At 37.5% G+C, this 144,179-nt stretch overlaps 8 protein-coding genes and 1 long non-coding RNA gene across 14 annotated transcripts; 6 read left to right on the top strand and 3 right to left on the bottom strand.

Annotated features, from left to right (window-relative positions):
• Positions 1-28,678: 28,678 nt before the first annotated feature.
• LOC311086251 lies at positions 28,679-30,790 on the bottom strand. Its single transcript, XR_014607030.1, has 3 exons — positions 30,630-30,790; positions 29,162-29,757; positions 28,679-29,078 (listed from the first exon to the last, which is right to left on the bottom strand). It is a non-coding gene; the product is annotated as an uncharacterized lncRNA (long non-coding RNA).
• Positions 30,791-31,121: 331 nt separating this feature from the next.
• On the top strand, positions 31,122-33,073 carry ing5b (inhibitor of growth family, member 5b). Its single transcript, XM_084119042.1, has 8 exons — positions 31,122-31,259; positions 31,470-31,541; positions 31,644-31,810; positions 31,895-32,006; positions 32,128-32,221; positions 32,320-32,455; positions 32,627-32,688; positions 32,802-33,073. Exons 1-8 carry the CDS (start codon positions 31,223-31,225, stop codon positions 32,839-32,841), a joined length of 720 nt encoding a protein of 239 aa, XP_083975168.1. The 5' UTR covers positions 31,122-31,222; the 3' UTR covers positions 32,842-33,073.
• A 253-nt stretch (positions 33,074-33,326) lies between these two features.
• pak2a (p21 protein (Cdc42/Rac)-activated kinase 2a) lies at positions 33,327-46,757 on the top strand. The gene is made up of 14 exons (XM_084119609.1): positions 33,327-33,716; positions 39,553-39,785; positions 41,439-41,542; positions 41,792-41,936; positions 42,017-42,138; positions 42,261-42,396; positions 42,507-42,570; positions 42,727-42,775; positions 43,592-43,704; positions 43,804-43,921; positions 44,008-44,107; positions 44,188-44,384; positions 44,529-44,666; positions 45,706-46,757. The coding sequence occupies exons 2-14, from the start codon at positions 39,599-39,601 to the stop codon at positions 45,790-45,792; spliced, it is 1,560 nt and encodes a 519-aa protein (XP_083975735.1). The 5' UTR covers positions 33,327-33,716; positions 39,553-39,598; the 3' UTR covers positions 45,793-46,757.
• Positions 46,758-47,138: 381 nt separating this feature from the next.
• On the top strand, positions 47,139-52,114 carry klhl6 (kelch-like family member 6). Its single transcript, XM_084119608.1, has 7 exons — positions 47,139-47,544; positions 47,716-47,881; positions 48,836-49,285; positions 49,736-49,973; positions 50,095-50,297; positions 50,566-50,779; positions 50,899-52,114. Exons 1-7 carry the CDS (start codon positions 47,273-47,275, stop codon positions 51,198-51,200), a joined length of 1,845 nt encoding a protein of 614 aa, XP_083975734.1. The 5' UTR covers positions 47,139-47,272; the 3' UTR covers positions 51,201-52,114.
• Positions 52,115-52,638: 524 nt separating this feature from the next.
• Positions 52,639-59,020, bottom strand: ccnl1b (cyclin L1b). Its single transcript, XM_084119610.1, has 11 exons — positions 58,687-59,020; positions 58,320-58,394; positions 58,129-58,238; positions 57,656-57,773; positions 57,503-57,567; positions 56,383-56,482; positions 56,205-56,309; positions 55,946-56,087; positions 54,281-54,380; positions 53,530-53,622; positions 52,639-53,412 (listed from the first exon to the last, which is right to left on the bottom strand). Exons 1-11 carry the CDS (start codon positions 58,924-58,926, stop codon positions 53,070-53,072), a joined length of 1,491 nt encoding a protein of 496 aa, XP_083975736.1. The 5' UTR covers positions 58,927-59,020; the 3' UTR covers positions 52,639-53,069.
• Positions 59,021-70,297: 11,277 nt separating this feature from the next.
• Positions 70,298-74,181, top strand: ptx3b (pentraxin 3, long b). Its single transcript, XM_084119571.1, has 3 exons — positions 70,298-70,661; positions 71,664-72,221; positions 73,025-74,181. Exons 1-3 carry the CDS (start codon positions 70,487-70,489, stop codon positions 73,639-73,641), a joined length of 1,350 nt encoding a protein of 449 aa, XP_083975697.1. The 5' UTR covers positions 70,298-70,486; the 3' UTR covers positions 73,642-74,181.
• A 3,695-nt stretch (positions 74,182-77,876) lies between these two features.
• Positions 77,877-87,704, top strand: golim4b (golgi integral membrane protein 4b). Of its 3 annotated transcripts, XM_084120059.1 has the most exons (14): positions 77,877-78,317; positions 79,091-79,165; positions 79,345-79,394; positions 79,517-79,570; positions 79,688-79,838; positions 79,948-80,030; positions 81,198-81,281; positions 83,991-84,152; positions 84,504-84,837; positions 85,069-85,148; positions 85,598-85,741; positions 86,537-86,605; positions 86,710-86,841; positions 86,984-87,704. In XM_084120059.1, the coding sequence occupies exons 1-14, from the start codon at positions 78,131-78,133 to the stop codon at positions 87,068-87,070; spliced, it is 1,692 nt and encodes a 563-aa protein (XP_083976185.1). In that variant the 5' UTR covers positions 77,877-78,130; the 3' UTR covers positions 87,071-87,704. The 3 variants fall into 3 exon arrangements, with proteins under 3 accessions (XP_083976185.1, XP_083976187.1, XP_083976186.1); XM_084120061.1 differs by lacking the exon at positions 83,991-84,152; XM_084120060.1 differs by lacking the exon at positions 83,991-84,152 and having other exon boundaries at positions 86,710-87,698.
• A 2,005-nt stretch (positions 87,705-89,709) lies between these two features.
• pdcd10b (programmed cell death 10b) lies at positions 89,710-96,842 on the top strand. Of its 2 annotated transcripts, none has more exons than XM_084119158.1 (8): positions 89,710-89,867; positions 90,862-91,025; positions 91,731-91,784; positions 91,992-92,109; positions 92,256-92,382; positions 94,264-94,342; positions 96,145-96,227; positions 96,386-96,842. In XM_084119158.1, the coding sequence occupies exons 2-8, from the start codon at positions 90,936-90,938 to the stop codon at positions 96,465-96,467; spliced, it is 633 nt and encodes a 210-aa protein (XP_083975284.1). In that variant the 5' UTR covers positions 89,710-89,867; positions 90,862-90,935; the 3' UTR covers positions 96,468-96,842. The 2 variants fall into 2 exon arrangements, with proteins under 2 accessions (XP_083975284.1, XP_083975283.1); XM_084119157.1 differs by having other exon boundaries at positions 89,728-89,884.
• Positions 96,843-135,302: 38,460 nt separating this feature from the next.
• On the bottom strand, positions 135,303-140,654 carry LOC311087164 (SLIT and NTRK-like protein 3). Of its 3 annotated transcripts, none has more exons than XM_084120434.1 (2): positions 139,608-140,654; positions 135,303-138,681 (listed from the first exon to the last, which is right to left on the bottom strand). In XM_084120434.1, the coding sequence occupies exons 1-2, from the start codon at positions 139,608-139,610 to the stop codon at positions 136,015-136,017; spliced, it is 2,670 nt and encodes an 889-aa protein (XP_083976560.1). In that variant the 5' UTR covers positions 139,611-140,654; the 3' UTR covers positions 135,303-136,014. The 3 variants fall into 3 exon arrangements, with proteins under 3 accessions (XP_083976560.1, XP_083976561.1, XP_083976562.1); XM_084120435.1 differs by having other exon boundaries at positions 139,785-140,654; XM_084120436.1 differs by having other exon boundaries at positions 135,303-138,676; positions 139,785-140,654.
• Between the last annotated feature and the right edge of the window lie 3,525 nt (positions 140,655-144,179).

Below are 144,179 nucleotides of genomic sequence, written 5' to 3'. Positions count from 1 at the left end.
TTTTGATTTTGGTAGCTACCAGTTTCCATTATTTCTCTGACATACATGTTGTTATTGGCAGTTACTTTTTTCTCACTGTAATTTTCTCTGTCTCTGTGTTTCTCTCTCGTCTCTCATTATAACAGGTTTTTGTATAGAGCTGATGTGTTTCCTGTGACTGTGGGCCTCAGAGCACAGTAATACAGAGCAGAGTCTGATACTGTAGCAGAGGAGATCTTCAGATTCACATGGGTTTGTTCCTTTTTTTCAACTTCAACAGTGAATCTTGGATCTACATTAGACACCTGAGCTTCTGTTGCACTCCCAAATGTGTGTACAATATATTCAGGTTTTGATCTTCCATACTGACGATACCAGAAGAGATAATCTTGAGCTCCAGAGCCAGAAAAACTACAGGATAATGTAACACTTGAACTCTCCTCAAAAACAACATCAGTTTTGTTTGGTTTGATGATATTTCCAAAAACAGCAGCTGAAAAAGAAACATTTGTAAAAGTAAATTTGTAACTTTTTAGTGAGAGGTTTTAAATAAAATTAAGAAATAAAATTCATTGATATAAAAAACAAAACAAATAAACACACCTGCTGAGGCACAGAAGAGAATAACTGAATGAAGATCCATTGTTCAGGTGTTCACTGTGAGAAGAGTCAGACTGAATCGTTTCATCCTCAGTCTCTTTCAGACACGATTAGATCATGTCAGATCTGTGAACTCTGAGTCCCTCCTCTCTGAGCAACATTATGAGTTCTGTTCTGTAAATTCAATTCTGTTGTTTAATGTTGCAGTTCTTTTAGTTATTGTCTGAGAACACTGCCATCTTGTGGTACGTTATAGCTGCCTACACAATGTGTTACACGTGATAATGCATTGAAACTAAACTACAGACTACTTTTTTGGGACTTTTAACAAAAATTAACAATATTATACAACTTAATACACTTTTAATGTCACATTGATTTAACTTTTTTTTACTTTCAGTTTTGCTCCTGTAGACTTGGACTCATTAGATATATTTATCAAATTATTGACCTATTCTACTAATCACAGCTCTCTTAGTCTCTGTGTATCTTTCTTCTTTCACTAAATAAGATAAGGAAAGGTTTTTGTACAGTGTTCTAGTGTTTCTTGTCACTGTGGGCAAAAGACCACATCTCACGACCAATTCATACGAATTTGTACGACCAGCAGAGCCATTAACTCAATAGGAGTGGTGCTGAGAGACGCAGTCGCTTAAAAGAAATACAAAGAGGCTAACTCACGTTATTACTCTCTAACTGAAATACTTCTGCTAATCAGTTGTGGGCCACTATTACATAAAACTGTGTCTAATGCAGATCGTCTGTCGTTCCCACTTCTTTGAGTAAAGATTAAGCATGGAGCAAGATTTGTTTTACCAACGTTTGTTACATCAGTCATTCACGCTAGAGCTCGGCTAATGTATGCACTGTTATTGATACAGTTCCCACATGTTCACCGCAATAAATTAGAAAAATACTCAGTAAATTAATAAGTATTAGTAAAATAATTGGTTTGTTGATGGACATACACTTTTTAATGCTGATGGTGAGGAATTACAGTTACAACATCTCATAATGTACCTCAAACTGAGTAGTGTATCACTGAGAAACGTCCTGCTCGAGTCGTCCTTGCGATAGTGATGTTATGACACTGAAGCTTCAAAGCGCGTATCGAGTACACAGCGCAATTTCTCATGAAGCTCTGTGCCGGAGCATGTATTGCTTTCAGAGAAACATGTGATCAACGAAAAACGAAGCCTCACTTTCTTTCCAGTCATGTGAATGCTTCACTGTGAGTGTCGGAATATTTGAACCCAGGCCACTACTCTACAGGTTTTTGGAAGTCCATTTATTTTTTTTATATATAAATAAGCCTATAGCCTATGTTATATGATTGATCATATATTCTGCCATATAAACAGAATAGAAACCATAAAATAATTAGACCACCATTTACTTGCATCGAGCAACTCTTTTGGTATTTTTATAATTAGTATTAATATAACTATTACATTTAATTTATTGCCTCACTTTAATATGTGAATTATATTATCAGAAAACTGAACATTTAGCGTTGTCTGACTTTTATTTGTGCTTAATAGATAAAACAATGGCGCTACGTTATGGCTGCTATAAATTTTACCTGACACAAGATGGCGCTGTTTTCGAGACTCTTGATGCTTCGAATCTTTTCCCGGAACAATCAAGGGAAAGCCTCAGTGCTTCATGAGGCTTCATTTGCATTAATATTATAATAATAGTAAAATCGACGGCATTGTTCATTACAGTCTTTAGTTTACTGTCTAGATTAGAGCTGACGTTCAGTTATGCCAATGGCCATTTTTGTTTTAGACGCGTGCGCTGTGCGCGGTAGACCAATCACAACAGACTGAGCTGTCTGGCCAATCAGAGCAGAGTAGCTCGCGGAGAGAGACTGATTCATTTGACGAGTCTTTGAGAATCACTGAAAAATGTAGTGATGTGCAAATGTATTTTATGAGAAAATGAAACAGTTTTTTTTTTACCTTTGATGCATGTAAGCCTGTTGTAGGAGACTCCAAAACAACATTGGGAAACTTTAAAGGTGCCATGTGTCAGAATTGAGTTAAAAATATCCAATAAATGAGCTACACGCATCAAAAGAATGAGAAGAAATAAGGGCGATGATGTCATTCAAAAAATGACAAGTTATAGTGCTGCAGAGATATCAACCTGAATTAGCATTAGCATTACTAGCCACGGCCCGACAGGTGTCGTAATACCAGTTTCGGCCATGGGAGGCGGTATGCGGGCAACATAACCACCAGCCAAACATGCAATACACGAATAACTCGCACAGCTTGTGGGTGTACTTGAACCTGATGTCAATCGTGTGGAAAGTACAGCCCACTACTACATTCAAATAAAATCTGATAAAAAAAGGAACAGAACCAGAGTAAACATTGGCACTGCTTTCCATCGCTGGAGACAACTAATGGACATGAAAGAAATGAGGTTCGACTCCGAACTTGCAACATTTCTTTTGGATTGGTAAGTAAGATGCTGTTAGTATTTCGTTAGAAGTTTGTTTTATATGTTTGTGTAGTTTTTTTGGGAAGTTATAACATAGAAATGTATCGAAGGCTGTTCGATAAACGTATATATAACGTACATAAATATAGTATTGTAATATAGTACACATATATAGCACAATCTCTATAGCTCTTTTTTTCTTGCCAACTATGTGACCTATATTATGTTTATTAAATGGCTTTCCTGAGGTAAATCTGACATAATTGTTCTCCAGCTATGTTATTGACCTCTTCACGCTGATAAAAAAACACTGATTGGTCGATATTATGTATGAGGAATACATTTTGGTAAGTCGTAGCCTAGCCTACTGTATCTTTCAACAGTGTTCGTGTTTTTTTACTATTAGTAGAGATGATCGGTTCACGTGCGCTAGGGATCTGTCGTGTAACATTTACAAGCGCCAAAACGTAATAAAATTGACAGAATCTGAGAGCTGAGATTTTTTTATATCATAACTAACCTGCTCTGTCTAGTCTGTCAGTCTCCGTGTCCTCTTTGCTTCGCGATTTTTCTGTGCGTGAGAAAATTGATGTGTGGCGTGAGAGCGTGTGAAAAGTGTCAACTGTGTGTCTCACGGTGAATGCGTGAGAGTTGGCAGCTCTGGTTATGTTGGCGCTAGCTTGGTCAACATCAGCGAATGCTGTCTGTCAAATTAATGTAATTCAAACTAACAATAAAAATGTAATATGAACAAAACGAATATGAACATATTCACTGGTAAAGGTGAAGGGGAGTAGCTTGAAGATGTCATATTTTACCTTTTATAGCCTACTACAGTTGAATCAGATTGAATGCATTAATATTATGAACAGCAGCTACGCTAATTATTTCCCATCTGCTTTTCTGTTGTTAATTCAGGACGCTAGTCCCAAGGTAAATACAGATCGTCAGCTCCAGTTTGTATCCAGCCTCCCATTGAAACTACAGATGCCCCAACCCCCGTGCAGAGACGACTCGAAGCCTGTGAAGAGACGACTCGACGCTGGCGATATGTTTATGCCCTAAATGAATACATGATTAACTAACTGTATTTTTCTATGTACATTTCTGAAATTCACTTTCTGTAAAGCTGCTTTGAAACAATATGTATTGTGAAAAGCGCTATACAAATAAATTTGAATTGAATTGAATTGAATATTTCAAAATCACTGTGAAGGTAGGGGCGGAGCATAGAGACTATGCCGTTTCTCGGTTGTTACTCTAGAGTAGACCAACTCACTTTCTGGAGGTATACTGCCCCCATCTGTTATGGAATGTGGAGTATGAATTGATTTTTTGGCGGACATTACACAAGGCACCTTTAAAATAGCATAATTGGGGCACTTTAAGAATGTATTTGTGCTAAAGGAACCACATGGAATGTGATATCTATACGTGATATCTATAAATATTGTTCAGGGGAAACCCTGAAGTTTTTTAACAGACCTAATTCAACCTCACACAGGTGTTTCCACATATTTTATTATATTTGGGGCTGAATAGATTGTGGTTTTGATTGTGATTTTCACTAGATCGGTTCAAAGTGAAAAGAGCTTCAGGTTTTTGTATGACATTGTTTCATGTTTTGTATCACTGGGCTCCAACTCTCAGAGCACAATAATAGAGAGCTGAATCTGACAGACGTACATCAGTAATAGTGAGTTCAGGATGTTTGTGATGCAGTCGACTGAAACTGAGGGTCAGAGATGTGTTCATAAGCACCAGCTGACTGTGCCTTTTTGCGTAATAAATATTGCAGTTCTTTGTTTGGATACTGTCTGTACCAGTAAAGATAAACATATTCAGTTTCTGTTTCTTTAGAGGTTTTTTCTGTCCCTTTATCTGGCTCAATGTTGTCTCCAGTCACCAAACCTGTCAACAAAAAAATATATTTTTGATTTGTAAAAGCAAGGTTGACAAAATTATATTGCAAACAAATGTTTTACAAGAATACAAATGACTAAATTATTATAAATTTAGCCTTTGGGGATTGAAAACAAAAACAAATTAAATATGCATGTACAGGATTTCATTAATTATGTACCTGTTCCCACAATGAGAATAAGTATGAGGCATCTGTCCATGTTGAATCAGATCAGCTCAGTTCTCTGTTGAGGCTCTCAGTTCTCTGAGCTGTAAGTCACTGAAGATCACACAGAAACACACACAGGAACTTCCTCCTCGCTGAACTTCCTGCTGCTGTTTATGATTGTCATTTAACTATAACTACACAATTTATATTTTATTTATTAGACAATTTTTTGTATAGAAAGATGTTTGAAGATTTACAACACATGTAACATGTGAAGCAAGTTATTTAAACTGTCTTGATGGAGTTCAGCTCTCTCATGGTGTGTGTAACATGAAAGTGGTGATGATGATGCAGAGTGTATTTGAATTTCTACTAAAAGTATTCAAAGGATCTCCTCAATAAGTGCCACAATAAAGTCTATCTATTGGCCAGTGAAATACACTGTATTCTGTACACTGACCTTTATACCAAAGTTCTTAATTTATTAAGGCAAAATGACTTAAATATTTAATGGCTGTTTTTTCAACCCGCATATATGAAGAATTTGTCATTTTTATAGGGTTATGTTTTCTTTTATATAGCTAAGTATCAGTTCAATATAATTTGTACAATATAAAATAATATTGTATCTATCTATCTATCTATCTAAATAGCACCTACCAGCTGAGGCACAGAACAGAATAACTGAAAGAAGATCCATTGTTCAAGTGTTCACTGTGAGAAGAGTCAGACTGAATCGTTTCGTCCTCAGTCTCTTTCAGACACGATGAGATCATGTCAGATCTGTGAACTCTGAGTCCCTCCTCTCTGAGCAACATCATGTCTATATTTCACACATGGGGAACAGAAGAAAGAGCCAATCACACTCATCAGTGTTTTCTCTTGTTCTCTCTGTGCTACTCATGTATTTTATGTGTGATTTTGAAACATTTTATAGCAAATATGTTTATGTCCTGCAAATTAAAATTCTTTGAAATTTCCTTTCAGTTTCCACTGAATTTACAAAGAATGCAACGTTTGAAAAGTTAAAAAAATATATAAATTTTCACTCTGGTTATTTCATTTTCCAACCCCAACATATTAGGTATATAGTGCTTATTTTCTATTAAATTAATATCAACATTAGGCAAAATTCACAATTTAAAAAACTCCCTTTCGTGAATTTGAATTGGTCACACTCCACTGGAAGCGAAGCTGAGTTTGAATTTGAATTAGAATATCAGGAAGTGCAATTAAAGTTAAGGTTACTCTTTATTTAAAGGTAGGCCTACTTGTAGAAATTATACATTTAAGTATAAAGAGTAATATTGATTAACTAAATGTATAGGATTAGGTTTTGTTAGTTGTAATTATTCCTAACTTATAGTTATTACTAGTAAGATATCTAACAAGAACACTGTCAAATAAAGTGTTATCAAAGTTAATATATTACCTTTAATACATTTTAAAAACTGCATTTATGTCTAAGAAATAGAGAACGCGTTTTAACAAATGTATGTTTCTACAAGAGAATGTGTGTACATCCTATGTGTTGTGTTTCTGTCTGTGGCCAACCTCACCTGACACTCAATATCATAATCATAACTTTCCACACATGCACATCTTCACAAAATAGATTTGAACAATAACCAGATTCATGGTGTTTCATATTGTTTTAATGGTAGGAGCAATATGAAATCAATTGTCACTAACAGTAAGGGAAGACTGATGCAAATGTAACTATAATATAAAATTAGATAATAAACTGAATGTAAACTTTTAAATAAAAAAGAATATATTTATGGATAAAAAAGTTTCTAAACATGAAGTCGTAGGCTAGGCGATTTATTCTAATATAAATTTAAATTGCATAATGATGTAATTTATGCCGTTGCACTGTGAGGGTTTTTGTATGAGTGTTGAGTGTGTTTGAGTCACAGTGGGCTTCAGAGCACAGTAATACACAGCAGAGTCAGACACACACACATCCTGGATTGTCAGAGGAACTGAAGTTTTGCTGAGATTTGCTTGAAATCTCTCCTTGAATTCATCCTCATTTTGTCCGGTTTTAGAGAATTGATTTAGCATGAACTTGGGGATTTCATTTACTTTCTGCTGGTACCAGAAGAGAGTCGGGTTTGTGTAAGCAGTCTGATATGTACAGTTGATTGTTACATCTTCACCTTCAACAGCATATTCAATCTGTGTATGCTGATCAACTTTGTCTTGAGAATTACATCCTGAAATAGAATTGAAACAATATGAATAAAAAGTTCACCCATTGGCTGCAAGGAATGTGCACATAGACACATAAGGAAAATTCATTTTAAATATAAGATAGAAAAGAATAATTGTTTGATAGTGCTACTCACACCAGATATATACAAATATGATCACAATGGCACTTCTCCAGAGTGCCATCATACACAATTGAAATGACCAACTATTGCCTAAAAGCAAAGATGTTGTGATCCTCTTCCTCTTTCTGCATCTGTTAAAGCAGCAATACATTCAAGTCATTTGATCTGACTGCTAGGAGGAGCCTGTGCTACAGTATTAGCCAATGACGACTGTAGATTATGTAATATGTAGTACTATCACTTCATTTTTTTTTGTATAGTAAGAATCTCAGGATGTATGTATGTATCCATGTATTTGATTATCTTATAGCACTTTTTATTCACTGACAATGACAGTACAGTGTCTTATTACACTGCGCTTCAGAACGCTTGATTCTGATTGATTAGTCGTGGCATTAAGCATCAGTCTAATATTTCCTTATATGTATTATCATCCAGCAATGCTGTATATCAGTCCGCTTATCTGAGTAACTGAAACCGGCGCTTCATAAGTTCAGATTCATTTAACAGTTGTTAGATACCGAGAACTGCAGCCATTAAAAATAAATTCCTCATCCAGATTAACATAGATTATAACAGTCTATAAATATTCCAGTGCAGAAATGTTTGCAGACGTTACACACATACAGTGGAAGCTTAAATTAATATTTCCCACTAACATCACAGATTATGCCACACTGTGGTCAACTTCTGAAATTACATTGTTTTTGCAGATTAAAAAAACAAAGTGATAGCAGCTTTTATCTTTTTTAACTTTTGAACTGTACATAAAATATGTATATATTAATTTTATTTTCATTTGTATTTTTTTTAATATGGTCACATATGAATGTAGAAAACACATGTGGTTTTGCTGTGGAGAACTTTGAATTATATTCGAGCAAGACAATGTTCTGTTAGTTTTTCAGTGTGAGACATTTAATGGTCAAGAATAACCAATAATAGTAATGTTTATGTAAACCAAATGTTAACTAAAAGTTTTGTCAAAGTAATCTCCTTAGTCATAATGATTGAAATATAATAGTAATTAAAGAAGTAGAAATTAAGATGTGCACTGAAAGGAACCTCATGAAACGTGATATCCTGAACATTTTGTTGTTTCTTTGAAGTTTTATAACAGGCCTAATTCAACCTCACACAGGTGTTACCACATATTTTATTACATTAGATTGGGGTTGATTGTGGTTTTCTCTAGATTCGTTCAAAGTTTTTGTACGACGTGTTTCATGTTTTGTATCACTGGGCTCCAACTCTCAGAGCACAATAATAGAGAGCTGAATCTGACAGACGTACATCAGTAATAGTGAGTTCAGTGGATGTTCGTGATGTAGTCGACTGAAACCGATCATCAGAGGTGTCTTCATAAGCACGCGCTGACCGTGCATTTTTGAGTAATAAATACTGCGGTTCTTTGTTTGGATACTGTCTGTACCAGTAAAGCCAAACATTTTCACTACTTGTACTATATGAGCAGCTCAGCTTGACAGTTTCTGTTTCTTTAGAATTTTTTTCTGTCCCTTTATCTGGCTCAATGTTGTCTCCAGACACCAAACCTGTCAACAATATGCACATAGATTTTGGATTTGTTAAAGCAAGGTTGACAAATACTATTGCAAACACATTTCAGAGCACTTTTTACAATATATATATATATATATATATAGCAATAGATTTGGTGTTTGAGGTTGTTAAACAAACTGTAATAATTTATGCACAAAGTTTCATCAGTTACTCAGTAAATAATGTACCTGTTCCCACAATGAGAATAAGTATGAGGCATCTGTCCATGTTGAATCAGATCAGCTCAGTTCTCTGTTGAGGCTCTCAGTTCTCTGAGCTGTAAGTCACTGAAGATCACACAGAAACACACACAGGAACTTCCTCCTCACTGAACTTCCTGCTGCTGTTTATGATTTTATTTGAAATATCACAGAATTTTGTATATAACACTCAACATGAGAAGAATGTAAATTAAACTGTCTTGATGGAGTTCTGCTGTTTGAATGTGTGCAAACATGATAGTGATGACCATGATGGTGCATATGAGTGTATGTAATGGGAGTATTTCCTGATTTATAAAGGAATGGCTTAGGTATATATGTCTGACTAATTTCCTCTCATTTCTCATGAACATAGAACAATTTACTGATCATACCATTAAACAAATGACTTTCTAGATATAAAGTTATTTAACTAGCCTTTTATACTAAATAATTTGGAACAAGCAAGAGCTCCATATGAATGTAAACACTATATATTACATGAGAATCATTTGAAATATTTTAATGTTTTTTGACAGTTTCTTGAATTACAGGATATTCTAAATTGATTTGTCAACTGGACAATATAGATAATATTGTAGGGTTTTAATGTGTTTCATCTTTTTATTGCCAACGATTCACACTGACTTATTACATTTTGATTTTGGTAGCTACCAGTTTCCATTATTTCTCTGACATACATGTTGTTATTGACAGTTACTTTTTTCTCACTGTAATTTTCTCTGTCTCTGTGTTTCTCTCTCGTCTCTCATTATAACAGGTTTTTGTATAGAGCTGATGTGTTTCCTGTGACTGTGGGCCTCAGAGCACAGTAATACAGAGCAGAGTCTGATACTGTAGCAGAGGAGATCTTCAGATACACATGGGTTTGTTCCTTTTTTTCAACTTCAACAGTGAATCATGGATCTACACCAGACACCTCAGCTTTTGTTGCACTCCCATATGTGTGTACAATATAATCAGGTTTTGATCTTCCATACTGACGATACCAGTAGAGATAATCTTGAGCTCCAGAGGCAGAAAAACTACAGGATAATGTAACACTTGAACTCTCCTCAAAAACAACATCAGTTTGGTTTGGTTTGATGACATTTCCAAAAACAGCAGCTGAAAAAGAAACATTTGTAAAAGTAAATTTGTAACATTTTAGTGAGAGGTTTTAAATAAAATTAATAAATAAAATTCATTGATATAAAAACTAAACAAATAAACACACCTGCTGAGGCACAGAAGAGAATAACTGAATGAAGATCCATTGTTCAAGTGTTCACTGTGAGAAGAGTCAGACTGAATCGTTTCATCCTCAGTCTCTTTCAGACACGATTAGATCATGTCAGATCTGTGAACTCTGAGTCCCTCCTCTCTGAGCAACATTATGAGTTCTGTTCTCTAAATTCAATTATGTTGTTTAATGTTGCAGTTCCTTTAGTTATTGTCTGAGAACACTGCCATCTTGTGGTACGTTATAGCTGCCTACACAATGTGTTACACCGTGATAATGCATTGAAACTAAACTACAGGCTACTTTTTTTGGACTTTTAACAAAAATTAACAATATTATACAACTTAATACACTTTTAATGTCACATTGATTTAACTTTTTTTTACTTTCAGTTTTGCTCCTGTAGACTTGGATTCATTAGATATATTTATCAAATTATTGACCTATTCTACTAATCACAGCTCTCTTATGCCGAGTTCACATTGCACGATTTTCAAAGGTCACTGTTCTTTTCACACTGCACGACTATCCAGGGTAACATTCAGTTGCTGGTGTGTTCACACTGCACAATGCATCGGCGATAGGAGGTTCCACACTGCATGACTTTCAGGAGGAAGAATCGCCGACAACTTCTGTCTGGTCCGCAAACTACGTTTCGCAACCAAACACGCGAGAAGTGATAAGGAAATAACGCAAAATCCCACGTGCGTAAGACTGCTGCAGTTCTCGCGCGAGACTGAAATTGTTATTAAAAATGATAGCCTGCAAGAAGCTTGCAATCCAAATTGTCTGTGCACTGATTTGCAGCAAAAAGGAGAAAAAGAAAAACATATTATGCATGAGGAAATGGTAGACGAGGGGAGCAAGGACTGTGTGTTCTGCAAAGAGAGTTGGGGGTAAATAAATAATTTTGCAATGTGCTGCTGTTGCTGCTGGTCAAGCAAATGTTTGTGCTTTGTTTCTGTTTGATATAATTGTAAATATATCTATTAAAATATTGTGGCCTATAACTCCTTCCCGAACTCCCCGCTGCTCTGTATCTTGCTCTCTCATTGGCTGTCGGTCATCGCCGATGTAGTTTTCAGTCAGAACACTTTTCACACAGCAGGATTTTGAATCGGCGACAGGTCCAGATATTTAGCATGCCAAATATCTCACGGGCATCGGCGACTCGTCGGCGATTCTCTCAGATCGCGTCTTTACTCATTCACACTACGTGATTGTCACTCGCGTGAACGAGCACCGATTTGCCTATGATTTCGGGCATTTGTCGGCGATTTCTCAAAACCTGTCGGCGAGCCAAAATCGGGGCTAAAATCGTGCAGTCTGAACTCGGCTTTAGTCTCTGTGTATCTTTCTTCTTTCACTAAATAAGATAAGGAAAGGTTTTTGTACAGTGTTCTAGTGTTTCCTGTCACTGTGGGCACAAGACCACATCTCACGACCAATTCATACGAATTCGTACGACCAGCAGAGCCATTAACTCAATAGGAGTGGTGCTGAGAGACGCAGTCGCTTAAAAGAAATACAAAGAGGCTAACTCACGTTATTACTCTCTAACTGAAATACTTCTGCTAATCAGTTGTGGGCCACTATTACATAAAACTGTGTCTAATGCAGATTGTCTGTCGTTCCCACTTCTTTGAGTAAAGATTAAGCATGGAGCAAGATTTGTTTTACCAACGTTTGTTACATCAGTCATTCACGCTAGAGCTCGGCTAATGTATGCACTGTTATTGATACAGTTCCCACAGGTTCACCGCAATAAATTACAAAAATACTCAGTAAATTAATAAGTATTAGTAAAATAATTGGTTTGTTGATGGACATTCAATTGTTAATGCTGATGGTGAGGAATTACAGTTACAACATCTCATAATGTACTGAGTAGTGTATCACTGAGAAACGTCCTGCTCGAGTCGTCCTTGCGATAGTGATGTTACATATGACACTGAAGCTTCAAAGCGCGTATCGAGTACACAGCGCAATTTCTCATGAAGCTCTGTGCCGGAGCATGTATTGCTTTCAGAGAAACATGTGATCAACGAAAAACGAAGCCTCACTTTCTTTCCAGTCATGTGAATGCTTCACTGTGAGTGTCGGAATATTTGAACCCAAGCCACTACTCTACAGGTTTTTGGAAGTCCATTTATTTATTTTTTATATATAAATAAGCCTATAGCCTGTGTTACATGATTGATCATATATTCTGCCATATAAACAGAATAGAAACCATAAAATAATTAGACCACCATTTACTTGCATCGAGCAACTCTTTTAGTATTTTTATAATTAGTATTTTTATAATTTATTGCCTCACTTTAATATGTGAATTATATTATCAGAAAACTGAACATTTAGTGTTGTCGGGCTTTTATTTGTGCTTAATAGATAAAACAACGGCGCTACGTTATGGCTGCTATAAATTTTCTGTTTTCGAGACTCTTGATGCTTCGAATCTTTCCGAAGGGACAATCAAGGGAAAGCCTCAGTGCTTCATGAGGCTTCATTTGCCCATCCCTACCTTGCGATGGAGGTTCGGGTTGAATGACTACTTCCACTGTTTCATCGGACTTGCGCTCGGACTAATATTATAATAATAGTAAAATCGACGGCATTGTTCATTACAGTCTTTAGTTTACTGTCTAGATTAGAGCTGACGTTCAGTTATGCCAATGGCCATTTTTGTTTTAGACCACAATCACAACAGACTGAGCTGTCTGGCCAATCAGAGCAGAGTAGCTCGCGGAGAGAGACTGATTCATTTGACGAGTCTTTGAGAATCACTGAAAAATGTAGTGATGTGCAAATGTATTTTATGAGAAAATGAAACTGTTGTAGGAGACTCCAAAACAACATTGGGAAACTTTAAAATAGCATAATATAGGGCACTTTAAGAATGTATTTGTGCTAAAGGAGCCACATGGAACGTGATATCTATACGTGATATCTATAAATATTGTTCAGGGGAAACCCTGAAGTTTTTTAACAGGCCTAATTCAACCTCACACAGGTGTTACCACATTTTTTATTATATTTGGGGCTGAATAGATTGTGGTTTTGATTGTGGTTTTCACTAGATCAGTTCAAAGTGAAAAGAGCTTCAGGTTTTTGTACAACATGTTTCATGTTTTGTATCACTGGGCTCCAACTCTCAGAGCACAATAATAGAGAGCTGAATCTGACAGACGTACATCAGTAATAGTGAGTTCAGTGGATGTTTCTGATGTAGTCGATTGAAACCGAGGGTCAGAGATGTGTTCATAAGCACCGGCTGACTGTGCATTTTTGCGTAGTAAATATTGCAGTTCTTTGTTTGGATACTGTCTGTACCAGTAAAGATAAACATATTCACTACTTGTACTATATGAGCAGCTCAGCTTGACAGTTTCTGTTTCTTTAGAGTTTTTTTCTGTCCCTTTATCTGGCTCAATGTTGTCTCCAGTCACCAAACCTGTCAACAAAATATATATATATTTTTGATTTGTAAAAAGCAAGGTTGACAAAATTATATTGCAAACAAATTTCAAATCATGTTTTACAAGAATACAAATGACTAAATTATTATAAATTTAGCCTTTGGGGATTGAAAACAAAAACAAAGTAAATATGCATGTACAGGATTTCATTAATTATTTAATAATTAATGTACCTGTTCCCACAATGAGAATAAGTATGAGGCATCTGTCCATGTTGAATCAGATCAGCTCAGTTCTCTGTTGAGGCTCTCAGTTCTCTGAGCTGTAAGTCACTGAAGATCACACAGAAACACACACAGGAACTTCCTCCTCACTGAACTTCCTGCTGCGGTTTATGATTGTCATTTAACTATAACTACACAATTTGTATTTTATTTATTAGACAATTTTTTGTATAGAAAGATGTTTGAAGATTTACAACACATGTAACATGAGAAGCAAGTTATTTAAACTGTCTTGATGGAGTTCAGCTCTCTCATGGTGTGTGTAACATGAAAGTGGTGATGATGATGCAGAGTGTATTTGAATTTCTACTAAAAGTATTCTAAGGATCTCCTCAATAAGTGCCACAATAAAGTCCATCTATTGGCCAGTGAAATACACTGTATTCTGTACACTGACCTTTATACCAAAGTTCTTAATTTATTAAGGCAAAATGGCTTAAATATTTAAACGGCTACCAGATGCTCCAAGACACAACTACAAAACAAGAGTCCAGGAGGGAGGTGGAACGGTGGAGGATCAGGGGGAGGGATGGGGGGCCAGGTCCATGAAGGGGAACAGGAATAGGGGGTGAAGGCTTAGCCGGCGGCCAGGGCGAAACAGGCTTTCCTTCGGGCTGCCAGGGCGAAGCAGACGACCCATCGGGCGGCCCGGGCGAAGCAGACGACAGTCCATCGGGCTGCCAAGGCGGAGCAGACAGTCCATCGGGCGGCCACGGCGGAGACGACCCCTCGGGCGGCCACGGCGGAGGCGGCCATGGCGGCGACGACCCCTCGGGCGGCCACAGCGGAGTCGACCTCTCGGACGGCCACGGAACGGGAACAGGCACCGGCTCAGGAACAGACACCAGCTCAGGAACAGACACAGGCTCGGCGGCGGCCATCTTGTCCGGAGATACTGGCTCAGCAGACGTGACGTGAACAGTCTCTGGCTCGGCAGACGTGACGTGAACAGTCTCTGGCTCGGCAGACGCGACTGGCTCTGGATCAGCTGTGCAGGTGACTGGTTCTGGATCCGCTGTGCAGGCGACTGGCTCTGGATCCGCTGTGCAGGCGACTGGCTCTGGATCCGCTGTGCAGGCGACTGGCTCTGGATCCGCTGTGCAGGCGACTGGCTCTGGATCCACTGTGCAGGCGACTGGCTCTGGATCCGCTGTGCAGGCGACTGGCTCTGGATCAGTGGTCTCGGCGGACCGAGATTCTGGCATCACGGCCTGGGGAATTGAAAGCGCTGAGACTCGTGAAACCTTCAGGATATTGATTGCTCGGACAGATCTCAGTGGCGGATCGGCCAGCTTGGACACTAGTCCACTCCATCCCCGGACGAGTTCCACGGACGCAACCGTGCTGGCAGACGGCGCGGTCTGCGGCAGGTCACGCCCCGCAACCGATGGAAACACCGGTTCGGCGGCAGCTATCTTGTCCGGAGACACCGGTGCAAGGTCAGCCCTCCCCCCTGGAGAAACGAGTGGGTCTGATGTAGCCCACCGGTTACGTCTCTCCAGGTAGTCAATGAACTCCCAAAAATCCAGGTTCTCCAGCCCCATCATCTCATATCAGAGTAAAGGGTCGTTGAGGCAGTTGTTAAAATCCTTCAGTGCCGCATCATTGTACCTCATACCGATAAGGTCCAAAATGGTCCTCTCGATAAGGTCCAAAATGCCTGCGACAAACTATTCACCGACCGACCCTGCTGCCGTAGGGCCATTAAATTACTGAATCTTCCCCTCCTCTCCTTCTCAGTAGTGGGGGGGAAGTATACGAAACCCCATACTGCTGGATCTTAAATGTGACGGAGTCCTTCTGTCACGATCGCACACACGAAGACAAAAGTAGATCCAATAATGCAGCTTTTATTTAAGGGTAATCCGTATTCGTACATCCAGTCCAGGCAATAGGTCAATATCCATATAAGTAATCCAAAAACAAGAAACAAACAGGAACACACAAGACTGACCTCAGGAAGTGGTGTGAACTAAAGGACTCCATAACAAACACTAACACAGACAGGGTTTTTATACACACAGAAACTAACACTGATAATGGGGAACAGCTGGGTGCAATGAACAGTGATGAGTACAGACAGGATTGTGGGAATTGCAGTTCATAAGTGAGTGACACCGTGAGGGAAGGGGACCTCTAGTGTTTACTCAGGGAAAAAATGAAAATTCTGTCATTAATTACTCACCCTCATGTTGTTCCAACCATGCAAGTCTTTCGTTCATCTTCGGATCACAAATTAAGATATTTTTGATGAAATCTGAGTACTTTCTGACTTCACCATAGGCTTTCAGAGGGACCCAAACTCGTCTGCCCAGAATAGTTGTTAAAAACATTGTTAAAATAGTCCAAGTGACTACAGTGGCTCTACATTAAGTTTATCATGCGACGACAATACTTTTTGTGCGGGAAAAACAACAAAAATAACGACTTTATCCAACTATTAGTGTTCTTCAATGTGGGCCTCTGACGAGAGTTCACGGGAGCGCCAGGACGCATGCGCGAGAACTGAGATTACGGCGTTCTTCTTCTACTCCTACTTGTTACTGGCTGCTCACTCCTCGGGAGTATTACCGCCATCTACTGTACAAGATGACGTCCCGACATTGCCGGAAGCGCAAAACGGTCTGTTTATAAGCAGAGAAGATGCGCACTGTATGTAAGCTATTCAACACTTATTGTGATTTAGGTCTCGATGATGTCGGGACCAGAGTCCTGCACGGGTCCGATTTTGTAAATCCGCACCCGCCCGTACTTCAAACCGCATCCGACCCGTTATCCGTCAACAGCACTAATTAAAATCCGCACCCGACCCGCTTAAAATAGAACCGACACCCGACCCGCACCCGAAATAAAATCATTTTAGCCAATCACATTATAGACACAATTACAATTATTGCCAGGTCATACAGAAGTTATAACCACAACACAATTAACGCAAGGACAACTTCAGCCGAAGCTGTCAAAAGGCCGGTACATGAAGAACATGGCTAACGTTACCACAAAACTCGAGTAACCTAACAGACACGGCTACAACACTATATCTGCCACGCAGTTTCGTCTACCCTACATCAGACAATTTTGGGTTCAAACACGCCTTGCACTCCACACATACTTAACAGTGTTAAATTTGAAAAATACTGTTCGATTAAACTGCTTGGTTTGTTACCAGTTATCTGCGTGATTCCTCGGCGATGAAGTTCCACATTTGCGGCAGTAATCCAACACGAAAATGCAGCAAAGCCTTTCACAAGATGTTTTCTTCAGATAACTCCAAATTTCTCCCACACACTGGACTTGACTTTTGATGACGTATTGTCGACAACTTTACAATCTCCACTAGCTATTATTTTCTTCAACTCCTCAGCATCCATCTCGACGACTGCAGTGCAAGCAGATCGCGCACGCACGGTTATGAGGAATTTTTAAAACTGAAAGTAGGTAACGTTATAGATTCCTGGGAGTGCGTGGCGCGTGGGCACAAATACACTGATGTGGATTTTAAATTATTTTATCAACTTGAAATACAGGAATATTTTTGTAGATGTGTTCCTAAAAATATGCATATATTTTTACGTTTGCATATGATTGTTTTAGACCCGTGTTTCCCTCGTGTCCGACCCGCACCCGTATCCGACACAGACGTCATCTTGTACAGTAGATGGCGGTAATACTCCCGAGGAGTGAGCAGCCAGTAACAAGTAGTAGAAGAAGAAGCACGCCGTAATCTCAGTTCTCGCGCATGCGTCCTGGCGCTCCCGTGAACTCTCGTCAGAGGCCCACATTGAAGAACACTAATAGTTGGAAAAAGTCGTTATTTTTGTTGTTTTTCCCGCACAAAAAGTATTGTCGTCACATGATAAACTTAATGTAGAGCCACTGTAGTCACTTGGACTATTTTAACGATGTTTTTAACAACTATTCTGGGCCGACGAGTTTGGGTCCCTCTGAAAGCCTATGGTGAAGTCAGAAAGTACTCAGATTTCATCAAAAATATCTTAATTTGTGATCCGAAGATGAACGAAAGACTTGCATGGTTGGAACAACATGAGGGTGAGTAATTACTGACAGAATTTTCATTTTTGGGTGAACTAACCCTTTAAATTGCATAATTATGTAATTTATGTCGTTGCACTGTGAGGGTTTTTGTATGAGTTTTGAGTGTGTTTGAGTCAGTGGGCTTCAGAGCACAGTAATACACAGCAGAGTCACACACACACACATCCTGGATTGTCAGAGGAACTGAAGTTTTGCTGAGATTTGCTTGAAATCTCTCCTTGAATTCATCCTCATTTTGTCCGGTTTTAGAGAATTTATTTAGCATGAACTTGGGGATTTCATTTACTTTCTGCTGGTACCAGAAGAGAGTCGGGTTTGTGTAAGCAGTCTGATATGTACAGTTGATTGTTACATCTTCACCTTCAACAGCATATTCAATCTGTGTATGCTGATCAACTTTGTCTTGAGAATTACATCCTGAAATAGAATTGAAACAATATGAATAAAATTTTCACCCATTGGCTGCAAGGAATGTGCACATAGACACATAAGGAAAATTCATTTTAAATGCAAGCAAGAAAAGAATCATTGTTTGATAGTGCTACTCACCCCAGATATATAACAATATGATCACAATGGCACTTCTCCAGAGTGTCATCATACACAATTGAAATGACCAACTATTGCCTAAAAGCAAAGATGTTGTGATCCTCTTCCTCTTTCTGCATCTGTTAAAGCAGCAATACATTCAAGTCATTTGATCTGACTGCTAGGAGGAGCCTGTGCTACAGTATTAGCCAATGACGACTGTAGATTATGTAATATGTAGTATCACTTTGTTTTTTTTATAGGCTATAGTAATGAATCTCAGGATGTATGTATGTATCCATGTATTTGATTAGCTTATATCACTTTTTATTAACTGAAAATGACAGTACAGTATCTTATTACACTGCGCTTCAGAACGCTTGATTCTGATTGGTTAGTCGTGGCATTCAGCATCAGTCTAATATTTCCTTATGTATTATCATCCAGCAACGCTGTATATCAGTCCGCTTATCTGAGTAACTGAAACCGGCGCTTCATAAGTTCAAATTCATTTAACAGTTGTTACATGCCGAGAACTGCAGCCATTAAAAATAAATTCCTCATCCAGATGAACAGATTATAACAGTCTAATAAATATTCCAGTGCACAAATGTTTGCAAGCATTACACACACAGTGGGAGCTTAAATTAATATTTCCCACCAACATCACAGATTATGCTACACTGTGGCCAACTTCTGAAATTACATTGTTTTTGTAGATTTAAAAAACAGTGATGGCAGCTCCTGTTTGACTTTTAAAGTTTTTATCTTTTTTAACTTTTGAACCGTACTAAAATATACATTAATTTTATTTTAATTTGGGTTTTTTTTTTCTATATGGTCACAATCACATATGAATGTAGAAAACATGTGGTTTTGCATTTGCTGCGGAGAAGTTTGAATTATAAGCAAGACAATGTTCTGTTAGTTTTTCAGTGTGAGAAAATTTAATGGTCAAGAATAACCAATAATACTATTGTTTATGTAAACCAAATGTTAACTAAAAGTTTTGTCAAGGTAATCTCCTTAGTCATAATGATTGAAATATAGTAGTAATTAAAGAAGTAGAAATTAAGATGTGCACTGAAAGGAACCTCATGAAACGTGATATCCTGAACATTTTGTTGTAACTTTGAAGTTTTATAACAGGCCTAATTCAACCTCACACAGGTGTTACCACATATTTTATTACATTAGATTGTGGTTTTGATTGTGGTTTTCACTAGATTTGTTCAAAGTGAAAAGAGCTTCAGGTTTTTGTACGACGTGTTTCATGTTTTGTATCACTGGGCTACAACTCTCAGAGCACAATAATAGAGAGCTGAATCTGACAGACGTACATCAGTAATAGTGAGTTCAGTGGATGTTCGTGATGTAGTCGACTGAAACCGATCATCAGAGGTGTCTTCATAATAAGCATTATCACTATAGGATCGTGCACCTTTGCGTAATAAATATTGCGGTTCTTTGTTTGGATACTGTCTGTACCAGTAAAGCCAAATATAATCACTACTTGTACTATATGAGCAGCTCAGCTTGACAGTTTCTGTTTCTTTAGAGTTTTTTTCTGTCCCTTTATCCGGCTCAATGTTGTCTCCAGTCACCAATCCTGTCAACAATTAAAAACAATATTTTTGATTTGTGAAAGCAAAATTGACAAAAAACTTTTGCAAACACATTTCAAATCATGTTTTACAGGAATACAAATTACTAAAGTAAAATAAATTTTGCCTTTAGGGTTTGAGAATTAAAAACAAATTAAATATTTATGTACAGAATTTCATTAATTATATAATAATTAACGTACCTGTTCCCACAATGAGAATAAGTATGAGGCATCTGTCCATGTTGAATCAGATCAGCTCAGTTCTCTGTTGAGGCTCTCAGTTCTCTGAGCTGTAAGTCACTGAAGATCACACAGAAACACACACAGGAACTTCCTCCTCGCTGAACTTCTTGCTTCCTCACTTTCATCCATATGTTGTATTCTGTATATTATATTTGTTTGTATTTTTTAATAATTGCACTATTATAGAATAAAATGATTATACACAAGCAATATTGGACAATCTGAAGAGCAGCCCATTTTAAACTGTCTTGGCTGAGATTCAGCTCATGTTTTTGTAAATATTTTGAATACATTTTAATTTCTATAGTTATTTTTCTATTATATAACTACAATTTTATTATTATTACACTATAAATGTACTATATGTTTCTCTATGTGAATTTATGTGTACTCTTGTTTGTTCATGTTTAGAGTTTGTTTTTGATCAGTTCTGTTCATGTCTGTTTCTAGATTAGTTTTCTCTGTTCAGTTCATGTTTCCCTGTGTGTCTGTATTCCTGTCACCGCTTCATCATTATCTCGTTAGTCATGTCGCTGTGTCTCGTTTCTTTGATCACTTCTCTGTCTATTTAAGCCCTGTGTTTTGTCTTGTTCAGTTGTCTGTCGTGGTTGAGTTTGGATCTATTTTTCTTCATCTCTGACCTTGGATCTACATCAGACACATGAGCTTCTTTTGCATTACTGTAGATGAGTACAAGAAATTCATGGTTATGATCTTCCATACGGTACCAGTGGAGATAAGCTGAAGTTGAAGAGGAATAAATGCAGGACAATATAAAATCTAACCCTCCTTCTCAAAAATTTCTGCATTCCCTGGTTCCAAAGATTCATATGTGGTTCATATTTCCAAAGATAGCATTTGAAAAATAAAAAGTATACACAGTAGATTATTGTGAGTTAAAGCTTGACTGTCTGTCATAATTACATCGTGTCAGATCTGTGAATTCCCTCCTTTTGAGCCGTCATTCACACTGAGTAACAAAAACAGGATCCAATTACGCTCATGTTTGTGTTTTATGTTAAATTGCAATTTAGTCTAGGCTTATGTAATAAACCTTGTAAGTCCTGCAAAAGAATTTCTCCTGCAGTTTGATCAGTCCCAGTTTCTCTCAGTTTCCATTACATTTAATGAATCAGAATATACATTTGAGATTTTAAAAAAGACAACATTTATTCTGAAAATGTTTGCTGTATTAAATGAAATGTTCATTTTCCAAGTTTCTCTACATCTCTTAAACATGAAATCTATTCATGTTTAAGACATTAAGAAAACAGTTGAACACCTGTGTTTGCCTGAGAACAACACAGCTTCTTGTTTTGTTGCATAAGCATGTGGCATTTTAACACATTTTGAAGAGCACATGGAAAGAAAGGTAGAGATAAAGCTGTTAGACTTAACCACATGTGTATAATGAGGGTCTAAATGTAAGTTTGGGGGAGCCTGATCATTCTGTCCTGTCAATCATCACACCAGCCGTCCAGCTGTTTACCTTTATTTCGGGCTAGAAGTGAACTTGTGAATGTTGTTTACAGATTCTGAAGAATAACTGAAAAATCTTCAAGTGGGACACATGCATTTATTTATACCGTTTACTTCTTAATGAGACAGGAGAAGTTTGGTTGCATTCCGTGTGTGGTTTTTATAATAAGTTCCTGACAAAGTGTGTGAGATCTCAGCGCCCACATATCAGCAAATGATACTGATCTCCCTCTACTGGCTATCTGTAGCTACTGCATGATGACAAGATATTTACCATATGAAGGTTTTTGTATGAGCATTGAGTGTGTTTGAGTCACAGTGGGCCTCAGAGCACAGTAATACACAGCAGAGTCAGACACACTCACATCCTGGATCATCAAAGGAAATGATTTTGAAGATGTGTCGATTTGTGCATTAAATCTGTCTTTGAACTCTTTGTCTTCATCTCCAGTTTGACCAACTCTGTTCAGCATATATTTAGGAACTCCGTTTGCTTTTTGCTGGTACCAAAAGAGTGTCGGCGAGAACTGGGATTGATATGTACAGTTGATTATTACAGCTCCACTTTCATAAGCAGTTTGAACTCTTATATTCTGCTCAACATTGTCCTGCGATTCTATTCCTGTAAAACCAAATCATGAACAACATCAGGAAAGATATATAATTAACATTCAGAATAACTTGGAAGGGAATTCAAAATAATTAATCACAAAACACTTACCCCAGACATATATGAAAACAATGATAATTTTTTGAATCCAGTGTGTCATTTTTCTGATCTGATTTTAATTAAGTCTCATCTAAATCTAGATCTTATTCTCACTCCCGATCTATGTGATACAATGACTGTAAATACTGTAATGAGCAAGAGCACTTGATCTACACTAGTGTCTGCTTGAGGAGCTTTATTTGACTCCTCCCTCTCATTTGGCTCATAGTTTATTTTTTCCTCTCTTGTGGTGGACAATGTTATAATTAATTAAGGTGCTTTGAGACTGTGCATTAAAGGAACTACAAAATGATGTCTGAACTTATTGTTACTGTTTCTCTGATGTTTTATAATAGCCATCAAAACAGGTGTTTTTATTACATGTTGTGCACATTCATGCTGAATATTGTGGTTGTGATTGTGGTTTTTACTAGATAAGATCAAAGTGAAAATATAGCATCAGGTTTTTGTACGACAGGTTTTATGCTTTGTATCACTGGGCTCCAACCAGAGCTTCTACTCTCAGAGCACAATAATAGAGAGCTGAATCTGACAGACGTACATCAGTAATAGAGAGTTCAGTTTGTGATGCAGTCGACTGAAACCGACGGTCAGAGGTGTGTTCACCATTCCCCAACCGTGCATTTTTGTATAATAAATATTGCGGTTCTTTGATTGGATACTGTCTGAACCAGTAAAGCCGAATATTATCACTACTTGTACTATATGAGCAGCTCAGCTTGACAGTTTCTGTTTCTTTAGAGTTTTTTTCTGTCCCTTTATCTGGCTCAATGTTGTCTCCAGTCACCAAACCTGTCAACAATAAGCACATAGATTTTGGATTTGTTAAAGCAAGGCTGACAAATACTATTGCGAACAATATATATATATTTGGTGTTTGAGGTTGTAAAACAAACTGTAATTATTTATGTACAGAATTTCATGAATTATTTGATAAATAATGTACCTGTTCCCACAATGAGAATAAGTATGAGGCATCTGTCCATGTTGAATCAGATCAGCTCAGTTCTCTGTTGAGGCTCTCAGTTCTCTGAGCTGTAAGTCACTGAAGATCACACAGAAACACACACAGGAACTTCGTCCTCACTGAACTTCCTGCTGCTGTTCACTTTCATCCATATGCTGTATTGTACATTGTATATCATTTAATTGTGTTTGATAATTCTTTTCCCCACCATTTTTAAAGATTCTTCAAAATGATTATTTTGTACAGGACAATGCTTGAATCCTTCTCAGCTACTACATTTGTTTCTTCTGGTTTAATGACATTTCCAAGTAGCTGAAAAGAAGAGGAACGTTAGCTTTATGGTGCTTTTAATTTTATTTTATATATTTTCTTAATAAAACAAAAAAATAATCAACCAAATAAGTATACATACCAGAGACAAAGAACAGAATAACTGAATGAAGATCCATAGTAAGTTTCATCCACAGTCTCTTTCAGTCATGATTATCATGTCATATCTGGAGTCCCTCCTCTTTTCATATACTTCAAGACAGAAGCGAAGATTTATTTTGAAAGAAGTGTTTTTTGGGGGTCCTGGATCATTACTGCTACTATTATGTGAAACAAAATTATCTGTCGATAAGATAGGTAAATTCTAAGTGGTAATAAATAATTATTGGGTACATAGTGGATTTTTTAATAATTAGTTCAAATGAACTTTAGTCATAATTTGGTGTCAGACAGTTTGTCACAGTAAGCTTTAAAAACTAAATTATGCATCACAATCTTTTGTGCTATTCATTGTTTATTGTAGCAATACGATTTATCTTGTGATCAAAATGTATTGATTGCAAGTTTGTATGTTCATAAAGTTCAAATCACATTATCGCTTTATACACTGAACAGATTTAATTTAGGCTTTTTTCACATATAAACATTCATCAATACACACATCAATTATGGTAAACGGAAGCTTAAGCATGTTCGCTTGATGTGTGAGAATGTGGTTCCTTCTTGTGTTACAGCACATTTGAGATTCTGCAAGAACCAATGAGATTCATTCTCGTGTGTTATGAAGCACGTTTGAGTTTCCTCAAGGACCAATGAGGTTCATTCTCGTGTTACGCAGCACGTTTGAGCTTCTGCAAGAACCAATGAGGTTCATTCTCGTGTTACGCAGCACGTTTGAGCTTCTGCAAGAACCAATGAGGTTCATTCTTGTGTTACGCAGCACGTTTGAGTTTCCTCAAGAACCAATGAGGTTCATTCTCGTGTTACGCTGCAGGTTTGAGATTCCGCAAGAACCAATGAGGTTTGTTCTTGATGAGGTTGTTGTTGAGCTTCTGTTTATGTTCGCTGATCAATGTTTATATGTGAATAAAAGCCTAAATTCAATCTGTTCATCATCTAGAGCGATCAAGTCTCTCAGATTTCAATATCTTCATTTGTGTTCCCAAGATGAACAAAAGTCGTATGGGTTTGGAACAACTTGAGGGTGAGTAAATGATGACTGAATTTTCATTTTTGGCTGAACTATTTCTTTAAGTGTAATACTTGGAAGCACACTAAAAATGCCCTTTTTAACACACATTTGCAACGCTAAACCCTTTTATTCCTTTTATAAAATCCTATTCACCCCACACAGGTGTTTGCAGTTATTATCTCACATTGAGGTTTTGATTTGGTATTCATAAGAGCTTCAAAGTGAAAAAGGCTGTAAGTTTTTGTACGACTAGTTCAATGTTTTGTATCACTGGGCCTCAACTCTTAGAGCACAGTAATAAAGAGCTGAATCTGACACAGTCGCACTAATAATAATGAGTTCAGTGAATATGCGAGAAGTACTTGACAGAAATCGAGGATCAGAGCTGTGCCTTGTAATGCTTGATCGAGCTCCTTCACGTAATAAATATTGAGGTTCTTCATTGGGATACTGTTTGTACCAGTACAGATGTACATTTTCACTGTCTGAATCATACAAGCAGCTCAGCGTTACAGACTCTCCTTCTGTTTTCATGATATCTGTCCCTCGGTTTGGCTCAATTTTATCCACAGCCGTCACATCTGCAAACATTAAGCACAATATTAACTTACTGTTTCTCAGTTTAAACATCATAATAATAAAGATACTCTGCAATAGTTTTGAAAGAAAATCAATAAAATACCATCCAGTGTTTTATAGGGTTTTTTTAAGCTGTTGCTAAATCTGATCTGAAGTAAACATAAATGACACACCTGACGCCATAATGAAAATCAGCAGCATGTATTTGTTCATGGTGAATATGATCAGATCAGTTGTGTGTTAAAGCTCTCAGTGCTCTGTGCTCTTACTGTGTGTTACTGATGCTTTCTGCTGTTCACTTATCAAGACATTCAGACACTTCCTGATCTCTGAGTGTAAAACCAAAGCTTTAAACCTTCAAATCAAATCAAATCAAATCAAGTATATTTGTATAGCGCTTTTCACAATACAGATTGTATCAAAGCAGCTTCACAGTATTAAAATAAAATAATACAACAAAGTTTGTTTCTAGTGCAATTTATTGATTGATAGAATAAAATTAAATATCCCCAAAATATCCCCAACTGAGCAAGCCAAAGGCAACAGTGGCAAGGAACCGAAAAAACTCCATCAAGCGGCCTAATGGTGTCCTAAAACTCCATCAGGTGACCTAATGGAGAAAAAAAAAACCTTGGGAGAACCCAGGCTCAGTCGGGGGCCAGTTCTCCTCTGGCATTTATGAACTAGAGGCCGGATTGTAGTTTGAAACTGTGAGATTAACAATATTATATGAATGCCTGGCTGAAAAGATGCGTCTTTAATCTAGTTTTAAACTGGGAGAGTGAGTCCGAGCAACGAACAGTATCAGGAAGGCTATTCCAGAGTTTTGGAGCCAAATGTGAAAATGCTCTCCCTCCTTTGGTGGATCTGGATATCCTAGGTATGACCAAAAGCCTTGAATTTATTGATCTTAAAGAGCGCGATGGATTATAGGGTGATAGAAGATCCGTTAAATAGACTGGAGCTAAGCCGTTTAGGGCTTTATAAGTCAGTAGCAATACCTTGTAATTAATACGGAACTTTATAGGTAACCAATGTAGTGATGATAAAATCGGTGTTATATGATCATATTTTCTTGATCTAGTAAGAACTCTAGCGGCTGCATTTTGGACTAACTGTAGCTTGTTTATTGAGGATGCAGGACAACCAGCTAATAAAGCATTACAGTAATCTAGTCTCGAGGTCATGAATGCATGAACTAACTTTTCTGCATCAGAAACTGATAGCATATTACGTAGCTTAGCAATGTTTCTAAGGTGGAAAAAGGCTGTTTTTGTAACATACGAAATATGATTTTCAAAAGACAGGTTACAATCGAGTATAACACCCAGGTCTTTTACTGTAGAGGATAAAGTAACAGGACATCCTACGATGTCAAAGTTGTATTGTGAGAGGTTCTTCATACTACCTTCATTAATAGTATGTTTAATAGTATTATTTATGAAGAAAAAAAATAAACAAAAACTTTCTGCTTTTGAGTCTGTTTTCTTTTTCCATTAAAATGTTGTTGAAATATTATTTATTCTGTTGTTCATTGTTGCACTTTGTGAATGTCTGAGAACACTGACACTTTGTGGCACGTTTCTTGCACAATCTGTTGGATGTGATAATGCATTGAAACTATTATTCTACTTTTGTATGGATTTAATGTAATAATGTAACAATGTTTAGGATGCTTCATTCACTTTTTAATGTCATATTGATTAGTCTTTGTCTCTGTGTCTATTGCTTGTTCTCAATGGATTAAATAAGGAAAGGTTTTTGTACAGTGTTTCTGTGTTTCCTGTGACTGTGGGCCTCAGAGCACAGTAATACACAGCAGAGTCTGACACTGTAGCAGAGGAGATCTCCAGATCCACATGGGTTTGTTCATTTTTTGTTACTTTAACAGAGAGTCTTGGATCTACATTAGATACCCGAAGCTCTTTTGCAGCACTGTGGGTTGATGCAAGAAATTCGGGCTTTGATCTTCCATACTGACGATACCAGAAGAGATCATCTGTACCCCCAGTGGAGGAATAACTACAGGATAACTTCACAGTTTCTCCCTCATGAGCAGCAACATCTGTTTTGTTTGGTTTGATGGTATTTCCAAAGACAGCAGCTGAAACAGAAGAGAAATGGGTTGCTTAATGAGAAGATTTCTTTGTAATCAATCAATCAATCAATCAATCAATTATTTCAATCAAACACACACCAGCTGAGGCACAGAACAGAATAACTGAATGAAGATCCATTGTTCAAGTGTTCACTGTGAGAAGAGTCAGACTGAATCGTTTCGTCCTCAGTCTCTTTCAGACTCGATGAGATCATGTCAGATCTGTGAACTCTGAGTCCCTCCTCTCTGAGCAACATCATGTCTATATTTCACACATGGGGAACAGAAGAAAGAGACACATCACACTCATTTGTATGTTTTCTGTGTGCTATAAATGCATCTATATGATTCCATAATATACATACTGTTCAGTTTCACATGAACCTTCAGAAATGATTCTAATATTCTGCTTTGCTGCTCAAGAAGCATTATCATTATTATTATCAATGTTGAAACAGTTGTGCTGTAATATTTCTGAAACTGTGATGCATTTTATTTTAATAATACTTTGATGAATAGAAAATTCAAAAGAACAGCATTTATTTCAGATAGATTTTTTGTACCAATGTAAATGTTACACACTTTAATGCATCAATTTATTTTAATGCATCTTTGCTGAAAGTGAAGATGTAAAAAGAAATCTGTTTTATTTTTCATTTCAAAACAGTTTTACTCAACAGTCTTTAACAATGTATCATTGCTTATCTATAAATTTATTGATGGTGACGATATAACTAGAAGAATATCATCAGCATAGACTTTATTTGACTGTTTTAGATAACTTTACTAAATCTGAGTAGCACAGACTAAACCATCCGTGAACATGTTTCTGCTCTTGTGTTTTTGTATGTGGGTTGACTTCAGGTTTCTCACAGTGGGCTTCAGAGCGCAGTAATACACGGCAGAGTCAGACACATGCACATCCTTGATTGTCAGAGGAACTGTTAATGCAGATGTGTTGAGATCTGCATTAAATCTCTGCTTGAACTCTTCATCATTGTCGCTCGATCCAGAAAGTCTCATCAACATGTATTTTGGGGATCCATTTGTCTTCTGTTGGTACCAGAAGAGATTTGGATACTGAGTGCTGGTTGCTTTGTAAGTGCAGTCGAGAGTGGCTGTTCCATCTTCAAAAGCTGTCATAACTTGGTTGGACTGTATTACACTGTCCTGTGCTGTGCATCCTGTACAATTAAACATAAATCATTGTCCACAAAAACATATTAACTTTATGATTAAAAAAAGTCAAGAAAGTCCAAATGCATACCTAGGATAAATGCTGTCGCAAAAAGTATATTCCTGTAGCACAGTGCCATAATTGCAGTGTTAAATATATGCAAAATAATAGAGATATTCACTAGACCTTAAACACTTATAGGTCTTGTTACTGCTTCCATCACTTAGAAATGCTATAGAAAAACCTGGGAGGAGTCATTAACATGTAGACTTTCCTTATTGCCTCACAGGGTTTACACTGTAGTTTCTTGTAACATTATTCTCATATTATTTTTAACAACAACAAAATTAACATTGGGGCTTGCTTCAAATACACAATTGTAAGTACATTCTTTGATTTAAAGGTATTAAATCCCATTGCATGCCATTAATAATGGTGGAATGTCTGGTCCAATAGGCTAAATATTTTTTTTTTTTTTTAGCCCAAAATCTTACTCTATTTAAAATATATGTCTATGGTGTTGCAGCCCAACATCTGTAGTGTTTTTGCATGAGGGTTGAATGTGATTTGGTCACAGTGTGTCTCTGAGCAACAATGCTGAGGATGACTTTAGTCTTCAGGCCTCTGTTATATCACTTAACTCCATTAGACAGCCCAGCCGTTCCACCATGTCCAATGTCCATGTGCTGTATTCATACAGAGAAAATACAGAACAAATTCAGTAGTTAAACCATCTGCTGTAAGCTATTTAGCTATATGAGGCTATTCTGTAGGCTATTTTTAATATGAGGCGCAACCTGTCACTTCACTTGATTCCTAAGACGACACTGCCACCTTGTGGTGAGTTATGAACAATACTAACTAGTATCATCACGACACGTTGTCTTGTCCCTCACTTTTTAAGAATGATAGAAAATACATAAGGTTGCAGTTAATATTAAGAAACCAACGATATAGTATACAATATACACTTAAAATTGTATAATACCCACAACCAAAATCCACTAGGCTATTTAATTTATTTCTTCCCAGAGAGAGAAGCAGCGACCAAACCAAAACAACACTCCACTGCAGTAGAGGGCGATCTAGAGCAAGTTGTTACTTGATGTAGTACAGAGGAAGATGTTACCAGAGCCCGTCTACGGAGAGCCTACCCACTCCCTATTAAGTCCTATTGTACCGAGTTTTGGTTGTAGTTCCACCAGAGTTCCACTGGGGGCGATCGTCCATGAGTGCAGAATGAATGGGAGTCTATGGGGCTAGACGGCTAAATGTGTCTCTTTCACCCGATTGCCGTTGAGAAATGTCAGATTTGATTGTAGGTTTTGCAAGTTCAACATGGGTTATAGGTCGAAAGTTGAATGAACGAGTACTTATGTCCTTTCGATTTCTTACAGGTTGAGTTGTTGTTGCCCATAACACGCTAGCATTCTGCTAATGAACACTGATTGGTCAGTGAAGGACTGATTACGACCAGAGATACCGCTTGATGGCATCGTGGCATCCGAAGCGGACCAGAAACAAACAAAACAAAAACTCTTCTAGCACGTGTATTTACCTGTGTCAGCTGTGTTGTCGATGCCTCGAGAGAAAAGAAAGTGCAGAGCGCGAACGCAACAGAGTGACTGAAGGATTGCCGTAAAGCAGCATCTCTGGTCGTACGATGTGTATGACGTCATTGACATTTTAAAAGACTTTTTAAAGCAAATAAGTGACTCTAAAAAATCGAACACCCAGCAATGTGTAATTTCTTTGCATCTCCTTTCGAATACAACATTCAAATTACTAGACAAAAAATTATATCCTGAGAAAAGTGGATTTTGATGTGTATAGCGCCATAGACCTCCATTCATTCTGCACTCGTCCTGTGAGCGCCCTCATATGGAATCAGAGTGGAACTGCAACCAGTTCAGAAGCCGGAAGTTTACTGAGAGTGGAACTTCTCCCCTTATTAGACATTCTCTGATGTTACGCTACAATATATGAGCTACAAACCACATGGACAGTCTTATCTGTTTACGTAATAGCAGTATAGTTGATCAATTTCATATAAGAATCTAATAGTCTGCACAGCGACTCCAGGAAAGGAAATCAGCGCGCGCTAAATAAACCATCGTACACGCCTTCAGTACAAAGCCCATACCAACAAAAATGGCGAAAGGAATGTACTTAGAACACTATTTAGACAGTAAGTTTCTTAAATGATAATCTTCTAAACTTGTTGCCACATTTTAATTACTGTCAAGTAATCTGTCAATGTAATCAACTCAAACTCTTGCAGCTTCTGAGTTTCTACATAACATATGTATCAGTCTTATGTGATAAACTGCTGAAGTATACTTGTCTGTGACTGCATAGTGTTGTGCATCTAATGATTTTATGTAATCATTCATTCCAGGTATCGAGGGACTTCCCTGCGAGTTGCAGAGAAACTTTTCATTAATGGGGGATTTGGATAATAGAACAGAAGGTAATGTTTGGATCAGTATCACAAATACTCATTACAGGTCATTACAGTGAAATCACTTTTTAATGTTCTCTAATCAATTACATTCTTACTTTTTTTTCACAGAGAAAAAAGCAGAGATAAGTGAACTAGCTTCTGAGTATATTGGAAATGTTAGAAATATGCCATCCGAGGAGCGTGTCCAGCATTTAAAGAAGATTGAAAATGCCTACAGCAAATGCAAAGAGTACAGCGATGACAAAGTTCAGCTTGCAATGCAGATATATGAAATGGTGAGATGCAGAGTCCTCCGTTTTATATTTGCTTGTCCTACTTCATGCATCAAGCAAAAACAAGTCTGCTTGTATTTCCACCAGGTGGATAAACACATTCGCCGGTTGGATGCTGATCTAGCACGCTTCGAGAATGATCTGCAGGAAAAACTGGACTCAGGTAGCCCGGATAGCTCTGATGAAAAGCAATCTCGTAGTAAGTCTTATTGCTCCGAATAAATGTATGTTTGTGTACATATATAGATACAATTAATGTCCATTTAATCCATTTTGCTGTAATTTAAGGTAAGACTAAACAGACTAATTTGTTGTTTCAGAGGATAAGAATATAAAAGACAAGAAGGGATCTAATGGAAGAGACAAGAAAGGATCAGATCAAGACTCACCCAAGCAGAAAAAAATGAAAACTGGGTAACAGTGATTTTATATGGATGCATTGTACTGATGCAAAAGTATATTATTATTAGGATTTGTATTCAACTCTTTTTTTGTGTCTTTTCTCTCATTAGTTCCAACATAAGTGAATCTCTGCTCGCCATGCATCCATCAGATGTCCTCGATATGCCAGTAGACCCTAATGAACCCACATATTGTTTGTGTAGTCAAGTATCATATGGAGAAATGATTGGATGTGACAATTCTGATGTGAGTAATAATGTGTTTTTATATATATATATGCATGAATGAATGGTCTTAAATATGCATCATAATATCCAGTGGGAATAATGGATAGACATTGTTGTAAATAACAGAAGTCATCTTATTATTGTTGATAACGTAAAAGACTTTTCAAAAGGGTTTCTTCTCTTTTAACAGTGTCCAATAGAATGGTTTCACTTTGCCTGTGTCGGCCTAACAACCAAACCAAAGGGAAAATGGTGAGCTAATTCCCCTTATTTTGTACTACTTTTATTTGCGTACTCCACATACTGAGTGACATCTCTTTGTAGTTAATATTGCAGTTTTCAAATATTTTGTTCTCCAATTACAGGTACTGTCCCAGATGTACCCAAGATATGAGAAAAAAATAGCATATTACAGTGTATCCTGGATCAAATATCAATTATCCAATTCCTTTCTTGGTTAAAGTCCTAATCAGTGGAAATCAATTGACTTTTTGTATCAGTGCCTTTCTTTGCTATGTAGATGACCATGAATGTTACAACAGGGAAGAATAAAATGTATTTTCCAGTTGCTGCCAGCAGAGGGTTTGGATCTCTTTTTCATAGCTTTAAAAATAAAGTTTATTTATGATGACGCTCACCATTGTTGCTTTTTATGTCTTGTCTAAGCCATTTAATCTTGTATCGTACTATCTATAAAAAAGTTAAAGTTCTAAATAACGCATGACTCTCGTAGGATTTAACTGAAACACTTACGTTGGCATACCGGTGAATCGTAGAATAAAATAATTTGGCAGAATCCGATCAGTGTAGGGAAATGTAGTTTTCGAGTACGCCACCGTAGCGCAGTGCAATAAGATCTAAACTACATTTCCCGTCATGCAATAGCTGTCGGAACTCATGGACGGAACCCATTTGCAAACAGTAGTAGTTTTGAGGTTGCAGAAAACTTTTTATTACAATCAACATTTCGCGCAATTTAATATTTTTTATTTAGATTTTTATGAATAATAGATTAGTTTAAAAACTCTCCAAACTAAAAAGCTACGTTTAGTGAAGTACAAACATTGGGCTGGGTCGACAGTTCCGCTTCCCCTCCGCCATAGCAGACAGATCCCGGGTCCAAGAGAAGTAGTTAACTAAAAAAAAAACTTAGAAGCACGTCGACAAGGCGTCCAAAATCATAATCTCTGGGGAGATATTCTCATTATACTTGCAGCGAAATACATTTATGAACGTGAAAAGGCGGAGCTAAAACTTTGAAGAGGTTTGCGGGAGTTCTGGTGAGTTGAAAATGCTAAACTAACGTTAGTCTAATCCTGATATTTGCTCTGCGAGCAGTACGCAGATCACTTGAGATTTAAAAAGTGTAACGTTAGGCTATTTATTGATGGTTTGTCATTGCGCCTTTGTTTTTATAACTCTTTGATAGTCTTGTTTTTTATAATGCAGGGATGTTTGCTTCTCCGATTAGATGTATTCTGGCTTGTTTCCCCCCACAAAGTAATATGAATTAAATCAAGTGGATAATACAGTCAACCAAGAACCAAAGCGAAACAAGCCTTTTTCCAGAAAGTTCAGAAATGTTTTTTATTTACACATTAGTTGTAGTTTTATTAGTGTTTGTTGAAATGTGCATGTGTGACACTTAGGCTAAGTCTCATATTTTGGGGGGCATTTCTATCATCTATCATTTCTATCTATTTTAGTCATAGATTGTCATGCGATGATTATATTTTCTTCATGGGACATTAAGTAGATGTTTGGGCAAAATAGCACCATGTAAGTCACCATCCACCTTCGTTGTATGGGTAAAGAGGCAAAAAAGGTGGCTGAGGCTGATAGCTCCCTTAGAGAATTCGGCCTAACATCTCTTTTTATGTTCCACATTAGAAATAAAGAGCAAATTATGACGTAATTTTAATTTAATTGATGACAAGCAATAATCTGGTGGTTAGAAAGCTTGTTTCTTCTCTCTGGACCAATTCATGCCTTCATTCTCCAATAGCCTGGAAGGAGGATGGCAGCTAGGCTTGTTTCAGGAAGTCTTGCTCAGTATTTCCTTTTATAGAAGCTGCAAATACAAAAGGCCCTTGCTCTGTCTTCCTGTAAACAGTTCCTCTACACAACCACACATCTGTAAAAGAGAGGCGTGCTCTGATATCTTTGTTTTGGTCCAGTTGGTCAGATGAAGTGGAAGTGTGTGTCCCATAGTGGTTGGGTCTAGTAAGATCAGGAAATGCTTATTATCCATCCACCAATCAGAAACTGAGGGGATGTGAGTAATAGGAAGTGGAGGCACTGTACTGTTGGTTTTTTTTTTCTTCAGTGTCTCTAGTGAAGATTGTAATCAGCACTATCAGATAGCATAGCTAGAATTTTACTGAATTGGAAAAAATGCATCAGAAAAGATATGTGATAGAGTCAAGTTACTGAACTTGTATCAGTGCATCATGTCTGTTGGTTTATCGGTGATTAGTGAATAGGGATGTTATATGGAGGAGTCTGAGTCTGACCCACATTGCATGCATAGTCACTGGCACCTTATGTTTACTTTTGGCCAGTGAGCCTGCAACTGTGAAAAAGAAATATGCTTGTTAGTTTAGGCCTGGCACGGCTCAAATCAAAGAGGCTCAGGGGAGCAGACGGGAATGTCCACAGTCCCGCTTCCCATGAGCTTTCTCTGGCATTTTCCTCTCACTTCCCCTTTTCGTCTCACAAACTGAGAGGACAGCTTGCAGCCTTTGGCTGAATATATATATATATATAAATACCCTCTATTTCAAAAGTTTGGGGTTGGTAATATTTTTTTTAAAGACAGAAATGACTTAAAATACTTTCATACAATACGAGAAGTAGGCTCACATTCGTAATGCAAATTTCTTATTTGGCTATAGGCTAGTTTATTTAACAGGACATTATATAATTCAACGATGTGCTTGCTACTTTAACTGTATTGTATGTCTTTCATTTATTTTCAGAGTACTCTTGCATTATTAAGACATTAACAATACAACAGTCAATTATAGGATCTATTAAACAGAAATATTGTGTAATAACTGCTTAACTACATTTTACTGCTGAAGCCGCTGCTATTTTGAGTGTTCTGCATGACATTGCAGCAATCAGTTGGCACATGTCGGAGCTCTAAGAAAATTTCGTTTACAAGTTGGAATTTCATAATTACTGAAATTCCGACATGGCGTGAATGCACCTATGTGATAAATACACAAAAAAAAAAAAAAAAATGTGACAACAATAATCTGGTCCCCTTTGGTTTTGTTGACTTCCAGTTTGTCTACATCTTTACAGTGCATGCCAGTTTTTCCTGCATCCAACAACAAACCCATTGCAAGGCAAGCCTTGAGGTCCGATTTACAGACAACCTTTTTTAAGAAGATTCACGAAACATACTTGAACTCTTCTCAATCTTTTCTCTTTATCAAATGATTTTGTAATTTATGAAAAAAGTAGTTTGTTTTAATGGAGCCCTGAGATTGTATGGCTTGGCAGAAATGGTTATGGAATATGGAATCAGTATCTTGAGGCTGTAAGATTCACAAGCGCTAGACTAACCATTTTTGATGCAGAAACATAAAACACTGGCTCCAAGTTGGGGAAAAAATACCTCATGAAATGAACCATGCAGAAGTGCGTTTGAGTCTATAAAACACTGGAGAGAGTCACACCCATCTCCAAATCACTGTCATCATTACTGAAAGGCAAGTTAAGACTTGATCCCAGATAAAATTCCTTGAGGAAAAATGGAAAATGTATTACTGAAATCTGCAAGAGTCTGTGTAGCATTGCTCGATATTGAATGCTTTAAACAAGATCTTTCTTTTCAGATCCTCTTCCATAGGTATGTAGGGGTGAAAGTGCTCTCTATTCAAGCTCCTAAAACACCTCCCATAATCCTGATTCATTTGTGATTGTTGTGTAACGGCGGTGGTTCCTCAGAGCGAGAGTCAGTGGTGTGTAAAGGTATGTCCGGTCAAATATCTCTGCTGTAGGGCCTTACATCAAGCCTGAAGGGTGGAACATTACTATAGTAATGTGCAGCACAAAGGCATGACTGCACTCGCAGCGTTTCATCCTGCTGTGGAATGAAGCATGCCTGCATCAACACGCCTCTCTCTCAGCTCACTTTAGTGGAAACACAGGGAGAAAAGAGACTTGTGGACACCAGAGCCAGGGACATCAGCTGGATCTTTCCATCGGGGTTCTTCAGGGTGAGATGGTGTTATAGTGATGGCACTGGAATCTAATTGCATCCTTTTTCCTTGATCTTTTTGAGTTTTAGTGTTGATTATGCCCCCTTCTTACAAGCTGAAATTTATGGTGGTGGCTTGAAAAAAAATGATCGTGCTCCAAAAGCAGTGAATTGAACTAATTAAGACTTTTGCTGTTTGACTTGATGTATTTATGGTGTCTTTCTGCATTCAGATTGAATCAGGGATTTCTATCTCAAGCTCATGGTTTTTGTTTTGCATGGATTTTATTAGATTGGTGTCACAATGCATGTTATGTATACAGTTTCTGAGAATTTTCTCACACTGCCTGCTCTGATCTTTATTCTGCCCATGTTTTTTTTCTAGGGAATCAGGAACTGGCTCACAAGTGTTACTCTAAGATAATGCAATACTTGTGTAATAGTTCTCAACTCTTTGTTTCTCATTTCTCAACTCTTCAGAAATATCTTTGTTATAGTTCAGGTAAAATTGTTTCAGAACAAACTCTAAAGCGTGTAATCCATGGCTGCGTGGCGCAATCGCTCATTAGAACATAAAAATGAGTCATTCTCAGATTCATTAAACCCAAAAACTCATTCTCTTTTGTCTTTCTGCAGTTGTTATCAGTCAGGTATAAGTCCTTTGTTGTGTTAAAACAATGCACAGTCAAACTGTGCTGTCAAACAGGAAGACTTTGTGGTTACGTTGAGGTTGAGTTGCGCATGATTTGCTGTATTGACCTCACTTAGGTGAGACAGGATTTTACCTTATACGGACATGTTGATGACAGGGGATGCAGACAGCCGCATGATGGCACTGATTTCTAACCAGACTTGACTGGTGATGAAAACATCTTTGTACCATTTGAGGCCACACTCACCTGAAGAGGTTTTCTATTAAGCTATCGAACAAAATTCTCTTCCTTACTAGAAGAAATTTAAAGTGTTTATAGATAAAGATTCAGGCCTGGGAGAAATACACTGTTAAATTCACCTCTTTTTCAAAATTTTGTGATTTAAACTGAATTTTAAGGCATCATAATTGTGCTTCCAACAGTCAAATTTTGAAACATAAAGTCTCTGTAAATAATCTTGGGTTATCGAACTCTCTGTGCTGTACAGGGCCTCATGTTCAAAGGTAAGTTGTTGGCGAAATCACCTCTTGATATTTCAGCTGAACAAATTTTACATATTGCTAATAAACATATTGCTAATAGATGCTGAATCATTCGAAATATATCATCGGTTTCAGTCAATGATTTCGGCCTTTTTTTTTTTTTGCTGTTTCAACTAAATATTTCTGGGTGCCCAAATATCAGGGCGTCACTAAGAGAATTGTTTTCAATTCCATTCAAATGTACTTTCTTTGCAGAGCACTTTTCACAATAAATATTGTTCAGAGGCATTTTTACAGTTAACTTTGACAGACCTTAAAGGAGTAGTTCACTTTAAAATGAAAATTACCCCATGATTTACTCACCCTCAAGCTATCCTAGGTGAATATGACTTCCTTCTTTCAGGCAAACACAGTCAGAGTTATATTAATAAACACCCTGGCACTTCCGAGCTTGATAATAGCGGTGGATTGCAACCATCAGTTTGAAGCTCAAAAAAGTGCATCCATCCATCATAAAAGAACTCCACACGGCTCCCGGGGGTTAATAAAGGCCTTCTGAAGCAAAGTGATGAGTTTGTGTAAGAAAAATATTCATATTTAACACATTACAAAGTAAAATTCTAGCTCTGATTGTATTCATCTGAAAGAAGAAAGTCATATAGGGTGGCTTGAGGGTGAGTAAATCATGGGGTAATTTTAATTATAAAGTGAACTACTCCTTTAAAATACAGAACATAAAAATGCTCTCAAATTGTCCTTAGAACCTTTTTGTGACCCCAACTGGAGATCCCCAGAAATCTAATCAGCTTTGTATCATATCCTTCACAGAGAAGGGAAACTCGTAATCCGTTGTGAGTGTGACTACCTCAGTGAAAATACGGGCAGACTGAGGCAAGAAAAATGTTTAGACAATATGTTTAATTCAGTACTGAAAGTATTTATTTTGTCCGTGTATGTGCCGTGTATCAAGTCGAGTTTCTCGTATACTTCACATGAGGAGCACTATTTGTGTGTTTACTGCCTATGTAGAGGACAGCAAATCAGTTATTATGAGGTTCCATTTTGGTTAAGATTCTATCATAGACAGTTGACAGCAAAGTAGCAAAGCTCACTAGATTTTTGAATTGAGCTTATGTCAGACAGCCATCCTTAGCAAGACATCCTGTTGTGCAGACTTGCTCTTTGAATTGAAAACCTCAACACTTTCATTTGAACTCATGACTTGCTAGAACTCTCTAGGATAGCGATGCTAAGCTAGCTCACAGCTGCTAGACAGTGAAGTCTCCAAAAAGTATCAGTGACTTTCACACAGGGGTGGACATTGTTTGCACTTCTCAAAAAACAGTCAGCTAGCAGAACTTGAGACACAGTCTCTCTCTGTCCATGCTAAGTTGTTGACTGTCTGTTTTTGTAGCACAGTAGCAGTGTTATGCTTTAGCAGCACTATTTTAGCAGACTCTTGGTGTGGCCATTGTGGTGGTAGCAAAGCTTTTATAAAAGGTCTGTACAATAAAATTCAGAAATTGTTCCTCTGAGATTTTACTGAAATAGTTGCATTGTTTTTACGTCCATTTTGAGCAGCACATTATTGGACGACCAGCCTTGGCCGGTTTGCTTATTTTGCTTGTATTCTTTTAGTGAGAGTCACAGATGAAACTGATACAATCTCTTGCAAAAATAGCCATACAAATGTCCCGTTATCTGTCATTCTCTCCATTTGGAACAATTCATTTATCAGCTAAGATGTTTGTTTCTCTGCCGCCCTCTGCAGGTTGACCTCTGAAACCCAACAACCCCTCTGAGTGTGTTTCCCTGTCATGTCTGACAACGGAGAGCTGGAGGACAAACCCCCTGCCCCCCCAGTCAGAATGAGCAGCACATTTAGCACCGGCATCAAGGACAGTATGTCAACAAACCCCAGCTCTAAACCCCTGCCCTCCGTCCCTGAGGAGAAGAGGGACAAGCCCCGCAACAAGATCATATCCATATTCTCAGCAGAGAAAGGTATGGGGTCAATACAAAACAGCATTTGTGTTGAATACCACAGAAAATACTCGCGACTCAAAAAAATTACTTAATAAAGCACTTCGATTATTTCTTCTTTTATTATATTGTTATTCAAAGTTGTCATTTTTGCAGTAGAATTGTGGTTATAAGCAGATGAACTTGTAATTAATTTTTATCTGTGGAAAAATGTATCTTTAAGCATGTCATGAGGTTTCAATTTAATTTAGTTAATCAGTTATTATTATTATTTTTTTAAATATGCATTGTCCCAACCTGTATACAAATTTCCAATTATAAAGATTTATTGTGGGCTTTTCTCAGCAAATTAATTTTTTTGTGATTATTTTGATGGAATATTATTTAATTTATTTAACTGAACTTGAACTTTGTAGCAGTTGTGTTTGATCACTTAAATTCACATAATTTTTTTATCATTCTAATGAAACAGCCACAAATGCTGAATTACTCACACAAATTAAATAACGAATTAAATTTGTGGGGTTACGCGTGTGGGGTCAGTGTTTTTTGGATATTTTAATCCAAAAATCTTATAGTTTGTGCCTTTAAGTTGCAAAAAATTTACTTGACTTGGACTCGTGAACAATTGACTTGAGACTTTACTTGGACTTGAAGACAGAGACTTGTGAAAAACACAAGTCATTTTGATAGGCATTCCCAATTTTTTCTTTCTTTACTACCCCACAGGACAGTATGTAACACCACATTTTACTATTCATTCCTCATTCATTCATTCATTCACTATCAATATGTGCTGCAGCAGCAAATATAGGCCTATAATATAACCACACCAAGCCAGCGTTATTATATTTGCGTGTGAAGCATCTAAATGCACACGTATTCGTCACCCATTGGAAAAGTGCTGTTATATAAATGAACAACAAACACTGAAAATATCATCAAGTCTTACCTTGTGATAATTATTTTTTGTCATTTAATTTGAAAAGCAAACAATTAATCCAAAGGGAAGCTGTGGTGTTCCACAGCTGTCAAGAGGCTTGCTTTCTGTTCATTTTCTAGAAGTACAGTTTTCCATGTTCTTTTTTTCACAAGAATTTACTATCATATGCATATAATATCCAAATTTAGCAAGTTAACTTGCATCTGGACTGAACTGACACTTCCATACACATTTTATGACCCTGTCTGGCTCAGTTCCACAGATCGGTTTGTTGAGTCAGGGTGTGTTATTATATTGCCTTTATGCCTTATCACAAACCACACACAAACGAGAATGTTGTTCTTAGTGTTGTTTACTGTAACACTTATCTATACACAGGGGTTTTGTAACTAACCACCGGCGCTTACTGGAAGACTGTTTACTTTCATTGTTAATGCCATACTATGACCCAAATTTTTGCTTCTTTTTTTAAGGAAAAAACTGACTTGCAAGTATTTTATGTGATCAGCAGCACAAATTGTTTCCACAAATGGTGACAATAGAGTTCAACTTGTATTGAACTCGGCACATTCCTTTAATTGTCTTTTCTTTTGTATGTTGTAATTCATCACATTTTTGTACACAGTGGCTCATCCCGGACTTAGGTTCATTTATTGTAAAATTGTCCACTGGAATCTGTCATTATGCCAGTGACCAGAATCATCTAACCACAACCATCTTTTCTGTTGAAGGACGGAAAAAAGACAAGGATAAGGAGCGTCCAGAGATTTCTAACCCTTCAGACTTTGAGCACACCATACATGTGGGCTTCGATTCAGTCACGGGGGAGTTTACTGTGAGTGAGACATACTCAAATATTCCTCTGGTGCAATTTACCCATGCTGCCCCTGACCTGTCTTAATCCATCAAATGCTGGAAGGAATTTCCAATTCAATTGCCTAGATTGAATTGTGTGACCATTTGTCTCCTGGCTGTCATAGTCCACTGATTTGATTTGCCTCCTTTAATTAATCAAATTATTAGATGGGCCCTTACTCACTTTCTTTTTGCGTTCCATTTTCTTTATCTCCTTTCTCTGTCTCAGGGCATGCCAGAGCAGTGGGCTCGGCTGCTGCAGACCTCCAACATCACGAAATCTGAGCAGAAGAAAAATCCTCAGGCTGTGCTGGATGTGCTCAAATTCTACGACTCCACAGGCAACAGCAGGCAGAAATATCTCAGTTTTACAGGTATATGAGTGCATGAACATACGCCCACTCCAACTGTATTCGACTTTATCCTCTACTGAATTTGTTCCCCTTGATTTCAGATAAAGATGGACCACCAGCAAAAAAAGGCTCAGAGCAATCACCAGTCAAGGACCCTGATGATGATGACGATGATGAAGCCCCGCCCCCAGTTGTAGCACCACGTCCAAATCATACCATATCTGTGAGTGAACAGGAACTTTGCAGTCTCATCACACAGTTTCTGTCATATTATGTTTTTTTAAGTTTGTACTTCATGGTTTTTGAGTGATCGCCATATTGTTGGTGTCTTTGTTGTCTGGATAGGTATACACTCGTTCGGTCATCGATCCCATTCCTGCACCTGCTGCCGCTATGGAGACAGATGGATCCAAAGCTGCTGACAAACAGAAGAAGGGCAACAAGGGCAAGATGACCGATGAGGAGATTATGGAGAAACTTAGTATGTTTTTGATGGTTACTAATCATTACAGATGCTCAACACAACATTACTATTCTTATATGCACTGTAGCAAGTTAGCAGAATGCTAACTGTGTTGTGATTGATTTTAGGGACCATTGTCAGTATTGGAGACCCCAAGAAAAAATACACAAGATATGAAAAAATTGGTCAAGGGTAAATATATTTAATGATTTATTGTCATTTTGGATGTTTTACTTTCTATCTGTCAGTCTGTATCACAAAAACAGTTGATTATTCTTTATTTTATAGTTGATTATTTTTATTTGCTAGAATCTAAGATTGCTTCAGTTGAATGTTGTCTCTTTACAGTGCGTCTGGTACGGTGTTCACAGCCATTGATGTTGCTACTGGCCAAGAGGTATTTTGTGCGCTTCAATTTAGAAAAAATTTTAATCCAACAAATTACATGATATGTTGTATAATCAATCCAATTATTTGCTTATATCGGTATTTGCTGAGAAAAGCCCTTGAACAAATCCTCATAATGGAATATAAATACAGGTTGGGGCTGTTAATTTACACTACTACAAAAGTGTAGGATCAGTACAATTTACTTTTTAAAAGATGTTAATTATTTTATTCAGTAAGGATGCATTAAACCGATCAAAACTAACAGTAAAGACATGTATAATGTTGTAAAAGATTTATATTTCAAATAAATGCTTTTTGTTTCTATTCATCAAAGAGTTCTGGAAACGAACATCACAGTTTCCACAAAAAAATATTAGTTTTCAACATTGATCATGCTAAGAAATGTTTATTGAGCAGCAAATCAGCATATTAAAATGATTTCCGAAGGATCATGTGACTGAAGACAGGAGTAATGATGCTGAAAATTCAGTGCCAGGAATAAATTACATTTTAAAATATATTAAAACAGCTATTTTAAATTGTAATAATAATTCACAATATTACTGTTTTTACTATAGTTTTAATCAAATAAATGCAGCCTTGGTGAACATAAGATATTTTTTTCAAAAACATTTCAAAAAATCTTAATGACCACAAACTTTTGATAGTAGTGTATTAATTATAATTAATCACACTGAATTACCAGTAAATGGACCACTGTAATTTTTTTCTGAACAATTTAACTGTTTGAATTAGATTTTGGCCTTCCATCCTCAGTTAGTTGAAATAGGCCAAGTGAACTGACAGTGATGTGTTTTCATAGGTGGCCATTAAGCAGATTAACCTACAGAAGCAGCCCAAGAAGGAGCTGATCATCAATGAGATCCTGGTGATGAAGGAGATGAAGAACCCCAACATTGTGAACTTCGTAGACAGGTAGTTACAGCCTTTAAAGAAATGTTATTTTGTGCATACGTTTCCAATCCAGCCATCTATTGTAGCATCTGCTTTCTGTTTTTTTGTGTATGTGTGTAGCTTCTTGGTTGGAGATGAGCTTTTTGTGGTGATGGAGTACCTTGCTGGAGGCTCTCTGACCGATGTGGTCACAGAAACCTGCATGGATGAGGCACAAATTGCTGCTGTCTGCAGAGAGGTACAGTATTTCTGGCATAGTTGTGAGATATGAAGTGTTTATTTTCCCCATCACTGCCTAAGCATTGTGGTCTGACTCCTTCACAGTGTTTGCAAGCTCTAGAGTTCCTTCATTTGAACCAGGTCATCCATCGAGACATCAAAAGTGACAATGTTCTATTAGGAATGGATGGATCTGTCAAGCTAAGTGAGTCCATGATCCCACTGTCAAGTCCCGGCTTCATCGTCTCAGCACATTTTGTATAAATTGTTTCCTCTTTTTTTCAGCCGATTTTGGGTTCTGTGCTCAAATCACCCCTGAGCAAAGTAAGAGGAGCACCATGGTAGGAACTCCCTACTGGATGGCCCCTGAGGTGGTCACACGTAAAGCCTACGGTCCCAAAGTGGACATATGGTCTCTGGGTATCATGGCCATCGAGATGGTAGAGGGTGAACCTCCTTATCTCAATGAGAATCCTCTGAGGGTGAGCCAATCTTGTCCTGTACTTTTATTACTCCATCACCAATTCATTTGTAAAGTCTTTTTGTAGTTAATGATGATGGCTCAAGTGAACTGTTTAACTTTAAAGAAAAGATTAATTGCATTAATGGATAATGTTCGTCTCCAGGCGCTGTACCTCATCGCTACTAATGGCACCCCAGAACTCCAGAACCCAGAGAAGCTGTCACCCATTTTTAGAGACTTCCTAAACCGCTGCCTCGAGATGGATGTGGAGAAGAGAGGTGGAGGAAAAGAACTCTTACAAGTAAGGAGCAAAACTGAAGATTTGTTTGTTTACAACTCTATTTGAACAGACCAGGGTTTCCCAAATGAGAGTTCAGGGTTTGTGAGTTGATGTAAACCTAATAATTAATCAAATTGAATTTAATGAATAAATGGATAAGTAGGGCTGCACAATTTATTGAAATAAAACGGCAGTTTAAATAAGTATTTAATCTGTTGCGCTGCGTGTTTCAGAGTGAAGTGTGGCACTGTTCAATTAACACGCATACAGCAGCTTGGTTCAAAGTAAATGCCGCTTCTCAGAAAATGCATGTGCTTCGAGTTTAACGTGCGCTTAGAACTGCGATGTGCGCTAGGTTCTCTTTATACTAATTTGCATAATTTCCAAAATTTTTGTATACAGAAGTTTATAGCATTTTGCTTGTATTCAACCAAAATAAAAGCTCAGGATTTGACATGTTTTAAGCTCGGGGGTTTGAACGTTTGAAAGTGAAGAATTAGGAGTATTTTATTCTGTAGCACTTAGGCCCACTTATTTATCTTCTCAATTCTCTTTTATACAATCAGAGCCTGTAACATTAAGTATGTTCTGTTTTTCTGTTTTTGCATTTGTGCATTTGTGTCTGTCTTATGTTTATGTCTTGCTGCAGAACCAATTGCCCTACGGGGACAAATAAAAGTCTAAAAAAGAATTAAACCGTAGTATCGTAAATCAAATTATTGGTATAATTATCAAATAATCTTTTTTTTTTACTTTGCATTACAATTGTAATTTACAACTTAGTTTTTTATAAAGTTAATATTAATAATACATTTAATTTATTTGAAATATTTTTTAAATAAAAACGTGACCATTAGCAGTCATTAGAGAACTATGAATATGCAAATTTGTTATTAAATTATCAAGGGGAACATCTTGTGAATATTTTACATCTAAGAGATTCGGCTGACAAGTTTGGAAACCCCTGGAATAGACTATGGAGGTGTTAAAGAAGTGATGATGTTGATGACTATGTAATCTTCTAGAAAATGTACTAATGTCCTTAATTTGTCTCATGCAGCATCCGTTCCTCAAGCTGGCGAAGCCTCTTTCCAGCCTCACTCCCCTTATACTTGCTTCCAAGGAGGCAATGAAGAGTAACCGCTAGCCCTTTGTCACTGCGCCAATGCCCAGATTCCTTCTCACGACCAGTTCCTGTGAGAACCTCTATCACTCCGGCAGAGTCCCCTTCTAGTCTCGTGAAGGACCTTTGCTATTCAGCCCTGAAGACCTCAAGTCATCTCCACCTGGGCGACTAACTTGCACAATCACCATGTCTTGCCTCCTCACACCAAACTCTCCTTTAATGTGCCTGAAGGGGCTACAAAACCAGAGGAGCCACTGACTGTGTTTTCTACCGATGTCTGTCATTTCATGTGTTTTATGTAAACGGTTTGACACCATTGCATCAGTCAGTGTGTACCTGAACATTTTAATGCATTTCTGTCCGAATTTTCTTGTATTTTATTAGTTTTAAGTATTGTTGAGCTCTGGCCTAACAAAGTACTTTTTTATCTTCCAGAGTGTAATACTTGAATTTATCCCATCCTCTCATATTGACCTGTCCCTTGTGCCTACTACCTATTTGCCTTCACTTGTCTCAACAAAATAGAACAATTTTGCTATGTGAAATTAAATGAACCATTTCTGTTTTTAAATTTTTATTGCAAAACCTAAAGTTTATTAAAGCGTTTTGTATATTATGTATTTTGGTTAGCATACAGAAATGGGGGGGGGGGTCATTTTTGACTTGCTGTTTTATATTTATGTGTATGTAAACAGTATTTTACATTTTAACTAACAATCTGACAGAATACCAGAATTGAATGCGTCTTCAGTTGTTGTCTTAGAATTTGCTATATTCTTTGCATGTTAAATCTTAACTTGTTTTTTAACATAACATTTTGGTGAGATACACTTTCAGACATTCCAGCTGAGTAAATACACTTTCTGTCTGTTTTCTGCTTGTTTCCTATGAGATACAATGTTTTTGTTGATGATGAAACCATCTTAAAACATCCTTTGTAAATTATTATTAAAATAGACCTGGAGCAAAAATGGTTGAACCTCTAACACTGACTGGTAAATTTCTAGAACTTGCATCATTCTGTTATGACTCTTAAAAGAGATAGTTGTGGTACTGATACACAATGAAATTCATGTTAGTATTACCATGAATCCTGTTCGGTCTGACTGTAGTGTTTAATCATCTTTTGTGAGTTTTTTTAAAGAAGGTATCATTTGGAGATTTGTTTCCTTGCTTTTAATGAAGCAGTGAGATCTGTTTTATAGCCTAAGCATGTTAAACCTATATATTTACCATTAATTTCCTGTTTCCCCTTAAAATGCAGAACTTTTAGACAAGAGAATCCCAGCCATAATCCAAGTAACTTGTGTAGTTGCAGATCTGAATTTGAGAGGTTTCAGCACTTCCTCTTTGTAGGCCGTTATAAAAACAGGAAGCTTGCGTATCAGGAAAGAACAATTCAGCTTTCGCCTGTAGTTATTCGCCGATGTCTTGTAATCACATGTTGTTAAACTTTATTTAGAGGTGAAATCTGTAACTTTTGCCTCTGGGACTCCAGATCATGGCTGACACTTTAGAGAATAACTCCGAATGTCCTTCATCTGCCAAGAAAGAAGCTTCAGCAGGGGGTCTGAGCATGCTGGAGAGCTTGATGCAAGAGAACAAGGAGGATGATCATGTTATGTTTGAAGACTCTGTGTTTGCTGGACATCTGCAGGATGGACTGCACAGTCTTCGGCTGGAGGACAGTTTAACAGACGTCAGTCTCCACGTACAAGGCCAGAGCTTCCAGTGCCATCGCGTGGTCCTTGCTGCAGCCAGTCATTATTTCAGGTCAGTCAGTAGCACGTTTAGGTCATTTGATGTGATGTGCAGAGAAATGAGTTTGCTTGCTTGTTTGTTTTTTTAAATGAAAGAAAGAAATAGAGAATTGTGTTTCTAGTGCAGATACAGATTTTTAAGTCTCAGTTTAATTTTTATGCTATTTGTTTTTATATTTTACAGAGCAATGTTTTGTAATGACTTGAGAGAAAAACATGAAGAAAATGTAAATCTTAAAGGCCTTGATGCTGACACCATGAGTATTCTGTTAGAATACACTTACACCAGCAAAGTCACCATTACCAAGGACAATGTTCAGAAAATGCTTGAGGCAGCCAGCCTTTTTCAGGTTTGTACTAACATATTTTCCCATATGAACGCTAACAGGACTTCTAGTATGGTGTATCTGTAACACTGTTTCTGTAAAGTATAATAGTTGTATGTTTCGTGCTGGGTACACATGACATTCATTCCACTTTTTCCTTCCCCAGTGCAACATTTATGGTATTTTGTAAGGTTTTTGTTTTTGTTTTGTTTTTTGGAGAAAACCAGCTCATGTACCAAGCGTAACAGGGAAGTGAAAAAGTGCAAATGAACATTGTTTACAAAGAGGATATTTTTTCCATAACAGTTTTAGTAGTCACAAGATGTAGCTGGGTGGAGTCATATGTTTGCTAAATATAATTGATGTAGCTTTTATATCATAAACTATTTGCACAAACCTATATGTATAATGAAATTGTTGCAAAGTCCAAATTTGTTATCAGGCTATTTTAGATTATTAAAACAATTAAGCATACATTTCATGTAAAAAGTTAAGTTTTATTTATATAGCACCTTTTAAAACAATGTTTACAAAGTGCTTTACAGAAGATGATAGTGTTCACTATACTTTCAAAAGTTTGAGGTCTGCAGGTTGGTTAACAAAGTCTCTTATTTAGCATAAAGCTTATTTACTTGATCAAAATACAGTAAAAACATTAATATTGCAAAACTCCAGTCTTCAGTGTCTCATCCTTCAGAAATGTTGATTTGGTGTTCAAGAAATATTTCTTATTATCAATGTTGTAAAAAGGTTTGTGGAAACCCTGATTTTTTTCTTTTCCAGGATTCTTTGATGAATTTTATTTACTGTCGCTTTTGATCAATTTAATGCATCCTTACTGAATAAAAATATTCCTTTCTTTAAAGAAAAAAATTACTGACCCCAAACTTCTGTAATGGTAATGTCCATAAATGTGTAAATTCATAAAAAAATTGTGTTATGCTCTATAGTGACCTAAAATTTGATCTATGCTTGCAGTTTCCACGTATAGTGGACGCCTGTGCCAGTTACTTAGCAGAGGCCCTATACCCGGAAAACTGCGTGGGCATCCTGCATCTAGCTGACGTCCACTCGCTGGAGTCTTTGAAAGCCCAAGTCCATGCCTACATTATCCAAAACTTCTCTCAAGTAGTGGAGCATGATGAGATCCTGGAGCTTCCTGCAGATGTGTTGGTCAGTCTGCTTCAGCATGATGACCTGGGGGTAACAGAGGAGGAGCAGGTGTTTGACGTGGTTATACGTTGGGTCAGGGCCTGTGAGGAGGAAAGGCGGGCTCTGCTGCCCCGTGTCCTCACACATGTGCGACTGCCATTGTTGGACCCATGGTACTTCGTAGAAAAGGTGGAAGGAGACCCGCTTATCCGCCAGTGTCCCGAGGTGTTTCCACTGCTGCAAGAGGCCCGGGTTTATCACCTCTCAGGGAAAGAGGTTAGTTTGACCAAGGTGACCTTTCTTCTCAATGATTATTGTCATGCTGAAGTGATCACAAGACAGTTCATTAAAACAGGAAGTGAAATACAAGCTTAGGAATTATAACAGTGCGTCATAAAGACATGGCAAGGCTTTTTTGGAGGAAGTGTATTTCATAAGTGGTTTTCGTCCTTAGGAGTATGACGGCAGGGTATAGCTAAAAATTTCCCAATTTGATTTGATTCCCAAGCTCGATTCGTTTCTGACTTCAATCAATTTGGGCATATTTACGTCATAATGTCCACTTTGCTTACGTAGGAAAGAATTAATTGGAAAATCGTTTAAAAAAAATTCTTCCCAAGACATGAAAACCTACATTTCAGGCCTATCAGTCACCAAAATAAAACATTTCACACCCTCTAATATTTTGCATCAACTGAGACTGTGTTAAATCCTCTTGGTTTATAGGTGATCTCGGAGCGCACCAAACCAAGAGTGCGGGAGTTCCAGTCGGAGGTGTTTATGATCATTGGAGGATGCACAAAGGAAGAGAAGTTTGTATCTGAAGTGACCTGTCTTGACCCACTACGCAGGAGCCGCTTAGAGGTCGCAAAACTTCCAAACACGGAGATGGAATCTGAGAATGAAAATAAGAAGTGGGTGGAGTTTGCGTGTGTCACCTTCAGAAACGAAGTCTACATATCGGGTGAGAATCGGTACATGAGAAGGTGATAAAGTGACAGTAACTATGTAGTTTGCTTATTTGCATGGACGCTGATGTGCAATAAATTTGTAAAAACGCATGAATTATTTTAAACTTAAAACAGGTGGCAAGGAAACATTGCATGATGTGTGGAAGTATAATGCATCACTAAACAAATGGATCCAGATAGAGTACCTCAGCACAGGACGCTGGAGACACAAAATGGCTGTTGTTGGAGGAAAGGTGTATGTTTTGGGTGGCTTTGATGGAACTCAGAGATTGAACAGTGTTGAAGCCTATGATCCATTTCATAACTGCTGGACAGAGGTGAGTTCTGAAGACAAAAAGGGATGCACTAACGTTCAAAAGTTTGGGGCAGTGTATATGCGTTAATAATATTTATCTCAGGACAGGTCATGTAAACAGACATCCACTATAAAAGTCCATTTAAAAGTCTTAGCCATTCAATATTGAATCGTTGTCTGAATCATAACCTTTCAGTGGATTTATGATGGTTATTCGATATAGACTGACATTTTCATTACAAATCACATCAGTTGAGTTTTTATTTATGAGTTTTTAATTCTCTTTCCAGGCAGCGCCTCTCATGCTGAGTGTAAGCTCCTTCTCTGCTGCCAGCTATGACAAATGCATCTTTGTGATAGGCGGAGGCCCCAATGGCAAACTAGCCACAAACAACATGCAAAGCTTTGATTCCCTATCAAATAAATGGAGCTTAAAATGCCCAATGCCAACTGAGGCCAAATGCACAAATGCAGTGACCTTTAAGGACGCCATATTTGTTGTTGGTTTGTACCTTTTACATTTTTTGGTCTTGATGTTAGAGCTTGAAAAATACCAAAAAACTACCCAGCTGAGATTACTGCAATGCTCTGATGATTGAACTGTTACTTGTTCTAAAATAAAGGTGGAGCGATGAAGGCCTTGTACTCCTACAGTCCTCTTGAAGACTCCTGGACGCTGATAATCCAGCTGGGCTGTGAGAGGGCCAGCTGTGGCATTGCTGCCTGCAATAACAAGCTCTTCATCACCGGTGGCCGAGACGACAAGAATGAAGTGATTGCTACCGTTCTTTGCTGGAACCCGGAGGCAAACAAGTTGACTGAGGAGTGCGTGCTTCCACGTGGAGTATCTCACCATGGTAGTGTGACTCTCAGGAAGTCCTACACACATATACGCAGGATAACGCCTGGAACGGCCACCGGATGACAGACGCAACCGCTTCAGAGACTACAATCATACTAGATGATTAACTCTCATATCATCAAACATTTTCAGGAACCATGTAACTCAGTGGCCTCTACATTGATACTGAAAGTGTCCTCTTTTGACATTTGACCACATTTTGTCAATGCAAAGAAACACTTGCACTTTTAAAAGTTAGAGATTTACAGTACAGATTTTATACATAGACATTTTATACATATATATTTATTCAGTTGCAGTTAATAACATTCTATTCATTAACATTGTCCCATTACGTATAATGAACACAATATGTGACCCTGGACCACAAAAACAGGGTCAATTCTTTGAAATTGAGATTTATACATCATCTGAAAGCTGAATAAACAAGCTTTCCATTGATGTATGGATTTGTTAGGATAGGACAATATTTGGCTGAGATACAACTATTTGAAAATCTGGAATCTGAGGGTGCAAAAAGAACGAAACATTGAGAAAATCGCTGTTAAAGTAGTCCATTTATTTTTTGTGGATTTTTTGTAGCTTTTGCTGCATTCACTCACAAAAATAAATGTTTTATATATTTAAAGTTGGAAATTTACAAAATATCTTCATGGAACATGATCTTTACTTAATATCTTAATGATTTTTGGTATAAAAGAAAAAATGATCATTTTGACCCATACAATGTATTGTTGGCTATTGCCACAGATATACCCGTGCGACTTGTGACTGGTTTTGTGGTCCAGGGTCACATATGCAATTTACTAATCTAGGGTAATGTTAATTTCAACAAACTAACATTTTGAAACAATGAAAATATGTACATTTCTAAATATATTTTATTGATCTTGTTAACGATACATGCATGCATGCTGTTTTTTGTTTAATTATTGACCTACATTTTTTTAATAAAATACGTCTTCTGTTAAAACGACAGATTTCTTCTTAGTTTTTTCTTTAGTCTGCTTAAAACTTGCCCCTTACAATCGACTGCAAGCTCACATTTAGATCTACCTCCATTCAATTACCAACCGATAGAACCAAGTGTCCACGCAACATTTTTTCTTTTTATGATAATCCATTTCACTCAGATGCATGACACAATATGGAAGAACAAATCTGACTACTTGTGTTATATCACGACTTTGATGAGAGTTAATGCTATTACAAATTAATACAATTTAACAACAGTATATTAATAAATTAACCTAAATTATAAAATGTCTCACACTTATAAAATTATAAATGGCTCACATAGTTCACATTATCATAGCTAATATAGATTAATGATTTGAACTTCAATGTAGTTACCATTGATTCTGCTACATGGTCTAGATAAGATATGTTACACTGGTTAACAGGTTTTGTTTTACCAATACTTCTGTAAAAATATCCAATAAGTGTTAGATGCATTCCATTGAATTATGTTGAAGCAATTCAATACAAACAACAAAGTAAAAACATTTTTATAACATTTTTATTTTGTGAAGAGATGAATACAAAGTCTTCATGACATCATAAAAATAAGCTTTATATGTACAGTGCACAAACACAGTTGTGCATTTGAAAAATATTTAACATACACAGGACTCAGGACTGCTCCTTCCTGTGCAAATGTGATCCCTGATTTAGGCAGATATTTAGCAGTCTGTTGTTCACTTTCAAGTTTACGGTAAAACACAATACATAAAAAGGCACCACTACCTTGCTTAAATCAACTCTACGAGTCAGTCAGAGATGCAAGAACAATAACATTGAGAAAACATCCACTTCTTAAGGTTAACTCTTGGAAAACTGTGTTGAAGCAAGCATTTTTCCAATCTAATGTTTAGTCCTGTTGTCCAGTGCCATCACAGTTCCATTCAGTTTCATACAGCAGTGCCGGGTGTCTCATTTACTGTGTCTGCTGTGTCCAGAATGTGACCTGCTCTGGTGTTTGCTTCTTCCGTGATCACGCGAGCGGTCGCGCTCACGCTCGCGATGGTCCCAGTGGTGACTGGTGGCGCGATCATGCTTGTGTTTCACGTAGTCGCGGTCACGGCCTCTTTCGCGAGAAGTGCTGCGAGTTCTGCTCCGTGATCTCCTCCTTTTGTTGCCACGCCGACTAGACTCGCTCTTTCTGTCTCGCTCCGTCCTGAGTTGCGTAACTGGCGAAACTCTGCGACCTTTGTGTTGCCGTGGAGATGGGCTGTGGCTGCTGTGAGAGCTGTACGTTCCTGAGTGGCTCCTCCGACTAAGGATAAGAAAACATGTCAGCAAGAGAAAATGAAAGTCGGATTTTGAAAAAATCCTCCTGGTGTACAGGTGTAAAATATCACTTCATGAAGTGAAACTGCATGTTGTAACTTACTGTCGGTGTGGAGAACGAGACTGAGACCGTGATCTTGAGCGAGACCGGCTATGGTTCTTGCCATTCTGAAACACTTTTCTCTCCTTTTTCATGCTGCCATATAAAGAAATAAAACAAAACAAAATGGTAAACAATATAGTATAGTACAGCAAAACAGGGGCGGAACGCAGTGTTGTTTTTGCTACCTAAAACTATTAGAAATGGTTTGTTAAATAGGATTAAATAAAATAGATGAAAAACAAACTTAAATGAAAATTAGAAATGTTGACGGGCAACTATCTGAAGTAAAAAGTTTAAAAAAGAAAATTACTAACTCAAAGTAAAACATAAAAAATTGACAAAGCACATAAAATTACTTTTAAAAAAAAGAAAGATAAAATAAGCTTTTTTGCTTAAAAAAAAAAAAAAGTGTAAAATCTTTGCTTTTGTTGAAAAGACAGCCACAAAATCACAGCAATAAACCACCAAAAAAGGACCTCAATTTAGAATTTTTTTATGATTGACTTCCAGAAGGTGAAATTATTCATTAAAGATTAAATTTGGCATCAGTATAGAAACAGCTTCACATGAAATTACATAACACTTCAGTTAAAGAACAGGAATACTTAATGATTTTTTTTTTTACCGTCACAGATATGCTAGTATAATTCGTTGACATGTCACCCAGGCAAAATATATAGTGTAGTGTTAAAAATAAATAAATATAATTTTAGCTGTACTTGATATAGGTGGTGTATATTAAAATACTTACCCATTCAATGGGCTTTTGGCAAACAATTGTCTGTTCTCAGACCCCTGTACTAGTTTAGAGTTTGGCGATTTTTCTTCCATCTTCACTTCTCTTGGAGAAGCTGGAAAAGAAAACACTTTTAGATGCCTGTGAATTGACAAGTACTTGCAGAAAGCTTAATCAGTACTGCTTGGTACACTGCACGATTTAAGTCCTGATTTTTACTCGCTGACAGTTTTGTAAAAATCAGAGGCAAATTGGTGTTGTTCACGCGAGTGACGATCACGTATTGTGTATTATCAAATATGTCATCAGTGAGAAGCACAGATGCATCCAAAATCGAATATTACCCTACTATATAGCATGCGAAAAAACAGAGTATGTCCAGATTCATAGTTTTCGAAAACAGTAGGCGAAAAGTCCCCGGATGACCTACTACTTCCAACGAGATTCTGAAGAGCACATTTCGATGAGATGCTTTACTATCCCATGAGGCCACGGGACAGGATTTCTGAATGGCAGTAAAGCGATGCAACTGATGCTGGTAGGTCCCATGATAATGACAACATGGCAGAAGTAGTATGTATGAATGATGAAGTAGAATCCGAAATTCGTCATTCAATAATAAATCTCTAATAAATCATGAATCGGTTAGTCTTGACTGGCAATGCGATTCGCCTCCGCCAAACGGTTTCGATCAGAGTAATCAATGTGAGAGACTTGAGAATGGAGTGGAAGCACCTAGGTGGAGCTGACAGGCAAAACTACTGACCTGTTCAGGACTTCAAGTGCAGGTCAGTTTCATCTGTAATTGTAAAATAGGCTAGTTTTGTCTTTGTTTACTTGGTTAAGCATTAAACGGCTAGCAACTGTTAACAGTAGCACCCCATTATTATCATCATTCAAAATTTGTAGTAAAATTCTGGTTATACAAATGGTAATCAATCCGCCAAAAAACGTGGTCACTATACTTTTAATATTCGTAAGGGAAAAACATGACTCATGATAATGCAATAACATGTTCAGTATTAGGATTTTTCATGATGTAATTATTGTACTAATTCTGACACAGGCAATACCTTATCTTGTTTTCATAATTGTTGGAAGCCAAAAATTTAAATCGAAATCGATTTAACAGATTAATCTATATTTAATTTATACAGAGAACACAATAGTGTTATTTTACATTTAATGATTACATTTCTGTACCCGAGTACTACTGTTAGACCTTACTTTATTTGTAACTTTGTTATATTGTATTTATCTAAGCTTGTTATTTGTTTATTTGTTCTAATTTTATTACCGATTGTTCACTTGTCTTTAATAATGTTTAATTATTAAAAGATCTTTTCTGTGATACTGAAGTACTTAACACTTACCGATCCATGAATCAATGCAGACAACATGAATCAATGAAGAAAACATGAATCACAAGCTTCTTGCGTGCATAATTTTAACAAGAAATCAAGCCTCACGCATGATCTTACATTATTTCCTGTATCACTTCTTGCACGTTTGGTTGTGAAATGCATTTTGTAGACCAGACACATTGTGTAATGTGCACACAACAGCAACTAAATGGTACCGCAGACAGTTGTATTATGCGAGAAGAACAGCGATCTGACGACTTTGAAAATTGTGCAGCTTGTACCCGGCATAAGAAAATGCAAACAGAAACAAACTTACAGGGTTTTGATGCTGGGGAAAATCCACCAATGGCAGCGAGAGCTGGTGTGAGACTGGGATTCTGTCCTTTGGCTTTTAGTCTTGCCTCCTCCAGGGCCACCTTCCTCTTTTCCACCTGTTTTTCAAGCTGTTCACTGACGGGCTGAAAGATGGATAGAGTATTAACAACAGCATCTAAGAAAAATCCAAGTAGTTTATTAAGTACAAATAAAGAAAGTCAATATAATACAAATCTGTAAGTTTATTCAACTTAAGTTACCTTTTCCCTAGAATAAAGCTTCATCGTGCTAATACATATTTCTTTGATGTTCTCCTTAGTAGCACCGAAAAGAAGATACCAGTGTGGTTTGGAAGGAAGGGGAATCTGCGGAAATACAAAAACATTTAATGAAATAAAGAAATAGAAACAATGAAGATAAATAAAGTCAAGGACATACCTGTAACACTCGAGCAGCGAGGTAAATACAGGCACACGCAATGGTCTCAGGTTCAAACCGCACAAACGCATTGGTTCTGAGGGCATCATTCATATAGTTCCTGAAAAACATGAAGAAACACCTATGCAAGACCTGCCATGCTCTCTCTCTCTCTCTCATATGGCTTTTTCTGGAGACTCTTTAACTTTATGTCCTTTCCCTCACTTTTTTTTAAATGTAGCCATGGAGGCAATAGTGTAATCTTAAATTTGAGCAATAAAACATCTCAAATCACAAAACTAAAGCAACATGCTGAAACAAACGTGCATGTTGGCGAAATCGAAACTTTTCAAACCCCATATCAAAAAAGGTGTGAGGAGAGGCAAGGATCACTTCACGGAGGATATCAGGGGACAACTTACTGTGACAAAATTCACATGAACATGATTCATTTGAGGAAAAAAAAAAAGTAACATACTGTTTTCACTGCTAAAAAAAAATCATTTGTATTTATAGATCAAAAAGTGCACAACTAACTACTAGCACTTTTTAGAAAAAGAAAAAAGCAAATCCTGGACCCCCCAGCAAAGCCAACCTCCGCTGAGAGCTCTCACTGGATTGGCTGGCAGCCTCGAAAAGGCCAGCCAATAAGGTGGGAGGGGTTCCTGGGTCTTGTGCCTGAGGAGTTCGGGTGTTTTCTGTGACACTTACCACCATGGGCTACCCTTTAATCAAAGAGTAGAGAAAGGACAAAGTTAAACAGAGCTCTCCATAAGCCAGAACCTCAAAGATGTGCAACAAGTCAATAATGCATGACCTACAGATTAATCCTGCATTTTTATTACAAAAACAAAGGGGGGGATGCCAGAATAATGTGAGCCTATCTTACCTTTAGGTATACCAAGCTACAATGCAATTCATACTTTATAATGCAGTGTTTCCACTAAGTCCTGTTGATGCTTAAGTAGCAAACTCTTTCACAAGTTCAAGCTCTTAACAGCAAATAATGACAGCTACTAGTGGAAACACAGCACGAGTCCAACCATAAACCTGATCCAATGTCTCCTCTATAAGGGGAAAAATTTTCAAGTCATAATTTGAAGTGCATTTTCATGAGCTTCAAGGACAAAAGCACACTTACCATGCTGTTTGAACCAGCATCTGATTCTTCTCACATTCAAGCACTTGTAGGTACATTACAATGATCTGCAATAGTTGAAAATTTTAAATTCATTATTCGAATTATGGACACTATCAGGATTTTTTTAAGAGAATTGATAGCAACAAAACTCACCTTGTGTGGATGTTTGACGTGAACACAGAAGCCCAACTCTTTAAGGATACGGCGCTCTGCTTTGATCACTTGGTTCTTGGTGTTAATGTAATTTTGATCAAGGACAAGAGGGCTGCTCCTGGTAGAACACAAAAAGTAAATGGGCTCATGTAGATTAATGTTGGACATGTTATTTAAAAAAATACATTTCAATGGCATCCACATTCTCTGCTTTATTTCGTACTCTCTTTGAAGATTATACATGCTTATGACACAAAATTTCTCGCTATTTCAAGCAGCAAAAATTAAATATCTTCAAAATGGTTTCAAACAAACAGATCGTAATTTAATATATAAAATTACAGCTTTTATATAATAAACCTTTCTGGATTTAATGGTAAATAAAACCGTTACACATCTAAGAAAAACTATCAAAAACAATTCTCTAAATACTTAACAGCTTAACTAATGATACAAACACAGGATCGACTTACTTTTTGCCCTTTCCTTGTTTCAAGTGATGGAAAACATTGATCACATCCCTCACTCGTCTCGGCGATTCCTCAATCTTTGACGCCAAGTTCACACAGGCCATGGCAACAATCTGTTTTAAAGTGAAACCACACCAATTATTTTCATGACTTGCGTCGAGTCAGCTTACACATTTTTTGTATTTCTGACTTACCTCAAAGCTGTGTTTGATGTAGGACTTCGAGTAAAAGAATCGTTGAAAAAGGACTTGTCCTGTCGCCATCGCCACCTAAGTTAATCAAAATACCAAATAATACATTAAAAAGACGTTCAATCCACTTTACTTACAGTAAAGAGACACTTGTTGTATGACAACAAATAATCTGTTTTAAACTACAACCCCAAATACATTGCATGGCTCAGGCTGGCATTATCTAAATCATCTCGCTGCCAGACAAAAGGCCGCCGGGTTCAATGTGCCGGTTACGGCTAAGTTAGCTAGCTGTGCTAAGCGCATCGTTTCACACATTTGGGTAGTTAGAATTCGAACTAAAGAAATGAATTCATAGTTAGACAATAACCTGTGGCAGACGAAGAAGAATCCCGGCAGACTGGATGAGTTCGCAGCCCAGAATCCGCAGATCTGTTTCAGTCTCATGGTCGAGGCCATCGAGCATGGACGGAGTCGTGGAGAATCTTTCATCGGGTATTATCGAGCTATCGATGGCCAGAAACACCTCCGAATACACTTTATCGCCGATAAGTATGCCTTGGTTATTTGGTGGAGTGTTCAAGTGAGGAGATAACACGCCCAGAGACATTTTGATGGAGTAAATCGGTATGGTAAAAACGTAGACCTTTCGTCTGCCAGGCGGAAATGGCAACGTTTCGTAACTGACGCAATTCAACAACGGAAGTGACGTCAATGGTTCGATGGTTCCGTTGGAATTGTAAAATCCCGTAGAATACCGCGAGGTTCGCTGTGTGGGTGTGAGATCAGAGCTATTTTTTTTACAGTCTATAGATCAGAGACGTGGGTGAGATTTTCCTCCAAATGCACTAAACGTTCTCACAATGATAGCAAATTATATAATTATAATGAAAATATTTTAATTTTAAGTCTATAATTTGTCCTCGTGATAGATAGATAGATAGATAGATAGATAGATAGATAGATAGATAGATAGATAGATAGATAGATAGATAGATAGATAGATAGATAGATAGATAGATAGATAAATTCATGATAATTATTTATGATAAACATTTTGTAAGCTATATATTCTAATTACTGAGCACATCAGGTACACTTTTGGCAGAATTCCAATGTCCTTGCGTTATTCCGCTGCTGTAATGATGATTGACATACTTTAGTACACACGACAAACGCATAGAATGCCTTCTTAGAATTGCCTTTAGTTAATGTATTTATTGCATCCAAATGTTTTTGTTTTTTTTGTTGTTGTTGTTGTTGTTGTTTTTCAGGTTGGTGCAAGTTTTCCAGTGAGGAAAACAAAGTCATGTCTATTCTCAGACCAAACATAAAACAAACACAACATAAAGGTTATTCACATGAGCACATTTAAACTAAAGGGTTTATACTTTCATTAATTTGATACGCTACTCCACATAGGAAGAATCATAGACTGTAGGACAGACATGCCACTAGTTACTGACCTGTACAGTCTACAGACACATAGCTAAAGCGGACTGATGATAGTCTAGTCAAGTGAAAATAAGCGGGGCAGCCTGAAATCTGCCTCAATGCCTCTCTGTGAGAGCACGCTGCAGTTCCATGTTTCACTACATTTACATTGGAAATCTGTGGGGTGCTGTAGAGCTATGGAGGACTCCGAGACAGGATGCCCCCACTTAGTATCATAAATACTACTGAATCCATGCACACATTTGAATACATCCTGCTCACTTTACACTTAAAACAGTCTAAAAAATCTGAAAAATATTTGTTACAGAATGTTGAACACATTTATAATTTATTCAGTGTAGAGGTCTATGTATGTATGAATATTTTGGTGGGGCTCTGGCCCACCTGCCCATACAGACGAGCCGCGGCTGATAGATAGATAGATAGATAGATAGATAGATAGATAGATAGATAGATAGATAGATAGATAGATAGATAGATAGATAGATAGATAGAACACAAAGTGCATGACTATTTCATGCTCTGGCACTCTGTACACCAGGTTCCCACAGGGATGAATCCACGACTGTTGCCAAGTGCCGAAGTAATCACATCATCATATTTGAGACCTACAGTCCACCACAGTGAGGGGGTTCATTACAGAAAATGATGAGACAGCTCACAGAGGGGATGTGATATGTTTGACACCTGGTCAACAAGACATAAAAAGATGGTTGTTGACTTCAGGAAATCTTGTGCTCCTCTCATATCAATTGGTGGAATTGGTGGAATTAGTTTTAAAAGGAACCCAGGATAAAGAAAATCTGACCACTGGTGGGTCTTTAATGCCTATTTTCTTCAACAGTGCAATACAGCACAATAGTCCTCTTTACATTTGCATTGCACATATGAATATTCTGTTTTTTGTTTTTTTGTTTGTTTCTATTTGATTTTGCGCTGGTTTGGTATATGTTAACAGAAATCCGTGGTTACCTTTTGTTGCACTTTAATGTCTTCATTAGCAATGTTCTGGTTATTTGGATAGATTTGCAAAAAGGGTAAAGGATCTTGGTCTTGGTCTTTACTGTGCATCAGGCAGGAAGTAGGAGAGATGCCAGCTGTCATTGATACTCATTTTGACCTCATTGCATTTGCTTGCATGCCTCTCTTCTCTCCCAACTAAAACACTTATGTGTCTAAAAAATGAAGTATACAAGACATTAAGTTGTGCCACTATTTTGATGAACAAATATTTATTTAAAAGATGGATTAAATTCAATTTGATCTCTTGGACTTATTACAGCACTTTTCTCATAAATCTACTAAATAGTTTAGAGCTAGTCATATTTTTTTTATAGAGAAGTTGTGCAAAACGCTATTTTCTCAGTCCAAGTGAAAATAACATTTTGATGTCACTGCCAGCAAACAGTAAATCATTTTTTTTTTTTATCAATGTGTTTTCATAGGTTTTTCTTGCTTGTGGTTGTTTTTGCGAAATGCATGTCCCAAGTTACTGATAGCAACAGTAAACAAGACCTACTGTAGACAAAATATCATGCCGCTGCAGTAGCAGTTCTAGTATACTCTGTGAAACATAGGCTACTTTAAATAGCCTGTTTCTTCTTCTTTTATGAATTAAAATGTCATTAAATGCCTATGGACAATTCTGATAAATATAGAAGGAAAAATAAAGGTGCCATCATTATAAGTATATGCATTATTTTGAAATGTTTCACTGTTTGACTTACATCTCATGAGGTTTGCAAATGTGAAGTTTCTGTGCATGATAGCATGTCAATAAGACATGTAAATACATTTCTGTTTTATAAAAGGTTACACCATATGCTCAAAAGAGAGAAAATATTTAATTTAAGCTCCATCCCCATTGCTTATAAATGCAGTTTGATACATGTTTGTGATATATTATGTTATGGCTTTCACTTTAAAATACAGAAAATTAGCTCAGTTGGACAGCCATTTAAATTACCTTGCGTGTCAGCCTTGCAAGTGCAGTGTCATATTCTCTCATACATACAATGTATTACTGGCAGCTGATAGCACTGAATAAACCGAATGTCCCAGGGGAGGAACATCTTGCAGCTTCTTTTTGCATAAATCAGTCACTGAGACATTTTAATCAGGTAATTATTCATTCTTTCTGTCAGTGACTGGGGGGATTCATAATGTATTCCAGATCTGCTGGCTTGAATGGCACTATTGGGATCTGGTTAGAGAGCTGAAATGTTTCACCTCACAGGTTCAGAGGGGCAAATATTGCTATAGGGTGTACTGGCAATTTAATACTTCTATATCTAACATAAATAATGAAATTAAAATTTGATGTTTGAAACCAAAAATTATATCTGCCTACATGCTGAATTCTCTACGAGTCCTTCATTTCACAGTGCAGGAGCTTCATTGACCCAGGAGCCATCATTATGAACAAGACATTCTTGAGTCAAATATCTAAAACCCTAGTCCACAGGAAGGAAATGTCATCAGCAGCACTGCACAGTTAAAACTGAACAATACCCCGCTTTATGAGGCAGTTTTGAAGTAGCCCCCCGAGATTGGAGAAAAAGTTGTTGCCCGTAGCGAGTTTGGCATGGACAACCAGGTGACATAAATCAGCATGTTTCTGTGTCCGACTTCATGGTGAACATGTTCATTACCTGAGGAATGCTCATGAATGTTTTTGTTCTCTGAAGTCTCCGCCCAGCTTTACCTCACGCAGATTTGATTGGACGCCATTGAGAACCAACTTTGTTCCTTTTAGAAATCAAAGCCATGCAGCTATATTTTCTTAACATGCTAATGATTTGCCAAAGCATGTGGCTGTGACATACAGCAGGGCCAAAGAGACCTGGCAGCTGATGGCAAACATTCAAACTGCTGTTGTTTGAAACATTCTCAACCTCTCACCTCTCTCCAACGCTGTTCAGACTGTGCTAGGCCTGAGGTCATTTTCCATTCTCTAATGTATGTCAGTGGAGGGAAGCAAAGGTAGGTTTTATTCAAGTGTAAATATATTATATCCCCTCTGGTATATGGTATACAATACAGGTGCCTTGTACAGCTATTGACCTAGTCTGCACCAGCTGCATTGCTTTATTGAGACTAGGTGTCATAGGACACCTGAAGAAAGTTCAGTTCATATACCTCATAATCTAAAACCCATTTATAGAAACAGCCCATTTATAGAAATGCTGGGCCTAATTCTCCACATGTTCTCAATTTTGTTCTGATGGAGGCTCCTCTGTTTTGTGAACTGATTGCTTAACTATCGGTATAGAACAAAATCACACGTGATCACTGATTTCTGTTCCTATAGGATATATATATTTTACACAATATAGCGTGGTGTGTCTGTAAAACCCCAACAAACAAACAGAATGGAATGAAACTCCACTACTGTACTCCACTACTCTGTAGCAGATGATAAATCACTGGGGGAGAGATTTCATAAATGTTCAGTTAATGATTGCTTCTCAGAATTTCTGTCTTTTGGAATTTTTTATGCTGTTGTCTAAAGCTGCAAAGATAGAGACGCCCATTTTAGTTCTGTTTTACACTTTTATTTACTTGAGGTTGGGGAATTACAATTGTGGGCCAAGGACAACAACTCAGGACATTGTGTATATAAGAAAAAGCAAGTGCTTTCTAATGGTTTTATTGGTTTCTTCAATCTCAACAAAGCTAAAATGATTTAAAATTGTACAATTAGACAATGTTCTAACAGAATATCATTTTAAAATGGGAACCAGATACAGCTGTCATAACTGTAATGCCTTCTCTGAATTTTGACTGCAAGTTTAACAACAGTGAAACCTGTTCTGCAAATTGTATTGAAAAACAATTAGGACATCAATCTATACATTTAGGAAATTAATCCTCTTTTTTTGTCTGACTTTCCAAGATTATTGTTTACAATTAATTACAACATGGTAAAATGACAAGGTGTTCTGCTTACTGGGTGTGTTAAGCATTAGGTGTGAAGGGAAAACACATGACAGTCAGTATATAATAAAGAATATTTGAATATTCAAAGAAAAATATTAATAATTCCAAAATAATTTATTGCTATTAAATCAGTCAAAATAAATATATAAAGAACTGTTAAATAATTATAATATCATTTTAATTAGATAAATGCTAAAGAGTCAGTCTTAAAGGGATAGTTCACCCAAAAATGTAATTTCTGTCATTAAATACTCACCCTCATGTTTCAAACCCGTCAGACTTGATCCATCCTCGGAACACAAATGAAGATTTTTAATGAAATCTGAGAGATTTCTGTCCCTCCATTGGCAACTACCCATTTGATGCTTCAAAAAGTTCATAAAGAGATCCTGTTAGGGGGTAACAGTTTAGGACCCAAGGACCAGATGTTTGAAAGAAGACCCGGAGTCAGAATTATAATAAACTGAAGAAAAGTTTTACTGAAGATAGTTTGCAGTTTTATCAGCAGAAGTCAGCTTCAAGACTCACAGGAGTTCGTAGGCCGCCCCGCTTACAGTTACAAAGATCACAGCAGTTATACCCTACACCAAGGTCTAAGCTACGTCATTGGCTAAAAAATAGATAAACATAGTAATTTTCCACACATATACAGATAGATTGAAGCATATCTCCATCGAGTATGCAGCTGACACTCAGACCCTGAAGTTAGGCACGGCATGACCTTCCAGGTCGCAGATTTGGGTTTCTGGGTGCCAACATGTCTAGAACAACAACTCAGTCAATCTCCAATAATGCCAGTGGTTCCTTAACCTGTAACCAAGAAGACTAACACACACACCGACATACAGCTTTTCCAATGTTGGATTTGGCCAGGCTCTATAAACAGGAGAGTATTCTCAAAACATCAAAATAATACGTTCTTTCTCTCAAGGAGAACTACACTTTAGTCTAACTGGAAAGTAAGGCTTTAACAAAGAAATGGTCCCTTAAACTATTGGCTTCAATGACCCCTATGTTTTAACACATTGAAGACCTTTCTCAAACACAAAACAAGTCCCTATTTCATTTCTGGAAGCCGGGCTAAATAAGCAAGCACTGTTACTGCATTCAGATATCAAATAGACATTAAATAATACATGAAAAGAACATTTCAGTAATCACACTGGTAACTTCTATAACAAAGTAAAATCTCATTCAAGTCATTCAACTCATTTGATATTTAGAAGGAAAAATATTGATTAATACCTTGATTATAATCACTCATTATACATTGAAGCAGCAGTGAATTCCAATCCACCCCCTTCAATCCTAAAACTTATCCATATGAATTAAGCGGTTTAGTTTTCTGAAGATATACGATTGCTTCATATGATGAACAGATTGAATTTAGGCTTTTATTCACATATAAACATTCATCAACTCACACATCAGTTGTGGTAAACGGAAGCTCAAGCATGTTCTCTTTACATGCAAGAACCAATGAGGTTCATTCTGGTGTTACGCAGCACATTTGAGCTTCCTCAAGAGCTTTGTTCTCTGTTTGCTAAAAGCCTAAATTCTGTAAAATAAAATCTGTTCATCATATAAAGCATGTCTCTTCAGAAAATTTGGATCATAATCTGCTCGATTCATATTGACTAATTTTATGATCTCTTTATGAACTTCTTGAAGCATCAAAAGTGGTAGTTGCGTAGCTGCCAATGGAGGGACAGACATTTAATTAAAAAGATCTCCTTCTCTGTTCCAGAGGTGAAGGAAAGTCTTAGAGGTTTGGAACGACATGAAGGTGAGTAATTAATGACAGAATTTTCATTTTTGGGTGAAATCACCCTTTAAACCATTAAACTAAAATATCTAGGAAATGTTTAAAGTCACCATAATAAAACTGTATAATGATTAGGCTACCATCAGGATTGTAAAATGTATAAAAGCATATTATTCAATTTGGGTGCCAAAGAAATTCTTTTCAGTGTGCTAAAGTATTATGTTCAGTTTTTTTAACATAGTAATATACAAGAATAAGTTGCACTTTTGGAGAAAAGCTCTAAGAACGTGATAATGATTAACGCATATGCACAGCACAAGAGCCGACAAACACTAAATCTACAATTAAACAATGCTATTTCTGTCACTTTCATAAAAGCCTATTGGAAACTATAGACACACCCCAGACAAGGAGTATTTAACAGACGTTGTCAGTAAATTATTTGGCTGTGTTTCTAAAAAAAAATCTCTGCTCATAAGCAGTGGGTGGAGCATTATTTTAAAACTGCTCTGGTTTGATTGATCTGAAAAAAATATATATATTTATGCTGGAAAAAGAATCAACTTCAAGTGTTCAAGCCACAATCCTTCGACTTCAAATGTTCAGTCTGTTCCTTCATAATGTATTGAGGTTACACATACACATGGTTCCTCTTTCATAGTGGATGAAGCAGAGGAGGACCCTTCCCCTAAACACTTTTTTTTTGGCCATAGAGCTTTGCCCAACACGGTGTTCAGCAATTCCTAGTCTGATGATCTTAAGTCCAATGCTCACGAGTCACAACACTTCTGAGTTTAGAATCCTCAGTCGTCATGTCGCACCCGCCAGAGCCGTCACAAATTGGCTGCTACATCAGAGCTTTCAGCCGTCATGGCCGTCACGCCAGAGTCTTCAGCCGTCATGGCCGTCATGCCAGAGTCTTCAGCCATCATGGCCGTCACGCCTGAGTCTTCAGCCGTCATGGTCGTCACACCAGAGCCTTCAGCCGTCATGGTCGTCACACCAGAGCCTTCAGTCGTCATGGCCGTCACGCCAGAGTCTTCAGCCGTCATGGCCGTCATGCCAGAGCCTTCAGTCGTCATGGCCGTCACGCCAGAGTCTTCAGCCGTCATGGTCGTCACACCAGAGCCTTCAGCCGTCATGGCCGTCATGCCAGAGTCTTCAGTCATCATGGCCGTCACGCCAGAGTCTTCAGCCGTCATGGTCGTCACACCAGAGCCTTCAGCCGTCATGGCCGTCACGCCAGAGTCTTCAGCCGTCATGGCCGTCATGCCAGAGTCTTCAGTCGTCATGGCCGTCATGCCAGAGTCTTCAGCCGTCATGGTCGTCACACCAGAGCCTTCAGCCGTCATGGCCGTCATGCCAGAGTCTTCAGCCGTCGTGGCCATCATGCCAGAGCCATCAGCCGTCATAGCCGTCACACCAGAGCCTTCAGCCATCATGGCAGTCATGCCAGAGTCTTCAGCCATCACACTAGAGCCTTCAGCCGTCATGGCCGTTATGCCAGAGTCTTCAGCCATCATGGCCGTCACACCAGAGTCTTCAGCCGTCATGGTCGTCACACCAGAGCCTTCAGCCATCATGGCCGTCATGCCAGAGCCTTCAGCCGTCTTGGCCGTCATGGCCGTCACACCAGAGTCTTCAGCCGTCATGGCCGTCACGCCAGAGTCTTCAGCCATCATGGCCGTCACACCAGAGTCTTCAGCCGTCATGGTCGTCACACCAGAGCCTTCAGCCATCATGGCCGTCATGCCAGAGCCTTCAGCCGTCTTGGCCGTCATGGCCGTCACACCAGAGTCTTCAGCCATCATGGCCGTCACACCAGAGCCTTCAGCCGTCATGGCCGTCATGCCAGAGTCTTCAGCCGTCGTGGCCATCATGCCAGAGCCATCAGCCGTCATAGCCGTCACACCAGAGCCTTCAGCCATCATGGCAGTCATGCCAGAGTCTTCAGCCATCACACTAGAGCCTTCAGCCGTCATGGCCGTCATGCCAGAGTCTTCAGCCATCATGGCCGTCACACCAGAGTCTTCAGCCGTCATGGCCGTCATGCCAGAGTTTTCAGCCGTCATGGCCGTCACGCCAGAGTCTTCAGCCATCATGGCCGTCATGCCAGAGTCTTCAGCCGTCGTGGCCATCATGCCAGAGCCATCAGCCGTCATAGCCGTCACACCAGAGCCTTCAGCCGTCATGGCCGTCACGCCAGAGTCTTCAGTCGTCATGGCCGTCACGCCAGAGCCTTCAGCCGTCATGGCCGTCACACCAGAGCCTTCAGCCATCATGGCAGTCATGCCAGAGCCTTCAGCCGTCTTGGCCGCCATGGCCGTCACACCAGAGTCTTCAGCCATCATGGCCGTCACACCAGAGCCTTCAGCCGTCATGGCCGTCATGCCAGAGTCTTCAGCCGTCGTGGCCATCATGCCAGAGCCATCAGCCGTCATAGCCGTCACACCAGAGCCTTCAGCCATCATGGCAGTCATGCCAGAGTCTTCAGCCATCACACTAGAGCCTTCAGCCGTCATGGCCGTCATGCCAGAGTCTTCAGTCGTCATGGCCGTCACGCCAGAGTCTTCAGCCGTCATGGTCGTCACACCAGAGCCTTCAGCCGTCATGGCCGTCACGCCAGAGTCTTCAGCCATCATGGCCGTCATGCGAGAGTCTTCAGTCGTCATGGCCGTCACGCCAGAGTCTTCAGCCATCATGGCCGTCACACCAGAGTCTTCAGCTGTCATGGTCGTCACACCAGAGCCTTCAGCCATCATTGCCGTCATGCCAGAGCCTTCAGACGTCTTGGCCGCCATGGCCGTCATGCCAGAGCCATCAGCCGTCATAGCCGTCACACCAGAGCCTTCAGCCATCATGGCAGTCATGCCAGAGTCTTCAGCCATCACACTAGAGCCTTCAGCCGTCATGGCCGTCATGCCAGAGTCTTCAGCCATCATGGCCGTCACACCAGAGTCTTCAGCCGTCATGGTCGTCACACCAGAGCCTTCAGCCGTCATGGCCATCATGCCAGAGTCTTCAGCCATCATGGCCGTCATGCCAGAGTCTTCAGTCGTCATGGCCGTCATGCCAGAGTTTTCAGCCGTCATGGTCGTCACGCCAGAGTCTTCAGCCGTCATGGCCGGCATGCCAGAGTCTTCAGCCGTCGTTGCCATCATGCCAGAGCCATCAGCCATCATAGCCGTCACACCAGAGCCTTCAGCCGTCATGGCCGTCATGCCAGAGTCTTCAGTCGTCATGGCCGTCACGCCAGAGTCTTCAGCCGTCATGGTCGTCACACCAGAGTCTTCAGCCGTCATGGCCGTCACACCAGAGTCTTCAGGGATCATAGCCGTCACACCAGAGCCTTCAGCCGTCATGGTTGTCATGCCAGAGTCTTTAGCCGTCATGGACACCAGAGTCTTCAGCCGTCATGGCCGCCACGCCAGAGTCTCCAGCCATCATGGTCGCTGTGATATCTTCAGTCCTGCCGGCTCCGACCTGGCCACCTGCTTTGCCTGATTTGCCCTGGTCACCTGCTCTGCCGGTTCCATGATCTGTCTCAGTTCCAAGTCTTGTTTTCTGTCCATGGACCTGGCCCTCCGTCCCTCCCCCGGTTCAACCTGTCAGCTGGAGTGCAGATGATAGCCACCAGAGGGCACTTGTCCTGTCTCCTTGATTGTATCATGAACTGCATTTGCCATGATTCATTGCCTGGGCTCATTATGTTCTGATTCCTGTCACCTGTGTATTATTATCTTGTTCTGTGTGTTCAGTCATTCTTTGTGAAATCTTGCTGCATATTTGTGTTACACTGCATTTCAGAATGCTATTTCTGCTTACATTGTCATGGTCTTGTTCTTCTGCCTGTCTCCCTGGATTGCCCTGTTTGCCTGTGCCTTGGACCTTTGTCTGTATCTAGATTGTTTACCTGGTGGTTTTGACCTTATGCATGTTAAATGGATTATGATTATGGATTGCACTCGATAAAGCTTGCATTTGGATCTCCTAGTCACGTCTTCAAGCAGTACATATTACACAATCATTCTTTGTTTGTCCTGCGCCTCCCTGAAGATCTGCTGGTAATTTATGAATATAGGTCTTGACACAATTAATTCAATATTGTGTTGAGTAATTTAATTCCCAAGTCCTCTTCAATCTGACAAAATGAGTTAAACTTCAATCAGCAAAGAGTTGATGCTCTAATGCACCCACAGTTAATATTTACAAAACCTGTTAATATTCAGAGCTGAAACCTCAGAATATGAAAAAAAGAACATTCTGTCATTTATTCATCATTTACAACCCTCTATAGTTGTTCCAAACCTGTATGGCTTTCTTTCATCTGTGCAACACAAAAATGTCTCATGTTGTTTGTTTTGTTGGACCCATAGACTGTAAAAAAATATGGACGTAGTGTCCGTGATGTCACCCGTAGGTTTCTGAAGACCGTTTTTGAAGCCTAAAGTGGGCATGGCCGACCGTCGCCATCTTGGCAGCGCGTCACTCCCAAATTTATTTATTTTTACAGTCAGACAATGAGCTGAGGTAACGTGATGGCTAACAGACAGCAGACAAACGGCTAATGATGACTAATGACCACAGCAGCGGGAATCCACCCATCACTCTAAAGTGGACACCCTTAATTATGCCTTCAAACATCTTTTTTGTCCAAATCTCTCTATCCTTTAACCTTGACTTGAGGCAGAATTCTCATTTGGGGAGACCCAACCCCTTTCCTATTTTCCTTTCCACACCCCCATGACAATTTCTTGTCCAAACAGCAGTAGAGACTGTGACATTTGAATACATCATATATGCTGCCCACCTCCAACAAAGCATTACTCACAGTGTGACAGCCCTGCTCTGAGTGCTGTTTAAAAGAGCTTGCTCAGACTCATGCACACTCAGTGGGCTTCCAGGCACATGAGGCACGGTGGCTGAGTTACAACACAGGAAAGAAAAAAAAACCCACAAGGGATCTTAGTGGCTGTGGAACATCTGATTTACTTCAAAATAATCTGATTACATGCAGAGACAGACTAACATACAGACCAGCATTAACATCAGAATGTATGCGCCCGGGGCCGTGTTGGCCCTCTGCCTGCCCTGCTTTTTGAGTGGGAATGTGTTTGGTTATGATTATGGAGAGGAGTACTCTGATTCCTACTATAACGAAATCTCCAATGGTGACCGCCTGCAAAGTAAGTTTTTTTTTTTATTCCAGAAGTCTCTTCATTTTTATTTATAAATGTTTTTTTTTTTTGTACTGAAATTTAGATTCTCATTTGACTTCTTAAAATAACTGACAGCATGGCAAATTACTTTAAAATTAAACTAACAGAAATATTGAGTAAATGGGTAGGTGAACAAACACGTATATATATTCAAGTTAATATTGATAATGTATAAAGGCTACATTTGGTGCTATATCTAGTCATCATTTCTTGTTAATGTTCTTTTCACAATTTTCACATTTTTGCCTCCACCCATCCATTTTAAATGGTCTTGAACTGTGACAACTTAATATTAAAAGTACAAATATTTCATGTAGTAGATTTTAAACAGTTTTGCTTTTCACAAGTTTTAATGATCTTACAGAGTTCCAACTTAAAATTAAAACCACAAATATTCCATATAACCAATCAAATTATGTAGCAAAATACTGTTGTTAATAGTTTTAGATGTGCCATATCACACCACAGGATATGGCAACATTCTAAAATTGTTTTATGTCAACAACCCAAATGTATTTGAATAATTCATCTGTATTAGTAATGCACAGTGATATGAAATGTGTCACGAGTCATGACCCCTAGCTTTTAAAAAAGCAAAAGTCTTGGTAGGTTTCATGACATTTGACATTTACATACCTTTCCACTGACGCTCTCTCCTGCAAACCCAAGCCTTGAGCTTGAACTTATTAACCAGAGGATGCTTATGAGCATAAGGTTATTCATTTTCAGAGAACTTGTCTCTGTTATTTAAGTTAGGTGCTGAGGAACAATCAAAGTTGCATTTAGCCATTTTTGAGCCTGCTATACACAACCTTCATCTGTGGCCCTAGGAAGAAAGCATGACAACAAATTTATTTAAATAAAAATAAATTTTGTTTAGAATTATTACATGATGTTAGTACCTTTTCGGTCACATACACAAACACAGAGCAGTAAAAAGCATATTTTTTTAAATATTTTTTTTTACAGCTGGACCTACACAAATTCCCTGTCCGCCTCAAGACCTCTCACGCTGGGACAAACTTTTCATCATGCTGGAGGACTCTCAGATGAAGCAAGACATGCTTATGCAGCAGACTGAAGACATGGTTAAGGCAGAGATGGACACCGTATGGAAGGAACTCCATAAGCTTAACAACAACAAAGCGTGCGTCCAAGCTTCAGAAAACACCTGCAAATGTATAAGTGAACAGATTAACCGCAATCTGAACCAAGCCATGGAGCAGCTCAGAAAGGTTGCAGATATGTATCAAGCCCAAAACAATGAGACGTTACAGCAGCTCATTCAGTTCAGCAGGAACCAGGCCTCCCGTCTCACCAAACTGGAGAGCAACTCAGTGCTAGGAGCAGGTCTGGGACAAGTGGCCATGAAGTCATTCTCCGTTTATCCAAAGGAACAAGAAGCAAGCAATGTGGATGGCGGGAAACTGGAGAGAGCGCTAATGGCCACCGCTGTAGATCTTCAAAGGGTACATGCCCAGCTGGCCCTTTTCCAAAGAGCAACGGCACACCGCTATCTGCCCTCAGGTAGATGTCTCAACTATACGAAAACAAATTAATGATGATTTCACTGTTTATTAATTTAATTTAATACACTTTGCTAATCCGCAAAAGGCAATTTGGTTTAGGGCATAGGGAACAGACAGGATAGACAGACAAATACAGTAAAAATATTGTAAAATATTGTTGCAATTTAAAATGACTGCTTTCTAATTTAATATTATTTTAAAAAATGTATTGTGATGAAAAGCAGAATTTTCAGCAGCCAGTACTCTAGTCTTCAGTGTCACAAGATTCTTCAGAAATCATTCTAATATTCTGATTTGGTACTGAAGAAACATTTCTTATTATTATCAATGTTGAAAACTGTTTTTGCAGCTTAATATATTTGTGGAAACCCTTATACATGTTATACGGGCGCATACAATTTTTCAAAAGTGACAGTAAAGACATTTATAATGTTACAAAAGATTTCCATTTCAAATAAATACTGTTCTTTTGAACTTTCTGAAATCCTGAAGAAAAATAAACACAAAAATAATAAGCAGCAAAAACACTAAAAACATTGATAAAAAATATAAACATTATTAACTGAAATTATTAATTTATCATCAAAAACACACAAAAAAAAATCATAATGATTCCAAACTTTTGACCGGTCCGGTAGTGTGTTGCCTGTATTTAATAGCCTATAATTTGTAATATATAATTTCTGTGGCCCTGAAAAATAATAAATATATACTTTGCAAATACCTGTCAGTATTTTCATGCTGATTTAATGCAATAATTAATCTTGAATTTTATGCTAACTCTCATTCTCTTTTTTTAAGGCTGTGAAATGGCTTTATTATTCCCAATGCGCTCCAAGCACATCTTTGCAGAAGTAACACCCTCCATGTCCATGTCCCTACAATCATTCACCATCTGTCTGTGGGCCAAAGTGACCCAGTCTCTAAATAAAACAGTGATTTTCTCTTATGGAACCAAGAAAAAACCTCAAGAGCTCCAGCTTCTCTTGGCAAGGCGCTCGGTGCTCTTCACGGTGGGCGGTGAGACCCATCTAGTGGAAGCTCACAGTGTAGTAACAGATGGGCAGTGGGGACACTTCTGTGCAGCTTGGAGCTCGGAGCAGGGGCTGGCTACTTTATGGGTGAATGGAGATAACGTTGCCAGAGAGCATGGAGTAGCCGAGGGGAACGTATTGTCCGGTGACGGGTTCTTTCTGCTCGGGCAAGAGCGCAGCCGGTCGGGTTTCTACAGAGATCTGGACTCATCGGTTGCCTTCACTGGGAAAATGACAGGGGTTAACATGTGGGACCATGTGCTGGAAGCAGAGAGGATTAAAGAGTACGCCAATCACGACGGATCCTGTGATGGCCGCGGGAATGTGATTGGATGGGGTGTTTCAGAGATCATTCCACATGGTGGCGCTCAATATATCAACTGAGACTGCACCAATATCCATCACAATATGTTGTATATTATATTGTATATCATCAATGATTTTATAAGTATCTTCTTTTTCATTCCAAATAAAAAGCACTGCTTGAAGGGATAATCTACCCAAAAATGTATTTTACTCACCCTCATGCCATTCCTTGTTCTGTGGAGCACAAAAGAAGATATTTTGATCAATTTCTCATTGTTTTTGTCCAATGAAAATCAATGAGGTGCAACGGACTTTAATGGTATATCAAAAACAGCTGAAACACTCGTCAAAATGTCTTCTTTTGTGCTTCACAGAAGAAAGAAAATCAAGCAGGTTTGGGACAACATGAAGGTGAGTATGATGATAGAATTTTCATTTTTGGGTGAACTCTTGAGAGGATCCTTTTTGACCTTAAAACACTGTACACAAAGCCAATTAAAATAGTTTAATATTGTGTAGTATTTTATTTCATTTTAGCACATTAAAGAGTAAATTGCATTAACATGTAAATAAATCAGTTAAATGAGTAAAAAGCTAATAAATTCTAGCGGTGTGGCTCAGTGAGCATAATTTAATGGACTACAAATAGCAGAAATGCTTCTCTGTTGTACCAAATTTACATTTTAATGACTTAAGGTGGGGCAAGTCTGGATTTATTTACAGCACCATGCTGGACATGACTGTTTACACTGTACACCAATAATTCGAAACAGATTTTCCTGCTCTTGTAGTTTAGTAATTTACAATGTTTGCTGCATAGGTGTTGCTCCAATATGACTATTGCCAGTTGGTCCAGTCTGACCACACATACTATAAAATGAACCCAAACAAGGCGTGTGCTTAAACCAGAGACGGTAACTCTGAAATGACACCCACATGTGTATGTGTAATGATTGTTACAATGAGCAGTATTTTCCAGTGGTGAGAGAGGTATAAGGTCAGAGCCCTTTATGTTGACTGACCTAACTTTGTCCTGTCAACCTACATGGCAATGTTTCACCAGTATGAAGGCCTAACACATCAATATAAATGACTGTTTATATAAAGTTGATGCAAATGTATTCACTTGCTGTTTCAGCATTATAATTACGTTTAAAAACATTGGTATTGATTTTAAAGTTTTGTAGCATGACAATGGTCTAGTAAAAAACTAGGTTTTAAAGTAAAGAATTTTTGAGTATAACATATCTCAAACAATGTTCATAAAAGATGTACATTTATAGAGCTCATAATTATTTGGCAATCCTTACAGATTTACAGTTCACAATTCAAAGTATGATTAATTTCAGTTAAGATAGATGAATGCAAAACTGTTGTATCTTTACATATTATAAATGTAAAGTATTCCCAACAAATAGGCCTATATTCCCAAATAGTCCCAGCAAAACACAATTTAGGATGGATGTGCTTATTAAAAAGAATCTTTCATGTTTCATGTTTCATTGGGGCACCTTTTCTACTTCTGGCACTTTTATTTCCCAGGAGTTGATTTTTTAGTAAAATTAAGTTTAAAAAAAAAAATAATAATTGTAGGACACATTAGAAACTTTACCAACTCCTCAAAAAAAACTTTTTTTTTTCAAATGCCACATGTGTCAACTTTATTGTTTAATCATTGTCCCAAAATAATTGTAGGAGCCTTTTTTCATGTCAAATTTTGATATCAATGGAAAAAGCTAGGAAAAGACCTATTTCACATTTCCGGGCTTCTCAGAAGCAGAATTCGTCATAGTTGGGTAAACTACTATAGAAACTAACAAACATATTTTTTGCATTCACATTTGCTCCAATAGCAAAAGAAAAAATGCACAGTGTTTCTATGACTTTCCAAAATAGGGGAAAAAATATGGAGAAATTGATTGCGTTGGCCAGAGGAGAGAAAGATGTAAAATTCAAAGATGTCATTCCCTCAGCTGTTTTACAAACCCTCACAGCAGTGTAAACTGGTTTTCTGTAATTTAATGCCAAAATAAAAATACAGAGTATAGTGTTATAAATGTACATTAATGTTTTGTTGTTGTTGTTGTTGTTTTTAATAATATGAAACACTAATTCCAATGTTAATAGCTGTGGAAATGCATCATCCTAGTTTGTGAAAAAGCTCCATAAAGCAGTGACGTAAAGATCTTTTCTCAAGCTCAAGGGCTTGACTCACAGTTTAATATTAGCTATATTATATTATATTATATTATATTATATTATATTATATTATATTATATTATATTATATTATATTATATTATATTATATTATATTGAAAATCTTTAAAGATATGTGAACACTGTGTGAACTGGGTGGTCATGATCAAAGCACAGGACAAATCCATGAGTCAAGATCATTTTTTATGAAAGACGTGTTTTTCACTGCATTCACACAATAAAACTAAGAGACGTGACAAAAAATACAGATGCAAGATAATTGCAATTTACCTGCATAATGTACTCTGAAACACCTGAAATAATAAAAGATAACATTATGAATTATAAAATTCATCCCACAGACAGGAAGCTTTCAGGATCTGTGTGACAATAATAAGTTGATGATCAAATACTGATCTGCCGTTCATCTCTCCATGCAGGAGATGCTGTTACTGGTGATTTTAGTTACAGTGAGTTGTAATTCTGATTTAATTTATATCTAGATTTTATTTTCACACACCTGTAAAGTTGTAGTGTTTGTAGTCTGAGGTTTTGAGCTCATGAACTTCACAGGTAAGAGTAAAAAGTAGATCTTGCGCAGTGGGAACATCACATCTGACTGGCTCTCTAATCGACATCCTCATGATCCCAGATAACAGCAGGAAACTGGAAAGAGGTTGCATCAGACCTGGAGGCACTGCTAAAGAGAAAAGACTCAACTATTTTTGCAATAGATGGCACCCATTGCTCTCGTCTATTCACAGTGCGCCTGGCAGGTCGGCGGATCAGCCTTTTAAAAGCTCTGCTGCTCCTGAACTCTACTCTGTGGAGTGGGCTTCTCCTCCTGACCCCAGTCCCATGTTCCACAACATCCAGTATCGTGATCAGCCCATGAGACAAAGGACTGCAGAGCAACGTTAGATTATCAATTTCACAGCTGCACAACATATATCAAAGAACAATGCGGATGATTTAACAGGCCACTGTGACAAACATCTGGTTTGATTTGCAAACATGTTAAAAGTTAAATGACAAAACTGGTCTCAGAAGATACCCTTGATTCAGTGTATGGAAGCTTTTCATCTGAATTTCATGTAGGCCAACTCATTAAATATAATTAAATTAATTTGTTGCAGCCAGAAATGAGAAAATTAGTCTATGTAATAAGACGATCTATATAATAAACATAATCTTTATTGTGTGTAATTAAAAATATGTAATGTTGTCAAATTATGCAAAAAGTGAGACAATATAATTGTTTTTACATAAAATGCTAGGAATTAGCCATAGCAATATAAAAGTAGTCTATATAGCCTACATTAATTCCAGTAATGTTTAAAATCGTATTTTATTTAATCTCCATAAAACGCTATTAATACGCAATACAATCTGAAGTGTGGTGGAAATTACAGTGTGGTACAGATGGTAGGCCAATGACTTTCAGAAAAACATAATAATAATGTGACCCTGGATCACAAAACCAGTCACAAGTAGCACGGGTATATTTGTGGCAATAGCCAACAATAGCTACATTGTATGGGTCAAAATTATCTATTTTTCTTTTATGCCAAAAATCATTAGGCTATTAAGTAAAGATCATGTCCATGAAGATATTTTGTAAATTTCCTACCGTAAATATATAAAACATGTATTTTTGTGAGTGAATGCAGCATAATTGCGAACATAAATGGACAACTTTAAAGGCGATTTTCTCAATGTTTCGATTTTTTTGCACCCTCAGATTCCAGATTTTCAAATAGTTGTATCTCGGCCAAATATTGTCCTATCCTGACAAACCATACATCAATTGAAAAAAATCTTATTTATTCAGCTTTCATGTGATGTATAAATCTCAATTTCATAAAATTGCTCCATGTGACTTGTTTTGTGGTCCAGGGTCACAAATATTTGCGCCCATAGGTGAGAAAGCACTCATTTATAAGATCACTGAGTCATCGTTTGGTTTCTTAATCTATAGGCTATTTGTAGTCTTCGGACCTGTGTAAATGTTGTAGGTGTGCGCACTGGCCTCTGGGTGGCACTGTACTCAAAAGGGAGGAGTTGGCGAGAACAAACTGACTGTAATGACAGTCCTTTCTGAATGACACGTATGAAAGTTTTGCAAAAGCCAATTCATAGTCATTAGTCGGACTTTTTTCCGTAAGGGATAAGTAGCCTATAATTAGAGCTAACTTAAAAAGTAGGGTATAGGAGAAATTAACTGGTGCGTGCGCCCATTAAAGGCACAGCATCGCAAGGGAAAAAATAAAAATAAACAGACGGATCATTGTGGCTCTCCTAAACATTTACGTTACTGAAGAATCGGATGGCACATAGTCTTTACCGTCTACTCAAGAAGAGGAGGAAAAGATGGGGAAAGGAATTTGTTCGAGACGACAGAGAAGAATATTTCAGTCTTTCCTACTTCTCATCTTCGTTTGCGGGACGTTGTGCGCCTTCATGGTCTCATATGAGATGCATAAAGAGCTGAAAAAGACTGAGGCGACGGCTTTGAAGTACCAGCAGCATCAAGAGTCACTTTCTGCGCAGCTGCAAGGTAGAAAATTAATGAAAAGATCCTACAGTGAAGGCACTGTGTATTAGATGTTTGATTAGGGCTTACATGATCGTTTTGAGATGTGCTGCATGCCTCCGGAGATTTCTGTTCAAAATGTTTTGGTCTGTTTGTTAATTTATCTTATCCAATCATAATAGTTGGCATACTAATGGAGTAAGTTAGATAGCACGCATCAGAACAGCATCAAGATTTTCTTGTGAACAACATTCCTTGTGTATACTTATTAGCTTTCATTTGATGGCAATGCTTTCTGTCTCTTAAGCTTTTGAATGGAGTCCTTTGACAAACATTGGATAGCACTACACTGAGGATTTTCACCTCTCTGTGCCAGATTACAGTGTTCATAATATATCTGGTGAATGTCATGAAACCTGTCAAGAAATGTCCAGATCACATTTCAGCCCAAAATGAAACAATAATGAAATATATTGTGCATTGGGAAATTATTTGCAGGACAGTTAAGGTCACTTTAACCCTAAGTTTTCTGATTATTTTTTATTAATTTATTACAGTAAGAAATACAGTTTTACTGTATTTAATTAAAGGCAGTACAATAATGCTAGAATGATGTATAACTAAAACAAATAATTTATACTTTAATTATTCCTTATTTTTCATGTTTCACAATTGAGAATGAGATTTTTGCATTACAGTCATGGTTATGGAGTAAAATAACTTGATTAATAATAGCACAATGCAAAAAAAGGTGTCAGTAATGTTAATAAAAACTATGTTTTTCTCTCCCTTTTCAGTGGTATATGAGCATCATTCTAAACTAGAGAAATCCCTCCAGAAAGAGAGATTCGAGCATAAGAAGGCTGAGGAGGGTAATGTCCTGTTCATTTGCACACTAATTGATTTCCTGATTTACACAAGCCACTTAATCTGTATGCGATTTGATAATGATGATGATAGATAATGAATGATAATGAGTCCAGGTTGTGCTGAATGCAGTGTGCTTCATGTTTGTTTTAAAAAGCCTCTATTGATTGTCAATACATCATAGATTTCCTTGTGTTTAAGCGGGAATCACAGAAGGCCCTCAACAAAGAAAAGGTAATTTAAAGCGTATGGTGTTTTGATTGCTTGCTAAATGATGTGTAAACATGATAGAGCTGAAAAAGCCATTTCAGCTATCGTGGATGCATAATAACTTGCAGTTTTGTTCGACCTAACAGCAAGATTCAACCTATCGACTGAATGCTCTGCAGACAGAGCACCAAATACTGAAGGTGAGATGACATTCATAATGGGAGTTCTTAAAAAGTAATTCTGTAATTCCAGTTATGGAATAATTAACGGAATAATTATTCTTTGGATATCGACTTCTTTTGCATACAACTAATCAGTCCCAGCATGAAGACTTAAAGATGCAATACTATGAACTTCAAGAGAAGCACCAGAATCAAGGGCAGGATCATGAACGTGTGCTGGATGAGCACAGGCTGGAAATAGACAACTTGCAGAGAGAGAAGGAGGTTGAAATATCCAGACTGAAAGGTAAGCCAGAGTGCTACTATTATTCTTGTAGATGTATTCAGAGTCATCAGATTTAAGGCTCAGACCAAATCAATCCAGAGTCTTTCATCACCTTTTTTCCTACTTTTAGAGAATGTGTACAACCTTCGCGAGGAGAACAGACAGCTGCGGAAAGCTCATCAGGACATCTACACACAGTTACTTGATGTGCAGGTCAGAGAAACTACAAAGGATTCTGGGATACATTATGTGATTATGGTTTAAAGGGAGCTTGAATTTGCATAAATAATATTGCTATTCAGTTTGTAGTTCTAAACCTTAAAGGGGTCCTATTATGTTATTCCACTTTTTCAACTGTAGTTAGTGTGTAATGTTGCTGTTTGAGCATAAAAAAGATCTGCAATGTTACAAAGCTCAAAGTCCACTCCAAAGGGAGATATTTTATTTAACAGAATCCCCTTTTCAAGAAGTACAACGATTGGCTTGTTTGGACTACAACACGCCTTTTCTGGATCTGATGAAGTCATGATGTTACTAATTTAAATAATCAGCGCCCACAGAATACGCAAAAAAACGGGATGAGGCCTGGTTGAGCTGCATTAGAGAAGACAGTGTAAGGCTCACGAACTTGTGGTTAATTTATTTTAAACACTGTTCCTGAACATTATAACCCCAAAGTTTATCTGTGTGCTGCACATTTTATAAAGAACAGCTTGTTTTCTGTTGATTTTGTAAGCTCTCACTTTTGTAAGACGGCCCACCGCCTCTTAGGAAAATTAACCATGGTTTTGTGATCGATTACTGTTTGTATTACCTTAGTTTTAAGAAAATTACAAAAACATACCAATCTGAAACGTCCTGTGAAATCCTCTTGTTCAATAACATTGTCAGGGTCTGAATTGGACTCGAATTGGTTTGAAATTGATGCTATCCTTATTCATATTTACACTAGAGAAGAACTCACAGTTATGGAGGGGTGGGACATTTCCTGAACACACGCTAAGCGGTGCCAATCACAACACACTAGGCCAGCTAACCAATCACAGCACATTTCGTATTTTGGAAGGAGGGGCTTTATCGAAATCTGTGTGTTGGAGACAGACTGGTGAGAGAGGTGCTTTAATAATGTAAAGTATGTTAAAAATAATGCGTTTTTTTAACAATCAAGCATGAAAACATATTCTAGTACACCCCAGAAACAAAATCAAGACTTTGTAAAAGGGCATAATAGGACCCCTTTAATTCCAGAGGGAACGCATGGCAAATTAGCTTATGGGTTGCCCTACAAATTGTCATCAAGACCGAACATCTCTATTTCTGTGTGGACTACTCCTAATATTCAAGATGGTCATATTGAAATTACACCATTCACCATTTCAGGAACAGCACAAGAACCTGCAAGCTTCAAAAGATCATCTCACACTCACATTAGAAGACCATAAACATGCACTTGCTGCAGCTCAGGTAACACAGAGTCATGACTACTACTATAAATTTGCCTGAACCTATTCTAGATATATTGCTTGAAGTACATCATTCTGCTAATGCATGCTGCAACACTTTAAACAAATACAATAACAAATCGGCATATACTGTAAAAGAACAATTGTATTTTGAAATTGCATTCCAAAATATTGGCTTTCCTTATTCTAATTCTTAACACTTAATGTATACTGATTGCTATTAATGTAAGAAACCAATAAAGGTTCTGTCATGACAACTTAGGCATGGTAATTGATATGACAATGTTGATATGTTTGGTCTTGATCTGCTACGCTGCTGCTGCTGTTGGTTATTGTTGCTGCTGCAGCCCAAGTAAGAGGCTTGCTGATGCCAATACATACACTACACACTGCTGTGAGCAAGTAAGACATGCTGCTGCTGTACAATATAGCATACATGCATTACCCGTAACAGATCTACAGTGGGGAAAACAAGTATTTGATACACTGCTGATTTTGCAGGTTTTCCCACTTACAAAGCATGTAGAAGTCTGTCATTTTTATCATAGGTACTCTTCAACTGTGAGTGACGGAATCTAAAACAAAAATCCAGAAAATCACATTGTATGATTTTTAAGTAATTAATGTGCATTTTATTGCATGACATAAGTATTTGATACATCAGAAAAGCAGAACTTAATATTTGGTACAGAAACCTTTGTTTGCAATTACAGAGATCATACGTTTCCTGTAGTTCTTGACCAGGTTTGCACACACTGCAGCAGGGATTTTGGCCCACTCCTCCATACAGACCTTCTCCAGATCCTTCAGGTTTCGGGGCTGTCGCTGGGCAATACGGACTTTCAGCTCCCTCCAAAGATTTTCTATTGGGTTCAGGTCTGGAGACTGGCTAGGCCACTCCAGGACCTTGAGATGCTTCTTACGGAGCCACTCCTTAGTTGCCCTGGCTGTGTGTTTCGGGTCGTTGTCATGCTGGACCCATCTTCAATGCTCTTACTGAGGGAAGGAGGTTGTTGGCCAAGATCTCGCGATACATGGCCCCATCCATCCTCCCCTCAATACGGTGCAGTCGTCCTGTCCCCTTTGCAGAAAAGCATCCCCAAAGAATGATGTTTCCACCTTCATGCTTCACGGTTGGGATGGTGTTCTTGGGGTTGTACTCATCCTTCTTCTTCCTCCAAACACGGCGAGTGGAGTTTAGACCAAAAAGCTCTATTTTTGTCTCATCAGACCACATGACCTTCTCCCATTCCTCCTCTGGATCATCCAGATGGTCATTGGCAAACTTCAGACGGGCCTGGACATGCGCTGGCTTGAGCAGGGGGACCTTGCGTGCGCTGCAGGATTTTAATCCATGACGGCGTAGTGTGTTACTAATGGTTTTCTTTGAGACTGTGGTCCCAGCTCTCTTCAGGTCATTGACCAGGTCCTGCCATGTAGTTCTGGGCTGATCCCTCACCTTCCTCATGATCATTGATGCCCCACAAGGTGAGATCTTGCATGGTGCCCCAGACCGAGGGAGATTGACCGTCATCTTGAACTTCTTCCATTTTCTAATAATTGCACCAACAGTTGTTGCCTTCTCACCAAGCTGCTTGCCTATTGTCCTGTAGCCCATCACAGCCTTGTGCAGGTCTACAATTTTATCCCTGATGTCCTTACACAGCTCTCTGGTCTTGGCCATTGTGGAGAGGTTGGAGACTGTTTGATTGAGTGTGTGGACAGGTGTATTTTATACAGGTAACGAGTTCAAACAGGTGCAGTTAATACAGGTAATGAGTGGAGAACAGGAGGGCTTCTTAAAGAAAAACTAACAGGTTTGTCAGAGCCGGAATTCTTACTGGTTGGTAGGTGATCAAATACTTATGTCATGCAATAAAATGCAAATTAATTATTTAAAAATCATACAATGTGATTTTCTGGATTTTTGTTTTAGATTGCTTTGTAAGTAGGAAAACCTGCAAAATCGGCAGTGTATCAAATACTTGTTCTCCCCACTGTATATATATATATATATATATATATATATATATTACTGAGCCTAAACCTTTGAACCTACTAATGTTCTCATCTCATTTTATGCCATCTCACCCTAAAAAGACAGCGGATGGAATGTGCAGACAGATTTGAAGCTCCTGTCTAGCAGTGTCTTTGTGCATGTCTGAAGTCTCATATTATGGTTAAATCTTTTTCTATGCCTCAGGCCACAGGTTCAAGCTGTAAATACTACAGTTGTGTTTCCTCCCTGACAGTTGACCCTGTGTGAGTGATGTATCTTTGCATGCCATTAACATTTTAATACTGTCATTTTGTCTGACTGGATATAATGTGCCACATTCTAATATTTTAACTACTTAAATTATTCTTCCTCACCTTACATTGCTGGTATTATCTCTTCAGTAGCATCATGTAATATGAAAAAAAATATTCAATCTCAAATGAAACCGGGGGCAGGAAATATCTTTTATTAAAAATATTTATGAAGGTTAGAATATATAACATGCGGTTATCTTGCATTATAAATTCAGTACATTTTCTCCTGGGTAGTTTATTTAATTTACGTTTTGAATTATCTCTGTACTGCTGAGTTAGCATCTTTCTCTCATAGCGTCAGGTCTCATACTATTTAACTTTCATTACCCAGTCCATGCATCAGAAAGTATCACATCAGAAATGTTTAATTCCATCCTAATTCAATATTTGAATGAAGCTTCAGGTGGAAGAGCTGACGCGATTAAAAGAGAATCTCAATAAAGCCTCCAGTGCAGGCCAAGCAGCAAAAATTGATAAATTTGCTACTGAACGCACCCACAGCTATATACTGGAGACAGTAGAACGCCTAAATGAGGAGCTGGAAAATATGCCCATTCAGGTACAGATGGAAATGCAACATACAACGTTAAAAGAATCCCTCATTCATTATTTGGCTTTTCTTTCCTTTTATTTTTAAGAAAGGCTATGGAGTAGTCTACTGTTGACATGAATGTGTGCTGTTCACACTCTCAGGTCACAAATGGATTAAGTCTTAATCCTTTTTTGAAATTATTCTCACTTCCTACTGCAGCTGAAGTATATATTCAAAGGCCATTTGGGCTAGTTTGTCAACTTCAGGATGAGATGACTCATGTAACTTAATAATGTAAATGTGTGACTGTGGCTAATGCAAGTGTCTTATCATCAGGCCACACCACACTTTGGTCATACGGATGTTTCTCCTTTACAGGTGGAAGGATATGAGAAAAATGGAAAAGGGTTATCCCCTCAAGGTGTGTTGGAGATTGAAAATAACAATGCGACCAAAGTGGCAATGAAGCAGCCTTGGAAAATTGATATTTTTGCTGAGGGAAATGGCAAGAAAGAGGAGAGAAGCACATCAAAGGATAGAGGAGGAGAGGATAACGGGGGAAAGGCAGTGCTGGAACATTCCTTATCAAACCCAGGAGAGCTGGGCATTAACCCTCGCAACACGCTAAGCCAAAGCCCAGAGAAACAGACACAGACAGAGGCACTTCACAGAACCAAAGTACACTTTGAGGCTTTGGATACAGTTATTGCTGGTAAGGAAGGATATTTTTTTGTGGCAGGTATTGGCTTTTTCTGATACTGCTGTATTTTATGAAGCTATGGGTTCTAGCACAAAAAAAAAATCTAAAGTGCAACCAAGTTGCAGTTGTATAGCTGAGATTGGAAAACAAAAACAACAATTAATAACCCATTAAAGTATACAGTTTTATATATATATATATATACACAGTATGTTGCTAGTTTTGATTTCTGCTGAAATACAGGAAATGCTGTGCAATCACATCATGTTATGGCTGGACGAGAAGATGCAAAAGATGTAGAGGACACTCAAAAGCATAACAAGGTGTGTATGATAATGCAGTGTGTGTGTTATTATGTATACAGTAATGTCTCTGTCTTTTTTAGATCTGCATTTGCAAATTTTCCTCTGTACTGAGTGTTCAGTACTTTGCAGTAAGAATTGCATGATCGGAAATTAAAGTGGCCCAAATCAGATTTAAAAAGATCAATGTGTTGATGCTGTTCAGAAATTAGATCTGTGTCACATGCAGAAAGAAAAAAACAGATTTGGACCACTTACACACTGCATGAATGTAGACAAATTGCATGCTGAGTCGTAAATGAATTATTCAATAACATCAAGGCAGTGTGGTGGAAACTATGGCTGTACTTTCTCTGTATTATTTCTTGAAAAGCTCAAATATTTGACATTGAAGTGCAAATTACAATTTCTTTGAAGTTTAAGATTTCTATGAATGACTCATTTTCTCTTAAAATGGCTCCTTTGAACAGGACCTAGGAGAAAAAAACATGAACATTGAGAATGAGAATGAGGCCAACAACCAGAACGAATATGAATTTGAAGAGGCAGAAGAAGATACTGAGTACAAGACCAATGCGAACAAGATCAGGCCTGAAGTGGATGAGCAGCTTGTGGTGAGTTTACAAGAAGGGTATATAAAAGCTCATCTTCAATTATTCATGGAATAAAGTCTTTTAGGGACTTTAAGATTTTTTTTTAAGGAATTAAAGAAATACTTGTATTCAGTAAGGATCAAAATTGACAGTAAAGACTTTTACATTGTTACAAAAACATTATATTTGTTATTTTGAACTTTCTATTCAACAAAGAATCCTGAAAAAATCTGTCAGGCTTTCCACAAAAAAATATTAGACAGCATAACTGTTTTCAACATTGATGATGATAATAATAAGAATGATTTATGATGTGACTGAAGACTGGAGTAATGATGATGAAAATTCAGCTTTGCCATCACAGGAATAAATTACGTATAAAAAAAATAGAAAAATAGAAAAGAGTTATTTGAAATTGTAATAATATTTCAGTATTACTGTTTTTATAGCTGTATTTTCAAGGCAGCCTTGGTGAACATGAGGGACTTATTTCAAAAACATAAAAAAATCTTACCGACCCCAAACTTTAGAATGGAAGTTTGTATTATTTATATTTTTACATTAAGATTAACTTTGCTGTAATCTAACACACACTTATAAATAACTTTTAAGCAAATCTTAAAATGACCATCCATTTTCATACTGTACATGTTGATTTTAGTTTTAATGCTTTATTTTTAATATAATTTTATATTTAAAAAAAAAAAATGTAAACCTGTTGACAAAGTTGCTGTTAGTAGTTGCCACTTGCCAGCAGAATAAGTAAACCCACTGGTATGGAATGATAAGCAGATTACTGATGCACTATATCAATAGGTGGCAGGCAATCCAGAGCCGCAAAAGGACCAGCCGGATGAGCAATATGAGGACGATGTAGAGGATGAGGTGAGGGAATACAGGCATTGATGGACTGGTGTGCTGAGGAACTGATACAAAATGGTACATGAAAAATGACTTGTTCCCATCATCCCCACTGCAACATCCATTAGACTCTTGATGACTCAGTGCATGACAGACAGAAGAGAGCAGAGGAGGAAGAGAGAGAAGAAGATCCCTACAGTGAGCGTAATGGAGCATGGGTCAGCCAAATGCTTAAGAAATCTTTTCCTATCAATCAATTAGTGAGTGAAAGAATTTTAACTTTGTACTTGCAATGCATAACAATGTATTCAGAATTTACATGCACTATAATGTTAGACAGGCTAAATTGTGCATTTCAAGAACAGAAGATTTTAAATGTCATTAAATAATGAATTGTTTCAGGGCCTTAATAAACTGAGTGAAAACCCAGAAGCCGAAACCGATGCCAAACAAGAGAGCTTCCAAGAAACAGTGATAAAAAGAGGATGAATAAGACCTTAAGGAAAGCAATCAAAAGCATGAGATGTGAACATGACTGCTTCTAGTGTCTACTGAATTTCTTTCCACTGGCAGAAAACTGAAGTGCAACAATGTGATCGCTTTTTTTTAAGTGACTACTTGTGCAAGTGCCTTGTACTTTCAAGTACAAGAATTTGTTCAGCATTTATAAATAGTCAAAGCATTGTATCTTCTTGATCTTACTAAGGCGATATGAACGGGCACCCTGGTGAATGAAAACTAAAGTAAACATTTTTTTTCTTATTTCTTATAGGCAATTATTATTTATTTTTAAATATTCCCTCAGTTCTGTACTTGAGGGGTTTTTTTTAGATTTAAAAAAAATATATATATATGGGTTAAAATAAATGTTTTTAAATTATTCTTAGATATCTTTTACTTAGTAATATAGTAAGAGATAGAAGTTACATCAAAGAAGTAGTGGAAAAAAAGAAAGTACAAACTGTAATTGTTTTTATGCTTTTCAAAGGTTTCTTTTTACTATTTGTACTTTTTGTCTCGCATATTACTTTAATCTGAGATCTTGCACATCTGGACTTTCTCTGTCAAGCATAAGAATATTAAATATTAAAGGGCCATTCCACCGAATGGGTTTTTGTAACTCAAACTTTATTTTTTATCTTTTTTCAACACTGAATCTAATACTACACATATTTAACTATTCAAAATGTGTATTGGTCAATCTCAGGCAACTTTATTTGATTTTTTACAAGGTTTCTAAGCAAAAGATGGACGCATGTTTTCTCAGTCCTGTTACCGAAACTCATGTGCCATTTTAAAAGCATGTCAATTAATTCCTTTGTTTTCCCCACAAGAAAGTGTTTATTTTAAAGAAATTGTTGGTTATATTTTCAAATAATTGATATTTGTGACGACAAAAAAAATCACTATATATTAAGGCAAGATGTATTTTAATAAAAAACACAAAGCCATTTTTTTTTTTTTTCATTTTAAAGAAGACCGAAGCCTAAAGTTTATAATTGTTTTTATAATTTAATTTATTAAACAATTGTATAAATGATGGACCAAAGAAAACTGATAAAACAGTAGTTTAACATAATTTTTTTTTAGAAAAAAAAAAATATATAGTACCAGGAATGAACACTTGGTAACAGGAATGAACATTGGGTAACAGGAATGAGTGTCTATGTGTGTATATGAGATTTCTGTGTTGAAGTGATGTACTATGTGCTAGTAGTACTTTACAGTGAAGGAGGTGGAAAGAGAAAGAAGGAGAGAGGGAGGGAGAAAGAGGGAAGTTAAGACAAAAAAGGGAGAAAAGAGAGGGTTGCGGGTGTGTCTTGCTCCTTCCCGTACAGCTTGCCATAGGTGGGTGTTTCTGGCACCTGTATAGTATGGGGTTTCTCCATCTTCTACAAAATATAAGAAAGACAAAGACAAAACATTTAAGTCACTTTGTGGTGGACTGGCTTCCTGGAAGTATGGTGTTCACATTGTAAAACTAATGCTGATGTCTACAATGTAAATATACATTGTTAATACAACTCATGATTCAGGTGAATAGTATAGCAACTAATATTTACAGTATAAAATCAACAAAACAGAGGACTCTACTCACTCCTGTTATTTTTCATATAAGTAACAGGACTGAAAGTAACAGGATTGAGTTTTTAAGCAAAAAGTTACCAAAAGTTAATATTTTTAAAATAAACAAATAAAATCTAAGAAATAATTTAGGTAACAGGACAGTATGTTGAGATTGACCTTCTCAGTCATAGTTACAATTTCATAAAATATACAGAAATTAAAATGAGAGGACTTATGGTCTTCCGATTTACTTAAGAAGATCCAGATGATGCAACTTCCTGTTTAGTTGAAAATGTGTTGTGGAATATTCTAAGTTTTTCAGAGGGGGGATGTGGAAACCCAGGGACACGACTATGTATTTTATCTAAAATATTAGATAAAATATTTTTTTCTCATGAAGAACAAAACAAAAACATTTTAAAGCATAGATTGAATATAAAGTAACACAACAATGCAAAAAAAAAAAAAAAAGATTTCTGAAGGATTTTAATCATTATATTTCATGGTACAGTTTAGAGATAGAGATTGGGGACATGCATAAAATGCTATTTTTTAGTGTTCTATGTAGTTTTATTAATGTTTTTAATTATATATTTTAAATTTGTAGTTAGCTTAATGTGCAGGACATTTTGCTTAATAATAAAATGTATTTTAGAGTTAATTTTCATGCATTTTTATACATATAATGTCCTGGGGACAGAAATGTCACCCTTTCGGTGGAATGGCTCTAAAGCTACATGAGCTCTGTAATAGTATTCTATTATTATAATTTAAAATTATATGGAATATATATATATATATATATAAAATGTGTGTGTGTGTGTGTGTGTGTATTTTATTATGGTTAATGTGGTTATTTTGGTCATGTTTACTTTTTTTTTTTAACTCCTCTTCTGCCCATGATATAATTATTATATATCTGTATTTTGTTTTTATCTATATATTCCTATATGTTTATTGTTTAAAAAATACAAATATTTTAAACAATATTTTTCATTACATTCAAAATAAAATATTAGAAAAGCTTAAACGCCCATAGATCGTGCAGTCTGGTTGGCCAGGAGGAGACGGAAGTCGTCATCTTTCTCACAGCTCACGCAGAAAACTTCCGACTTCCGAAGCTCAAAACAAACATAGCTACATTTTTCTAGCTAAGCTTCTAGGAAGTCTTTAGTACTTACCTCTCCGCTGTGGGACGTGCTGGCGAAGACGAGAGCAGGTATTTCAGTTGACACTGTAAGTTGTGATATAAGTCTACAGACGTCGAGATGAGCAGCTCTGTCTGCTAACTTTGATAGCCAGCCGGCTACTCTCTTGCGATGAAAGCTAGGCTGCTAATTCTAATATCCAGAATGAGGTCTGTTAGATTTGGCTTGACGGTTTAAAGACAACCAAACTGAATCGATTTGAACCCAATGGACAGTTCAATAATAAAGAGCCTAGAAAACATTTGCTACATAACCTGCTAACCCGTCCATTACAATGGATATGTAATTAACCACAGTTTCACTAGCATCGACTTTCTAGGCTGTTTTATTGACTAATAATAAGGTGACTAACGTTAGAATATGTCAGATAACGTCGATATTATGTGCTTTAGGTGAGGCTCTGCTGTCACGTGTGAAGTTTAATTATTCGAGGAAGACCATAGCAGTATATTTTATATCTATCTAACTGCTATCGTTTGGTGTAACGTTAAAGCATAATGCACTATTAATGTCATTAAAATATTCACATTGAGAATGACTTTATTATAATAGTGATTTCAACGAGATGTCATCAAGTCAGAGTGATATTAATTGCATCTTTTGAGCACACCTCCAAATATCAATATAATTATTGTAATTGTCATACATAATGTGTTTAAAGCAAAAGTCCAAAGTGGTAGTGTAATAAAAAAAAGTTTTTTATTGTTCAGCATATAAGGACAATCTTTAACTAGAAAAAATATTTTTAATGAAATAATGTTCCTTTAATTGTAGAACATTTCTTGCAAAGTGAAACAATAACTCTCAATTTTTCAGTTTAGGAGTGTTACAATTGCCCTGGTCTCTTTTCCTTGAAATCAAAATGTTATTAAAAATGTTTCTGGCATTGCTAAATTATCAAACATTTGTACTATGCTATATGTAAAGTACTATTGATTGTTATTATTTGGGAATAATTCTTGGAACATATCCAATAATCCAGTATATTCCTTCCAAACGTTGTAGTGCGCTTGAGAGAACTGTGAGTGAGTTGTGTGGCTCAACTGCCCATTTTTACCTGTGGTGGGCCTCCATTGAGGATGACAATGGAAGAGATGAAGAATGAAGCTGAGACAAATTCAATAGTCTCTATGACATTATATGCAGTCATGTACCCTGTCTTCAATGAGGTAGGCTATTTATATTTACACTTCAGTATAAGCCAATATGCAGTGTTTATTTGCCAAAAAAAAAAAAAAAAAAAAATTGTATATGTATGCTATTGATTTACTTAATTTATCTAACCGTTAAAAATAAAACATTTTACAGGCTGTTAACTGTACAGTGATGAATTTGGTTAGTTTAAATGTTTTGGGTCGGTAAGATTGATTGTTTTTGAAAGGCTGCAATTACTTGAAAAAAAAAAATACAGTGAAAAGAGCATATTGTGAAATATTATTGGAGTTTTTAAATGTAATTTATTCCTGTTGTGGCAAAAGCTGAATTTTCTGCATCATTACTTCAGTCTCATGATCCTTCAGGAATCATTCTAATGCTGATTTGGTGCTCAAGATACCATTTTATATTATCAATTATGTAATAATCTAAAAAATAACCCCAGGGCCCCCACCCCTCATGGTTCTTTGATTAATAGGAATGTAAAAAACAGCACTTCTTTGAAATTACCATTATATTTAAATTGACTTTATACATGTCTTTACTGTCACTTTTGATCAATTGAATGTGTCCTTGCTGAATAAGTATAAATTACTTTTAGAAAAATCTTACTGACCCCAAACTTTTGGACAGTATTGTAACTTTCAGCAGTTGATGTATTATCATAAAGTATGTGAATATGAAATGCTGGTCAGATTTTGACTTTTATATTATGACAGTTGGAGAGGATAAACCTGTCAGCGGCACAGACATTGAGGGCGGCATTTATCAAAGTAAGACTTCTTGAAAGTGTCCATTTATCAGCTGGCAGATGCTGATAGTAGTACAGTATTTATTTTTCTGACATGTTATCTATTTCATCTGAGCCTTGTGATGATGTATTTGTTTGTTTTTTAAAAAAAGATTAATTTCGTGCTTAACATAATGTGAGGTTTACTAATGTGAGTTTAATGCTCTTTAATCAATGCCACCCTCTAAAGGCAGAGAAAGAGAACCCAGGGCTCACTCAGGATATCATTATGAAGATACTGGAGAAGAAGAACGTGGAGATCAACTTCACAGAGTCACTACTGCGCATGGCTGCCGATGATGTGGAGGGTAAGAAAGTAATTTGCCTCTAGTACAATCCCTATATCTAGATCTTTGATTGGCCATCAAAGTCTCTGTTTTTCCAGTAAATATCAAAGTGCACCTGTGTTAGTATCTGAACCTAAGAAGGTTTGTGTCTGACTCATATTTCACAGAGTATATGATTGAAAGACCAGAGCAGGAATTCCAGGACCTGAACGAGAAAGCACGAGCCCTCAAACATATCCTGAGTAAAATCCCAGATGAGATCAACGACAGAGTGCGCTTCCTACAGACCATAAAGTGAGGATCTGTCCCTTGTCTTAAAGGGTTAGTTCACCCAAAAATGAAAATTCTGTCATTATATAAACTCATTATTTACTTATTTACTGTTTTTATGTTAATAAAAGCCTAAATTCAATCTGTTGATCATATAAAGCGATCCAGTCTCTTCAGAAAATTTGGACTAAACCGCACGATTCTTATGGATTAGTTTTACGATCTCTTTATTAACTTTTTGAAGTGTCAAAATGGTAGTTGTGTAGCTGTTAACGGAGGGACAGAAAGCTAGCATAAAAAATATCTTCATTTGTGTTCTGAAGGTTTGGAATGAAATGAAGGTGAGTAAATGACAGAATTAAAATTTTTGGTTGAACTATCCCTTTAACCTTGATGGCATAGTGTTAAAGATCTGGATATGTTACACCAGCCATTTGTAAGTTCTTACTTAAACTGGAACCTAAAGTCCACACTAGAGGCTTAGTAACTACTAGCTAGTTTGTAACTAACTCTACTTTATTCTGTTGCACCATTTGTTCCATTTGGTCGGCAAGCGTCTGTCAGGCTAGTTTTTGCAGTGTGTTCCACATGTCGGCTTTAGTCGGAGAGTAGAGCACGAGAAAGTGATCAATGACAAAAATAGACTGATACCTGATGATGTAGACCATAATTTCCAAACGCACATGCTAGTTGGCAGTTGGCTGTGGTCTTTGCGGTGTGTTCAATCGCAGCTTTTTTGGCCCAGACGCAGTCAACGCAAGGCGACAGGACTGTCAGCTTTCATCGCCGCTAGTTCTTTGACATAGGCTTGGTGTGTCACGGGCACGGCCTTTATGCATAGCCGCATAATATTACGCACCATCAATGATCCAATAGCAGTGTTCAAATATGTGAGCAGAAGTTGTTGAAATCCAGTGAATTTCAGCTTATCCTTGATTCTAACTTCTTTTGCCTCGCTTAACTAACAATACAAATTATTTCCCATTCAAATATAATACTACCTAATCATGAATAACATATGTATTTTTATATGTAAAGAACACCCAGAAACTGTATTTAAATGGATACGGATTAATAAATAAATACATATACAAAAACACAAGGAATTACATTTATTTATCATTATGACTGATTTTATTTGACATGCACAACATGGAATGATACACATATGTTTGTGTTGAAGAGCTGCTAACAAAGTAATTTATTCACATAATGTTCTCTTTCTTAAAATGTAAGCAAGTGTAGATGTCAACATTGGCATGTCTGTCTGGTAAAAACTAGCTTATTACTCGTGGTCGAGGTTTTTGTAAATATTTAGTTTGTACATAGAGTTCTGTTTCATCTAAGTGCATTGGTGCAATGCAAAAGTATTTAGTAGTGCGTAAGTTGTAAGTTAGTACCCCTTTATGTCAAAACTTGACTAAGTTGTAACTTAAATACAGCTTGTGCAACCGGTACATGGCTCAGTAATCAGCATGACCCTTAACCTCCAGTGGCTCCAGAGGGATTGTCCTAGTATTAAGCATCCTGTAAGTCATTTGGGATAAAAGAGGACCGCTAAATGACTACTTATGTTCAACTTACTTACTACAAACTAGAGTAATGGTCACGCAATAACTGCAGTCGAAATCGTTTGGAGCCTATAGATTTTCCCCTCTTATAGCCTTGCATAAAGTCTAGTGGTTTAGTTAGTCAGCCAGCAATTAATTGACTAAGCAATCTCACATAGCTGACAATAACATGGATACATAGACCTCAGGAGATGTTCAAACGCAAAAGATTTGTAGACATTTTAATGGGCCTTGCTTCTATTATCTTGCCACTCTCCACTGCCTGACTGCTGAGTCAGTGCTTCGCTGTTCATAAATGTATTCATCACTCCTGACCTCTCGCTGATTTCCACAGAGACATCGCCAGCGCTATAAAGGAGCTGCTGGACACGGTCAACAATGTGTTTAAGAAATATCAGTATCAGAATCGCAGGGTAAGTATTTCTTATTTCACAGAAATGCTGTTGCACAAGCAAGTTGGGATGTTTTTTAAAAGATATTTTGGGTTTAATACAAGTTAAGCTCAACTCACAGCTCGTAATGTTGATTGTAGAGCTGGACAATTCTGGATAAATTGAGAATCACTTTTTTTTTTTTTTTACAATTCTTAATCAACTAAACAAAAAAACATTATTTACTAGTGGTTCTGACAAAATGTTAATTGCTGCAGTATGTTTAAAAATATTTAATTTGAATTGACTCACTCATAAAGACTTGTTTCATTACTAGATGAATCAGCATTTTTGAATGAATCTCTTTGAATGATTCAATGTCATACATTTTTTAACAGTCACTTGTCTCCGACTCGCCTCTGGTAATTTATACAATCCTTATTTGGAGCGTCAAGTTACTTTCAAAAGGTGATTTACTCTATTTTGAACACTACTGTAGACATCAGTTTTATATCTGAACTATAAACTTTTATCCCAGTACTAATAATTTGAATTTATTGTAAGACAGAAATAATGATACTGTGTGGTTGAAAAGACTGTTTGTGAAGCTGTTTCGTACCTATACATAACTGCTTTCTCTATGTCAGCGGTGGCACCAGCGCAGATTTGAATGTTATGCTGTGATCAGACTTGTTAAAGGTTTAATAGGCATAGCCCAATTGAGATCACAATCGTTTAAAGATTAATAGTGCAGCTTTTTTTTAAAGCAAAAAACTGTCTTACAGTGGAAGTGAATGTGGCAAATTTGTAAACGTTCCAATAGTATAGCCACAAGCTATAAAAAAATATGTGAATTTATTAAGCACTAGAACAGTGACCAGAACTGTCTTTCCACTAGATACAAGGTAGAGCAATATCAATTTAAACACCGATACAATCTTATTCCTAAATGACAACGATTCGGCTATGACTAATAAATCTTTGACAAGTCTGATCACAGCAGAACATTCAAACGTGTGTTGGTGCTGCCGCTGACCCAGAGAGAGCGGTTGTCATGTATAGGTATGAAAAAGCCTCAGTGTTTTCAACCATCCGGAATCATTATTTCTGTAAAAGTTTATAATTCGGATATAAATGCTGATGTTATGGTAATGCTCAAATGACCAAGTAACTTGACTTCACTTCACTTCAAATAAAGATTATCAATTACATTGTTACGCCAGTAGGTGGCGGCAAGTTACTGTTAAAATATGTATTTGTCATTGAATCATTCAAGAGATTCATTCAAAAACGCTGATTCATCCACTAATGAAAAACAAGTGATGTCTTTATGAGCGAGTCATCAAATCATTCATTCAAACCAGTTTTTAAAAATAAATGCATAATTAATTCAAATTCATTAAATATAAGACTTCAGCAATTAACATTTTGTCAGAACCTGTAGTAAATTACATGTTACTTTGTTTAGTGATTTAGTGAGTTAATCGTGATTCTTAATCTTAACCAAAATCGTGCAGTTGTAATGTGTAAAAATGCTTGCTAACCTTTTCTGTGAAAAGTTGTCTAATTTTAGGACGTTGTTGCCATGGCAACCTAATGGCTAAAATTCTGAAAAACTTCATGTAAATTGTTTTATAAGATTATAAGCTTCACATTTCTGCTTTTAAACCATCCAAAAATTCTTTATAAAGATAATGAAGGTTGTCTCTTTTTATTTTGCATAATAAACATGCCACAAATGTTGTCAATTCAGCTCAACTTGCTGAAAATTCAGATATTATCATACTTAGATTTTTTTCTTTTTACTCAAATGAAATCTAATATTGAGACTTTTTTTTTTTCAGGCACTTGAACACCAAAAGAAGGAGTTCGTGAAGTACTCCAAAAGCTTCAGTGATACGCTGAAAACATACTTCAAAGATGGAAAGTAAGCAAGCAGACATTGACAGATGTTTTTTCAAAGTGCAGTCCTCATGCTTCAAGCAGATATCTGTTTTACAGATCTTCTATGAAAGTGCATTTCTCAATGAAAATGATGGGTCATTTGATGTCCCGAGCACTGACTTTTCTCTTTCTCGTCCGCAGGGCAATAAACGTCTTTATCAGTGCCAACAGGCTTATCCACCAAACTAACTTGATACTGCAGACCTTCAAAACCGTCGCCTAGGAGACACAGCTGTGATGTGTGCGGGAGTGTGGAGCCAGTTTTGTGTAATATACAAAGATTTTTGTCTTTTGAAAGTCTAATTTATAAACTTTTGCCTCATTTGTAGGAACTTGAAATGAGGAGTTCAAGACATGTTCATTTACTCTTAGCTGAATAATCAAGATTTTTCACTCTTCGTTACCTTTTTCTTTCACTGTTGTTCCAATCAAATGAAAGCCAAAAGACTTTGCGCCTTAAAGTGTCATGCAACATTCCATATACAAAGTGTAAATATTGCTATTCTTTGTCATTCAGGCATAAAGAATAAGAATAAATGATGTATTTAACAGATATTTGGTTATAAATGTTCAATAAATAGTTTCCAAATGTTTAATATTCTCGGTCTTGGGAGGTTTTTAATTTATTTACTTAATATAAACCCCGAGATGCAGCAAGGAAGTTAAAAAGACGACTTTTATGAAGTCTGCTTTGTAATGTACATTAAGAGGCACAGTTAATGGAAGAGCTCTTCGGCTTTCTCTGTTTAAGTGGATATTTAATGGGCTCTGTAATGTCTGAGCAGATACAGAAGGGGGTGTCCTGGGCTGAAAGATGCTGAGGACAGTCTCATAATGCTATTCGTTTTGAAACTTGAAACCTAAACGCGTGTATTTGATTTTATGTACAAACATACATTACTGTTCAAAAGTATTCGGTCGGTAAGATTTCATGTTTTTGAAAGAAGTCTCTAATGTTCACTAAGGCTACATTTATTTAAAAACTAATATTGTGAAATATTACTAAAATTTACATTTACTGTTTTCTACTTTCATTTATTTTAAAATGTAATTTATTTCTGTGGTGACAGCCAATTTTCAGGAGCCCATACTTCAGTGTCACATGATCCTTAAGAAATCATTCTAAATGGGAAAATCTTGTAAATCATTCTGAAATGGTTCTCAAGAAACATTCCTTATTATTAATGTTGAGAACAGATAAAAAAAATAGTTGCTTTTCTTTTTTTTGTGTGTGGAAACTTGGAACTGGGGATTTCCCCCAGGAATCTTTGCATCCTGAAATAAGAACAGAATTTATTTGAAATGAAAATCTTTTGCAATAATATAAAATGTATAATGTAATATAAAATATATTAGATTATATATATATATATATATATATATATATATATATATATATATATATATATATATATATAATATAAAAATTGTGTCAAGTTAAAGTGTCTTTAACTTGATCAAAAGTTACAGTAATTTGTTTTTGTTTTGTTTTATTAAAAATATCTTTTTTTTAGTTCCACAGAAAAAATAATGTTACGCAGGTTTGGAAAGATATGAGGGATGATTTTTCATTTTTCAACTATTTTCTTTCCCATAGCGTTTGCTGTTATTTATCCTAATATTTACCTATCAAAGTTCAACAAAGAGAGGAGCTCGCACACATAATAGAAGATTTCTTGCACACACAAAAAAACATATTTAGTGGCCAAATGGAAAGACAAAACATTTTTGTTTTACATCATCATCAGTGATGTGGTTTTTTTGTTGGTAAGACATGTTCTACTATTATGTGTGTGAGCTCCTCCCTGTTGAACTTTGATATGTTTTTTGAGTTTGCTCACCAAAGTAATTTAACTACTCCAGTATTCTACGACTTTTTGGCTGTTTTTGCTGTTCCTGATATTTACCTAAGTTACCCATATTCTTCAAAATATCATATTTTATGTTCAGCAGCAATTCATACAATTTTTGGAACAACTTGAGGGTTAGTAAATGGTGACAGAATTAGAATTTTTAGGTTAACTATCCCTTTAAATATCATCTCTTATGAGCCAATATTAAAAACTATATATAATACTTCTGCTGTAGTTTTGTGTGTGGTAAAATCCCTGAGAGAAAAGCGTAAGTGACTGCCAAGGCAGGGCGACAGATGATACTGGTGAGCAATCCATTTATTACTAACTCTAAATAGAACGCCCAAGGCCAGCACAGACAAGTTGCTGCTTCTGCTTTAATATCTAATGATGCCCTTTTAGGCTCACCGATTTGTCTTGTGAAAACTATTTAGTCTGGAGCTATTTGTTGAAACAGTTTGGAAGTTTGCAGCTGCAGCAGATTGGTCAATTATAGAGGCCTATTGATTGGAAATGTCAGCAGGCATGACTGTGTCCGTCGACTGTATTCATAATATTTTCCTCCACCTGTCGATACGAGACAGAGGGCCACCACTTCTTGGTGAAGGGTTCGGCGGGGTTCTGTCCGCGAGCCTGATAAAGCAACAGCGGTTATGTGCATAATCTGACCTTTGGCATTGGCAGAACCTGCTGAAAAGTCTCTATGAAGAGAGAGGCTGTCAGTTGGACGTTTCACAGGGGCTTTTGACATTGCAGACACTGCTGGCACGGTCTCCTCTACTGCCTGCTTTAATGGCTCTCATCATAAGTGCTTGTTATAGAATAAAAACAACCCAGAGAGTTGATGGCTCTGAAGTACAAATTCCATTTTCCAAAGTGGGCTTTGCATTTGGAATTTTAAATTTAAATCAGATGCTCAAAGTCATTCCAGTCAAAATCTCCAATTTAATTTATACTCAATGTTTGATATTCATGTGATGCTCTCTAGTCTTCTGGATTCAGATAAAAAATGCAGGCATTAATGCAGAATGCCCACGAGCCAGTGCAGAATTAGCATTTAAAATGGTCTGAGTTGAGTTTAATGAGCCTCTACCAGGGACAGCTTTGTTTTTTCTGTATTCTTGGATTATCAGAAGCAAGTTTACACATTTGGACACAAGTCTGTCCAGTCACAAATAAGAGTTATAACTGTCAATGCAGATTCCATTATAGCTTAACATTTTGATATTATCATTGATATAATTGATAATGCACCATTTGTGTAAAAACATAAAAACTGTTGTCAGAGAAAGACAGACATAAGAAGAGACATAAAAACATCAAAATTAGATGGTATAACTACTTGTTGTGACTATTTGCAAATGACTACAATCAAACTATAGTATCTAACATTTGTACTTAGTGTAAATACTATTTAATTTGTGTAGATAGTCATTTTGTTGTCTGGTTCTCAAGCCCTTGTGAGTGTAAAATGGGTTTCTCATACTTATTTTCAGAGCTGCAACAGACTGAGAGATCTAAAAAACTAACATCCTTTCACAGATTTTTTTCTTTTCTTTCTATGAAACAGCAAGTTCTCCTTTGATTATTCAGTAGACGAATCTTCACGTTTGAGTAAACTTTCAACTGAGTAAACTTGAGTAAAAGTATTCAGTTTCATAAATTCATATTTTAGTCTTTGGCAAGCTATACAATAAAGATTTCCTTTACCCGCCTCTTTGCTGTTAAAAGTTGATTTTGGGCTAATTGTATGGAAATCAACAGGGGTCCATTGGACCCCAGGTGTTAAAAGCAAAACTCGAGAGCATGTAGATGTGAATTTGAGAACTGTGTTTGAATTTGATTGTAGCCTACAATAATCATTCGTACTTGTACACTAAGATTAACACTCACAGCTCCAATGTAAAAAACCTGTCAAATAAAAATGTGAAGCTGAATGTTGAGATTTGCACTCGCAGACAATAGTCACAAAATCTGTATTCTGAATTTGAAGCTGCAGACACCAAAATGTAGGCTATACAGCATTTCCAAAACACTTTGCATGCACACAGGGTAAGTTTCACAGAATTCTACTTTCTCTGCTATTCATGCTGACTTTCATTTCCATCACAACGTTTATAGCACCTATCCAAAAGATAATCACATGTGCTCAACTCAAGCACTGAGGCTTTCAGTCATCTTAGAGGTACGTTTCATATCAGTTATCTGTGTTCAGTCATACCTCGATTTTGTGTCTCTCTTGCCCGGGTGTATAAAGAGCCAGAGAATCCCTGCTGGTGTTACTGATGGAGAGAGCACTTCAGCGGACACGTGTGGCCTCCTCACACTATTGGTTATCATAGCAACACGCTTGATTGATAGATTGCTGAGCGTTTGTTTATTTTTCGCCAGTCAGAACGACCGCCATTGCACAAAAAGTCTGCAGACGGTGCCTGCAGGAGCCCTACTGTAACCCATGTCATTAAAATGCAGAAATCTTTCAATCCCCAGGTATTTGTGTACTCTTCCATGAAATTAAAATTGTTGTTGAACCATGGATTAACTTGGGGCGAGGTAATTGAATACACAAGCGTAAGCACATTCGAAGTATAGTAGCGCGTCTCCTGCTTCCTGTCTCAGCACTCAGCATACATTTATAGCATGTTTTAGTCATTGTGCGATTCTAAACTCAAGATGCTTAAAAAAGTTATCTTTTTGATCACATATGATGGATTTTATTTTAGCCTACTACGTCAACCAACACACTTTCATGGCAAATCGTCTATTTAACGGGTTGGCGCATTGATTTTAATGTTTCGTACGACTGAATTTCGTTTCGCCCCACTGAGACAATAGGTTGGATCTTTATGGTTACTTTTTTCTTCTTCTAAAGAAGTCGTCTTACGTTTCCGTGAGAATCGTACGAATTCATACGAAAATTGGGAATTTCGTAAAATCCTACGTTTTCTCACGAGATGACAAAAATAAATTAAAATTCTGTCATTTGCTCACCCTCATGTTGTTACAAACCGCCATTACTCTCGGCGGAACACAAAAAATATATATTTTGAAGACTGTTTGTCCATACAATGAAAGTAAATGGGGTCCAAAAAAACCCTCTGCAAACCTTTGATTATCATTGTATTATCATTACACACACACAGACACACACACACAAAACAACATTGAGACTTTTTTTTTGGAAGGGTATGTAAATGACCAAAAAAAAACTTTGGTGTTTAAATTGATATTTAAAATGCTAACCAAGCTCATGAATTATTCATGTTTTGTTTCACATGCATGCAAAAACTGAGTGCTCATATTGTAGGCTATGTAAGAGAGGGTAATTTGTTGGTGTAACAGGGTAGAGAGGTAGAATCGCTATAGGCGTTCCCACAATCTTCCCATATCAGCCACTGGATGCCAGTATAGTACTGACTGAGATCCTGACTGCACCCTATTAGTAGGATTTTCTTTTTTTAATTCATCAAATAGTGGGGTTTTATTACCATGATGTCATCAATTAAAAATCATTTAGCATTTTAAAGATGTATGCTACCAGTTTATGACAAACAACACAGGTAAACACTGTAAAAGAGTGATAGGTGGCTTCTGCAGTCATATCATAAGCTTGAGATGTTTGTTGGCAGTAAAGTATCAACTGCTGCTATCCCTCTAGCAGCTTGTCAATTTCTCCAAGCACTTTGGAGGCAATCCTCAGCTCCGTTCCCAACTGTCACCAGCACGCTGTACCTCTCACAAGCCAAAGGGTGAAAATTCACTCGTACAAGGTAATTGTGTCAAAGTACATGTTTGAGCAGCAATAGAACAGATGTATAATTTTCCTGTTGCCTTCCTTACACCTCCACAATTTGTCTCTGAACTTTACCTTCGACACTCTCGCAATGTGTTGCCTCAGAATTTTCGTGTACTTGTATGAGCCTGTGCAGGGCCGGAACTGTAAAGGACGACAGATGGAAATGAATTAATTTGCATTGAAAACACAATTTCAGTTCACTAAGGATCCTTTGTCAAATTTAGCAAAGATGCATTTTCCATTCCGGCCGACTTCTGTGAGGAGACAGCTGTTTTTAATGCAGGGGCAGCGCGGGTCACAACACTGATATTTCAGTAGGTCAGCTGTCTGATAACACTCTCCAGCAAAGGCTTGCCCACTGGGGTTGTTTCCATTACTGTGTTTAAAGCACAATAGAGTAAATCCAGTCTCCAGACTTTTCTTTAAAGGGTTTATCTTAATAATGTGTTTCAGGAGAGGTCAAAGTTCATCCTGGCTCCTGGCAATCTCCAACGCTCGGTTACAAATCACTGCAGAGTTTCAGCCTATACTTTATGGACACCAGCTGATAAAGGTTTTGCTTTTAAACTCGTTTTATTTATGCACATCCCAAGATCAATCATATATGTATTGAATTTGTATTTGAATTCCTAAAGTCATGCAGATTTAAAAAAAACACAGTTGCCTCAAAAAATATTTGGACACTTAAGACACATTTACAAATTTCTTTGTGTCTTTTAAATTAAAGGGGCTATATGTAGAATTCAGAAACCCTTGTTATTAACGATGCCTGTGGCTGTTAAAGGGATAGTTCACCCAAAAAATAAAATTATGTCTTATTTACTCTCCCTTATGTCGTTCCAAACCAGTAAGACTTTTGTTTATCTTCGGAACAAATTAAATTTGAATGAAATCTGTGATTTCTGTCCCTTAGACAGTCTACACAACTACCATTTGACGTTTCAGAAAGTTCATAAAGAGATTGTAAAACTAATCCATATGATTCGAGCATTTTAGTCCATTTTTTTTTGAAGAGACATGATCGCTTTATATGATGAACAAATTGAATTTGGGCATTTATTCACATAAACATTCATCATCTTCAGAAAATATAGACTAAACCACTCGATGCACATAAATTAGTTATATGATCTCCTTTTGAAGCGTTGAAGTGGTAGTTGCATAGACTGTCAATGGAGAGACAGAAATCTCTCAGATTTCAATAAAAAATATCTTCATTTGTGTTTCGAAGATGAACGAAAGTCTTACGGATTTGGAACGACAAGGTGAGTAAATGATGACAGAATTTTTCATTTTTGAGTGAACTATCCTTTTAAGTGAACTGCAGCAACTTATTGCTCATGCAGGCACTCGTGCACATGTAACATTCAAGAGACAATTAGTTAAAAGTCAATGCAAAAATACAGTAGCTCAGCAAACTGAAGCTTGCTCAGAGAAAAGTTGCCACTTTTAAATTTTGTTTTCCGTGCAATGATGTTTTTAAGTGTCCAAAAAACATTTTGGGTACACTATATCTCAAATGATTATTTCCCTGAAATGATCCCATCCCATCGTTTTCAGTTTATGTGTCCATGGCTGCACATGACCACAAGTTCACTGCAGTTCTTTATTCATTCATACGCATTTGCAGACCGTTCGAGAGTACATGTGTTTCATTAAAGTGAACTTCAGTAGATTACATGGGAACCACTTTAGGTTTAAATTAGTAATGTGTGTTAATTATGCATGGTGTGCCGGCTGTTGAAAAAGTGTAGATTAGGACCCGGTCGGCCCTACAACACTGATGTGATACTTCAGTAGACTGAGGCATCTCACTGCGTCTGCGCACAGGCACTGTGGGCTCGCTTTAATTGCATCAGGCAGCGCCCACAGCCGGAGCACTGGGCAAGGAGCATCCCGTCTCTCTGCCTAATGTATGAGATGCTTCAGAAAGTTGTTGGTCCCTGAGCGCTAGCTGAGTCATTATGCCGGGCAGTGCTTCTCTGTGGCTTTGCACATTTTCTCCACATTGATGTTCTTTCATCTCTCCTCCTCTCCCTGTGCTCCAGTAATGGAAGAGCGTGATCAATTCTTGCCCTTCCTGATCTGCAAAAATGCCTTTTGATATTGTTTATTGTGTATTACCAGGAACAGCAATTGGGAAGACGGATTCATCTGTGAGGGAAGTAAAAACCCTCTTTCACGACAGGCTGTAAAATTGAATAATATTACCAAACCTTCCAATCTATTATTTTGCTTAGAGTGGTTATAAATGACAGCTTTACTGTGAAGTCAAATGTACGCTGCATTTAGCATCTGGAAGAAAAAGAGAGTGATTGATGCATAAACATCCTGATACACTAGATACATGTCATGTTAAAAATCTTGTAAATAAACTAAGTTTTAGGATTTTGAACAAATTAAAACACGTAAATTTAAGTATAATGTTCATTATCGCAAATTTAACAGCGATGGGGGTTATTCGCCAAATTAAAGAAAAAAAATGTAATTTTAATTTACCAACAGGCTGAACTGGACTGACTTGAATCAGCCTGAAGGGGTTGTTATTCACTATAACAACCGCCTCGCTATACATTATCCCGCTTATTACATGGCTACCTACAAAATAAATCAATAATTTGACACAAAATATTGATTTAAAAAGGAGTTTATTGATTTAAAAACGATTGTATTGCTTCCGCTAAAGAAAATAGTCCGTTCCGCGTCCATAGCAACGCTCTGTTTTTCATGGCAACGGTGTGTTATACTTCGCAGCGGTCTGTTATCAAGAAATAACAGACCGCATTCTACATTGGAATTCAACCAAGCCATGTAATAATACATTATAATGTACAAAACTATCAGCCTAGCAACCAGACAAACACTGTAACAATACTACAGTAATTAGTATAAGGCCATTTTAACTACAATCAATAACTAAGATTAATCTGGCATTTATGTGAATAAATAGACGGAAGATGATGCCAGATGCGTTTGTAAGAAAAAGAGAGAGCGAGTCCAGGGTGTGTCATACATGAAAGTAGTGCCAGTAGTTTCAGTTACCCAAGATATAGAGATTTGTCAAGGATGACAGCGAATATTACAAAATAATGTTGCAATTGACCAATCAGAATCAAGTACTCCAAAGCCGTGCTGTGCAATAATGAGAATAGCTAAGATCTTGCACTTTTTCTAGGTCACTGATCAAATAAGCAAATTTGTGAGACTGAGCATGTAAACTCCTTTTCACATTTTTCATGCTTCCGCTTGGAACATTCTCAAATCATGCTGGAAACCATGAATCACCGCTTGAGAAGTGCATGTCAGCTCAAGGTCATTCAATCAAAAACAGACATATTGCATACTGAGAAATTCACGTTTCTCTGAAATTGTAATGATAATGAAATAATTGGGATGTTTTCTTAAAGGCCTTTAAACTCAAAACAACCATCTTTATGATTTAAAATCAGCCTTATCGAAGTCACATAAAAACTGCTCTACTGCATTGAAGAAGTATATTTCTCTAAAGCTAAAGGCGTTCTTTTAAAACTTGATATGAATATTTAAAGTTATAGATTGCCTACTGAACCCAAACCTTAAATCTATACGCATGAATGTATGCAGCTAAGAACCTGAACAATTATTTGCATGCTGACTTTCTTTCCCTCTTTAAAAGATTTTTGCAGAGAGAAAAAAAAAAAACCTTTTGCATTAGAAATGGTGCTCCTGAAGCACAAGGTAAAAGTGAAAATAGTTGTGTCTCCTGTGCATGAGTGCCGGAATAAATGAATTGGTAAGTAGTTTGTTTGTTGGGGTTTTGCTGTAGTATTGTGGAGAACCTCTCTCTGTAAATTAGGTCCCAGTGGAGCACTGCATCACAAACCCCTGCACTGATTGTGCAGCTAAAGCTCCTACAACCTACACTCCATTTGCACGAAAGGATCAGAGCTGATCACGCACGGCTGCGGATTAGCTTTTTATTTTATGTCGCCCTAACCTTTTTTCTTTTACTTTGCACAGTTTGTACATATCACTCTTGCAAAATCAATTTGAATGACGCGAATGCTGCAAACTAAGGTATGCAAGATCGCATTCTCACCTGCTGATGAAAACCATGGGATTCATGCGTTCTCCAGGGCCGATTTTGCTCCCAAGAGTTTCTCCCATTGTGAGGACTTTTCATTCTGGTTTTAATGGGATGCTCCAATCATGTCAGTTTGGCCTCAAGGGACAACCTATATGCACCCTATCACATCGCCCACAATCCTTCAGCAAGCAGAGAGAGAGGGAGAGAAAAATGAATATGCCAGGACTGCAGCTGGGGATGATGAATTATATTTGAGATATGCAGACAATTTACCTGAGTACGGTGCATATGGCTCCTGCTATGCTGTTCTGTGTTCCACAGTGTTTTATGCATGTTTGTCGCTCGGCACATTTCATAAGAAACGGTCGATCTCTTGTGGCTTATCAATTTCACACACGACCAAGTCAGACGCGTATAAGTTCTCCAGTGTCTTGCTCTGTATATTCCTCAGCAAATAGGTTGGCGGATTAGTTGATGCAATCGGGTAATGCAGTGCTCTCAGCGCACGATGCCGCTGCAAAAATCCCTCAACAATGACCGTATGAAAGTTAACTTAGTCGAAAAATAGGAGCTGTTTGGCTCCGCCATTATTTCTTTTCTGTTCCGGCTTCCAAATACGACAGAAATACAGAGATCCGAACGCTGTCTGCAGGAATATAATCTCAGGGTGTGATTTCTTTTGGACTCAATGTTCTGGTATTGCCTTGAGATAAACCCTTTTCCAGATGCAGTCCAGCATCTCATCCTTGTGATTTACAACACCACGCTGTTCCCTAAATTAAATTACTCCTCATCGAAACACTCAAACCCGAGTCCTTATTTAGTTTAGCCGTGACACTAATGTGCGGAGAGATGGCGCCTGCAATACTCATAACTCCCCAGCGCCATGAGCGCAGGCTTTCTTTACCCCTAGTGCAGATGGAGCTCGCGTCCCAAGGCGCCTCGAGGCCTGCAGGAAAGGCCCAGGACTGCTTGGACGACTGATTGAATTTGGGCCTAATTTGTGCCACTCGGGCCCGTGAGCAGGCTGTAAAGATCCCGCTGCAACCCGCAGATTAGAGCCCCACATGGTGCCTTACAAATCACTCCCACAGTGTGACTGCATGCGCGACTGTGTGCGTCTGCCGCAAGAACATTAGATTAATTAACGCGTCTGTGTTTGGCACAATTGGAGCTGCAAATGTTAGCATAGTGATTAGGTTTATCTGGCATTCATGTGATAAATTGTAGGTTTAGGACACACACACACGCACACAACTGTGCTGGAATTAAGTGTGGCGCATAACAGTTAAACGTGCAAGTTGGTGCATCTCTTTATTCTTGTGAAAATAGCTTGGTGTTTTCACAGGTGGCGTGTGTTGATGAGTCAATGTTTGGATCGGGAGGCGGCTGTGTGTGCACGTCCTTGCTTTTATATCTGTATGGGGGAGAGGATTTCTCTTCAAATCTTGCATCTCATTTGCGCTGGCGGAAGTTGTGCCGCAGAATGCTGTTTTCTCCCTTGGAAGGCCAGACACAGATCATTTAGCTTAGGATTTGCAATGCAGCCTAATAAGATGCCATGATAGGCCCTCTGACAATACAGTAAATTAGCTCATCGCTGCATCTTCTTATAGCCGTGACTAGAAGTCTGTGCCTAAGACGAAATAATTATGTCAGATTTAACCATTATTATCCAAATGTCGCCTGTCGGAAAGAGATGAGCTGCACAGAGATGTTCTGTATATAATGAACTGCTCTGCTAGTGGTTCATTCTTAAGGGCAATAACAGGCCTAAATATAACTGTCAATAATTAAAATAGAAAAAAAAAAACTAAAAATGTCCTTTTTGTATTAATATTATTTATACTGTATAACCAACTATTATATGTACTAATAATTTGAATTAGCCTTTATTTGTATATTTTTATTTTAAATTTAGTTTTAGTAATTTTGTTAAATGCTTTTGTTATTTTTATGATTTTTTTTAAACATTTCTATTTAGCTTTATAGTTTTAGTAATAGTATTACTTCAGTTTCAGTTAAATTTTAATTTTTTAAGCTTTAGTTTTTTTATCTAATATTTATATTTTAGTTCAGCTTTATTTCATTTAATCAAATACATTTTTTAATAGTTTTAATTAGTTTTAACAATGCTGTTTCATGTTGTTTTGAAAAACTTTTATACCATTTAAGAGAAAAGTTTCAAATATGACTCTCAAAATGTCATATGGTGTAGGCTAACCATCAAGTAAAAAGTAAGAAAAATGTATATATTTATATATATTCAGATATCATGAGTTTTTCATGTGTCCTTGTGTGTGTGTAATTATACATTTTAGTATTAGGGTTTGGTTTAGGATTAGCAGAATTTATTATTATTACTAACTACATGTAACATGTCTAACAAGGACACTGTTAAATAAGGTTCACCAAAGTTTTAAAATATGAATAATATTTATATATTTTTTATAAGATCAAAAATATTATGCTTGACCAAATATGACACTCATCTCAAGGAGACTTATGCAAATGTAAAAGTATGGCCATCACAGTGTATATGATTTATGAGTTGTTACACTGTAAAAAATTTCTAACCCTCCCAAATCAAAAATGTCAAGTGACCGATAACATCTAAATTTTTCAATTGGCCCAAGTGAAATTCTTGTTGCAATAGTCTGTTAACATTGGCTCAATGAGAAATAATACGTCAGACTAATTGAAAAATTTAGATGTTATCGGTCACTTGAAAATTTTAACTTGGGGATGTAATTTTTTTTTACAGTGTATAAGTAACATGTTGGTTGTGATGATGAAGCCTATAAGATCTGTAAGACCTATAAGACCTATAAGAACTGAATTATTATGCTAGAATGGAATTTTAAATACGCTAGAGGAGTTAGGGGTTATCTCGAGTCCTATTGAGACTGTGATGTTCTTCTGTCACGCGTGCCGTGAATGTAGAATTGAAGCGCTGGATTTCAGTGCTAACTGTATCAGTGCATCTGTGGATCAAGGCATGCATTTAATGAGCGAATTATCCCTGCAAACATTTCCTAATAGCCGCATTCATACATTCTCCACCCATTTCTTAAGCAATTAGGCCATTTTAAAGATAGTCTTATCGATCAGAGAATATTTGCTTTCTTTTATTTGATAAAAGGCAATTAGCTTATCAGTGCAAAGCAAGCCACCATATGACAATCTGATTGATGGATACCCCACAAAACACAATGCGGCCATCACGTCTTCACTGTCAGTGACAGGAGTTCTATTACAGCTACAAAAACATCCGCATCAATCATTGCCTCTGCACCTTTTAAAACAATAGGCATGGGACTCACTGGAAATGGCAAATCAGTAATTGCAGCCTCATTGTCAGACGGGGACAAAACAGGGTCTCATTCGAAAACTCCCACCTCACTGTTTTTCGAGGTGATAAAGTCAGTCCAATACACCGGCATAACTAATAGTGCATAATCACGGCAATTAGAGACAACCGCGAAGTGAAAGGCTGAGAATACAGGCCTACTCCCTCTAGAATAACTCTCTGTGAAGGTGAGATGTCTAGTGGTTGTCTTGATGATGGCGCTCCACTATAGAGTTGTTCACGTCCCGTTCCATATTTGCCGAACGTCTGGGTAGCTTTGTGAATGTGTGATTTAAAGGAGTTAATTGATAAGGAGACTGAAGGAGGCTAATGAAAAGCACTTTGATGGCTCTCATTCGGAATGCTCCGTTACTCTGCTGTAACCTCAGGCCTCTCTGCAGTAGCAATTATCAAAAGCATGTAACCCGGTGAGAGCCATCTGCAGCCTCTAGGAGAGTAATCTTCATGAAATAGATTCGATTTTCTCCAAATAAAAGCCACAACATTGTCCAAAAAGTGTGAACTTTCAAAAGCTTTCATTGTTTTGGAGGGTGATTTCAACATAACATCCAAGTGAAGACGAAGCGTTATCCAACATCATACTACAACGGGCTGGACTGATCACAGAAGCAAGATGCTCGACCGACTAAAAAGGGAGGTGCAGGCAAAAATATAAATAGCATCACTAAAACATGATTTATCTCTGACCATATGTGTTAATGTGTTCCATAACTTAAAATAACTCCCAAAAATATTAATGAACGTTCCCCTATTATGCTATTTTAAAGGTTCCAAATTTATGGAGGGCTCCTATTCAATCGGTTTGCATGCATCCAAGGTCAAAAAAACACTTTCATTTTCTCATAATATAAATTGCACATCACCTCATTTATCAAAAACTCAGAAAACGGTAACTCTAACCCCTCCTTTCCACGAGCATACTCTGCTCTGATTGGTCAGATGGCCCAGTCTGTTGTGATTGGTCTACTGCTTACAGCGCGTGTCGGAAACAAAATGCCTATTACCACATCTGAATCTCAGCTATGGAGGCTTCCTCAGAACTTGATACACAGTGATAGTGACAATGACTTCGATTTTACCGTATCAAACGTGAGTCCTCAACCTTTTGAAGCGCATGCAAAGTGGATTCGCAGCGCTGAAAACAGCATCTTCTCGACATGTCGACAAAACGAACCAAACTTTTCCAGGCCTCAGCTACAGGGCAGGTCAAAGTAGGCATCATGCGGGCAGCCAATGAAGACCATAGGCTGGCATTATACAAATTTGTTACATTGTTACATAGGTATGTAACAGGAAGTGAGACTGGAATTGCTGACGACTCGTTGCAGCAGTTCAGAATCAAAAATAATCATTTTAAAAGAGAGACAATAAATTTATTTGTTGTGCACTTCGATCTTTAAAACTTTCTAGAACTTCATACCTACATTCACAAACAGCTATTTTACACACTGCATGAAAGGTAATATTCGCTAATAGGGGCACTTTAAAATGCTGAGCTTCAGGATTATGGCATATGTTCACAACTCCCCGAATGTCTTTTTTTACATAAAGTCATTCACAGGTGCAAAGAATAGCAGATGACACTGCATAAATTACAATTGATGACACTTTATATATACATTTTTATCAGTTCCAAGGTGTGAAAAATGTTTTAACTGTTCTGATTGAACAATCTGAAAAATTGCTAAAAATAAGTGAAACAGCACTGGCACTTACTTTTCACTTTTTGTTTCACCTGTGTTCTTTACATTTTAAACCAGAGTATGTGAGTGGTGAGAACTAGAGTGTCAGTTTTCAATTCTCTCACAGTAACATATGAATCAGCAAATGAGGAACAAACAACCTGGAAAGAAGTAATTTCAGAACACTTGCCTGGAAAATATGCTATTTCAGTTTGCATTTTGCTTGGTGCCATGCAAAAATGATGGTTTGTCTTCTTTTAGAATATTTTTTTTTGGTGGAGAAAACAAATATACATTCTAACTGGCCAGTTTGTTTTTTGTCTGAAGAAATGCTGTGTAAAAGCAAAAGCAAGAGAGCTGATATTCAGTGTTGTGATTTTTTTTTTACCTTCACATTGGACAGATCACCAATCACCACAATGCAATCATTTTATTTTTTTTAAAGGCCCTGATCAGAAGACAAATTACAATTCCTTATCTTGTTTTTGGTGGTTTCTCAGGCAGCATGCGCCTCTTGCACAAACATGGGCCGTCGTTTTTATCTAGATATTGTATTGATGTTTAAAACTTAACAAAAGTCTTGTTTTTTTCTCATCCTTTGTGTTTTCACTTCATCATGATGATAGAAGATTTCAGACTGTTGTGAAACCTGGCTGAAGAATTGATTTACAGAGGAGTCGATTCTCATGTGGGTGTCTCATCCTCCCCACCGTCTCTTACTCTTTTTCTCCTTTCTTTTCTCTTGCCGCCTTTCTTTCTATCTTTTTTCTTTCTCATTGACATTCTTACTCCTGTTCTTACAGTACCGCATGCCAGGTGCTGATGAGCTTTCTGGTCTAACTAAGACCTGCTTGTGGACAGTCAATAATCATACTTCTTATTCATTCCTTATGTTCAACTTCGTTATTGGCTTACAATACAAAAACAATAAATCAAAATGGAGAAATTTCATTAAGCACTGTGCACTGAGCAACAAACTCTTTTAATGTTTTTTTCCAAGAGAGAAAGATTTATAAAAATAAATAAATCAAATATATATTTCCGACAAGAGATGTCATAAAAAGAATATTATCTGATTAGGCCTTAATTAAATGTACTATCTTTCCATTTAAACAGATTTCATAGGAAAATAATTCAGAATTTAAGTCAGCTTTATATATATATATATATATATATATATATATATATATATATATATATATATGTTCATGGCATATGTTCACAACTCCCCGAATGTTTTTTTTTTTACATAAAGTCATTCACAGGTGCAAAGAATAGCAGATGACACTGCATAAATTACAATTATATATAGGCCTATATATAATTTTTTTTTTTTTAAATACATATTTTTTTATAAAAACAGCTGCTAAATGAATAAAATCAACACACACTTATCCATTATTATCCACATATTTTATTGAACAAATGTTTAAACAATCTAAGTCAGTTCAAAGAGTATAAATATCTATATAAGTGTGATTTAATTTTCTCAGGAGGATGTCACAATAGCCACTTATTTACATTAATAAGAAACAGATTTACCAAGAGATAGCGAGCTGCCAGCTAGCATGAAATGTGCCACAATTCATGAAAGCAGTTGGTTAATGTGAAATCAAATATCGCAGCGCATGGCTGTCAGGAAGTCGCTGTGAAAGTAATTGATGGTTATTGTTTTTTGACGTTAATCAAATCGGCAGATTTGAGAAATTCAGCCAGCCGCTGTTTACGAGTTCACAGGGAAGGCATCAGCAGGGGTTTACTTGATTTAGAGCACATACGGTTGAGCAATGCTAAGTTGCCATCATAGCTAATCAAAACCGATTTTGGAAGCTGTCGAATGTGTGCGTAGGCCTACACTGTTTTATGCGAATTTTTTTTAGCTACAGAACGTCAAGTGACCTTACCGACCTATGAGTCATGTTATTACCATATCTCCATATCTCTCTGTCCAACTAGTCTAACGCTTGTTTCAGTTTCAATCTATTGTTGATGCCTCACAGTTTTAATTCGTCTGCTCTCCAAGTCTGATTGAAACAGGGTGTTTCTGTTTCTCTGAACAAGGTATGTTCAATCACGTTTGTCCTCGCCAGGGTCAAAACAAAGACGATAGTGAAGTAGAGAAGAGTAGAGATGAAAGCTGCATGCCAAAGCTCTCTGGCAACAGATGGATGAAAAACATGAAACGGTCGTGACACAAAATGAAAAAAATAAATATTTATTTTTAAATAAACAGACAAAAAGGATTCAATAATAAAAAAAAAAAATTATCATAGTATTCTTTTATATCTGGACTCTGAAATAAAACTCCTAGACAGAGGTTCCTTTGTTTGTCATAAGCCGAAGCAGAATTGTGGGTCTGTGCTCACAGGAGGGGAAAAAAGATTACAGTTTTGATTCCCCAGTCTATAATTGATCTGTGTATTCAATAAAGAGAGAGGTTTATTACTATCCATAAAATGAGTTTTTCCACCAGCTTCAATAAACAAACCAATAAGACTTTGCTTGGAAATATGATGCACTGTTCTTGTACAGCACAAATTCATGTCCTCATTTCTTTCTGTATTTTTGCTTTCTGCTCTCTGAGAGTGTTGCTGCTGCCTTTCTCATTGCTTTGTAAATTTGATGAAGAATCTTGTAAGTTCTTTACAAATTGAATAAGAGAAAAATTTGAGTCAGGGTGATCAGGACATATATTTGAGCAATTATATACAATATTTTTAATTAAATCTGTGAGAGGTTAAAAAGCGACATTACGGCTCTTGCCAATCTAAAACAACATTATAAAAAAATCTGCGGATCCATTTTTCATGACAGCACAAACAAATTCAAAAGACTTGGCCTCTTTCTTAACTGGAGCATCATAATGCCTGCAGTGGTTTAATTACTTTCTTATTGCTGCAACACATAGAGCTAATGAATCCGAGCAGTTTAATTTTCGTCATTTTACAATGTTCTACAAATATTAAACGCTAGACTGGTGAGGGATACGTAATGAGCACCACTCCATATTCTGCTCTCTGCAGTATACAGTGTATCTGCATACTCAATCTTCTTGATATTAAACATAATTTGGGAAACAACAGAACCCCGGAAAGTTATTAAGAGGATATTTGTATTTGTTTATTTGCTGCTCACGTCCCATCCACACCCCTTGAGGTTTGATTTTTAGTAATTCTGTAATCAGACATCAAGAAAATGTATACCAGCCTACACAAGTGCAGCCTCCAGGTAGTTATACTTTCATGGGATTACAAAGTCAGCGCAGTCAAACAAGAATATCTGTCATGTACGCAGTCTAGCCTTGATATATTTCTCGCCGGATTCCTCACAATTCTTGACTCTTCGGGGAATGTCAAACAGCTTGCACAATTAAAGTAAATGAAGGGGAGCAAATCAAATGCATCTAGGAATCGATGTCAATGCATACAGTAGAAAAGGAAGTGCTGCGGAGACTGATTTTGTTAGTACTGCAAAATCGCTTGTTATACTTTGCCCACATGAATGCACAGCTACATACTCAAGAATATGAATCAAAATGATTTTTTGCTGCTACTTTAAACAGAAGCCTTCAGTGATGCCCTTGCATTGTGCTAATGAATTGTGTTCATGCAGCTGGAGGTCACACATTTTAGAAGCAATTGCGAACCACATAGAAGGTGTTGACAACGATCGCTTCGAAGCGTGTAAAATTCCCACTTACAGCTTCCCAACTTAGTCGGCCCGCCGATGTGTTTTACTTTCTTCGCAGCAACAGCAAAACTCCTTTCTATAATGAGAACAGAGATGTGATTTGACAGAAACAATTGTATACACACAGCTCTGTCAAAGCACTATTTCAACTGAATGCCAAAACAATGAAGTGTTTAAGTGCAGTGACCAAGCATGTACTTCTATTGCGATCATGAACCAGCTTTTATCTCCTCCTCGGTAAATCCCTGCCTACGGGCACTGAAGGATTTGGCTTCTGCCTCTTCTGTAATGAGCTCTGTGTCTGTACATACAAAACAGGCCTTTTCCTCAACACTGGAGCTGTGGCTCGCGCTCTTTTCACTGTCTCTCACAGTTTGATCTGTTTCAAATGAATGCTTATTTAAAAGTGAGTATTTTGGAGAACGCTTTGTCTAATACCTCATGAATGCTCCGACGTCCTGCAGTGCAATACAACATCGACCATTGTCAAGCATTAATTAACAGTGATGACTCATAGCCCACATTATTATGTCAAAAAGTAGTACAATATAATTGTGTCAGAAAATAGTTAAAGCCCCGTTTCTCTAAGCTGCAGTCATGGTGTAAATCTCTTCCCACTAAGCGACTGCCAGCTTTCAGGATAAATTTCCATTATAATTATGTCATATTAATTTACATTATACGTAATTAAATATGGAACTGAATTATGTCTGGTATTTACTTCACCACCTGTATGATACTGCAAATGAATAATGTCCTAGATTTAATGAACCAAGGTAAACAAGTTCTTTCATCTTTGAAAGGATGCATGCAGATGCTTTATTAGTCAAAATCAAATCAGTTTTCTTTTCAAAGCCCATAGGCATCAGTAGATGTCTTTAAAGCACACTCAAAAACAACATAAGAAGACCTTTATTTATGGTTACGCTATGACTCTGCAAAATGAGCTATTACAGCTTGTAATAAACGGAAGATATAATTCACCATTGATGAGCGTTGTGAAGAATTACAGTGGAATCAAAACTATTAAAATAATTAAACACTCCAAGACTGTTATTGCATGCTGAGCTTCATTAAAATAGTTTAATTATTTTAAATGCATAAACGCTCAGATAGTAAGGAGATAAATATGGAAGTTGCACACACACAAAAAATGCTTCCTGTTTGTTCTCATTTCCCTGGAGGACGTGATACCAAGTTTTTTTGCTTTAAATACAGCGGTCCTAATTACTTTGACACAGAATATGAAAAATGCAGAGAAATGGTTTTACGTCCTCCATTTTCCCAGCTCAATTCATAAAAGAGAAGCTCATGAATTACTAATGGCAGAAGTGCAGAGATGCAATTGAAACATATGCAATCATGAGGAACTTCACGCTCATGTAAGGTTAAGCCTTGCACTTAACAGCAAGATGATAATGACGATGGATAACATTAATGAGAGCCTATTGATTGAACAGGCTAGGTGAGGGATGTCTTCCACTTATGCGTCCCTAACAAATGGCTAGTTAGCGTTATTTATAGTCACAATCGATTTTGAGTTTGAAGCATTTCTTTGTTTTTGTATCGTACACTGTAGCTGTAAGTGTGTTTGAAAGGGCTGGAGTAGGATTACTGTCAAGCGACGTCCCTGGAGTCGAGTCTAAACAGAAGCTGCACAGCTGTACACACACAGAAACGCACTCCGCCCCGACACGGCAAGAGATAGCAGGGTGTATATATATATATATATATATATATATATATATATATATATATATACTGTATATATATATATATATATATATATATATACACACACACACACTTTTTTCAGATTCTGTGCTGAGCTGAATTTCAGGCAGAGTTGGTTTGTAAATTTCTGGGTTTATCTATTTAATGCTCTGATATGGGAAATGTTTTATGTAATACATGCAGTTCCAAAGTGATTCATAAATGGTTTGTAGAATTTATAGCAGATTTGTTTGTTATCGTTCTGCATATGCTGCAGCCATGAGGAGCTTAGAGCTCCACACACTTTGCCTGCAAAAAAATAAAATAAAAAAAATAAAAGCACTTAAGAGAGAGCTAGTGATAGTGAATATGGAAGGAAATGCTGATGTAGAAAGTGCATGAACGAGGCATACTTTAAGCCTACCATTAGCATGCATTAACTGCCACTTTGGCCGGATTTGGTCACCCACATTTCAGCCTTCTACATGAACTGGCTATTTATCCAACAACATCACTTGTTTTAAACATCAGGTTGGAAACTGAGAACCAGGTCTTGTTCCATTAAAAAAACAATACATTCATCCAATCATTCTCCAAAGCGCTTTATCCTCTGCAGGGTCGCAGGGATGCTGGAGCCTATCTCAGCGTCTCGGGACATCATGGACGGATGGCCAATCCCATCACAGAAAAACAATACAATGAACCGATTCATTTTCATGACATTCACATCTGTAAACACATTCTTTCAATGCAGATGCAAATTGTACTAAAATATTCTGATAGTGTTCCAATATTTAAATGCCCCCTGAAATCAAAATTTAAGTTTTTTAGTTTTTAGTATGAATATGTTATCCCTAAGGTTATGAATAAGCTGATATGTTCCAAAACAATGACAAAATGCGCATTTAGGAGATATAAGCATTCAAAACTTACAGTCTCTTTCTTCCGCTAAAATGGATTAAGGATTTTTATGACATCACTGCGGACTTCAGTTTCTCATCACATCTTCTGTCCAATCAAATGCTCTCTAGAATCTAATGCGTCCTGCCCCCTATGCTATAAATACCACCTGGGCAAAACGACCATTGACACATCACAGACAAATTGGGTTCTAGATGTGTGTTCAGCTGCTCAAACACTCAAGTTTTATTCCGTTTTCTATCTGTACGTTGGTTAAGAATGAAATGGCAAGAATTTATTCACACCTCTACTATTGAATCCAACGTATCATCAGCGCTCGGATTGTCAAGTACGACTTGCAGTCTGTGAGGTAAACTACACGATATTGGCTATTTGAAAAGGGGGAGGAGCCATTCAATATGTCCCGCCTTAGCTTCCTGTTTCAGTGGAAATTGCGCCCAGAGGCATTTGAGCGACGTCCGTTGGTGAACTTTTAAATGCATTATTATTATATTCAAATTGCAAACACATAAGGACAGTCTCCATGAAAGACCCACTGGCAGATGAACGTGCTACTACATTTCTCTCCGAAACGGTAGGAAATTAAATTAGATTTAATAGAGGATTTTAACTGTGACAAGATGATTGACAGAAGTAGTATGTCTCAAAGCTTGCCTACTTTTTTGCTAACGTTACACATTCAAAAGTAAATACCTTTTCTTCACAAAAAGAGTACGTACTTTTATGGCGTAGTGTAACTTAGGCGAAATGGGACGCAGCATATGGCTTTACACGATGACGATCGCTCTGATTGGTTTTAGGTCTATCCAATTGCGCCCAGAGGCTTTTGAGCGACGTCTGTTGGTGACGCCCCTTTGGAAATGAGTTATTAATGAAGCTTTGCCAGACCATAAACTCAGTTACTGCTGAGAATGGTCTGGTTTTAACCAGGCTATCCTATGAGCCAATTTTTGTTAGTGAATCAAAACCATACAGTTTGACTGGTGGAGTCCAATTCCTGAGGCAATGAGTCTAATGAGCCGGTTATTTTGAATCAATCACACGAATCGCAACTAGTTCCATCATGTCTAACTCCATGTACTAAAAATATAAAAAAATAATTTTGTCATTTAAATAAAGCAAAAATGTAAATATTATATGATTTATAATATTATATAGATAATATACATTTCTAATTTTCGTTTAAGTTGAAGTACTAAAATTACAGAAACTAAAAAAAACTGAAATGAAAATAAAAATAAATATAAATGTAAATATAAAAAAAATGATAAAAATGACAAAAGCACATAAAGTTAATGAAACTAATCTTAAAATGAAAAGAGGAATGATAAAAATAAAAGCTAATTTAAAATATTAATAATAGTATATAAATAATAAAAAGTAACTAAGATCGGATACTGTGTTAAAGTATGTTGTACTTGAGGCTTAAAGATAAAAATCAGTGGTATTTAAAAAAAAACAAGTAATAAAAACTCAGTGAGTGTTTTAGCGCAATTTTCTGACGTCATGGGATCACAACACTAAGAGATTTTTGTGTGCGTTCCCGAGATTAGACCTTCCTTAACATAATGCCGAAAACCCGAAGTCTCTAGGTGGTCTGGTTGAGGAGGAGATAGAAGTGCAAGATTGGTGCGCACAGACAGAACAGAAATCATGAGTTAACAATCGCAATTTTGTCCGTTGGAAAATTGCGCTAAAAATAATAATAATAAAGGAATGAAGGAAATTTATATGAACACATTTCTTTGTTCTTTGTTGGTTTACATATATTATTGTTTCCAGCAATTGGCATCAAAATCGCATTTCTGTTTTCCAAATATTTCTTACTCACAAAAACAAATGTTAATAGGGCTGTTAAGGAATCTGAATCATTAAGAGAAATCAAAATCAAACTAAAATTATTAAAATACTTGCCATTCCTATGCCTAAACATTAGAAACCAGCTATTCCTTTGACAAATATGAGAAACTGCAGGCATGGAAGTTTCATGGCTGAATGCGTGATGGAGAATAAGTGGAGGAGTCGGGAATGTACACAGGTTTTATGTTGCACTTGTTTTGCCAGCACAAACACAGCTTCTCACCGTTAATTTCAGTGAGGGCTTCTTCAATAACTACTCCTTGGAGCAATTCCATGTCATCAAAGAGCACATCATCTGTTATTGTAATGAGTCTTGACTCTAACTCTGCTCTGAATCATTAGTGAATGGATCAACCGCTCTCCTCAATGTGTTCGAGCCCCAGTGGGAATGTGAGCGTGATGAGGGCCCATCCAGTGCACTGTGATTGATCATTATTTTAATCACTGCAGGCAGACGGTCACGAGGACAACGTCAACCCACATCATTACGGAAGAGGAAAACAATACATGAATGAAATACAGGTGCTAGGCATTATTTCAAATTAGCGTCTTTAGAGATACTCGGTCACAGTTAAGGGCTTCCCGCACCTTCCTGTAAGCACCACACTTGACGATCTGGTCCTCCAACCTTGAATACATTCACAGCCAGTGACCACACACAAAGATGAGTCTGCTCTCTGCCCGCTCTGTGCCAAGGTCGTCTGGGTAGTATCTTAGTTTGCTTACTGGCACGTTTTGAAGAATTGCTTGCTAGAAATTCTGGCTAAGAATATAAAACTAGAACATTTTAAAATGTTATGTCACAGGCAGCCGGTTTAATGGTTTTATTTCAAATAAAACACATTTAAAAATAAAAAAAACACATTTTAGCTCTGTCATTAACCTGTGTTTCTGCACCATGAATAGCAGCTCTCATACTGCTATTTTGTGGGTTTCTCTGTCTTTTATGATGCCTGCAAGCACAAACAACACAGCTTGAGTAATCAAGTCAAAGGCTTTGAGATAAACTCTTCAAAATCATACTCCCACTTCTGTGTAGGAAAAAAGGTCACATTCGATCGCATTTCTGAATGTGTGCAGCCCAGTACAAGAGAATGTGCTGGGAAGTCTAAAACATTAAAAATCTGGATCACTTTCTCTGTCTCTGTTGAAGTGGCAGAACACAATATACACCCCACATTCAGAGGTATTTTTTACAGATTACCACAGATAGCCTCTGTTTTTTCCACAATGCACCTGCATTGGTGACAGGATCTCAAGATAGTCCGGCAGCAGATAGCACAGGGGCAATCTAAAAAATCAAGTGGACACTTTAGAGAGATTGTATCTAGAGAAAGCTATTGTTTCTCACTTATCAGATATTGGAAGAGTCTGGATTGCTCTCAGGTTCACAGGTGTCTATGAGGTTCTTATACAGAAAACTCATTTTGTTGATTTGATAAGATGAACTGCATTGACAACATTTATTCATTGTGTACAGAGAGATCTTACATACAATCTTACATCTATCTATCTATCATCTTTTGGCCTTTCACAGGGATATGGGTAAAATGGGATACATCAACACATACTGTACATATGTACGTACAGACACACAGACAGACAGACAGAATTCTGGGGGGAAAATAATTTTTACGGTATCTAAAATAATAGTAAGTAGCATAACTGCTTTCAACATTGCTAATAGTAAGAAGAAACGTTTCTTGAGCACATAATCTGCATATAAGAATAATTTCTGAAGGATCAATGAAGACTGGAGTAATTTTCGATTTTTGATTTTTAATAAATTTGCTAAGTTATCACAAATCTGTTTCTGCTTTCTCATATGGAATATGGAGTGCAAATTTAAGTAAAAATGTGAAAACATTTTTGCATAATGTTGCATCATTAATTTTTGTTGTATATACACAGACAGACAGACAGACAGACAGACAGACAGACAGACAGACAGATAGATAGATAGACAGATAGATAGATAGATAGATAGATAGATAGATAGATAGATAGATAGATAGATAGATAGATAGATAGATAGATAGATAGATAGATAGATAGATAGATAGATAGATAGATAGATAGATAGATAGATAGATAGATAGATGATGGATTCATTGTTAATAAATAATTCGATATCAAATAATAAATGAAGAGGCTCTGTTGCAATAGGAAATGGATGAATGAGTTGTATGTCTGTTGTTGGAGGCTACTTTGCTTTTCTGTATAATGGATTTATTATTTGTGCTGGTGGATAAACCGAAGGCTTTGGGTTGCCAAGCAACAGCGGTCATGTGATAAATAAACGGTGCTTCCTTCTGTAAAGGATCAGATTATTCTCCCTCAGTGTATTGTCGAAGGGGAAGAATAACTAGGGATGAGCTATAGGGCAGAAGTTGGAAAGATAATGCATTTACAAAAGTCTTTTAACTTCATGTAAATTGACACAATGTGCAACTGGATTCTGTTGGCAATTTAACTGCCTTGCATTACAGTCAATGACCAAATTTAAGATGCTTAATTAATAACTCAAGTGTCATAACTGAACTCGCAAGCACAGAGGACTTTATCACCATACCAAGCCAAATGGATTGGCTCAATTATCTGAATGGGGAACAGGGACCATAAAGCAGACAGCTTTAAATGAAAGCTGTGAGTCTGTTTCTGAATAATTCAATAGGAATTTCTCTTGAATTATCAATAATTGCACACCACCGATACGCCTATGTGAGGTCATTACAATGCGCTGGGTGAAACTTGGGTAATATGCTTGTGCATGTCTTTTGTTTTTCCTCTAATATTCCATGTCTCGTGAGGCAATATTTTGTACAATTAAGAAGAGTAATTAGTTTTCACCAACACAGAGAACTGAATCATTTTCAGTGGAATATTATTAATCATAATTCCAGTCCTGACCCAGCCTCTGAGCTGTGAAATTGTATTTCTACTTTACCAAACAACAATAATGGATAGGAGAAAAAAAGAGAAGAGAAAGAGTAAATTGTACAGCATGGTCCAAATCAACGGATAATAATTACAGCACCGAGCAGACATTGTGTCTGCAAAGGCTGTACTCAGCCGAAGTCATTTTCAATTAATCTAGATGAAAGCCATTGTGTGAAGCAACTCATGGAATTCTCTGAACTTCACAATGCTTAATAGCACACTCTCTCTGACACTCGGCTGTGCTGAAACTTTGGAACAGAATTGCATTTATTAAGCCAAATGATATGAGATGTTCACACACGCTCACTATCTCTCTCTCTTTCTCTCACTAATCTGTTTGAGTGTTGAAATGAAATCGAAAAATATAAATACTGAAATAAGGACTGCAGTCAAACTCACGCTGAATACCTAAGGGAAATTCTACTGGATTCTGGGGGTTCAAATGTTTCAGTGCAAGAGATGATGCAATCACTGTGGTGGTGGCCATGATGATGAAATAGGCATAAACAATATACCAAACAGACATATCAAGTACAGTCTTGATGGATCTTTCTCTGCATTGCAGCAGTGAAAAAAAAAAAAAAGTTTCTTTCCTAGCACCAATATGTTCCCATTTGCTCTGGCGGCAGAATGCTTTATTGCACATATTCAGTCATATTTCAGATGCCAGAGAAATGATTAAAGAAATGTTCTATAAACTCTCCTATTGGTCTAAGAAATAAGGATGCATAATTTTTAATTAAATTAAATTAAATTACATTTTGGTTGACTGAGTTCACCTATAGCATTTAAAAAACATGTTCTTGTTTCATTTTTTACATTTATTTAGACAAAATAGTATAGAATTGTTATATCAGCCAATTATCAGATATCACATTAACATTTAGTCATTTAGCAGACGCCTTTATCCAAAGCGACTTACAAATTAGGACTAAATTAAGCGAGTCATCGCGAAGAGGCAAAAACAACGCAAGAAGTGCTCAAAAATACAAAGTTCAGGCATTGCTCAGAGTAGCATAAGCCAGACAAGGGAGGATTAAAGGAACAGGAATACTTTTTTTTTTTTTTTTATGAGGTTAAGTGCTCACAGAAGAGATTTCAGCCATAATATGAAAAAAAAATATTGGCTTATCAGTACCAGACAGAATTTTGCGAATACAACGCAACTAAATACAGAAACGCTCTGCAAATACTCACAACACACATACGATCAAGACGTTAAAATTAAACAAAAAACTCACCTTTTAGGTCATCGACAACACCACTGATGACTAGACACTGAACAAAATGCGGTCCCAGCCAGGTTCGTCACTTGTTGGGTTCCCCTTGCAACATTTCTGTGCTATTTATAGCGTGTTTCTGTATTGGTTGCATTGTGAGCATTTGCAGCACATGTGTTGTCAAACTGGTGAAGATGTTTTCTTAATTTGCACGTTTTTTTTTTTTTTTCCTATTTGCATATGTTTTCTTTGCAGCAGTTGAGCTTTGTGCCATTTTGCAGCGCGTTTCTGTATTTGGTTGCGTTGTAAGTATTTGCAGCACATGTGTCAAACTGATAAAGATGTTTTCTTAATTTGCTTTTTCTATTTGCATGTGTTTTCTTCAGTTGCAGCATGATGAGTGAGTAAATGATGACAGAATTTTCGTTTTTGGGTGAACTATCCCTTTAACTGGAACCTCAGTGTGTTGAGAGAGGAAGAGGGATGCAGAGGTGTAACCCAGAGAGCTCAGACCAAACCCAATAAGAAGAATAAAAACTGGCCTTTGGCAGGAACAGATTGCAGCTGTCTGTCTAACAATGGGCCACAGAGGTCTGTAGCGACAGCTCAGGTTGAGGTATAGCTGTTGGGTTAGCTCCCTTTAGCAAACAACCACAGCTGTTACTCTAGTGATTTGAGGCAAGCTTAGAGTTTGAATACAGGGAGCTCAAAATGACACTGTGCGCTAAAGGTCCAACCAAACCTCATTTACTTTTCCCTCTCTTTTTTGTGATCAATAAATCCTATTAATGGTTTATTTGGTGCAAACTAAGGAGGCCTTTAATACCTAAAGAGCTATACGTTAGCATTTCCATTTATCTTACAAACAGTTAGGCCTACTTGGCTGGTGATATAATATGTGATAGTGTATAAAATAAATGTATAAAATAGTGTAAATATTTCACATCCAATTACAAACATCTAAAAATTAATTGGGCACTACTAAAATATCTATTAGAATAAATTATTGTATGTTTATATTTGGCCTAAAACATAAATGGCCATTAATGGAGAAAGATGAAGTTACGACATTTACCAGCAAGGGTCAACAGAGCCATGCTAACCAGCCACAAATAAACAGTGATTCACAGAGACAAAGCAAACATACATCATCTATTCTCATGAGCTCAACTTTATGCAAACGAGCAGCGACAGGACAGGGCAACGACCAATGGGAATGCAGATAGTACCGCGGCAATAGGAACGCCCAGTCAAAACCAACAGCTCAGCGACCTCCAACATTTTAATCACTGTCAGTGTGAACGCCCCCTTAAGTTCCTTGAAAAACAAAAACAAATTAGTATTAGCATAATATAAAGACCCATCTGAACATGCTATTTTCCTTTCTGCCTCCATTGCTGCATTGTCCGCAGAATTGCCCCGTTGTACTTGTTGGGTTTGTTGAGTTTTTGGCTGCATTTTAAGCATTTCAGTGGTTTCGAGGTAATCTGCGTTGACACTGCAGTGATTTAAAGCTTATTTGCAGAAGATTTCAGCAGAATTCCTGGCACTGTAAAACATCCATAATTCAGTGAACTCTTCCCTCTTGGTCTCATGGGATACGAAACCTGGCTAGTGGCCTTGTGGAGAGAGAGGGAGATTGAGAGAACAGTTTGCTTTGCAGCAACTGATGCTAGCTGATAGCGTGCAGTGGAGAGTTCAGATATGGCTGCTGAAATGTGCTTTGGAAATGTGCCTCATTAACATCAAAGGTTAATTCCCTTAAAACAACACGCTCTCCCTGTGTTGTTTTCAGGGAAATGCAAATTCGCACTCTCTATCTCTGCAAAGCCATGAAATCCGTTAACCAGGTACGGCGCTTTGAAACACGACCGATCTACAACTATAATCTCTTTTAATCTGTACGGAACAGATTATGTATCCAGCACATGAACAAATACCACTGAATGATTGATCTCATCGTTTTCATCTACGATGTGCTTGTGCACAGGACTCCCTTTCATGTTTGCTCATCCTCTTCATTTCCTTAGGGCTGTCCCATTCCGAATCAGAACCCGCAATCAATAACTACTGTGAAACCTTCAAAATTCCGTCCCTCAAATTTATTGAAGTTCCGATTAATTTAGGACTTACATAAAGGTTACGTAAAGTGATGAATAATGAATGGTGCATAACACCACACTGTCATTAAAAACTTCATATTTTATTAAGGACGGGGAGAGAAGCTCTGCAGATACAATTCATGTACCTCTCTAATTATCCTTGCAAATGACTTCGGGGACTGGGCCTAAATAAGAGACTGCAGAAGACAGCACCACTGCCTATCATACAGCCGCCACTGTCATTTTCTCTTTCATGTGCGCTAGCCAAGGTCAGACCCACGTTTGATGGTGTGTACGTTTAACCAGGGCAAACTTAACAGTAAAAAAGTGCTTATCACTTCAAGGCCTCTCTTTGTAATTGATCTGAACGCAATTTCGATCATACAAGAAGAAGAAAAAAACATTGCATATCATTCATCTGGTCTAAGTGAATTCCCAGAATCCTCCACGCTGAAATCAAAGAGATTGTGCTTAGTCACGGATCATTTTTTCCTCCACATTCACGGGTGAGCGAATGAATGCGGTGTTGGGTACAGAGCTTCCTCTGCGAGCGAAGCACTTCAAAAAGAATTTGAATATCACTGTTGTGACATGCGTGTGAGCACCTTATTGAAGCGAAATCGATTTGGCCATCTGAGCCCTCCTCCGTCTTCAAGAGTCTAGACAAAGTAGAAGCCCTTCGTGTTACGACGGGGGCCCGTGTTGCAGAAGATGGGCTATATAACACGTGGGTCACGAAAGATGAGCCATCATTTTAATGTGACATCTGTGCATCCATTCCATGTCAGGGATGAGCAGGCGCAAATTCCCAGGTAGACAAACGCTTCCGCCGTGGCTCCATTTCAATGACAGCGATGATATCTGAGAGGATAATGGCGAGTGTCAGACTGGGAAATAGACTGGAATAATTGATACTGTGAGGGTGTTATTCCAGCAGTCAGAGTTAAGAGACAATTGGCAGCGAGCCTAAGAGCGGAGAAGACTCCCTGAAGCCGCTGGGCTCTCTGAAACTAACCGTTCTGGAATTGAGACTAGTGATGTGAACAATAACCTGCCCTCCTCTGAGGAAATGAAAAAGCCTCATAATGGAGACCACTAAACTCTGCCTGTGTTACAACTGAGGAAATCATTAGGCTTTTATTGGAGCGTTATGGGACAAGCTTGTGCACTTTTTTTTTTTTTGCCACTGTACAAAATTTCCTTTCACTACGGTACTAATGAGTGTATGGTGAATCTTCTCACTCTCATTATGAAGTCTGCAAACTCATCCCTTGACACCAACAAACCGTCATCAACATTCTGAAGGCATCAAGCAAACTACTTTACTTTACGGTGTCACTCCTGCTCACTCCACTGAATTTAACCTAGACTTGCAAAAATAAATTACATGAGCAGATTTACTGGCATTAAACTGGATATTTAGAGAATTGGTGTTTTAATCCATAATTCCACTATAGTATGTAATGTAATATAGTACTATAATTCACTTAAAAAAAGACTGTAATCCTTGGAATTTCAAGGTTGGATTTTTTTTTTATGAATTACAAACGGAAGATCATAGAGTTATTATCGTTAAACGGAAGCTGCAATCGTCTTATATTATATTGAATAAGTTGCAGTTCTTCCCTATTGTGATGTATATCCGACTGAAACGCAAATGAGAAAAAAATCTTATCCATTGGAAATTGATTAGATCGTTGTATTGTTGACATTTGCTAATTGCACAGAGTGACAGATTGATGGAGGGGAGAGATTATTTTCCTGCCCTGTCCCGCCTATTGTCCCGTCATTGCACACGTCATGGGAGAAGAGATGTTGTTGTAAAGTGTTAAATGTTAGGGTTAAAAGTTAATGTTTTTGATTAAATATTAATGTATAAAAAAAAATATGTGTGCAAGGAAAAAGTATTTTAAAATAATAAACATTATTCTTGGTGACTTTACACTTCCCAAACTACTGTTAACCCACAAATAGCTTTTTATTTTTTAACTGGTCAGATATTATAATAGTCAGACAGCAGTTCATACAGCAAAAGCTTTCTAGTTTCCTTTAAAGGATAGATCACCCAAAAATTAAATTTCTGTCATGATTTACTCACCTTCATGCTGTACCAAACCTGTATGACTTTATTTCTTCAAGAAAAAGAAAAAAAATATCTAATATAAATATAAAATAAATCTAATATGCTGATTTAGAGCTCAAGAAACATTTATTATTATTATCAATGTTAAAACAGTTGTGCTGCTTAATCTTTTTGTGGAAACTTTGATACATTTCTATCTATCTATCTATCTATCTATCTATCTATCTATCTATTATTTTTTTGAAAAAAGAAAAAAGCGAACCCTGCATGAAGCTAATTTTAAAGTGTCCACTTATGTATATGCTATTTAAAATAATAACTTATTCCATTTACATCTGATTAATAGCTAGAGTTGTGTCTATGACAATTTGCATTTTGTCATATAATAAATTGCTTTTTTGGCATAATGTTTCCTCTGGAAATGTTCAAAAATGCAGGTGGACTATATAAGTCATTGTTTTTCCAGGAGAAATTAAAAATGTTTAATTTAGCTTAACCCAAGTCATGTTATCAGTGTAAAAGTAAATTACACATTTCATTAACATAATGTTTAACATCTGCAGATAGTTATGAAATAAGTACACATAAAATGGAAATAGATCCCAAATGTCTAAAAACTGGCAGTGCCATTCTCTCCTGTTCCTGCAGTTATATTAAGAGCCCTGACTAATGATCTGTCCTTTATCTCAGCCATGCAAAGTATATCTTCTCTCGCCTTTTCCTTCGCACATCCTCTCGTTTCCATTTCGTTCTCTCGTGCATCTGTCGACCAAAGGATGTGGTTTAGAGATTTAATTTCAGAACGGCATTTACACAAGCCACACAAGCTCCAAATGAGTTGCAACACTCTGCAAAAAAAAAAAAAAAAAAAAAAAATCTAGATAAATCTACCACAACACATCACATTAAGTCACAGCTTTCCTTCTCTCCCTTTTTAGGTGGATTTTTTTTTTTGTGTGTGTGTGTGGTTAGTAGGCTATGCTTTTTTGCAAGCCTTTGAAGAGAATGTTAATGATCACAAAAACCTGTGCCAAAGAGCTCGGCAATAAATTCCTTTCCTTCTGATCAAAATTGGAAGAGCCTGACACTGAGTAAACCCGGCTGGAGTCCCAGTCGGTATGATCTATATTTCATTGTCTCAGAAACATCTGTAATTAATCACTCTTCTCAAAATGAACGCAGTCTGTCTTCTCTTCTTTTTTTTATCTAATGGGGTCAGCACTCTCATTTAAACGAGGGAAAATGGAGGGGGGAGAAAAAACAGAGAGTGGATATGCCTCTCCGCAGATATTTTGATTGGTTTGGGATTGACTGAAAAAGAAATTGAAGCGGCATATTCTTGAGGTGGTAGGGCACAAGACTCTAATTATGCTCTCTTTGTAATTATATTGTTGCATCCAATATAAAACATAAAAAAAAACGCTCTTTATTATTGTTATGTCTTATCATGCAGAAACACTACATAGCTTCAGGTTGCTTATACAAACATTAAGATAGCGAAACTATTTCTGTCAATCTGACATGAGATTTAATAATTAAAATGTTGCACTGTAGGCTACATTTAGCTAGTTATGGTCTTATCTAGCTCAGTGGAATCTTTTGTAATTAGCTTATTATGGAAACTAGTGTTATATTGTGAATTGAATTCCATCATTACTGCAGTATATTATTTTATATAACAGCTTTCTGGAATACTTCATTCTGATTGGTCAATCACGCTGTTTAGATATTTCCTAAAAGAGTGCAACAGTGCCCGTCCACTTTTTCAGTGGCCTTGGTTCTGGAAGTATTTTTCCTATTCATAAAAATACCCATAGGGATTTAAAAATAATCCCTCTCTGAGGCCCACTTATAATGTTATTTTTACATCAAAAAACATCCTAGAAGTAATAAGCTATTTTCTCTCCTGGTTTTGACTCTCTCTTTCAAACACTCCGTTTTGATGGGCGTCACATTCAAGAGTTGGAAGTAAACGCCCACTATGATTGGGTAACAAAGATGAGCATAACCAATGTCCCTCGCATATGCAGATTGAGATCTAAAAGTTTTGTAATTTTTCTTCTTCACACTAATGTTTAAATATTTAAATAGAATAAAACGCCGGTAACAAAGTGATCTAGCTGATTACCTTAAAAGTCCATAGATATCGGCGTCAGTTGATACTGCTGTTAACACTGTCAATGTGATGAGACCAGGGTTCCAGTTTGGTCATGCGATGCTCTACATAGGCCTAGCCTATTCACAACTATTCATTGTTTGACTTCAGCATACAGTTTATATAGTAAATAGTACATATCAAATCTGTTTCAGACAAAGCAATAATGACACATGGTAAAAACATAGTTACTCATACTTGTGTGTTGTGACATTGCTGTCAGATCCAATATAGTTGGATCTGCGTCATCTTTTATTTTCATGCTGAAAAAGCCTGCATTGAACTGAGTCTTGTTAAAAACGAATCCACAGTAAAATTAAGCAAACAAATGTCTTACTGACGCGATCTGGAATCTTCGTTAAAATAAAGTTTACACTTCCTTAATATGATCACAATAAAGGCAATGCAAAGACTGTTTTTCCACAGCTTGGCACTGGAAAAGGTCTTGTAATCTTCAAAGGCATCTCTTTCATTTTGTTGCTGGAGTAATCCTGTGTTTGCATCTCAGATTTATATATACATATAACATAAGATTTATATATGAATATAAATCTAATATAAATTATTTAGATTTATATATAAATAAAATATATGTAAGAAGTATTTATTCCTACATGACATGGGTGAATCGGTGGGTGGGGCTAAAGAGGCGATGATGTAGAAGTAGGCATTGATTTTTTTTTTTTGCCACACTATTACATCATAATGTGACAAAATCCAAAACTAGTCATTTGGGCAGTTTCAATAAAATAAAAATAAAATTGAATAAATCCTGTTTTTGGACTAACTAGGAAGTTTTGAGTTCTGAAACTTACAGGATATTTTTTTTTATAGGACAATGACCTCTTGTATATATGAAAAGATCAAGGAAAATTAGATTTCTCAATTCATGACTCCTTTAATGAGGGAAAGAACTACAGTCCCCATGAATGCTTGTGGGAAGGTGCTAAAGCGTTCTTTTGGAGAGATTTGCTTATCTTGATTCTCTGATTGGTGGAGATTTCTCTGCAGAATCATGGGTAATGTAGTTTTTCACCAGGAATTCCACTGAACACAAAACTATTTCTGAACACAATTTAAAAACAAAAGCATATACCATCAATTAACAACCTTGAATCTCACAGTGGGTCTGTCTTTAAAGGTTTGTAAGTTATAGCTCGAAATAAATTCCTCTATGGAGAAAATGAATGGGATTTTTACTTCCGGAATTCCGGACTGTTGCGCACTATATTTGCCGTCATCCACGTCAACACTATCACATCAAGGACTCACTCTCTCGTTTCATGTACATGATCTCTAACATAATTTTATATCATAACTGACTGAGTAGGACATGAAACGTGGATAGGAGATTAATAAACAAAGAGCTTCCTTTGTTCATTTGAGCTTTTTTCTGCTTTATTTTTTCACCTGCTTCTATGTTTGCTTTCCAAATTTAGTTCCCCCCTGCCCAAAGCAGCTCACTCTGACACAAGTGTAATCTCTGTGGAGACTTCAGCATTTTAATATTAGCATAATAAAAATCATCACTCAATCACACAATCGCTTTGTGCTTGCATGTCTCTCTCTTTCTCCCTTTATATAAGATTAAGGAAGATGTTAGGAATTTGCTAGGTGAGAGATATTTCCAGGAAACATGCTGCTGGGAAAAAAAAAAAAAATATGATCAGCAAAATTCTCCATTGAGAATAATAGATAGGCCTAATTAAAAATAAAGTGCCGTTTAAAAGCATTCCATGCTGTCTAAAGTTCCAAGAAACCTCTTTTGTAATATAGTGATTTCCCATAAACCCTTTGGCAGATATCAGAGATAAAAAGCATTACTTTCAAACGTTTAAATATAGAAATTCAAATCAATTCAATTCAAATAAACAAATACCACATATAAGGTGTTTTGTTTTCATTTCGTCTCCCCCTCGCATGCTGATCAAGTTTTCTTAATGAAAACCTGCAATTACTGAGACAGTGACTGGTGTTCCGTTAGATGCCGTAGGTCAGATCAATGCCCTCTCAGCCAAGACAAACACACAATTACACTGACAGATCTCCCATAAATGTCCAAGAACTACAACAGATGGTGGACTTAAGAAATGGCGCAGATTGCTGCATCACAGTGTACTAGATTCTAGATTCATCCTCAAATGCATAAAAACAGCTCCCACTGCAGGAAATAGCACACCGCAAAAGCTGCACAGCACAGCACAGCACAGAGCCTTGCAGAACGTCTTGCTGATACCTTCTCTATCCTCTGCACAAAAGAAATTCAGCACCATGGACAGGGAACAACCAGATCACACTAACTGTATCAGCACCGCTGTGCTGTAAAATTGGGCATAAAAAGTCACTCGTCAGACACTAAAATACAACTTTTCTCCTTGCTGGCAGAGTTTAATTCCAGATGAAAAAAGAAAGGTAAAGGAGGAGAAACAAAAAAAAATCTGGTTTGACAGCATCCTACTCTCTTTTCCCAAGACAAAGCTCTCAGTATGGTGTCAAAGCTGCTTCAAACAGAGATTGATCCTGTACAGCATACAAAACACGAGCCTGGTCTTGCACCGGCTGTACATTTAGAGAAGTGTGCGGTGAAGTAATATTTTCTTATCATTTCCTATACCAGCAACCACAATCTATTATTCAATCAGGGTTTCTGAGCTGATCTGACAATCTGGTAGATGTGAGCCACAGAGTGACATGCGAATGCGGGAAAAAAATGATACTGTAGTGTATAAGAAAAGTACACTGAAAACATACTAAACAGAGACACCTCAAAATGACAATTCTGACTGATAATAAGTAGGAAAATATTTTTTATATTAACTGATAAATGGCAATATTAATATTAATAAATAAATAAAAATCATTTCCAATTCTACAAGTGAATTTAGGCATCACAACATAATGTATAGTAAGAGAAATGAATATTCATTCATTCACAAATAAAAATCTATTTAAGAGTGTTATTAAATTTGTGTTTTTAAAGATTAACCATTGCCATCATCTGACACTCACTTAGAGCCTAATATAATATGAAAAAAAGGAAATGACATTTAAATATTCATTCAATATCCAATATTCATTGATTCTTGAAAATTAATATAATGGCCGCACCAGTATGGTACAGATACATTTTGCATCCCTACTAGAAAAATGAGCTTCGGTCTAAACAATTAAATTTTATTCGAATCAGAAATGTTCACTGAATAAACCTAAATACACCACCAAAACAAAATGTAAGGATTAGATGACAGTTCTTTAGAGTGACAAATGGCAGTTGCCATTTTACAGTATAGTATAGTATAGTATAGTATAGTATAGTATAGTATAGTATAGTATAGTAAAGTATAGTGATCACTAGGGATTAAATTGATTCAATAAAATAGTGACCTGTGTAATATCTTATATCTAACGACTTAAGCTACGTGATTGGTTTCTAAAGAACCTTTCCATTTTCTCTCTCTGTCGCTGCCTGTCCCTTTCAAGCACATTCTTATACATTCTTATTATTATTTCTTAAAAAAAAAAAAAAAAAAAGCAACTTCAATATATTGAAAGGTTAAAGCACAAACCACATGCAGCAAATATCACCCAAAACAATACCGCAGAAATATTGGTCAATATAGAAAGGTATCATCAGTATTAGAAAGGCGTTCGCTGAGGTTTTTCAGAACAATAACATGCCTAGTTCTTAAAGAGAAGCGCATCTAAATGCAAGTCAGTGCAAATTTTTTCATATTTTTCTGCTCTGTGATAAATTTTGGAAAAAGAACAGCATTGACGACAGTGGAACACTTGAACCATGTCCAAGCTGTCCAGCTTTTCAACTAAGTAAAATGACAACTGCCTGCACTATGGTGTCCCTGAATTTCCCAAGGGGCAAGGGTTTTGACGGCATGTCTGAGCAGACACATTACAGGCGTGACAGCCAGAGGAAAAGGCCACAGTCTCTGGTAAAAATGCAAATGTCAGAGAGCAACGGCACACACCGTTTGCTGACTAATTGCATCCCATTGAAAATTCTGCAGGTACTTTGTGGCTCATTTACGTGTTGGGAACACATTATCCGTGGTGCGGCGCATTACATTTTCGCATTCATCGCCATATGTCGTGTTCAGAATTCATAATAACAGTATTTTGTTAAATGGCTGTACTGAGAGCATTTTCCAGAAGTAATTATTAACCTCATAATGATGCCACTTTATGTTAGGAGCATCCCCATAAAAATAGTCACACAATACTCTCAAAGAAAGTAACTGCTGGTTAGATTGCATCAACCATTAAACATAAGTTGTCATTTCACATTTGCCCGTTTCTCTCTGTTCATGGTCTCTTGGTTAAATGCCACTTTGTCTTGGCGAGGCACATGAGCACTATGTAGCAGAGCAGCTGACTGCCCCTGCGATCGCATTCTCTGCATACAGGATCAGTTGGCCAGGCTGTCTGTGGGATTGGGTAGCAGAGGCGTATAATGAGGGTTACTGGAGTGGCATTGAGAGGATTATCTCTCCTCATACTTTGGACAAAAGCTTTGTGAATTATCACTGAGGAAAGGTGGTTAGGAAGCTGCTCTCTTTGACAAGCAGGTCTGTATGCTAGAAGCAGAAATGCCGTTATAAACGTCCAACTGTGTAAATGATGGATGGCCTGTGAGGGATGGAATCTGCCAAGTACAACATTAGCAAAAATAAACAGGGGCAGTGCGATGAGAGCAGATCCGGGGCTCTGACGTTACCCTCCTTTCACACGCGTGTCCTTGGACTTTCAGCTTGTCGACTGGCCAATTTCAAGAGAAGCTGGACCAATAGCAAAACCCTTTTGAGAGCAACTAAAACAATCAGGCACACACTTTCATACTTTAGACACTCCATTACTTTAATGTTTACTGTAGCTCTTTGTGACTAAAATGGGAATATGTGTTTAGCTGGCTCTAAGTGGAGGTTTGTAATTGCATTTCATACAATGAGACGAGAAATTATAAAAGCGAAAAAAGATCATGCGAATGAGGAATAAAAAAAAATGAAAAATGTCAAATCGCGGGATGATGGAACTTCCGATATTGATAAATATTCAGCTTCATCTCTTTCCATGTTTGGCTTTATTCAAGGTTTTTACAGTATGACGCCAAAAAAAGGTATTTTTCACCCTTACGCAATGCTGCGTAACTAGGTTAAGCCAGCTTATGCATGGTGAATAGGTGTATCTAACTGATGCCCTCCCATGGACACTCAGGGGACTGGAGACTGCAGAGGATGCTATAAGAATGCTGCACATATTCTCTGCTTCCTCTCCTCCAGGTATGTGGGTGACCTGACAGAATCCTTCGCAAATTGACTGTGTCAATATCATGCAATCTCTGACAAATTTCACGCTGTTATTTTCTAGTTTCCAGCATATAAGGTCTCGTTTGAAACATTTTGTTCTATTGAATCTATTTTGAAGCATATTATAAGCACGTGGATAAAGTGCTGTGTGTGTGTGTGTGTGTGTGTGTGTGTGTGTGTGTGTGTGTGTGTGTGTGTGTGTGTGTGTGTGTGTGTGTGTGCATGCTGCAGAGGCCAAAATCTGCATGTCTGCAACTCAAAATGGTACAGTTTGCAGAACTTGGCTTAGTTTAGCACCCTTTATTGAATTCATGGGTTATTTTTTTTCAAGGAAGGCTAAACCAGAGGCATAATCATTATACACTGATTTAACATGATGTCTTACAATAATAATTGCAACACTGAAATCTAAGAATAAATATATGCACATATCTGTCTTTGCCTATGTGAGATATGGAAATTACGTCCCTAGACATGATCAATAGTTCCCAATCTTTTACATGTTTTGACCTTAGCTTGGTCCATAAAACCATTCAATAAGTCCAGATAAAGACAATCTACTCAATTTGAAAATACAGAATCAACAAAGCACTTAACAGTTATACAATAACTGCAGTATCTCTATTGCTGATAGACAATTTTTAGTTAAATAAAAAATATCTCAGAAGTTTTTGATGCAAACGAGTTAAAAGCCAAGACCGCACGCCCTGCATTCATACAAATAATTTGCTTCACGTTTACCAACATTGCAAAGTCTGGAAACAGCAGTTGATCCTTTTCCTTCTAATGTAAATCTATGTATTTTAGATAAATAAAACTGTGATACAAAAATACTCATTTACAACATTGCTGGCTGCTCTTATGAAGGCACTTTAAAAAATCTGAACAAGGGATTTCCTCCAGAGCAACTTGAGGGAAAACCGTACCATCTTACATCGCATGAATTCTTTTTCCATCTTACCATTTTCATTTTGGATGTGCAGTCTTATATCTGACATGTCTTAGAATTGATATGACCTCTCCAGCATATCAACGTAATCCATCTTTGTTTTGAGTCTAGCCCTCAGCTCAGGGTAATCACTTTGGGTTTGATTAGGACATCCTGTCCTTGTCCCTGTGGTTGTGATCGTTTGCTTTTGTCTGGCATCCTGTTTGGCATGTGGATATTCTGAGGGAGGATGTGTGTGTCTGTCAGGCAGGTTGCTAAACTGGGGAGTTGTGCCAAAAAGACTGTCCACTAATCCCACCTTGGGTGTGGGACCTTGGCTATCAATGACAGTCGGACAGAGTATTCCATTTTCATGAAAGCCGGCAATGTCACCACACGGCGGGCCGACGCTGACAATAGTGTTAATAGGGGAGCTGGAGATGGCCATGGTCCACTCCTTTTCCTTCTCCACCAGCGTTCTGTAGTGCGAACTGCTCTCTTTTGTCTCTGAGAATGGATGCTTCTGCCCCGACTCCTCCTGTCCGCTTTTGTATACGGGGTTGCTGCACATGTGCGAAGAGGGAGCACCGATGCTATCGTACACGTGATTGGAAGGAGGAGTTTCTGGTAAGGTTGGTGGCTGTTCTGTGAATATTCCACATTCCATCTGAATGCCTGCCAGGCCCACTTCCCCTTGCTTCCTAAAGGGAAGCTTTTCACGCTTCTTAAGAGCATATGCGCAAAGAGCTGCAGCAGCAAAGAAGGCAGACACGAACAGAACCAGCAGGCTGAGAATGAGAACAGAGAGGGGTATGGCACCTTTCGGCGGGTGCGGCCCCACCTCGGGATATGTAGTGATAAGCCCATCTGATTCGGCAGGAGACAGTGAGGACTGTCGGAGCTCAGGGCAAATCACTTCAGAATTCAGAGAGCGTAAATCTTTTCCTGAGACCAGCTCGGGGGTCTTACACACCACTTCTCCAACTATGACCACTAAGCTCAGCGTGTCCAGCCACTCTTTGAGAGGGATGATGTCACAGGAGCAGTCCCAGGGGTTCTGATTTAGGTCGATCTGGACTACAGCATGCAGGTGTTCCAGAACGCCACTGACTGGGAGGCAATGAAAGTAGTTGTTCCGCAGGTTCAGGCGTGTCAGCGAGGTACCTGCAAACGTTCCCACGGGCAATGTGCGCAAGAGGTTGTTGTTGAGAAAAACAAGCTGCAGGGAGGGCATTAAACTGAAGGCAGCCGGCTGGATTTCTCGTATCTCATTGTACTCAAAATACAAATACTCAAGGCTGTGCAAACCATGGAACATATCAAGAGTTAACTTCACAATACTATTACCATTCAGGTAAAGGCTTCTCAAATTAGGGAGATTAACAAAAGCCCCCTCTTGAACGTAAAATATCTGATTGTTTCCCAAGTGCAATAAATCGAGACTGGAGAAATTCCAAAAATCGGACTTGTATATTCTCTGAATGAGATTTCCACTTAAGTAAAGCTTCTTGGCGTTCAAGGGTCGAGGCATCAACTCAGAAATGTTCCGAAACCCATTCTCCTTACAGTTGACTGTCAAACCAAGGTCATTAATATGCAAGTTACAGGTACATCCAATGGGGCAAATGATAGGTATAGGCGGCCGTGTCTGGTATCCGGCTACAGGCGGCTGATTAGGGAACACACTGCGTGGTGTTGGTGGTGTCTTTGAGGGCCTGGGTCTTTTTGTTGGCTTTGGAGGTCTTTCTCTTTGTTCCACAGAGGAGACTGTGTTTTGATTAGGGGAGACTATAGATGACGGCTTTGTAGGCCTCGCCCTCCCTGTGTAGAATGGTAAGTGTAGGACGGCTAGAATTGACTCAATTTCCCCTTCATTTAATAAGGGACAAAGCTCACCGCGTTTGATCTCTCTGAGGTCCTTTCCGTGGAGGTGGAAAGGGTACTCGCACGTGATCTCGCCAACAACTGCAGTGTACGGAATCCGCTCCAACCAGGCCTTGAGCTGGATGATATCGCAGACACAGTTCCAAGGGTTCTCCTCCAACTGGATCTCCATAAGACTGCGCCCGATATATTCCAAAATCCCTTTATAAGCCAACGTCTTTAGTCGGTTGCCTCTCAAGTCAAGGTGCGTCAGAGAGACAGATCTGAAAAGAAACGCCGGCAGCATGGGTATTAAATTGTCATTAAGGATGAGCACTCTGAGTTTGTGGAGATTTCGGAACGCCCCACTGTCTATTCTCTTGATAACATTATAGTCTGCCTGAAGGTATTCTAAACTCTCCAGTCCGAGAAATGTGTCATTCCGGAACACTTCCAGCTTGTTTTCATGAAGGTACAACCTTTTCAGGGAGCTCAAACCATTGAAAGCCCCAACATGGATGTCCTGCAGGGCATTATTGCCCAGATTAATGGCCACTGCATTGTTCAAGTGCAAAAAACTGTTGAAGTAGAGCTTCCGTAACGAGTTTTTCTGCAGGTAGAGCTTGAATGGTCTAAGCCATGACTGTGAGACTTGGCTAATATTTGTAAATCCTTTGCTGTCACAATGAACGTGAAACAGGCCTTCCTTCACTTCGCAGTAGCAGGGCTCAAAGCAAGGTTCGTCTATTTCTTCTGAATCATCAAGTAGAGGGATAGGTGTCGTCCATCCAAGTGCAATTGTGCTTAGCAGTGTAACCCACAACATGCTTTCACCAAATGCAGGCAAGTGCATAGCCTCAAGAGTTCCTTCACTGCACTGAAAAAAATACAACAGTTTTAGTGGCGTGAATACAGAGAGGATGAAGAACAACTGCTCAATTCAAAAGATGTTGACTTTTGACAAGTTAGTTGTGATAATACTGAAGAATAGGGGAGGCTATCATCTATACTGTATGACGGAGCATAATGCAGCTTAGCAGCTTTGACTGCAGCTTTTTACTGCAAACAATATAGTCAAAATAAAAAATAAAGGCTTCAATTACCAATGTCAGCAAATGCACCAGAGCTTAATACTGACTTAAAAGTATGCCTGCTGCATTTACTAAAGTGATATTGTGAAGATGCAAAATGTGACATAATCCATTTAAAGGCATAATGCTTCTCTAGGGGTTTCGATTTAGTTTCTAAATCAGCTAATGACTCTGGAATATCAATTTGACCTCCATGGAAAATATTTCTTTCTCCCCTCCTCCATGAGCACCTATTAGCTAATGTGCACAGCAGGGCACTTAGGAATGTGATGTTAATAAGACCTAGGTTCTATTGATTGCTGAAGGGGTATGTGCATACAGGTCATTGAAATAATGTAGCTCCCTCAGGCCGCCACTAATGCATGCAAAGCATATTATTGCAAGCAAAATCTTTAGGGTAACAGAAAAAAAATGTTCTTGCAGTTACAGTACTTTGAGGTAAAGTATGATGAGAAAAATAATATTCTTATATGGCAAATCCATGTAAACCCAACAAGATAAAAAAAAAAGAAAATAAAAAAAGACAAAGTTAAACTGAAATCCAGCCCATATAATCACATTGCTCTCTCGACAGAACAGACCCAGCTGAGACCCAGATCAGATCCAGCTTTGAACTGAATATGCAATACAGACATAAGGAAACCATTCAAGCACTGCATGAAAAAAGCTGAACTTATGGAAGCTAAAAACAATGTATTGTCCATTAGCTTACCATACCAAGAGCGATTCATGCCATGATATTAGGCTGTCAGATATATAATTAACACATAATGATAATCCAGTGCGCTAAAATGCAATCTATTAACATTCCCCTTTGTCTGGCTTTACCACCGCCCGCGTCCGGATCCATATCAGAGGCATTGACTGAGCAGAAATGTGCGCTACTCACTCAGGTTGCTGCAGTGGAATTAAAAGAGCAGAAGATTGAGCACTTTAAATAATGCTGCTTCTTGCCATGTCACCAACGTTGAGCCGCTTCTTCTTCTTCTCTCCGCTCTCGTGGTGGAAGCAAATAGGAGAGCCGAAGACGTGACAGGACTGCAATGTCTCAGAAAGGTTTGCTTTAGGATGCAGGTCCGCTCCCCTGACGAGCGCTCAACAGTGAAGACAGCGAAGGCTGCAGTTCAGCACCACTGTGAGGACTGATGATGTGCGAGATCTTAGTACATTTCGGTTGGAAACAGTTACAAAAACTAACCCGGTTCAAGTTGGCATGGAAATAAAATCACAGGATGGCGCTGCCTCGGACTTCGGTTTCCAAGTAAAATATATTGCACCGAGCGCGCGCGCCCGCCCGCCTGCAGCCCTGCTATGAAACGCTCCAAAATATGCGCGAGATGATGAGAATAATATGAACGCGGCAGCAGTCGGCGCGCGACACACCGTTTCAGATTTGACTTGGCTTTTTAACGCGATTTAATGTGTTACGCTCGCTCTCGTGAGACATATTTGTGAGATTTGCATTGATTTACGCGATAAAGTAGTTGAGTTTGTTTGTACCCAGAATACGTAACGTTGACGACGGTATTTAGGCCACTTTACTCGTATTATTAAATAATACTGTAACTATTCCCATAGCGACATGGCTTCTTGGGTTACTTATTCATCATCCTTCATGATATAGGCCCCTAACAATTTAATGAAACCTTAATTTGGTTACCATGGAAACATAGTGCCATCTGCTACTGCACAACAATGTGGTGCTTCATACATGGGCATGTTGCTTATTTTGGAACTGAGAATGAACAATGTTGACTTGATGCCCACTTTTGCTGATTTCTCATATGGCTGATTAATTATCTTATAAATCACCAGTTAATTACTTCATAATGAGTTTGTCATTTGACAGTGATATGCATGGATAAATAAATGCTTAATAAATACCAGCCTGCAATCTCCAATTGATTTATGTATTAAAACCAAAGCAAACTAATTTCTCATATATCCAGAGTAATATTCTGAACACATAGGCATATCGACTTTAGTTTTCCCTTTATTGTGAATTTCCCACAGGTAACAGACAATCTAAGCTAAAGCTAGTTAATACTCTGTCTCAGCAGCTCTCTGTGCCTTTGAGCATTAAAGCATTTTCCTGAAGATCCTTAAAAAAAAAAAAATCTTTAATGCTGTCACACAGATCAGGGCTGCAGATCTGAACATGTTCCAGTGAATTAGCTTGCGACAGCAGCTTCCCTTTTCTTCAAAAGCCTGTTAAAGGTGATTAAAGCAGTGTTTCTCCATCACATTGCTGCAAGATTATTGACCAGAGACCTTAGAAGAGAAACAAAAAATACAAATAAACAAATGATTGCTATTAAAGGTATGTGGTGTAGGGCACACGGTAATGAGGTGAATGACAGGATAGTAGTGGGGTCCAGAAACCCCAACCGTCTCTGAAAACTAATGCCATATTCTAACCTGAACGCATATTTCAAACCCCTTCAAAGAAAACAATTCAATCTCCATTCCATAATATTATAATAGCCAAGTCGTGCTTTCCACTGATCAATTTAAGCAAGTAATTGTATGTAATTAATATAATTACAAAAGATTAGCTTTGTTTGAAGAATGATTGTATTAAGGATTTACATGATTTTAACCACCTTAGACTAATTAACAAATCATTTAAAGCACTCTCGTTCAGTTATAAATCCCTCTCACATGAAACCAACAAAGACTGTTTGACAAAACCAACTGTCTCAATTTGCCACTGAAGAGACACGATTAGAGGTGTAATTTTTCCAGAAGAAAAATAAATCACGAGATGTAATATGGTGGTCAGGCCATTTGACGTTCATTTAGCCTGGAGCTGGTCATTAATTATCCAGCTTTAGAAACTGAAGATGAAGGGCGTAGCTGACACTGAGGTGCAGGAGCGGGAGCTATCTGGATCCACAGGTGCTTTAACCATTTAGTGAGGTGCTTCTCATAGATAGCACAGAGCAATGACCCCTCTCCTCACACCTCCACCAAGGACGGCCGGCCTTAAGCAATAACCAGTGTTAGGCTAATTAAACTACCCTCCCATTTTAATTAGGATATAAATCAGTTGCCATTGGAACCTGTCCCTTGGAGTCCCCATGTAAACTCCTAATGAATTAAGTGCTGTGGATGAAGGGTGCTATTTTAGAAGCCATGCGGGAGAATGGCAGTGTCCATACAGACATGTATACTAACATATAAATGATAAAAAATATGCATTTTAATTAAAAAAACAAACAATTTTTTTAGATTACAATATAAACGGCTGTTTGTTATCATATAAAAATGTATATTTTATATTGCATACTAAAATTTACAAAACAATCAGCCTATGGCAACAAGGTGAACACTGCAGCAAAATTACAGTATATTAATACTGAAGTGCCATCAGTTATGAGATATACAGCGTTGCCATGGACGACAGCGAATAGTAGGAAAAATCTGACCGCTGAATGCCTTGGTTGACCAATTAGAATCTTTTGTTAAATCTTTTCATAAGACCATTCAGGACCAATCCATAGGTTGACTATAAGTATATAGCACAATAGCTTAAATCATCTATCATTATGTGTATGTTCGTCCATTAAAAATCAGCATTAAGTTCTAAAGCACTTATGTAGCCATTTAGATCACATTTTAAAATCAACGGTGATGACAAATTGTCAGAAACTGTTCCATTTTACCTGTATTGACCCTAAACGTTGCACTTTATTATCATTATTATTATTGTGTTATATTATTCATTTTGAATGGGCTTATTTATTTTGCTTGGAAATTATTAATATTTCAGGGCAAGATTGTATTGTCCTTAACATAAATACATGTTTCCACAAGGACTTAAAGGGATAGTTCACCCAAAAATGAAAATTCTGTCATCACTTACCCTCAAATAGGTTCACCCAAACCTATATGAGTTTCTTTCTTCTGTTGAACACAAAAGAAGATATTTAAAAAAATGTTGGTAATAAAACAGTTGACGGTGGTCATTGACTTCCATAATAGAAAAAAATTATAAACACTATGGAAAATTATAAACACTATGGAAGTTAATAGGTGCCGTCAACTGTCTGGTTACCAACATTCTTTGTGTTCAACAGAAGAAATAAACTCATACAGGTTTGGAAAGACATGACAGTGAGTAGCCTGATGGTGACAGAATTTTCATTTTTGGGTGAGCTATCCCTTTAATTTTCAGTGTCTGATTTGTTTGTCGATTTTGAGTGTTGTTCTGGCCTACAGCATTTCCTTGTCAAAAGTATCTTGTTAAAAAATTTAAACACACCAGACCCAAACTCCAAATGTTGCGACACAGCATTTCACAAAACAGGAGGAGTGCTCCAAGGGAAATCACCTCTTATCATGTGAAGCATCGTACTTGAAATGCTAAAAGATTACATCAAAGCAGCAGTAATAAATGAAGCAGAAAATATGCCATGACGAGAGCTCCCCCTACTGACGGAGAGAGTTGCAGTCATCCACTACTAAACAATGCAAACGCGTTCACGGGCATGTGATATCCACACAGGATTATAAAGGGAGGGAATCCAATGATTATGATTATCCCCACATCAAATCGTAAAATATAGAAACAATTAACCAGAATTAACCTGTTCTAAACATCAGCAAATAAGAACCTTGCCAGAAACTAACTCAATTTCTTTCACTCTCAGCAGGGTCTAACTCATTAAACACAACACATAAGGCTCAAGCACAAACCAACAGGTCTAATCCACAATAGGCTAGCAGCATTTATGTGATATGCAACAAAAACACTGTGCAATGTGCATAACCTACTCTTAACATTTGATAATGACAGTACAACTTGCCAGCACGCTTCCATATCTGGTTGTCATGGATGCAGCATATAAGCCCGCTTCTTTAGCCAGGGTACCTGTAGGTAATTAAATGGAAAGGAATGGAGGTTCAAAAGAACACTTAAGCTGTGCCTGTGCACTTTTATTAGTTTACTGAACATTCAATATAGGCTGGTCAGCAATCTGATATAGGCTATTAAACCAATTCAAATAGGCCTAAATATGCATTTTCTCTACACAAGATTTTCTTACTATTATTACATGCCAGGCTTTACTGGTTTAATAGAGGCTTGACAAAATATGTTTTTATAGTCAAGACAATCTTAAACATATCATTATTACAGTTCTTTTAAAGGTCATGCGTTTGGGATAGTTCACACACTACATGTCCATTAACTTTTCTTATTAAAAAAAGAGTATAAGCTATATAAATTCATAAGCGAGGGTGTGTATTTATATGTCATTAATGCATTTTCAGTTATACTTAG

This window comes from Abramis brama (genome assembly GCF_963993115.1).
Source record: "Abramis brama genome assembly, chromosome: 7".
Lineage (NCBI taxonomy): Eukaryota > Metazoa > Chordata > Actinopteri > Cypriniformes > Leuciscidae > Abramis > Abramis brama.
This window is presented reverse-complemented; position numbering and strand designations above follow the sequence as displayed.

Coding starts and splice junctions, on each gene's coding strand:
- ing5b (XM_084119042.1), top strand. CDS start 31,223: ATGGCGAAAGGAATGTACTTAGAACACTATTTAGACA. Junction 32,222..32,319: donor CAGAAAAAAATGAAAACTGG/GTAACAGTGATT, acceptor TTCTCTCATTAG/TTCCAACATAAGTGAATCTC. Junction 32,689..32,801: donor ACCAAACCAAAGGGAAAATG/GTGAGCTAATTC, acceptor CTCCAATTACAG/GTACTGTCCCAGATGTACCC.
- pak2a (XM_084119609.1), top strand. CDS start 39,599: ATGTCTGACAACGGAGAGCTGGAGGACAAACCCCCTGCCCCCCCAGTC. Junction 39,786..41,438: donor CATATTCTCAGCAGAGAAAG/GTATGGGGTCAA, acceptor TTTCTGTTGAAG/GACGGAAAAAAGACAAGGAT. Junction 43,922..44,007: donor TTGCTGCTGTCTGCAGAGAG/GTACAGTATTTC, acceptor ACTCCTTCACAG/TGTTTGCAAGCTCTAGAGTT.
- klhl6 (XM_084119608.1), top strand. CDS start 47,273: ATGGCTGACACTTTAGAGAATAACTCCGAATGTCCTTCATCTGCCAAG. Junction 47,545..47,715: donor GCAGCCAGTCATTATTTCAG/GTCAGTCAGTAG, acceptor TATATTTTACAG/AGCAATGTTTTGTAATGACT. Junction 47,882..48,835: donor AGGCAGCCAGCCTTTTTCAG/GTTTGTACTAAC, acceptor CTATGCTTGCAG/TTTCCACGTATAGTGGACGC.
- ccnl1b (XM_084119610.1), bottom strand. CDS start 58,926: ATGTCTCTGGGCGTGTTATCTCCTCACTTGAACACTCCACCAAATAAC. Junction 56,310..56,382: donor TCGCTGCTCGAGTGTTACAG/GTATGTCCTTGA, acceptor GTATTTCCGCAG/ATTCCCCTTCCTTCCAAACC. Junction 54,381..55,945: donor TTCCCCAGCATCAAAACCCT/GTAAGTTTGTTT, acceptor TTTCTTTTCCAG/CTTCTCCAAGAGAAGTGAAG.
- ptx3b (XM_084119571.1), top strand. CDS start 70,487: ATGCAGAGACAGACTAACATACAGACCAGCATTAACATCAGAATGTAT. Junction 70,662..71,663: donor CAATGGTGACCGCCTGCAAA/GTAAGTTTTTTT, acceptor TTTTTTTTACAG/CTGGACCTACACAAATTCCC. Junction 72,222..73,024: donor ACACCGCTATCTGCCCTCAG/GTAGATGTCTCA, acceptor TCTTTTTTTAAG/GCTGTGAAATGGCTTTATTA.
- golim4b (XM_084120059.1), top strand. CDS start 78,131: ATGGGGAAAGGAATTTGTTCGAGACGACAGAGAAGAATATTTCAGTCT. Junction 81,282..83,990: donor ATGCACTTGCTGCAGCTCAG/GTAACACAGAGT, acceptor ATTTGAATGAAG/CTTCAGGTGGAAGAGCTGAC. Junction 84,838..85,068: donor TTTGGATACAGTTATTGCTG/GTAAGGAAGGAT, acceptor GCTGAAATACAG/GAAATGCTGTGCAATCACAT.
- pdcd10b (XM_084119158.1), top strand. CDS start 90,936: ATGACAATGGAAGAGATGAAGAATGAAGCTGAGACAAATTCAATAGTC. Junction 91,785..91,991: donor TGAGGGCGGCATTTATCAAA/GTAAGACTTCTT, acceptor CACCCTCTAAAG/GCAGAGAAAGAGAACCCAGG. Junction 92,383..94,263: donor CGCTTCCTACAGACCATAAA/GTGAGGATCTGT, acceptor TGATTTCCACAG/AGACATCGCCAGCGCTATAA.